At 36.2% G+C, this 144179-nt stretch overlaps 11 protein-coding genes, 1 long non-coding RNA gene, 1 other non-coding gene and 2 pseudogenes across 15 annotated transcripts; 9 read left to right on the top strand and 6 right to left on the bottom strand.

Annotated features, from left to right (window-relative positions):
• The first annotated feature begins 6367 nt into the window (after positions 1-6367).
• Positions 6368-7823, top strand: LOC123884085 (photosystem I reaction center subunit IV B, chloroplastic-like). The gene is made up of 3 exons (XM_045933097.1): positions 6368-6825; positions 7382-7447; positions 7550-7823. The coding sequence occupies exons 1-3, from the start codon at positions 6550-6552 to the stop codon at positions 7649-7651; spliced, it is 444 nt and encodes a 147-aa protein (XP_045789053.1). The 5' UTR covers positions 6368-6549; the 3' UTR covers positions 7652-7823.
• Positions 7824-9292: 1469 nt separating this feature from the next.
• Positions 9293-10588, top strand: LOC123884079. Its single transcript, XM_045933084.1, has 2 exons — positions 9293-9961; positions 10243-10588. The coding sequence occupies exons 1-2, from the start codon at positions 9322-9324 to the stop codon at positions 10278-10280; spliced, it is 678 nt and encodes a 225-aa protein (XP_045789040.1). The 5' UTR covers positions 9293-9321; the 3' UTR covers positions 10281-10588.
• A 7835-nt stretch (positions 10589-18423) lies between these two features.
• LOC123924584 lies at positions 18424-20977 on the bottom strand. 2 transcript variants are annotated; one of them, XR_006814761.1, is made up of 2 exons: positions 19862-20302; positions 18424-18686 (listed from the first exon to the last, which is right to left on the bottom strand). XR_006814761.1 is itself a non-coding variant. In XM_045977533.1 (2 exons), exon 1 carries the CDS (start codon positions 20950-20952, stop codon positions 20341-20343), a length of 612 nt encoding a protein of 203 aa, XP_045833489.1. In that variant the 5' UTR covers positions 20953-20977; the 3' UTR covers positions 18424-18686; positions 20314-20340. The 2 variants fall into 2 exon arrangements, 1 of the variants encoding a protein (XP_045833489.1); XM_045977533.1 differs by lacking the exon at positions 19862-20302 and adding an exon at positions 20314-20977.
• Positions 20978-41144: 20167 nt separating this feature from the next.
• Positions 41145-42251, top strand: LOC123895091. Its single transcript, XM_045945292.1, has one exon. It carries the CDS (start codon positions 41145-41147, stop codon positions 42249-42251), a length of 1107 nt encoding a protein of 368 aa, XP_045801248.1.
• Positions 42252-72404: 30153 nt separating this feature from the next.
• LOC123902108 (protein LOW PSII ACCUMULATION 1, chloroplastic-like) lies at positions 72405-74716 on the bottom strand. 2 transcript variants are annotated; one of them, XM_045951767.1, is made up of 4 exons: positions 74304-74716; positions 73152-73730; positions 73016-73066; positions 72405-72743 (listed from the first exon to the last, which is right to left on the bottom strand). In XM_045951767.1, exons 1-4 carry the CDS (start codon positions 74516-74518, stop codon positions 72605-72607), a joined length of 984 nt encoding a protein of 327 aa, XP_045807723.1. In that variant the 5' UTR covers positions 74519-74716; the 3' UTR covers positions 72405-72604. The 2 variants fall into 2 exon arrangements, with proteins under 2 accessions (XP_045807723.1, XP_045807722.1); XM_045951766.1 differs by having other exon boundaries at positions 73146-73730; positions 74304-74708.
• A 12528-nt stretch (positions 74717-87244) lies between these two features.
• On the bottom strand, positions 87245-90674 carry LOC123904796. The gene is made up of 3 exons (XR_006808278.1): positions 90493-90674; positions 88395-88899; positions 87245-87547 (listed from the first exon to the last, which is right to left on the bottom strand). It is a non-coding gene; the product is annotated as an uncharacterized LOC123904796 (long non-coding RNA).
• A 2347-nt stretch (positions 90675-93021) lies between these two features.
• Positions 93022-93957, top strand: LOC123895086. Its single transcript, XM_045945281.1, has one exon. The coding sequence runs from the start codon at positions 93022-93024 to the stop codon at positions 93955-93957; it is 936 nt and encodes a 311-aa protein (XP_045801237.1).
• Positions 93958-96762: 2805 nt separating this feature from the next.
• LOC123895078 lies at positions 96763-103692 on the top strand (annotated as a pseudogene).
• A 21-nt stretch (positions 103693-103713) lies between these two features.
• On the top strand, positions 103714-107766 carry LOC123895069. The gene is made up of 11 exons (XM_045945263.1): positions 103714-103887; positions 104927-105281; positions 105369-105468; positions 105573-105694; positions 105825-105909; positions 106024-106159; positions 106255-106409; positions 106502-106622; positions 106706-106912; positions 107003-107080; positions 107248-107766. The coding sequence occupies exons 1-11, from the start codon at positions 103714-103716 to the stop codon at positions 107764-107766; spliced, it is 2052 nt and encodes a 683-aa protein (XP_045801219.1).
• Positions 107767-108115: 349 nt separating this feature from the next.
• TRNAT-UGU lies at positions 108116-108187 on the bottom strand. The gene has a single exon. It is a non-coding gene; the product is annotated as a tRNA-Thr (tRNA).
• Positions 108188-116682: 8495 nt separating this feature from the next.
• On the top strand, positions 116683-122991 carry LOC123895060. Its single transcript, XM_045945255.1, has 3 exons — positions 116683-116731; positions 121867-122270; positions 122719-122991. The coding sequence occupies exons 1-3, from the start codon at positions 116683-116685 to the stop codon at positions 122989-122991; spliced, it is 726 nt and encodes a 241-aa protein (XP_045801211.1).
• Positions 122992-124784: 1793 nt separating this feature from the next.
• Positions 124785-125802, top strand: LOC123895051. The gene is made up of 4 exons (XM_045945248.1): positions 124785-124906; positions 124966-125281; positions 125372-125695; positions 125797-125802. Exons 1-4 carry the CDS (start codon positions 124785-124787, stop codon positions 125800-125802), a joined length of 768 nt encoding a protein of 255 aa, XP_045801204.1.
• A 444-nt stretch (positions 125803-126246) lies between these two features.
• LOC123895042 lies at positions 126247-126933 on the top strand. The gene has a single exon (XM_045945235.1). The coding sequence runs from the start codon at positions 126247-126249 to the stop codon at positions 126931-126933; it is 687 nt and encodes a 228-aa protein (XP_045801191.1).
• Positions 126934-136491: 9558 nt separating this feature from the next.
• On the bottom strand, positions 136492-140670 carry LOC123904788 (monothiol glutaredoxin-S10-like). The gene is made up of 4 exons (XM_045954410.1): positions 140176-140670; positions 140006-140080; positions 137193-137219; positions 136492-136794 (listed from the first exon to the last, which is right to left on the bottom strand). The coding sequence occupies exons 1-4, from the start codon at positions 140534-140536 to the stop codon at positions 136718-136720; spliced, it is 540 nt and encodes a 179-aa protein (XP_045810366.1). The 5' UTR covers positions 140537-140670; the 3' UTR covers positions 136492-136717.
• Positions 140671-140796: 126 nt separating this feature from the next.
• Positions 140797-141873, bottom strand: LOC123895034 (annotated as a pseudogene).
• Positions 141874-144179: the final 2306 nt, after the last annotated feature.

Genomic DNA, 144179 nt, shown 5'->3' with positions numbered 1-144179 from the left:
TATATTACTGAAGAATAGAGTCATTGCACATGACCGTTGATGAAGAAAAGTTTTGTCTTCTTGTATCTGTCTTGATGAAGTTTGGATGTTACTAAAACAGAGTAAGAGTTTCAGTAACTTTGACCTGGTGCAGAGAAGACTTTCCTTATTCAGCTAAGAAACCAGACAAGTCACGTTCTCCCTTATGGATAGGCAAATTGTAAGAAGCTGTTCTGATCAATGTTGAAAGGTCCTTTTCTTCATTGGTAAAAGAGTTGACCCTCAATTTCGAATCTTCACACAATCCAAGATAATCATCAGAGTTTGATTGGCTTCAGAGTTAACAAGTTCTGAGGTCTTCAACCTCTGATAATACACATAACTTCTGAAGTTCATATCCTCTGAGATATCAAGAACTTCTGAGAACTCAACTTCTGGTCTTGCTTAAGAACTTGCCTGTATGATAGTTCTGCACACTTAAAATAAATTTTTAGTATCTCCAATTGTACATTTAATACTTTGTTATCATCAAAACCTTAATGGATTTTGGGGGCAACAATTTTAAATCAATTTTGTTCCAACACAAATTCCACTAAATTTGAAGTTACAGAGAGATTAATTACCGTTTTAGTGAAGATTTGTCCAAGTTAATTATTGTATGAACCTACTATTGATATTTTCGTCATGTATTCACCCTGTAGCTCCGTTTTGAATAGTATTTACATGTCTGGAAAGATAATGAAATTAACCTTGTTGGCATTTCAATTTCATCTAATTTGGAGTTATGATGCGTTCAGTAGACGATGTTGAATTTGAAGGTCAGAAGCATATTTCTGCAGAATTAGTAATTGGACAGGTCTGCACTAAATCGATAAATACTCTCCCTCTGTAACTCTAAATTTAGTGGGATTTGATTTTGTGGATAGATAACTCGATTACGGTCATTTTGATACCATTTTGGTGAATAATTGATCAAAATTGAGTTATGTGCAAAGCTTTGAAGTTGAGGCTCATAAGAAGATTTTTGTGCAGAATTTTTGGGGGGGCAAATCCAAAAAATTATAAAATAGGGAGGGTAAAATTCCGATTTATTCAAAATAAGCGGTAAAACTGCATTTAAGTCAATTTTATTTAACTTTCATTCATGTCAGTTCTATGGTGCACAAATAAAATAAATGTTGTACACGGGAATGAGACAATGTTTGCCTTCTCTATTGCCGAACCGATGAGATTCGAGTATCCTTGTATTTGCCTCAATCCTTCGACGGAGGTAAAAAAAATATAATCTCAATCTCATACCTAATCAGGTTCTTGTATTGTATTTTGTTTTTTTTTTTATTATTGAAAAAGAGAGTAAAAAGTCTATTTCAACATTTTTTATTGAGTAAAAAAAACATTTTATATTTTTTCCTAAACAAAAATATTTTCTTAAAACAAAAAACAAAGAAAATGATTTGTTTGAGGCCATAAAAAAAATAGACGAATGTAATTTATTTTTTTCGCGAAGAGTTTTTTGTTTTAAAGTTTACTTAGTTAAAGGAAAAAAAAAGATTTTGATACAACCATAGCAAGTTTTAGGAAGAGTTCAAAGTGGGTATATCAGTATTTTCATTATTCATCTTGCTCCAGTCTGGTAAAATCTGAGAGAAGTTAAACACAAACTCACTCAATTCAATTTTTTTCCATGAAAGTCAGACTTCTTAACTCGAGCGGATATCCACATTTTTAAGGTAAATAAAATTTGGTCAAGAATTGTTTCCATGAGAAATAGAACTTAGGTTTTCACGAACAAATCGTCCCATGAAAATTTATTAACTATTTGAGCTCAATGACTTGGTTAGTGGATATTTACATGAATGAAAATTCTCTCCATTTATACAAATACTCAAGTTTTAAGAATTTAAAACCAATAACGTGGTTTGTCAAAAAAAAAAAAAAACAATAATGTGTGTTGGCTCTGTCGTCGTCTGGAATGTAGGGTGTCTTCGAGTTGGGACTTGTCTGCATAGGTTCTCTTTCTACCGTCGTCTCATCAGCTTTTAGCCTGAAGGAGCTATTTTTTGGATTCTGATGGGCCGATCACTTTTTTTGAGGCAAAATCCATTTTAGTGTTTTAATGACAACAAACCTTATGGAATAAATGTTAAGTTTTATGAATGGTGATCTATTGATGTTTGCATTTGAGTTTTTGTTGAAAGATAGGTAATGACAAAAGTGGACAAGCTAGAAGCCACTCACATCAACAAGTGCATTTTATATACTCAAACAATGAAAGAATCGGAGTAGCATCAGATGATCATAACAATAGCATCACAAGCTTCATGAAGATTTTTAAAGGATGTTGTTTGAATCATAAGAGGTTTCATTTGAAGATTCAAACAAGAAAGCAAGTTTCATGGTTAATAGTCTTTCTCATCACCACAAGGTTCACAATGAGTATTAAAGATTCAAGGAAGAATATGAAGATCATAGTTGATGGAAATACTTGCATCACGAGCTACAAAAGAACATATTTGATGTTATCATGTCAAAGCTCACATTGAGTTTTGTTACATGCTTTGAGGATTTACTACTACAATTAGCATCAATGGAAATTATGCATATGTTGAAGATCTTCAAAACCTACTCAAAGTTTCATCTTAGCTTCTCAAGACAAGAATGATCTAAGAATGATTTTCCATGAATTTATAAAGGAGCTTATGCACCACAAGGCATAAAAGTTTCAATCATTGTCTAAGCTAGAAAATGATAATCCTCATGATGAGTACTCCCACGCCTCCACTAAAAGCATCTCAAAGTACTCAATGAACAAGCAACAATGTGTGCAAAACATCAAGAGGAATTGTGGAAAGTTTTGCAGCAACATGAAGATCTCTCTTTAAGAAAATCTTGAGATACTGTTTCAAGAATGATCTGAGAACATTCTTAACAGACAGACTGCACTTTTGAATATAAGCACATTTTGGATTAAGTGCTTTCTGATTTTATAAGTCAACTTTGGACAAAACAAATAAGCACTTTACAAAGGAAATATGGATCAAATCTCTACAGAAGATAATCTCTTTTGGGATCAACAACATTTGGTGGAATTTTAAGTATATGATTTCCTAGTCATAATTCATGCAAAGGATTATGAGTTTGATCTTTCATGATCTTTTATGGTATTGATCAACCAATTGAAATATCTGATCATATATCATAGGCCAATCAGATTGCAACAACACTCTTTGAACTATGAGTTGTATTGTACTTGAGAAGAAACATTCTTCAATGCAAGTGTCATAACAAGTACACTTTTGTCCTACATGCTTTGATACTTTTCCAGCTGGTTTATTCCCAAGCTAAACCTATTTCTGAAGTGTCCTTAAGCCTACTGAACAGTTGCACATCACAAAGGAAATAGAGATGAAGCTTCATCACACTTGCTGATATAGTCAAGACTGGTTCAAGACTGATTCAAGAACGTTCCTGCACACTGTTTTGCAAAACCACCTCCAACTGTCATGAGTCCTTTTACTGAGGTTCCAAACGGCTATATCTGACCTCTGACATTGGAAGGATGCAGGAAACAACTCATTTGTACTTGCCAACAGCTCACACTTCTTTGGCTCTTGTGGATCAAAGCAAAATTCAGTTCAAGACTGTTTCAAGAATGAGCAGAGAATCTGGCAATTTTGCAGCAGCTGTCTAAAGCATCTTTGGCACTGAGTAACAGCTATAATTTTCTCTCTAACTGATATACTTGAAGGCCAAGACTCACACATAAGGTTGCATCTATAAAAGGCAAGCAAATCCAAGAGAAAGAGTAAGAGTTCAAGCTACAAATCATCAATTACTTGTTTTTGTCTACAAGTCCTAAAGCTCTTCTTTCATCACTCAAACTCAGGCTCTTCATTCACATCATACTTCTGAGTTTATTGAGTGTTTCTATTTGCTTCTCAAACAACCTTTGAGTTTCTACAAGCAAATTTCTCAAGAGACCACTTTTCAACATAACCCACTTTTAAGTGGTTGTATCTTTGTCTCTCAATTTTACCACTCACACTCCAGCTCTCTATCAACATATTGGATCACAATATTACTGAGTGTATTGAGTGTATTTTGTATAAGCTTCTCAAACTAGTTTTGAGTTTGTGTATAAGCTTAGATCCAGAACAATTCCCTTTGTAAAAGAAGATGACTCAAGTCAATACGTAACTATTGATTGAGTGACACCTCTGTAAGGCTGAGGTAGATCAAGCTTGTAGGGCTTAGAAGTTTTTGATCTTGGTTTAGATCAAAGAAGATTTGTATTTGAGATCGGTAGTATCTCAAGATCATAGTGAAAACTCACAGGCGTGGGGACTGGACTAGCCCAAGATTTGGGTGAACCAGTATAATCTTTGTGTGTGAATCTCTCTAACCTTTAACTCTTTATTTTCTGTAAATACGCATCACACGAAACACTTCATTTACGGTTGCTTTGAAATTCTCACGCAGCTGAGATTGTTCTTAGAACAATCTGATTTTTAATTCACTAACATTTATCCAAGTATACACTTGAGATCAATTTAGTAGATTGCATGATTAATTTTTAAAAGGGTCACAATTCAAACCCCCCTTTCTTGTGACTATTTTTTCCACTTCAACTTTTGATTCGAGATCGGGAGTTAGTGTCAATCTAGTGGCAACTTTGGGGTTGAGTTGGTGTCTTTGGTGGCCTGAAATCTGAGGGGTGTCTTTCTGATTTTGGGTTTAGGAGGTGGTCCTTTATTATGTGGTGTTTGTTTTGGTGTTTATTTTTAGCATTCCGCATATATAAGACGCCCTGTTATGTAGTTACTTTTTTACCGATCTTTGTTCGTCCTGTGCAGAGATTTGGTTAATAATATATTCGCTCTTAAAAAAAATTATTTATTAAGAAAAAGAAAATGGATAGCCAGCCAGCCCACCCACATGCCTAAATCAAATGTGTTTGGAAAGTAATCTTGCGAGTAAACAGTCACTTTCGTCCCTGAAAGTGTCACTCGCTGTCATAATAGTCCTCGAATCAACAAAAAATATTTAAAAGTCCCTAATTCGAACCTCCGTTAGTCAAAACAGTCCCTAACATTATTTTTCTGTTAGTTTTTGATGATCTGTCCAAAATTTTGACATATTAGACCAATATATTGCAATTTTCTATTCAAATTCACAGCCACCTATGCAAGGATCAAATTGAAAGTGAAAATCAAAATTTTCTAAATAAAAACAAATACACTAAAAATGAACAAACACAAATCTTCATCTTCTTCCTCATCTCTCCTTAACAAATCTCCATCAAACATCAGTGAAGTGTCAAACCCATCTTCCATTTTCTTAAAAAACATTCTTGGAAAAAAAAAAAAACATAATCCCGATTTCTATGAAATGAATATAACAAATTATTCAAGTACCACATTCAACCTATAATCTTGAACAAAATATATCTTCTTACTTACTTACACATAATATTTTCCAAACCAATTTTTCTGCAAAACAAAACAATCTAAAACTCATTTTTTTTCTTGGTGACGTCACATAGATTCATCAACAAAGGCTATAAATTGGAACTTAAAAAAAATCAAAACAAAAAACAATTAAATCAAACTTGCACATGAAATGAACCCATTTTCTAAACCCAACTGCTACTAGAAACAACAACCACATCCTCCAGTTGCTTGCTCTTAACATAATCATTCAAAATACTAATCCTACCAGTTTTAAAAGAAAAATAACCCAACCCAGAAAACTAGAACTGTGAAGAACCAACCACGGGTGATGGGTTATTGCTAAATTGCTACAATATGTCCCCCACCATATTGCTTCATGTATGTTCAACCGAATTGCTGTTGTTATTGTGATGATTTTTCTAGTATTTTGTGTCAATTTCATTTACAAATTAGGAGATTTATGTTTCCCAGATTTGGATCGATGAATTTTCCAGGTTTGAAGGTAGATAGTTGGTATGAATTTCTTTTAACTTATTTTGTATTATTATTTTTTAAAAATTAATCTTAAATAGAATAAAAGACAAGTGGACATAAAAATTCAACAAATTATTAAAATAATACAGTCAACATGCCACATCATGGTGTTCTAAGACACATCATCATAAGTTAACATATGTTTAACGTTTTGGACTAAATTGACTAACAGAATTAACATTTAGGGAGTTTTTTAAAATTTTCATTGATTCAGGGACTTATTTGACAGCGAATGACACTTCCAGGGACGAAAGTGGCTGTTTACTCTAACCTTGCTGAATGAATAGCCAGCCACCGAGTGAGTCCACTAAGTTGACTGGGTGATTTTTTGTGAGTATAGTAAAACGAATGAGTTGTGAGTAGTGACAACATTATCCAAAGGAACGGGATATGGTGCACAAGTGTCATCACTCTATTTGAGGAAACGATTGACACTAAAGTTTCTGAGGATGAGATAATTCTCCTCCAAAATAAACAACCAAACTAACACACTTCACTCACTCAAACCCTCTCAGATTTCAATCTAATCTTGTCCTTTTTTTCAACTTTTAAGATTACTAAAACACACACACACACAACAATAGTTATGGCTACCAGCAGCATGGCATCAGCAGCTTGTGGATTTATGTTGTCACTTAATGTTGCTGCCACCACAACCTCATCATCAGCAACATCTTCCAGGAGTGCCATGTTGATGTTCCCTATAAAATCCAACAATATTGGTTCTTCTTCTTCTAGACTTGTTGTCAGAGCATCCGAGGAGCCTGCCGCCGGTGCACCCGCCACTGCTGCTGCTCCTCCGGCCGGTGATGCCGCTCCTAAACCCAAACCACCACCAATTGGCCCCAAGAGAGGTGCTAAGGTCAGTTTCTCAACCTTAGAAACTAGTTATAGCATAGATTCATAGTCGGTTATCATCATATTAAGGTAGACAATATCGAATTAAAATATTTAAAAATTTGTTATAAAATATTATTAGGATATAAGTCTAATTAATTGTTGAAATTTGAATCACATTAATCACATCAACATGAATGAAGAAGTGAAGAATATACTAGGTAGGATCCCACTTATTTCATTTGTCAATTGTTAACTTCTAAATTGCACCTATGGTCATAAGATGTGTAACAAGGTAGTTTCTTGCTACAATTATACATTGGTTTGATTTGAATTGACTTATTGTTTATCTGAGCTTTGTAGATTCATAAATGATAGACTAATCATCGATTCGACTATGTAGACTAACTATAGCAAAATTTAGTTTCAACTAACTATAGTCAGTCGAATTGATGATTAGTCTAATAATTTAAACTAACTATGATTTTAGCTTTATGATTATTAGTCTACACGGTGAATATTGTATTGAACTAGCTCTCTAGCAACAAGTTTAGCTTATGATTTTTCCTTTCACTCAACAGGTGAAGATTCTTAGGAAGGAGTCCTACTGGTACAAAGGAACTGGTTCTGTTGTTGCTGTTGATCAAGTTAGTGTCCTCAAACTCATTTTCGAGCAAACCCTTTCAATTTTCTCCCATAATCCGTTGGTAACTAAGCTCTTGTTTCATTGATTTGTCTTTGTTGTGCAGGACCCCAAGACTCGCTACCCTGTTGTGGTTCGATTCAACAAAGTCAACTATGCAAACGTATCGACAAATAACTATGCTTTGGATGAGATTGAAGAAGTTTAATGAGACCAATTTAAGTGTAATTCCAACTCTTGTCATGCTATTGAAGTTACTAGCCTAAGGTTTTTTTTCATGTCATCATAAAAAATTTGTATCATATTATCTCTGTTATCTATGTACCTCTTGATCTCTAGAAACTACATTCAATGTGCAGCTGCTCATAATTTTGATGTTCTCTTGCTTCTGATTTTACTAAAATTAGGCATGTTAATGAAATACTACTAATTAGGCATGCTAGTATGAGTAATTTCCAAAATAGTGGAATCATATAATACACATTGGATGACCCGAGATCGAGCATATATTAGATGTTGTTTATCTCATGTTTTTGGGTTCCAATGGATATATCAATCACTTCATGGATTTGATTAAAATGTGCTGTTTCATGAATATAACATGGTTGTAAGTGAATAAACACAACTACATATATGGATATATCCATGATGAAAGCTTATTTTTAATATATGAAGTGATGTCTTTTGCTCTATAAATAGCACAACATACACACTCGAAAAAGACACAAAATTTAATTAATATAATCACCATTTCCTCTCTCATTTTCATACTCTAAACTATCATTCTTTGATTTCTAGTGCATGAGAGCAAGTGAAAGAAATATTTTTCTATAAAATGCTATTGAATGATAGACTTGAAGAGATTGCGCAATTCTCTTCGAAGTTTTCAAAAGCATCATAAAGAGGATTCGTTAGTATTTTACTTCTATGTGCATCCAATAATTATAGATTGGGGTTCCGTATTGTTACATAATATATAAATAATATATTATATTAAGGATAGTTTAGTCTTTTATACTCTAGTATTTATATCATTCTATTATTTTGTACTCTATTACTTTTGATTATTCCTAATGAAAATCCTAGCCACTTTATGTTTTCTCTCTATGAATCCTCAATGTTAGTTAACATGGTATCAAAGAGCTTGGTTGATTCTATTAGAACTTAGAAGTTTGATAATCAATCTCTGCAATAAGGTTTGATTTGTTCTCTACCTGGATTTCTTCTTTTTTTGGATTGATGTTTCTCAATTGAAAGTTGTTTGTTACGCGTTCGGTGGGTTTGGTGGGTTTGATTTGTTCTCTATGTTAGTTTGTTTACAATTAAGTGTTGGCACTTTGTTTTTGATTTAGTATTAAGAGTGTATTTTGGAACACTTTGTTCTCTCTGTTAGTGTGCAATTTGTTACGTGGAAGACTTGGAAATCTTTGTGAGTGCACTTCTCTTTGGCAATAGTTTTTTTATTGTTGATTCCCTTTGGTTCTTTCATAGTTTATTGCAATGGCTAGTGATAAAGATGATTCTCTTCAATCTATTAGTGTCCAATTGAAAGGACCAAATTATCCTTATTGGAGTTATGTAATGAGAAATTTTTTGAAAGGAAAAAGGGTGTGAAGTTATGTTGATGGAACCTCTATTAAGCCCACTGATAAAAAAGATGAAGCAAAGTATGCAAAAGAGTTAGATACATGGGAGGTTAGTAATTCGAAAATCATTACTTGGATCAATAATTCTGTTTCTCAGTCAATAGGTATGCAATTAGCAAAATACGATACTGCTAAAGAGGTTTGAGACCATTTGGAACGGTTGTATAAGCAGTCTAATTTTGCTAAACGTTATCAGTTGGAAAGTGACATTAGAGCTCTTAAGCAAAATAATATGAGCATTCAAGAATTTTATTCGACTATGACAAATTTGTGGGACCAATTGGCTCTCATGGAACCCGCTGAATTAAAAGGTGTCAAAGCATACCTTGACCATAGAGAAGAGCAACGATTAGTTCAATTTTTGATGGCTCTTCATGACGAATTTGAGGTCTTGCGTGGGAGTATTCTACATCGTACTCCTCTTCCTAATGTTGACTCGGTTGTTAATGAACTGTTGGCAGAAGAAATTAGACTCAAGTCTCACTCTCTTTCGCATTTGGATAAAGAAACTTATACATCTCCTCCATCCGTCTTTGCTGCTCCTTTTAACAAAGGAAAACCTCAAGGGAGGGTTGGTGTTGGTATTGATGAATGTGCTTTTTGCAAGCAAAAAGGGCATTGGAAATCAAATTGTCCGCAATTGATGAAAGCAGGAAGAAAAAATTTTAAGCCTCCCTCATCTAATGTTGCTGCTGCTACTTCTTCTATTGTTGCTCCTCCGTCCGTTGGTTCTGGTATTGGTTCTGCATACCCATCTGAGACTAATTCACATGTATTTGATCTTGCTGAGCAGTTTCAAAAGTTTCTCGCAACTCAGCCACATGCTATGTCTGCCTCCTCTATCAAAGGTTTGAATCCCTCTAGCTTATCAGGTATATCTTCTTCCATATGGATTTTTGATTCCGGTGCATCACATCATATGTCCTATGATCATAAGTCATTTGTGTCCTTAAATCCTAAATCATGTATGTCGGTCTTGACTGCTGATGGCACTCCTATGCCACTAGCAGGCATTGGGTCTGTCTCCACAACTAACTTGTCTTTATCTAATGTATATTATATTCCTAACCTCACTTTGAGTCTTGTTTCTGTTAGTCAATCATGTGATTCTGGTTATTCAGTTGTATTTTCTTCCACTTCTTGTTATGTGCAGGATCAACAATCCGGGAGGAAGATTGGGACAGGCCGTAGACAAGGGGGACTTTATATTTTGGATGAGTTGAGAGTTCCAGATACTGCAGCCTCAATGTCTCCCTCGACTGTTGACTTATCATCTTTTCGTTTAAATTCGTCTTCTAGTAGCTTTTATTTATGGCATTCTCGCCTTGGACATGTTTCTGCCTCTAGATTAAAGTACTTGGCTTCTACCGGAGCTTTAGGAAAGTTGCAAACTAGAGATATTTCTGATTGTTGTGGTTGCAAACTTGCAAAATTTTCTGCTTTGCCCTTTAATAAAAGTACTTCTGTTTCTAATGTACCTTTTGATTTAGTTCATTCTGATGTATGGGGTCCATCATCGGTTTTTACCAAAGGTGGATCTAGATATTATGTATGTTTTATTGATGATTATAGTCGTTATTGTTGGGTTTATCTTATGAAAAATCGTTCAGAATTTTATGATATCTATCGTATGTTTCGTGTTACGGTTAAAACTCAACATAATGCTGTGATAAAGTGTTTTCGTTGCGATCAAGGTGGCGAGTATACTTCTAATAAATTCTCTGAGTTGCTTGCTTATGATGGTACTATTCACCAGACTTCATGTACCGATACTCCTCAACAAAATGGCGTTGCCGAAAGAAAGCATCGTCATATTGTTGAAACTGCCCGTTCTCTTTTGTTGTCTGCAGCAGTTCCAAGTGAATTTTGGGGTGAAGCAATTCGTACAGCTGTTCATGTCATTAATAGAATTCCATCATCTATCACTTCAGGTTTGTCTCCATTTGAGGTTTTGTATGGTCATGCTCCTGATTATTCTTATTTAAAAGTATTTGGTTCTACTTGTTTTGTTCTTCTTCCACAAGTTGAACGTAGTAAATTGTGTCCTCGCTCTGCAATATGTGTTTTTCTTGGTTATGGGATGGTCAAAAGGGTTATCGTTGTTATAATCCTATTAATAAAAAATTGTATGTTTCTCGTCATGTTGTGTTTCTTGAGCACATACCATTTTACTCTCTTTCTTCTGATTCGCATACTCCTACCAGGTCTGAGCTTGCTCATATTGATCCTTTTGCCTTTGATGATGATATTTCTAGTGATTGTACTATTGAGAATTGCAGGACTGACACTATTGCCACTCCAGATACAAATGCTCCCTCTGTCCCCACGGCTATCCAACAACCTCTTGCGACTGTTGATCCTACGCCATCCACAGCCCCTTCTCCTCGTTATCCCTGTCGTGATCGTAAGTCTACTCAATTGCCTGATTTTGTTTATTCCACTTATTCTCCTTCTTTTGCCTCTTTTCTAACCTCTATTCATAATTTGTCTGAGCCATCTTCCTATAAAGAAGCTATTCTTGATCCTCTTTGGCAGCAGGCTATGGCAGAGGAACTTGCTGCTTTGCATAAGACAAATACTTGGGATTTAGTACCTCTTCCACCAGGAAAACGTGCTATTGGGTCTCGTTGGGTATACAAGACCAAAACCAAATCTGATGGGTCAGTAGAGCGATACAAAGCTCGTCTTGTTGCTAAGGGTTTCTCTCAACAGTATGGCATGGATTATGAAGAAACATTTGCTCCTGTGGCCAAGATGACTACTATTCGTACTCTTATTGCTGTTGCTTCTGTTCGTCAATGGAATATTTTTCAAATGGATGTTAAAAATGCATTTCTAAATGGTGATCTTCAGGAGGAAGTTTATATGGTACCTCCACCAGGTATTTCTCATAATAAGGGAGAAGTGTGTAAGTTGAAGAAAGCTTTATATGGTCTGAAACAAGCTCCACGAGCTTGTTTTGAGAAGTTTTCTACCGTAATTACATCTCTTGGGTTCCGCTCTAGTGATCATGATTCTGCTTTATTTCTTAGAACCAATTCTCATGGTCATATTCTATTATCCCTATATGTTGATGATATGATTATTACAGGTTATGATGTTAATGGGATTGATGAGTTGAAATTACAGTTAGCTAAACAATTTGAGATGAAGGATTTAGGCACTCTTCGATATTTTTTGGGGATTGAGGTTGCATACTCCCCTAGAGGTTATCTTCTTTCACAATCTAAATATATTGCCAACATTCTTGAACAAGCTCGTATTTCTGATACTAGATCAGCAGATAGCCCTCTTGAGCTTAATGTGAAATATGCTCCCTCTGATGGCGTTCTTTTATCGGATCCTACTTTGTATCGTACTTTGGTTGGCAGCTTGGTGTATCTTACTATTACCAGACCAGATATTGCTTATGCAGTGCACATTGTTAGTCAGTTTGTTGTTTCTCCTACTACAGTGCATTGGGCAGCTGTTCTTCGCATTCTTCGTTATCTTCGAGGAACTCAATTTAAGAGTCTTCTTTTTCCTTCATCTTCTTCTTTGGAGTTACATGCTTACTCTGATGCAGATTGGGCTGGTGATCCCACTGATCGCAAGTCTACTACAGGTTTTTGTATTTTTCTAGGAGATTCTCTTATATCTTGGAAGAGCAAGAAGCAAGACATTATATCTCGTTCTTCAACAGAAGCTGAGTACTGTGCTATGGCCACTACCACTTCGGAGATAGTGTGGTTACGTTGGCTTCTTTCTGATATGGGTGTTTCTCTGTCTAAAGCTACTCCTATGTATTGTGATAACAAAAGTGCCATTCAAATTGCTCATAACTCGGTCTTTCATGAACGCACCAAACACATTGAGATTGATTGTCATCTCACTCGTCATCATCTTCAACATGGCACTATCACTTTACCATTTGTTTCTTCCTCCTTGCAGATTGCTGACTTGTTCACGAAAACTCATTCTATTAAACGTTTTCATTTCTTGATTGACAAACTCTCGATGCTTCCTATTAATGCATCATGAGTTTGAGGGGGGATGTTACATAATATATAAATAATATATTATATTAAGGGTAGTTTAGTCTTTTATACTCTAGTATTTATACCATTCTATTATTTTGTACTCTATTAATTTTGATTATTCCTAATGAAAACCCTAGCCACTTTATGTTTTCTCTCTATGAATCCTCAATGTTAGTTAACACGTATAAAATGAACCAGTAAAAAAATTGGTTCATCATGGACCAGTTTTTTCTTCACCCTTAGGTGCGAATCAAATCAAAAGGTGTGTAATAGAAATGCTATGAAATTTCTTATGTACTTCTAATCAAGTTCCAACAATCTTTAGGTTTGACTATCATTTTATTTGTATATAATGCAACAATTGAAATTGACACCAACACCATAAGTATCATGAATTATGATAGTAAGGAGCAAGGAAAATTGCTCTTCTAGACCTCCTATATTGCTCCCAGTCCCCTCAAACTGACAAAATTATCCCTAAGAATGTGTTGGACCGTAAAATCCGAAATTGAACAACTTTGGATCGATTTTTGTGTCTCTCTCACATTCTTCACTAACCCACATGGCTCTTCATCACAAATTTGCATCTTTCACCTCTCTTTTTAAACAGCAAACAAAAGAAAACAACAAATCATGTCAAATAAGAGACTAAATCAAATTAGAAGCAAGAATTTATGAGTCCTAGACATCATATACATATATATATATTTTACAGAAAACAGAAAAGTACATGAAAAATATAGCAGAAAATGGCATGCATGGATTTGCTACAATTTTAAGAACCAACCATGACATGAAATGTTCCTATTTTCTTCCTTCTAATAGTTAATTACTTGAAGTTGAACCACATGGATAATTCATATTAAGTAACTTCAATCATTTGTAAAGCAACTCTTTTCCTCTTCTTCAACATTTTGAATATCATCATCAGCAACATTACCATTATTATAACCACCATCAATAATTTCTTCTTTTGAGCCTATCTCTGATTCTACAATTTTTTTCTTCCTGTAACACCCCGTTTTTCAAAGCATAAAAAGGGGTATTATTATTTTTTTATTTAAAAAATCAACACGCTTAAATAAAATGGCGCGCGTGAACGCCCGCAGCTATCTCGGCAATTCGTCATTCAATAGAAAATAAATATAACATCAACACATTATATTACAGGGCTTCCTCGAAGCAAAGTGTGTACCTGAATAATTTACATACAGCGGATACATTAAGTTCATCAACCAAAAGACACGAGTTATGAACCGAATATATCACAAGGCCAAAAGGCACTAAACATGTCTGAGTATAAATGTATAAGACATAAAGTCATCCCAAAATACAAACTAGGCCCTAAGCCTAACCAAAATGTAGCCTAACAAGCGCTACTCTCTACACTCCGGGATAGTCCACGAAGTCCTCGCCATCCACACGACCTACGGTCTCAGATGGCGCTCCATCGTCTGGGGGTGGGAGGAGCCCGCGATATGGCATGCAAAATAAGGGTCACCAACTGGAAACAAGTAATACAAATACCAAATACCAAATAGAAAGCGGCTAAACACTTATCATTTTCCTCAACACACGCATAATAAATAAAATGCGCACATAGCCTAATGCAAACCTCTAATGAATGAGTGTGACACCCCGTCACAGGATCGTCACATGCATGATTTCCGGAAATTTCAACGGTGGAATAACACCGGGTGCAATCACTCAGATCAAACACCGACTCAATTGGTGGAATACTCCGAGTACAATCACTCAGATCAAATACCGGCTCCATTAACGGCGGGTACAATCACTCAGATCAAATACCGGCTCACTTAAAGGCGGGAGTATCACCAGGTACAATCACTCAGATCAAATACCCACAATGAGTGCATGAGCATACGCCTTCTCTACATATACTAATGCAAACAACTTACATATTCTCATTAAATGTAATCTCAACAACATGTCAACACATATATTACACCAAACATATGTAAGACAATCAAACATGTATTCACCACGATCTCATATCGAGAATACATAACACAAAACATACCAAGCACTCACCAATTAGTGCACAAACAACAAACATACACTCATGTTATCGACGGAAGGAAGGCATAAATAGAAAGGTGCCCTTACCTCGACAATGCTTCCAACCAAAAACCACAACGTTTCGCACTATCTACCGTTTCGCGTTTGCTAAAAATAACGAGCGGACAATGAATAAGTTTCTCCCAAATTATCTTATCGAAACTAAACCTATCAACAAAGGTCTAGAGGTGTCTAAGGCACTTCCTAACACTCTCGGATATTATTTCCGAGTCCTCCCCATAGCGATTAAAAATTCCCGAAGTTAAATACACTATTTTTCACAAAACAAAACATTTTCGTTTTCAAAGCATACCATTGCTCTCTATGGTTTTAAACTTCAAAGGACACTTTCATACACTACCAAAACACTTGAAAACAACCTAAAAATTTTACGAAAATATCTCGACAAAATAATCGAGTTTTTCTTGCGTCGCAAGTTTCAAGTTTTTCTTTCCAAATACAATCCTATAATCAAACTTTGACCCACCTATGATCATTTTATCAAAGCATGCTCATTTTTCACAAAATTGTGGACTTAGAAAAAATTTCACAAATTCCCCCCCCCCCCCCACACAAGCTAGGTTCGGCCATCCAAAATGGAAGTGGCACTTCCGCTCAAAATTTTTCGCTTCCGAGGGCATGGTAATATCCCATAATACCCCCGAGTTACTAATCCAAGCCCCAAAAAATTTTCCGGGCAAAGCCTCAAATTTCGAAAATTCAATTTTAGGTTCTTTAACACACATACAACACTAAAACCATTTTTTTCCCAAAAATTTTTGCATGGTAATTCGCCCTAGGCCACCATTGTGCCTCCCTCAAAGCCCTAACCAATTTTGAAACCTCTACCACACTTTTCCGAAATTTCTCATGACCAAAAGTTTTGAAAATGTGAACCACACCCAAAATTTTTCCAATGCTAATAACTAGCAAGCCTCTAATAGTTCACAAGCCTATGGAAATGATCAACTAATTCATTTTGAGGGTCAAAACAAGAATTTCTAAAAATTTGTTCATAAAATCCTCAAGAACACACTCAAAATTATTTTTCCTTGTTTCACAAAATTAAAGCCATTTTCTAACATCCATTTCACTACAATGCTCATAAACAACACCAAAAATAAAAGCACAACACAAATTTTCAAAGTTATGAGCAATTCAAATCAATTTTTCAAACCCTAACAAAAATCTTGTGAAAACTTTAATCACCATGGAAATCAACACATGCTAAGCTTAAACAAGCTAGTCTACTACCCATAAACACTCCCATGGAACCAAACTAAATTTCTAGAATATTTGCTCAAGAACATATTCATAACAAATCCTAAAATCTATGAGTTTCAACCAACTAAAAGAAAGGAGGAGGTTAGTTACCTTAAGTGAAGTGATTCCTTGCAAGTTCTTATGATCCAACAAGCCTTGAATGGAAGGATTTGGTGAAGAAATGAGAATTTGGTGATGAATAGAAAATGGGGGAGTGGTTCACGGTTTGAGAGAGAAGAGAGGTGAGTGAAAATTCTGATTTTTGCTAAGTCCACAAGTTCCTAAACCTCCTTACTATACCTTGGTCATAAGCATTCCTAGCCCTTGGATCAAAGGTGCACCATAAGCCATGTTGAACCTTAGCCAATGGATCAAACAAATCCCATCCACTTTAGATATTTTCATATGGTTCTAAAAGTCTTCGCCTCACAGACGAGTCACGCTTCGGTTACGGACCAAACTTGCACAGACAGAAAATCTATAACCTAAAAGTCCTCCGTAAACGATTTCCAAAACTTATCGCCGAATCTTTTTCCGCGACTGTAATTTTCTTCCACACTCTCGAAAATTATTCTCAGGACATATCCTAACTCGCGCAGATATATAAAACTTCCACCCAAAATTCTACTGAATTCAGAAACCGTAAAATTTTACGTCAGCGGGTAAAATTTCTACTCGTTTTTCCAAAAGCGAGAATAATCCAAAACTCGTCATTCTGAATTTGCATAAACCTTCTCATACATAAAAGAGGATTACAGCCCAAAAGTATGTGCCTTTTCAGCGCACGAGTACAAAACAGACTTAAACTCAGCAAAAATGCCGTTATTACAACGATACTTACAAAACGACTTAAACAAAACCCTAAAACTTTTATCCAATATTTATTTTCCTTACACAAAATAAACTGTGAAATTAAGGGTCTTACACTTCCCGCCAAGTTCAACTCTCATGACCCAATTAGAATCAGAATGTGTTCCAGCTCTTTGTTGCCACACTCCAATGTTCGGAAGCAAATCTGAAGTTGCCTTCACCTGAAGGAGTTGGGATAGAGGAACATCAATCCCACTAGCCTTGTCAAAGAACTTTTGAAGAATACTGTTATTGAAACTGTCCAATTTTAGGAAGCTTTATTGCATTTCAGGAAGCAAATAAATCCCCAACTGTCCAACTCTAACATAAACAAATCTTAGACGGGACAATAACTAATGTGCCATGACAGTTTGAGGACAAGTTTTTGCCGAACACAAGATATTTCAATAGTATAATATAAACAAACTTTGAGAACAAAGCTCGATATCTTCTATGGTAATGGAGTTTCAAGAAGCAAAATGAAGTTTGAGGAAGCAAATGGAGTTTCAGGAAACGAGTTTGGATTGCAGCTTCCGAGCCTAAGTGAGTTTGGATTGCATCTTCCGAACATAGGCATTTTCGATCTAATTTTCCGAAGTTGTTTTCGTTAACAAAATAAACTCACAATAAAAAATCAAAAGTGTTCTGGGCCGAGCATAGATGCTCGAGCACCAGAGGATGTCGAACAAATACGCCCCGAGCAAGCCTAACATGAAGAGCCCGCGAGACTTGCTCGACTCTCCAACGGTCTGATACTCTCGCGTATCATAACGGCCGTAAACTGGAATGATGGGCATTTACTGCACATCAAGGCTCCCAAGCCGTTTTCCGGCAGCCACTTGATGACCATTAATGCCATCAAGGGCCTTGGCCCTGCGCTGGGGGCTATATATATGTGACTCCACTTCATTCACAAGGTATGTGTAACACCCTAAACCCCATACGCGTACTTATTAACTTAAATAAATAAACATGTGGACATTTAGAGTATTACATTTTAAATGAGAACATACGATCATACATGATATATTCATTTACAAAGCAGCGGAATGAAAAACACATGTCCTAAAGACTAATCATGCATTTATCTCATATATCCAATTAACCATTTTTCATAATACTCATCATATGAATTACTCATGCATTTCATAAAATAAATTTCACATATGAAAGTAAGGCTATCAAAACCACATACATCCGACATATATAAGATATAAAGTAAATATCAACTTGTCCCGGTGTTACACTACCAGAGCGACACTAAGTACTATTATTACATCCCAAAATAAATAAAACAAAATAAACGGAGAAGCATCTTGCCAATCTCCTCGCTAAAATAAGCAAGCAAGCAACTACTCCCTGACAGCAGTATCCTTGACCTGGGAACCTGAACCCCCAACGGTTCAGCACATACACAAAACAGAGAGTTAGTTATCGAAATTCACATAAAGTGTAAGTAATCATGCATACAAAACACCTTAATTAATTAAGCACAAAAACTACAATTGTCTCACATCACAATTAAATACAAGATTAAATCACAAATAATCAAGTACAATTGATTAATGTCAATATCATTCATCTCCTAAATGCAAACTAATGTCACAATAATGAAATGTTCTCTTAACATTTACTAAGTGCATGTGGTACCGTCTAGCTCAACTATATTGGACCAACCGAATCCAAATCTCAACTATCTCAACAATATCATCACAAAGGATGCTCAACTAAAATGCATCAATGGAATGCACGAATGATCAAGTACCAAACATATGATACTACTCAACTATAAATCATCATGATAAATGGATAACATAATCCAATAATACTCATCATCATGTCTCAACTATAATATCTCGTTCATCAACACAACAATCAATTATTTCAAAACAATTAACAAGTATACACTTATTAAATTGCTCATATACATCTTTTCGAAACCTAATAAATACTCCCAAGTCATGCTTCAATGAATGAGAAGTAAATTCAATCAAATAAGCATACGAAATACATCAAATATATATAAAGTATATCAACATATAAGCAAACTATATAAACCAAGTCTTATCTCAGAAAACTAACCCCGGAAATGGAATCTACGCGAAAAACTGTGGAAAATAAGTTCCGGGTGCATACGTCAACAAAAGTTAAAAAAAATCAAACAAACAGTAGCGTCGATCATAGCGTCGGCCAGTTTTCGACGCGAATCTGCAGAATTGCGTTTTGGACCTGGGGTTCCTCAAATAATCACTTAAAACCCACGAAAATGAAGTTTAAAGGTTCTAAAACACATACCAATCAATTAGTTAACTTATAGCTTATTCAAAAGCACTTAAAACAACTTAAAATCATCAAACAACTCATTAATTCATGGATTTTTACTTATTAGTCATAATAAAGCATGAAGAATCACATATCAACACATAAAGCTTTGGAATTAAATCATATTCCCAAATCCCCAACCAAAACCCAAATAAGATGAAGAGAGTTTGGGAATGGAGGAAAAGGTTTCCTCCCCTCTCATTAAGCTTGTCTCAAAGAATTTCATAACCACTCTCTTACCTTAACAATTTGTTGGAAACTTTGGTCTTCCTCTTCAATTCCTAAGCTTGTTCTCCCACTCTTGATTTTTCTTCAAGAACTCTCCAAAACCCTTCTTTTACGTTTTTCCCTTTTTATGACCAAATACTCATATTTATTAACTTTCTCATCTAAACCTAATTTCATTACCTCACTACTTAAACTACCCTTTTTATTTATTAATTTCTCATTTTCATGTTTAGGCCCAAAACACACTAAGCCCACCAATCCTAATTAATTAATTAGATATCTTAATCCTAATCAATCTAAAAACTCATAACCAACTAAAAGTACTAATTACTATTATACCTCCAAAAACACATAAACACAATTAATCACATAATAATAATAATAATTAAATACTAATAATAATAAAAAAAAAGGATGTTACAACTCTATCCCCCTAAAAAGAATTTTCGCCCTCGAAAATTTACCTAAAAACAACTTCAGATAAGAACTTCTCATCTTGCTTTCCAACTCCCAAGTTGCATTTCCACCAGCGGTTCCTCCGCTGCATCACCACCATCCAAAGCAAAAACCTTTCCCCCACTCTTCTTTGGTTTCTTACAATCGGGACTAATGTGACCCTCCTCATTGCAGTTGAAACAAGTGATTGGGTTCTTGCAATCCTTAGACTTGTGACCGAATCTCCCACACCTAAAGCATTTTGAACCTTGACTCCTGCACTCATCTGCTTTGTGCCCCCAAACTCCACATTTGAAACATTTCACGTCTTTCTTACCACTATTATTCTCAGCATGCTTCTTCCCCTTGTTATCATAGGGTTTCCAACGGTTCCCATCCTTGCCACTTTTTTCATTAGTCATCTTGTAGTGGTTCGCTCTAGCTCTTCCATCTTCATCACATATACGACTCTTATTTACCAATGTTGGAAAGTCTCTAATCTCAGAAAATCCGATCAAATGTTTAATCTCAGGCCTCAGACCACTCTCAAACTTCACACACTTATCATGCTCGGCCTCAACAGTGTTGTAGTGTGGTGCGAACCTACATAAGGACTGAAACTTAACGGAATACTCTGCAACAGACATGTTACCTTGTTTCAACTCCATAAACTCAATCACTTTTCTATTCTTCACATCATGGCGATCCCGGTGCTTTACCTCACGACTTTATCCACCCCTCTCTCTAGTGGAGTTTTTGCCTTTCGTGGGAATCGAACCATGTACCCTGGGGTTCAAGTACATGTTCAATCCATTCCCACTACCAATTGATAGCTCAATTGGTAGTGGGAATGGATTGAACACATATTTGAACCCCAGGGTACATGGTTCGATTCCCACGGAAGGCAAAAACTCCACTAGAGAGGGGGGTGGAGAAGATCGTGAGGTGGCAGCTCCGGGATCGCCATGATGGGGCCCGGGGGCTGTTACAGTATGCATATTTTTAGCAAAGAAAACCTACTCACACACAAACTGACTTGAGCGTCGGAGTGCCTGCAGGTACACAACCCCCCTCCGCTCCAACAGGGGTTTCAACCACCTTCAACGCTTTCAACCACCTTCAACGCCGGTGCAGTCGCATTCTCCTGGTCAACACGATCAGTGGCACCGTCTGTGGGGATCTAGTTTCCCTGTTTTCCCAAACCAAAACTAAAAACTTCCTTCAAAAACAACCACTTTGCGATCAATGGCTGGCGTCAATAACCACCAAATTCCGGAGCACGTGGCGGAGAACAACGCTCAACCAATGGACTACTCGCCGTACCACCCGCAGGACGGCCAGTTCGACTCCGTTACGGAAGACAGCCAGGGAGGGCAAAACATGCATGATGAGCCCTACAATCCAGAACAACCGCAGATCCCTGTGGCCACCCCGCCACAACCGACTCCGGCAATGGCTATTCCCCCGGGTGCTCCCGTGCAGGACATTATGGCTGCGCTGGTCAATGCAATCAATCGCCAGTCGGACTTAATCCTGCAGCAAAACCAAAGATTCGAGCAGCAGAACCAAAGGCTCGAATCCCAAAGCCGTCGAATCGACGCAATTGCTGAATCGAGGGTGACGATGCAAGCCCGCCGAGCTCACCGTTCACCCACACCTGCGAGGAGCAGAACCTTCTCCAGGTCACGCTCACCACCTCACAGAAGAAGCGAGAGGAGGATGAGTCCGAGGAGAAACGAGGAAGTATCTCGAAACTGCACCCCACCGAGGAGACACTCCCCTAGGAGGGACAATCCTCCTCGCCACCAAAGACACCGTTCCCCGGAAGAAAGGGACAACCACCAAGGCCCCCTCTCCCGTAGGATCCGGGAACTCCCTCTACCGGTCGGTCTCGAAAAACCACCGGCAATGGATACTTACGATGGCTCGCTGGATCCAGACGAGCACATTGAGAATTTAGAGGCTCTTTCCCACGACCCTAAGGAAAGGCGCTATGGCTTGGTATAAGAGCTTGGCGCCGGGATCCGTAGATTACTGGTCGGATCTCTGCGCCCGCTTCCGGGCCCATTTCACATCTTCGAGGCGCCATCCAAAAACGGAAGCGACACTCGAAGCCATCATTCAAGGCGAAACGGAGCCCCTCAGGTCCTATCTCGAGCGTTTCAACAAAGCAGTTGTCGAGGTAAAGGTCGAAGAGAGCATGAAACTGTACCTCCTCGACAGGGGACTTCGTCGAGACAGCGACTTTGCCAAAGCTGTCGGGATCGAAGAGCAAAAAACGTTGGACGCTTTTTTCGAAAAGGCAAAGAAATACACCGCCTACGAGGAAAAACAGAAGGCCATAGATTTGAGGAGGCCTAAAATTCAGGAAAAACCCAGGAACCATGAAAAGGATGAAGTTGGAACCTCGCGAAGAGGTAACGAGAAAGGAAGGGAGGATAAGATCAAAGAGTCCAAACCTCCACGCGGAAAGTTCACAACATACACCCCATTAAATGCTCCCAGAGATCGCATTTTTGCAGAAGTCTCCGCTGCGGACTTCAAAAAAGCCGGAATCCATTTCCCAAGGTAGCAGCCCATGAAGGCAAATACTGATAGGACGAAATTTTGTCGCTATCATAAAAGCCATGGACACGTCACCGAAGACTGTGTCCACCTGAAAGACGCCATCGAGATTCTGATACAGAAGGGCTACGCCCGAAAATACGTTCAGAACAACGAACAAGTACAACAACGGGAGCCTCAAGAGGTCACCATTGCCATTGATGTTTCCGAGCAGGAAAATAACCGAGCCGTAGTCCCACAGGCTCTCGCCATTTCAGCACCAAAAATTCCCCTTCCCTCCCCAGGGTCGGACGAAGAAGCACTCATGAGGCATTTCAACGCACATATGAATGGCTCATGGGAAAATTTCCCCAAAGCAATGGTAATAACAGGGGGAGGAATCAGCAAAGTCACCATCAGGTCAGTGAAAAGAAAGTTTGAAGAGCTGGAGAGCATTTGCTCGGTGAACCCCATCGCAGTCTCTAAGCCCGAGGAAGGCTCCAACCCACTGACCTTCTACAAAGAAGAAGTTCCTGGAGGCTCGCCAAACTACCAAATACCACTGCTGGTGAGAGCTCGCATGGCGAACTTCGACGTCCACTGCATCCTCGTAGATCAGGGGAGCTCGTGCGACGTAATGTACGCTGTGTCATCCACCATCCATCTGAAGCTGAAATACTACACCCAAGATGATCAGGTCGCAACCATCAACGGGGATAAAGCTGCTGCTAGAAGATGTTTTGAAGCTGCGGCGAAAAATCTGAGCACTGTGGTGACCCCCAAGAAATTAGAACCAAAGAAAAACCCGGGGGTAAACACTATTGGAACTTCTGTCGACATCGATGCTCGACTCACAAAAAAGGAGCATCACGAAGATAAGCAGAAGGACCTCCCCGTTGCTGAAAAGAAAATCTACCGCCCAATTCCGGACGGAGATTTCGAACTGGTGCCATTGGGCGAAGATCCCCTCAAAGGAATCAAGATTGGAACTGGGTTCCCCGACTTGGTCAAAAAGCAGCTGATCGCTTGCCTAAAGGACAACGCTGAACTGTTCGCCTGGAGCGCCGCAGATATGCCCGGAATCGACCCTGAGGTCGCTTGTCATCAATTGACTTTAGATCCTAGGGCTAGTGTCGTTGTCCAGCGGCGTAGAAAGCAGTCTCCCGAGAAAGCGGAGGCTGCTGAAAAAGCTGTAAAAGACCTCCTCGAGGCAAATTTCATTTCGGAAGCCAGGTACACCACCTGGCTATCCATTGTTGTACTTGTTAAGAAATCGAATGGAAAATGGCGCATGTGTGTTGATTATACCGATCTTAATAGGGCTTGCCCTAAAGACGCTTACCCTTTACCTAACATAGACAAATTAGTAGATAATTCATCAGGATTTAAATTACTATCGTTTTTGGATGTGTACTCGGGTTATAATCAAATAAAAATGGCTGAAATCGATAAAAAGAAAACAGCATTTATGACCGAATCCGGTAATTATTATTACAACGTAATGCCTTTCGGGCTTAAAAACGCAGGCGCCACATATCAAAGGATGATGAACAAAGTCTTCAGTAATGAAATTGGTGACATGCTCGAAGTTTACATGGATGATATGATCATCAAATCCGAAGAGGAAGTCGATCATACAACCCATTTGAAAAGAGTGTTCGACCAAGCGAGAAAATATAACATGAGATTCAATCCCGAAAAATGCACGTTCGGCGTAAAAGCTGGGAAATTCCTCGGATTTTACTTAACCGAAAGAGGAATCGAAGCTAACCCCGATAAATGCAGAGCATTTTTTGAGTTTCCTATACCGGACTCGAAAAAATCGATCCAATCACTAAACGGGATGCTCACAGCCTTATCTCGTTTTGTCGCAAAATCCGCTCAACACGCGCTACCCTTATTCAAATTACTTCGAAAAGAATCCGCATTCGAATGGACGAAGGAATGCGAGGACGCGCTACAACACTTGAAACGAGCATTATCCGAACCCCTAGTCCTAACACGACCCAACGAGGGGGAGACCCTATACCTATACCTTGCCGTAGCATCGGAGGCCATTAGCGCCGTTCTCATAAGAGAAACCGAGCAAGGGCAAAAACCAGTCTATTTTGTGAGTAAGGCTCTGCAAGGACCAGAACTCTGGTACTTACAGATTGAAAAAACGGCCTTAGCAGTAGTCATGGCCATGAGGAAGTTAAGACATTATTTCTTATCTCATTCCATCTTTGTTCGAACCGATCAACCAATTAAGAAACTCCTCGCGAGGCCAGATATGACAGGACGAATGCTGAAATGGTCGCTCGAATTGTCAGAATTTGAAATATTTTTCGAAAGCAGAAAGGCTTTAAAAGCCCAAGTGCTAGCAGACTTCGTAGCCGAGATGACCACACCATCTACCCCGGATAAAAATAAATGGACCATCTTCGTGGATGGATCCTCGAATCCACATGGGAGTGGTGCAGGAATAATGCTCGAAAACAGCGAAGGGGTGCTCATAGAAGTTTCACTCGAGCTCGCCTTTCTAACCACGAACAACCAAGCCGAGTACGAGGCCTTCTTGGCGGGGTTAAGGTTGGCTCAGGATATGGAAGCCGAGGAGATAAAGATATTCACAAACTCTCAACTCGTCGCATCACAAATAGCCGGGGAATACCAAACAAAAGATGAGCGACTCACGGAATACTTGAACTTGATCAAGGAAAAACTAACCAAGTTCAAACAGGCCGAAGTCAAACATGTTCCCTGCGAACACAATGCAAGAGAGGACATTCTATCAAAGCTCGCAAGCACGGAGAAGAAGAAAGGCGGAAATCAATCGCTTATTCAGGAAACGCTATCCAAACCGAGTATAGTGAAACCTTCCGAGGTATTCCTGATATACGAAATCGACGCCAACAGTTGGATGACACGCGTGTTCGAATTTTTGAACACGGGAAACCTCCCAATTGACAAAAAAGAGGCTGCTAAAGTCAAAAGAAGAGCCTGCGCATACGTAATCCTTAATGGGAAAATGTATCGCCGAGGATTTTCCATCCCTCTGCTGAGATGCGTCGAGGAAAGCGAGGTAAGCTCGATCCTCCGCGAAATCCACGAGGGAATAAAAGGCCAACACATCGGTGGACGCTCCCTCGCCAGAAAGGCTTTGCGAGCAGGATTCTACTGGCCCACCATGCAAGCAGATGCAAAAGAGCATGTCAAAAAATGCGATAAATGCAACAACACGGGGATATGCATTTGGCCCCTCCAAACGAGCTAAAGGCACTCTCGTCCCCGTGGCCCTTTTCTTGGTGGGCGATGGATCTCCTAGGACCGTTTCCGACGGCAGCAGGACAAAAAAAATACCTAATAGTAGTTGTCGACTACTTCACGAAATGGATCGAAGCCGAACCCCTCGCCAACATTACAACATTCAATGTGCTGCGATTCTTCAAACGCAATATACTTGCGAGATTTGGGATCCCTCAAGTTATCATTACAGATAACGGGACTCAATTCACAGACAAGAAAGTGCTAGAGTTTATGGCGAAGATAGGCACAACTCAGCATTTCACCTCTGTCGAACACCCTCAAACAAACGGCCAAGCCGAGGCTGCGAACAGGGTTATATTACGAGGGCTTAAAAGGAGATTAGATGAAGCAAAGGGTAAATGGACAGAAGAGCTACACAGCGTGCTCTGGTCCTACCGAACAACCCCGCACTCTACGACGGGAGAAACGCCTTTCCGATTAACTTACGGAACAGAAGCAGTGATTCCGGTAGAAACGGGGGCATCTTCATTCCGAACAGAGATACCCCTCGAAAGAGGGGATAACCAAGACATGCTTAGAGAAGAGCTCGACATCTTGGAAGAATTTCGAGAAGGCACGGCCCTCCGAGAAGCAACTTTAAAACAAAAAATAGCAAAACGGCACGATAAAAAGGTCATCAAACGAGAATTCGACGTTGGTACATTAGTACTATGACGCAATCAAAAAGACTCCCACGAGGGTAAACTCGCGGCGAATTGGGAAGGACCTTACCGAGTCCGAGCCAAAACCGAAAACGGCGCGTATTACTTGGAAGACCTTTATGGAAAAGAACTTCCCCGACCTTGGAATGCCGAAAAGCTCAAACAGTACTATAGTTGAGGGAAGCTCAAAAGCCGTCCCTCGACGAAGGCTGTGTCTTCGTCAATGAGAAGCGCGCCTATACAATGGAGGAGTGCTTAGGTACGGGCACAAATCTTAAAGTATAAAACAAAGTCGAAACATTAGGGGCTCGATGATGTTGGCGAGGAAAGTTCTAGACCACGAAACGCCATCGCCTCAGTACACGCCTGGTAGAACCCCAGCTCGCGATGGGATGTTCACACCCCGAGGAGGAAAGCATAACAACAACCCTTCTCCTCGTTACTAGTTTGGATAAACATCTCCAAACACTTAGAATGGTTCCCCGCACCTTCTAAGCTCGGCATCAATGGTACCAGCTATCATAACGATGACCACCGTCCGAACACACACTAGCGCGAAGACACGAATAGCTCGGCGTATAGAATGTTTGGAAAATTGCTTAAGTTAAAGTTACAAGCAAAGACAGTGAAGGCTAGAAACAAAAACATCGCACAAAAATCGCCACATAAAACCTAAATCTAAATACGAAGATAAAGGTAAAAAAGCGAGCAAATAAATAAAAAGTGCTGAGATAAAAAGACCGCGAGGGGCCATAATTGTCGATTACATCAAAAGAGGGCAAACATAAAGCCCAAGCAGGTCAAATAAGCACACAAATTTAATTACAATCAGGAGGCGAGCAAATTCGGCCATCAATAACTTCCTTATCCTCATTCAAACCTTCCTCGGACAAGTCAGGGTTGAGGATCTGAAGTTGGGCCACGGCGTTGTTGAAACTGAAGGTAGCTGCAGCAACCATGTTGGACTCATACTCCTGGAGGAAGCGTACACCCCTTGAGGGTCGAGCTCCTTCTCCCCCTCTTCGACCACTCCAGTCGCCTGCAGCTCCACTAGCTTCCCTTCCAGCTCCTTGATCGTAGCTTTCTGCTTCTCAACCTGCTGAAAGGCGCCGTCCCTCTCCTCCGACACGGTCTTGAGCCTATCCTCCGCTTCCTTGAGGTTAGTTGAAAGAGTCTTGTGCTCTTCTCTATAACCCTTGCAGGAGGCCTCAGACTTTGCTAACCTCCGCTCCAGCACCAACAGTTCCTTGTGAGCTTCATCCCTTTCCTTCAGATATTTGCACTCCCGGCCATTCAAGAAAGTCGTCACTTCGACTAACTTGAGCAGAGCCATGGATTGAGTGGCGATTTCACTTCACAGAGCTTCAGGAACCATATCCGTCAGGATTGCCTCATCCGCTGGGTTGATCTTCACCTTCGTATCTCCAGTCAGCAAGGTGCCGTGGGCATAGATGGGAGGGAGGACGAAATCATCAGCGGGGACACCGGCAGTCAACCTGTGAGGGCCGGGATTTGAAGAATCATCCTGACCGTCGAGGTCCACAACCTCCTGCTCCCGACGAGAAGAAGCGTCCTCCTCCCCAACCAACCGGATTCTTTTGGAATGGTCCGCAGCAGAAGCTGTCGGGGACTGCTGAGCTGAGGAAGTCGCCGCAGTACTGCTCGCTTCCCTCTTATTTTTCGCGGCACGGGCTTGGCGAAGAGCAGCAGAAGCACTTGTCATTTTACCTGCGCGAAAATGAGATCAACAGTCAGCAAGCGAAATAAGACATACAAATAAAAATCAAAACACGCAAAGTAAAAAGCAAAGCGTAATGATAGACACAAGCTAGCTACGAGCGTACTCCAAAAAGCGGTTAATTTCTCTGGGGTGTCGCAAACGATCAACTCCTTCATCGCGATCACTTTTGTACTGGTCAACCTCTGACCATCTTCCCCGAACCAGGGCTCATCATCAGGATCGCACAAAAGGTAGGGAGGCAGGCCCTCCACAAATTCCTTCAGTTTCTTGTAATCCAATCTCTCCTCGGGAGTGAGCTCCCCCAACTTAAAAACAAACTCACTGGTCGGCATAGAATAATGCTCTTTGCGCCAGTAGATGGGGAATTTGGCGAAATCCTCCTCGATGGGATGCCCCTGGTCATTAAGAACTTCGCGTCCCTGGTCGTCTAGAAGATGTCCTCTGCGGACAAAATTATTCCATCCTTTCGTCGTTATCGCCCTGACCCCATAAAAAGTAGATTTGAATCCTCGTACCGATTCCGCATACATGTCAAAGAGGCGCTGTCGCTGCATCAAAGAAACCCAGCCGTGTTCGGTGTCGAGTTTTGGGGCCCCTTTTACGAGCTTCCCTTTCGCCTTCTCCCCGCAAGGACAGCTTCGTTGAAGACCGAAGTGATAGAAGAACAAGGGCAAGGTGGGACCCAAACACAGATGCTCAGCAGTCATCTCAAAAGCCCTGATAAAGGCTAAAGAGTTCGGATGCAGTTGGGAGGGGGCTAAGTGAAGATGGTGGAAAATGGACACCTCGAGATCTGAAAATGGTAGCCTCAATCCCAGGTGTTTGAACGCAATCTCGTACATGGGAATTATCCCCCACGCCCAATTACTGCAAATCCTGTGACGAGCAATCGGGATCCGTACTTTGAAATCTTCAGTAGGAGGGGTCTGGATATCCGTACACATAGAATCCGGGTTATCGTCCTGGCAATTTTTATAAATTGACTCCGTCTCCCGAGGTTCATCCGCCACCCACGAATGGTCGACTCGAACGTGAACCGAAGAAGACGGCTGTGGACCTAAAGGCGGGGCTTGTCGTGGAGACCCTTCAGCCATTCAAGAACCTGAAAAAGCAGAGGAAGGAAAAGTGAATTCGACATTTAAATCCACCCTTCCACTGCCAAATCAAGTGAAAGGGCGAGGATCTCGACATAAACTTAGAAAACTACGCAGAGAAACTAAAGAGGGGGCAGGGCTACCCCTCCGAACGTTAAGTTCATAAAACAACCGGGCACGAAATGCATGATATGCTCGACGTTGTTCTTAAGCGGAAACCCAAAAGTCAGTTGGTAAGACAGCGAATTTTCGCCTCCAAACGCGTAAAAATCCTTGTTTAGGGGGAAAAGTGTGCTAATCACTACCTATAACACTCAAAAAACTACGCATGCTACATGGAAAACACACTACAAACTACCTACTACATGAACTAACTACGTCCTATTTAATCAAACAGCTAAAGCAAAATCCAAAGCAAAATTTAAGGATAAAACACTTACTTGATTAATGGAGACGAAAAAGGATGCTTGAAGTACAGTAGCGAAAGAAACGTGAATCACCGGAAGGATCAGAGTCAGAAAAGCTAAGGCGATGGAGGAAGTAAGTAAGAAACTGTAAAGTTTCAAACGAGAAAACCACTCTCCTATATATAGGCCAACGCGACTGTACAGGAAAATTTGCGCCACTCCCCATCTGGACCGTCGATTTAATCCAACGAGTCGCATCAATCACAAACAAGCGGCCCAGATTTAATCTCCAGAGAAACGAAAAGGCGCGAAAATCCAACGGCTTTCGACGACCTCGAGATTCAAATCTCAAGTAAATAGCCACTTGAGTGCTATTTAGATAGCCTTTACACGTGGCGAGAGAAAGCTGAAATTCTGGTATCACTAGAATGATGTTGCCCAAGATGTCCCAACAACTACTTTATGAATAATGTTGTTTCTATTGTTGGCACATCTTGTATAACATATAACATATAAAATACTGTCAGAGAATAAATAAATTGCACAGGTAATTGTTAACCCAGTTCAGCCAACTGCCTACTCTGGGGGATACCAATCCAGGAAGGAAATCCACTAATAGTTCTAGTTACTAAGACCTCCAGCAAACCCTAGGATTTACGCCTTAAACTAAGACCTCCAGCAAACCCCTAGTTTACGCCTTTTAACCTCGACACTACTCATGCAACTTCTGCCTAGGAACTCCTAGACATGAGATCCCATCTCACTTCCACTCACACAACACAACCTGTGTTGTTTAAACAATGTTGGGAATGATGTGGCAACAACTTACCAAGACACTACTTCACTCTTGCTTAAAAGCTTCAAGTGAATCACACACGGTAAACTCCGTACTTCAAAGCTTAGGAGTAACCTTACAATAATAAACTTACTTCTTAACTCGTGTTATAGAATCCACAAGTAAGAATTACAATTAACAAATACAAACAAAGACTCAACAAAGACTCAATATGTGTTTTTAATATTTTTCAATGAGATACTTAGTCTTGAACTTGGTCTTCATATATATAATGAACTAGCATGCTCCTCTTGCTTCAGAATCAATAGGACGCTCCTTGAGAGTCATAAAAGGTGATCTGATTCTCTTTTGATCTTCATCAAGAATGTATAGAAACTTTCCAAAATGTTTAAGGGACTTTAGAGGATAGGATAAGTCATCCAGCTATTCCATTAAGTTTGTCTTATCCTTAAAGCTCCTGATCAGATCAAATCTTCAATAAGCGTGTTCTTAAGTGGATTTCCATATATAGCAGATGCTCTCATTAAATGCGCGAGATTTCCTTAGCAAATACTCCCTCCGTCCCAAATTATAAGGGAAAATAAAAAAATCACACTTATTAAGAAAAAGTAAAACATGATAATTTGAAATATGTTTTTGTGGGTTTTTCTTGGAATAAGTTGCATAGGAAGATGTAAAACCAATTTTTATTGGTTGCCTTTTATTGAGAAAAGGGGAGAGAGAGAAAATTAAATGCAATTTGCATTTAATTTTATGAGAATAAGGGAAAAACATTCTTGAAAATGATTTTTTCCCTTATAATTTGGGACAAAAAAAATGGACTTTTTTCCCTTATAATTTGGGACGGAGGGAGTATGATGTTGTAACATGTTTTCCAACATCTTGTTAGTATATTTGTTTTAGCAAAATTAAGCCAATTCAAATATCCAACAATCTCCCCCTTTGGCAATTTTTGGCTAAAACAATTTCAGGCCATTACCTTTGAGAGATATAAAAAGCGCACTTCTTCAAATCACCATGATTACACAAAAGAAGGAATGTTAGAGCATCTTTTAAACAAAATTTCACATAGGTGAAAAATATATGCATCAGAAGCAGCGGAGTCATCATCAAATAGCCTCGAGCAAAATAAAACATGTGTTAGCAAAAATGTTTTAACATGTTTGTCTTAGCGTGGTATCAGAGCAAATGATCAATCAAAGCATATGTCATCAAAGAAGTTGTGACATATGGGAGCACATCTTCTAGCACATATTCGTCCAATCAGGGCAGCATCCATTCAGCAGCAAACTCCCCCTGAATTCATCAGCTTGTGCATCATCTCAGGATAAAAAAAATTTTACTCCCCCTGAATACTTGCTTACTGCTACTTAACACATGTCATAACAAAAGACACAACAACATGTAGCAGAAACAAACAAATCAAAGTACTACTCCCCCTTTTTAGCCACAAAATGTGCCAAAGCAGGAAAGTACAATATCCAAAGTGCAGAAGTAAAATAAGGTACAGACCATGCACTCAGAAGGTGCTAAAATTCAGGGCACAGAAACCCACAAACCAAATAACAAAGTGCAGTAAAAACAAATAGTAAAAAGATTACAAAATCATTCATCATCACTGCTATCAGAGTCATCATCCTCATCTATAGCAGTATCATATCCTTCATCCTCATCAGCATTGTTCTGTTCACCTGCAGCAGCCACATTTGCACTAGCTTTGACAGGCACCTCATCAGCTTCCAGTCCTTCAATCATCTTCAGGAACATTTTCTTTCTTTCCTCAAGCTCAGCCTGCTGTTTATCAATGTCCTGACATTGAACCTTCAAACCAGCAATAATCTCCTTATTGGTCATAGTGCCAGCTCCAGCAGCAGATGTTCCAACATTATCAGCAACATGATGATTACCAAACAGCTTGTGGTGAAAAGTAAAACCAGATTCCCTCTTCTTGGGAGTGTCAGTCACAACCTTGATGTATGGATATTTAGCCAAGATGATTCCACATAACAGAGATGGGAATGCTATTGGCATTTTCACAGCAGTGGATCTAATATGCTTAATGGTTTGATCAAAGATAAAAGTCCCATAATCATATTCAACCTTGGTTCCTACAGCATATATAAATCTACCCAGATTGGTTGCAACATTGGTTGCATGCTTAGTTGGTACCCAATTAGTTGACCCTATCCTATTGAGGATGGCATACTTGACATTCAGCTTACTAGTGGGTATCAGTTTCTTCTTAGGCCATACTTTGACCTTACCAGCAGTTATCTCAGAACTCACAACATCATTTGCAACCTCTAATTCAGCCTTAGGTTCTACAGATCTTCCTAAGTAGTTATTGATTACACCAGGAGAAAAATTGATACATTTACCTCTGACAAAAACTTTGTGGTAATCCTTGCTCAGTGGATTATCACATTCTTCAGGGATGTTCACAAGAAATTCTTTCACTAGCAGCTCATAGCAGGGACTGAAGTCACAGACTGTCTTCAGCAGACCAGCTTCCTTGACGTAGTCAAAGATGTCTTGGCATTTCAGGGCATCTTTGGTTAGTTCCCTCTCCACAGCTAGTCTCCTTTGGTAGATGTAATCCCATCTCAGTGCAAAAGCAGCACGATGGAAAGAGATGTTGTCACAGGGAGCTTCTTCAATACCTTGAGGTACCTTCTTTGCAGTTGTCTTTTTAGGGTTAGGAGATGAGATGTTAGCAACATCTTCAGCAACATCATAGTCTGAGTCACTAGATGACTCCTTCTTCCTCTTCAGGGTCTCCTTCTTCTTACTGGGAGGAGAGAAAACTTTACTCCATCCTTTTACAGGTCCAACACCTTTTGTTTTGATTCTTGGTGCAGGAGTCTTACTTGCAGTGGGCACAGCCTTCCCTGTACAGCTTCTCAACTTTTTTGTTGTACCACCAGTTGGTCTTTCAGCAATCTTGGTGGTCTCATAGTCATCAACATCCACTACATCTTTTTCTTTCTCTTTATCAACTTCTACAGACTTGTCAGCTTCAATCTCTTGTTCATTTGTGGGTATGGACTGGTTGCTTTCTTCAGACTGAATGTCCTCTTCATCATCAGAGGTATCCTCTCGAGCAGTTCCAGCTTCTTCATCAGAAGACTCAGATGTTGTGACTGTTGTCTCAACATCTTTTTCAGCAGTAGCTTCCTTCACAGTTTCCTTGTCAGCAGTTTCAACTTGTTCATGCTCATTCAAGGGTGTCTCAACATCTGGCATGACAACCTCTTTAGTAACAACATGGGTTGGTTTCTTAATCACCATTTCAGCAATTGTTGGTGATTTATCAGCAATGTCAGTTTCAACCTCTGTAGGAGTGTCTTCCATTTCAGTTTCAACCGGTTTAGAATTAAGATCTCTCTTTTCAGCATCAGATCCCAAATTTTCTTGACTAGGGTTTGAAGTAATTGTTTCAACAACTTCAGACACAGGTTTAGGGTTCTGAGGTTCTCCTTCGTTGGTTTCAGTTGCTTTCTCAGATGTGTTAACATTTGACTCAAAAACCAAATCAGACATAGACAGAGGGATCCTAGACTTATAATCCCTTCTTTTCTTCTTAGAACTTCCTTTACTAGATTTATCAATAGAAGGAGAGATATCGTCACTTACTTTAGGAGTTTTCTTCTTTTCAACTGATTTTCCTTTTACTTTCTTCTCAGCAACACTTGATTGAACTTTGGTTGTGCTAATGCGAACAGTTGTAACAGGAACAACATCTTTGATGATTTGAGACGATTCAATCTTTGCCTTTGATCGTGTGGATCGAGTAGACTTAGTGGTTTGAGAAGATTCAGACATGTTGGAATGGTGATTTCTGAGATTTGAGAAGATGAAACAATGGAGTTTGAATGGAGAAGTATGAGAATAGGGTTCTCGAGCAAAGGTAAATTTTTGGAAGAAAAGGAATTGATTGCGTGTGATGACACATTTAAGGGAAGTTTGTAATGATTTCCCTAAATTAGCGTGCATTAATGGATGGAAGAGAAAACAGTTTCTTTTTGCACGCCTTAACTGTTGTAACTGCTATGCTTCTTCATGCAGGCAAATGAAGGGATTTAAGAGGGGTTTTTCAAAATAATTAATCCTCTTAGCGGAACAATCCCGATGAACGGATCTTGATTAAACCATTAATCACAAATCAAAGAACAGAAAACCACAAGTTTATGTGTTTACCTCTTGAAGTGCAGAACATTTGAGGTAGAAACTGTTTCTGATCACGAGCAAAGCAAAGAAGCGATGCATCTACTCAGTCCACACGAACAGAACTTCTCCGATGACCGGTGCTAGCCAATTCCACCAGAGATTCAGAGAGAATAGGGTTTAGAGAGCGGCGGCTAGGTTTCACTTTATGAATTAGGTTAAGCTTATAAAACTTCATCACAAGGGTTCTATTTATAGAACCACTTGTGTGGTCATCAAGCCAAGCACTGCACCGTACCTTACGGTGGACCGCATTTCTCTATTTTCATAAATTAAATAATAAGTCATACTTAATTATTTAATTACTAATAAGTCCTACTTATTATTTTATAAATAAGTCTTACTTATTTATTTCTCTCATTTATCTATCCTTTGTGTGTGACCCTATAGGTTCTCGTAACGTTGGCAATAATATTAAATCACATACTTAATATTATAAACAATGAGCGGTATCTAGCAACACATCACTGCTACCCAAGTGACGAGAATGTCATGTGATCTGACGAAACCTTTCCGTGATAATGACCGTGTGTATAATTACCCCTTTGCCCTTATATCTATATTGAACACAAGGCATAGATCGTGTCACCCTTGTATGGTTCAATATCTTATTTCTTGATCCCAGAATATACTGCGCAACGAATAAGCTCAATATCTCATATTGACTTAGTTCGGCGTGGCCACGCATTTTATCAGTCATATTCCATCAAGAGGCCTACAGATATTGCTCCTGTTATGTAGGAGGGGCAAATTCCATCTAGGTCACTCATGTCCCTCAACATGATTTGTAGAGTACCCATCAACCGACTTTATAGTCATCCTGTTACGGACAATGTTTGAACGGCAACTAAGTACTCTACTCCACATCTATGGTCCATAGTGGTTTCAGGTCGAAGGGTGGTATACACCATTATCACTATGAGAATCCAATATAAATATTACTCCTAATATTTATATCTATGTGAAGACTTGATATCTCATATCCATGACTCGTGAGATGAAGTCATCAGTCTACTCACATAATAGTCTCTATGTTTTACTGTTATCCCACATCACAGTAAAACTTGACTATGGATACTTTAAGAATAGTGTCATTATGTTTAATGGAGTCTCACTATTAAGTCACACTTAATGTTCCATTAATTAGACTAGCTATTCTAGGGACTTTATTAGTTTGAAACAAACATAATAAAGAAATGCCTTATTATATATATTAAATATATAAATCAAAGTCATCATACAAAAGACGATTCTATCAAAATAGATTGGCTTTTAGGGCTTACTCCAACAATCTCCCACTAGCACTAAAGCCAATCAGATATTAACTCAACATCTATTGGACTAGCGTCATCATCAAGCATCTTCTATGCAAGATTTTCTATTAGTGGATAAGGAACTCTTTCCTATGTTGGTACCCGATACATCTTCCAATTTACACTTTTGATCTTCTATCAAAAGAAATTGAAATTCCTGGCACACAGTGGACAGGTGTTGATCAAGGTGTGTCAACACTTGTCTGTTGTAGACAGATGTTACCGGTGCGCCAACACTTGTCTATAAGCAGAGTAAATAATATAAAACAATACAAACAGTAAAGTAAATAACACATAAGAGTTGTTAACCCAGTTCAGCCTAAAGCCTACTCTGGGGGATACCAATCCAGGAATGAAGTCCACTATCAGCAGTATTACTTCGAAGCTAAACTCACCCGTTTACAACTTCTCACTTAATCACTACCCAATGACACTTCTATCTAGGAACTCCTAGATATGAGACCCCGTCCCAATTCCCACCTTAACAACACAGACAGCGTTGCTATTCAATTCCACAATCACAACAGGTGGAGACACACTCCTAAGAAACTAGGATTCACTCTTGCTTAAAAGCTTGTGAGCAAATCACACAACACACTAGAACAATCTCCGTACTTCAAAGCTTAGGAGAAGTTCACACTTACAACTCAATAACACTCAGGTCCTAAGCTTGCATCAATGAGACACAAGAAAGGCTCACAATTAACACTCTAAAATCCCTAAAACACACGCTTTGTAAGACACGATTTTAGATGCTTGAAACCATATGCTTGCCTTCTTATTTGTAAGACCCGTAATTCCACAGTACCTTTTGCGTGAAGAAAATAAGTAATGGCTAAGGAATTTAGGGTTTTTGGTTAAGTGTTTTTGTGAGTATCGTCGCAATAATAGGATTTTTGATGAGATGGAGTCTGTTTTGTGCTCGTGCGCTGGAAAGGCACAGACTTTTGGGTTGTAATCCTCTTTCATGAATGAGAAGGTTTCTGTGAAGTCAGAACGACGAGTTTTGGATTATTCTTGTTTTTGGAAAAACGAGTAGGAATTTTACCCGCTGTTGTAAAATTTTACGGTTTCGGAATTCCGTAGAATTTTAGATGGAGGATTTATATATCTGCGCGAGTTAGGATATGTCCTGAGAATATTTTTAAGAGTTAGGGAAGAAAATTACAGTCGAGGAAAAATGTTTCGCGATAATTTTTGGAAATCGTTTAAGGCGAACATTTAGTTTCTAAATTTTCTAGTTTCGCGAGTTTGGCTCGTATGCGTAGTGCGACTCGTCGATGAGGCTTGAGTTTCTCATGAGGGAAATAAATATCTTGAGTGGATGAGATTGAGTGATCCAATGGCTAGGGTTTTTCATGGCTTATGGTGCACCTTTGATCCAATGGTTGGAAATGGCTATGACCAATGTATAGTAAGGAGGTTTAGGCCACTTGTGGACTTAGCAAAAATCAGAAAATCACTCACTCTTCCTTCTCTCTTGGCCGTGCTTCATCTCTTCCATTCCCTAACCATCACAAAATTTCAATCCTCCACCAAATCATTCCATTTCAAGCTTGGAAGCTCTAAGGAAAAGTGTAGAGAATCACTTGCTTAAGGTAACTAACCTTCTCCTTTCTTTTGTTTGGTTCAAACTCATAGATTCTAGGATTTTTCATGAGTATGTTCTTGAGGAAAATATTCTAGAATTTGGTTTTGATTAGCTTTGGTTCCATAGAAGTGTTTATGTGTGGTAGATTAACTTGTTTAAGTTAAGTAGGTATTGATTTCCCATGGTGATTTAAGTTTCACAAAATTTTTGGGTTAGGGTTTGAAGAAATATTTTGAAAAGATCATAAACATGAGTTTTTGTTTTGTGCTTTTATTTTTGATGTTGTTTATGAGCTTTGTGGCAAAATGGATGTTAGAATATGATATTTGTTTTGTGAAACAAGAAAAATATATTTTGGTGTTCTTGAGGGTTTGATGAACATTTTAGAAACTTTTGTTTTGATTCCTAAAGTAGTTTGATTGATCATTTCCATGACTTTGTGAACTAGAAGAATGATTACTAGGGTTTTGTATTGAAAATTTTGAGTGTTGGACTTATTTTCAAAAGTTTGGCCATGACAAAAATTGTGTAAAGAGAGGAGGAGTTTTCAAATTTTGTTAAGCCTTTGTGGAAAGCACAATAATGGCATTAGGAGAATTACCAATCAAATGGTTTTGTGTAGAAAAGAAAAATGAGTTCATTTTGCCTTGAGGAAACAAAAATTGATTTTGTCGAAATTAGTAACTTTGTTTAAAATGCTTTTGATTGTTTGGATTAATGACTTTGAGGTATTATGGGATATTACCATGCTTTTGGAAGTGAAAAATTTTGAGTGATAGTGTGTTTTCCATTTTGATGGCCGAACCTAAAAGAGGAAAAATGGGTGAGATTCCAAAATTTTTCTAAGTCCACAATGATGAAAAAAATGATCATGGTTTTGATGAGTGACCATAGGTGTTTAAAAGAATGATTATAGGCTTGTGTTTGGAAAGAAAAACTTGTAACTTGCGACGCAAGAAAACCTCGATTATTTTGTCGAAATATTTTTGAAGAGTTTTTAGTTTGTTTTCAAATGGTTTTTGGGTGTGTAAATGTTTTCTTTGAGGTTGAAAACAATAGAGGTCAATGGTATGCTTTGGAAACAAAAATGATTTTGTTTTGCGGAAATAGTGCATTTAACTTCGTGAATTTTTAATCACTATGGGGAGGACTCGAAAACACAATCCGAGAGTGTTAGGAAGTGCCTTAGACACCTCTAGACCTTTGTTGATAGGTTTAGTTTCGTTGAGATATTTTGGGAGAAACTTATGGATTGTACGCTGCTTATTTTAGGGCGCGCGAAAGTGTAGAATTGTTCGAAGTTGTTTGAAATTGGAGCTTGCTGAGGTAAGGGCACCGTTTTTATTTCCGTATTAAATTCCGTCGATAGCATTAGGGTATGCTTGTTGTTGTGCTTGTTTGTTTGTGCACTGTTGGTGAGTGCTTGGTATGTTTGCGTGATGTATTCTCGGTATGAGTTCGTGATGAATACATGAGGTTACTTGTCTTACATATGATTTGATGAAATATATGTGTTGACATGCTTGTTGTGGAAATTACATATTATGTGAATATGTATTGTTGTTGCATTAGTATAGATAAGAGTATCGTATGCTCATGCGTCCATGGTACGTGGTTGCGGGAGTAGACCACGGGGTGTGATTGCGAGAGCGGATCCACCCAAATGTTTGAGGTATTTTATGAGGTTCAATAAGTGGTTGCGGGAGTGGACCACGGGGTGAGACTGACAGTGATTGGGTCCACCGTTATTCTTTTTAGTAAGCACAATACGTGGTGACCGTGATGGGCTGCGGGGTGTGATTGACAGTGATTGGGTCCACTCTAATCTTTGTAGTGACCGTGATGGGCTACGGGATTTTATTGATGTCTTACGGGTTTTATTTGGGTTCACAATACGTGGTGACCGTGATGGGCTGCGGGGTGTGATTGACAGTGATTGGGTCCACTCTAATCTTTGTAGTGACCGTGATGGGCTACGGGATTTTATTGATGTCTTACGGGTTTTATTTGGGTTCACAATACGTGGTGACCGTGATGGGCTGCGGGGTGTGATTGACAGTGATTGGGTCCACTCTAATCTTTGTAGTGACCGTGATGGGCTACGGGATTTTATTGATGTCTTACGGGTTTTATTTGGGTTCACAATACGTGGTGACCGTGATGGGCTGCGGGGTGTGATTGACAGTGATTGGGTCCACTCTAATCTTTGTAGTGACCGTGATGGGCTACGGGATTTTATTGATGTTTCCGAGGTTTATGCGTGTGATTTAACCAGTGGCAGTTATCACCTTTATTCATTAGAGGTTTGCGAGACCAGTGGCGGTTGTCGCCTTGCTTGCGTTAGAGGGTTGTGAAACCAGAGGGGTTGTCGCATTCATTGCATTAGAGGTTGCATTAGGCTATGTGCGCATTTTATTTATTATGCGTGGTGTTGAGAAAATGATAAGTGTTTACTCGCTTTTATGCTTTGGTATTTGGTATTTGTATATTTGTTTCCAGTTGGTGACCCTTATTTTGCATGCCATATCGCGGGCTCCTCCCACCTTAGATGACGGAGAGCCTAGCGAGACTGTGGGTCGTGTGGATGGCGAGGACTTCGTAGATTATGCCGGAGAGTAGATGTTAGCACTTGTTAGGCTACATTTTGGTTAGGCTTAGGGCCTAGTTTGTATTTTGGATGACTGTATGTCTTATACATTTATACTCAGACATGTTTAGTGCCTTTTGGCCTTGTGATATATTCGGTTCATAACTCGTGACTTTTGGTTTATGAACTTGATGTATCCTATGTATGTAAATTATTCAGGTGCACACTTTGCTTCTCGGAAGCCCTGTGGTATAATATTTTGGTATTGTATTTATATTCCATTGTATGATGAAATGTCGAAATAGCTAAGAGCGTTCACGCGCGCCCTTTTTTTATTTAGCGTGTTGTTTTAAAAAAAAAAAATAATACCCCTTTTCCGGCTTTAAAAATCGGGGTGTTACATTTTGGTATCAGAACTCGGCATTAGATCTTCAAAGGGAAAGTGTGCACTTGAGTCGTTAGTCCAAAGTCAGTTAGAACATAGCTAGAGTTGAGTTAGTTCTAGCGATCGGTATGGGTTTGTGTTATGGGCAGTGACCAGTTGTGAGAGATTTTCTTCGGAAATGTTTGGATAAGGATCTAATCAAAAGAAATTGGTATGTGCAGGAAAAAGATGCCTCCAAGAAGGGCGCCTGCAGCCCCTAGGGCGGATAATGATGAGATGTATCAGATGGCTCATGCCATGAATACAATGGTAGTTGCTGTGACTGCCCAGACCCATGCGAAGGCGCAAAGGGATGTAGAGAAGCGTGAGAGGGAGATCATTGCTTCTGGATCTAGAGTTCTCACCAGTTTCAATAATCAGACTCCTCCTAAGTTTAATGGGGAGGGAGGTCCTGATACTGCGGATTTGTGGCTCCAGGCTATGGAGAGGATCTTTGGAGCAATCCATTGCCCCGAGGGGGAGAAGGTGGTTTTAGCGACCTATCAGCTGCTGGGAGGTTCGGAATATTGGTGGGGGAACACCAGGCTTATTATGGAGGCCGCTTATGAGGAAATAAATTGGGAGAACTTCAAGAGGAGGTTCTTAGCTAAGTACTTTCCCGAGACTGCTAGGGAGAGGTACGGAGAGGAATTCCTGCAGCTGCGCCAAGGGGGCATGAACGTGGAAGCCTATGCGAAGAAGTTTGAATCCCTGTCAAGGTTCTTTCGTTTCTTCAGGGATGGCATAGATGAGACTTATATGTGCCGTCGATTCCAGGATGGTTTGAGGTACGAGCTGCAAGACGCAGTGGTGCCGCTAGGGATTCGACACTTTCAAGTGCTGGTTGAGAAGTGTCAAGAGGTTGAGGATATGAGAAATAAGCGGGTGGACCGCCAAGGTGATTTTTGTGATGGAGGACCTAGTCGTTCAAGTGGTCAGACCCAGAGATCGAGTCAGAATAGTGGGAGGCAAGGGAATAAGCCTTACGACCGTTCACAGAAAAATAGAGGACCGGGTCGCTCTGTGAATCAAGGGAGTCGGGGTGGAGAGAAGCATACTTGTTACCGATGTGGTCAAGAGGGCCATTATGCAAGTGAGTGTGGAAATAGGGGACCAGGAGCTGTTTGTTTCAACTGTCAGAAGCCGGGTCACTTTGCTAGAGATTGTAAAGCCCCAAAGGCCGGACCGTCGGCGAATGTGGCACAAGGAGCTCGACCCGCGGATAGAGGAGGTGTCTACTGTATGGGCACTAGGACGAGTGGTCAGACCAGTAATGCCATGCGTGGGGATTACTAGATTGCAGGTAACGCTTTAACTGCATTGATTGATGTTGGGGCAACCCACTCTTACGTATATTGGTGTGTGCTGTTTGCTTGGGATTGTTTGTTTGTCACTACTTTTGTTTTTGAATGTTTCTACTCGGTAAAGGACTTAGTAGTAATTATAGCATGGTTGCACTATTTAGTGGTAATTTGGAATTAGAGTGCGACGCACGTCAAGGGTCAGCGGACCTAGTGTTGTTAGAAGATGAGTATGCGAATGGTGGTTACCTTAAGGGTTTAAGTGGGTGTTTAAGACATATTAGGATTTTGAAATGTGGATTATTAAGGGTAAATCACGTGATGATTTCAGGTAGGAGACCAAGTATCACGTTGGTAAGTGACGATCTATACATAGTTTGGGAGATTGTGAGTATAGATGTAGTTATGAGATGAAACCTTAAGAAATTAATTATGGGTTAAGTATGAAATGGAGAGATGTTTGGGTAAGAACGAGGAGTTCAGCCTCGAGTAATGAGTTGTATGCCCGTAATAAGAGATACAAGAGGTATATAGTATGGAAATGCCTATAGAATTGTAGTCGTGTAAGCAAAAATCGTTAGTTGTTGGCGGGTTAAACATAAGAGAAAGTGAATTTCTCGAGTAGTTTGAAGAGATTAGTCAAGATTTGAGTAGAGGCCCGATATGGATGAACATTTAAGTTAGCGATTTCAGTCGACCGAGAGGGTTGAATAACCGAGTAGCACCTTGAAGTTATAACATCATAGGAGTTGAGGCGGAAAAGTTTTAAGTAATTCAAGTTATGGACGGAAATTTTTAGAAAATTTTCTAGAAATGTCGTGTATGAGTAAAAAAAGGGATTCGTTAGTAAGAGTACTAAGACGAAGAGAGTGATAGTTGGAAGGACATTTTGTTGAGTGTTAAGAGGTAATGAGAAATTTAGATGATATGGCTAGTATTTTAAGTTCTTGAGGATTAGATTCAAGGAGTTGAATTATGTATCGAACCTATTACGGAAGTTATGGTAGCGTATGATTTATGCTTTGGTGGGTAGTCTTGAGGGGACGAGCATTAAGATTTGAGATAAGTGTCGGACACTAGATGGATGAGTAAGATAAGTTGATTCGAAAGTTAATTATAATGACGTTCTAAGTATAAGTTTAGAGATAGTTATGCATAAAAGGCTAATAACTAGGAACATGGATGATTAATTATTTAGAGCGTTCGATTTCGAGGAATATGTTGGTTTGTACCTTAGAAAAAGGCTAGAAGTGAGTAAGAACTTTTTGAGTAAGTAGATGCGTCGAGATGAGTAGCAAGAACTTGTGCGCGAAGTTGGTAATTGGTACTAGGAAATACTATAACTTTAGATAGTTACGACGATTAGGGATTGGTCGAACGGAGAAGCACATGGCAACGGGGCCTGTGAGAACTAAGGAATTCGCGAAAAGGATTACCTCACACATAATTTGGAAAATTATGATTGTGCGTGTATGTTGAGGAGTCGAAAGCACCACATGAACGGAGGTCATGGCGGTGTGTTTGTTATATGTGGAAGTAAAAAAGGAGTTAAGTAATTGTCTATTGGAAAGAATTGAGTACAAGTGGCTGAGAGTGCTATTGTAGTTTGCTAAAGATGGTCTATGTCACCATCATGGTTGTCGGCTATCTATTGACAAATTGAGGGACTGATCACTCTTAATATGTTGTTAATAGTAGACGAAATCGTGTTGATTGGAATAGACTAGTTTTGGCCAGCTTTGGTAGTGCGTAAAGTTTTTGGAAATTCTTTTGGAGGGTAGCCCGTCGCCGTTTCGTGTGAACTTAATGAAATGGGCTATGCTGCGGAGACAAAATATGTGACCTTGGAAACAACATGTGTTGATCTAGGTTTGTGGACTTGGTAGAAAAATTTTGAGTAAGGAACTCATTGTATTGTCTAGCTTGGCGTCTGGAGTTTGAAGCTAGTGCTACTTTGTAAAGGGTTGCGACAAGTGCACGTTGGTGTTAGTAATAATGGGATGAGTTGTTACTCTCGCTTTAGTTTCAAGGACGAAACTTCTTTTTGGTGGGTAGTAATGTAAGACCCGTAATTCCACAGTACCTTTTGCGTGAAGAAAATAAGTAATGGCTAAGGAATTTAGGGTTTTTGGTTAAGTGTTTTTGTGAGTATCGTCGCAATAATAGGATTTTTGATGAGATGGAGTCTGTTTTGTGCTCGTGCGCTGGAAAGGCACAGACTTTTGGGTTGTAATCCTCTTTCATGAATGAGAAGGTTTATGTGAAGTCAGAACGACGAGTTTTGGATTATTCTTGTTTTTGGAAAAACGAGTAGGAATTTTACCCGCTGTTGTAAAATTTTACGGTTTCGGAATTCCGTAGAATTTTAGATGGAGGATTTATATATCTGCGCGAGTTAGGATATGTCCTGAGAATATTTTTAAGAGTTAGGGAAGAAAATTACAGTCGAGGAAAAATGTTTCGCGATAATTTTTGGAAATCGTTTAAGGCGAACATTTAGTTTCTAAATTTTCTAGTTTCGCGAGTTTGGATCGTATGCGTAGTGCGACTCGTCGATGAGGCGTGAGTTTCTCATGAGGGAAATAAATATCTTGAGTGGATGAGATTGAGTGATCCAATGGCTAGGGTTTTTCATGGCTTATGGTGCACCTTTGATCCAATGGTTGGAAATGGCTATGACCAATGTATAGTAAGGAGGTTTAGGCCACTTGTGGACTTAGCAAAAATCAGAAAATCACTCACTCTTCCTTCTCTCTTGGCCGTGCTTCATCTCTTCCATTCCCTAACCATCACAAAATTTCAATCCTCCACCAAATCATTCCATTTCAAGCTTGGAAGCTCTAAGGAAAAGTGTAGAGAATCACTTGCTTAAGGTAACTAACCTTCTCCTTTCTTTTGTTTGGTTCAAACTCATAGATTCTAGGATTTTTCATGAGTATGTTCTTGAGGAAAATATTCTAGAATTTGGTTTTGATTAGCTTTGGTTCCATAGAAGTGTTTATGTGTGGTAGATTAACTTGTTTAAGTTAAGTAGGTATTGATTTCCCATGGTGATTTAAGTTTCACAAAATTTTTGGGTTAGGGTTTGAAGAAATATTTTGAAAAGATCATAAACATGAGTTTTTGTTTTGTGCTTTTATTTTTGATGTTGTTTATGAGCTTTGTGGCAAAATGGATGTTAGAATATGATATTTGTTTTGTGAAACAAGAAAAATATATTTTGGTGTTCTTGAGGGTTTGATGAACATTTTAGAAACTTTTGTTTTGATTCCTAAAGTAGTTTGATTGATCATTTCCATGACTTTGTGAACTAGAAGAATGATTACTAGGGTTTTGTATTGAAAATTTTGAGTGTTGGACTTATTTTCAAAAGTTTGGCCATGACAAAAATTGTGTAAAGAGAGGAGGAGTTTTCAAATTTTGTTAAGCCTTTGTGGAAAGCACAATAATGGCATTAGGAGAATTACCAATCAAATGGTTTTGTGTAGAAAAGAAAAATGAGTTCATTTTGCCTTGAGGAAACAAAAATTGATTTTGTCGAAATTAGTAACTTTGTTTAAAATGCTTTTGATTGTTTGGATTAATGACTTTGAGGTATTATGGGATATTACCATGCTTTTGGAAGTGAAAAATTTTGAGTGATAGTGTGTTTTCCATTTTGATGGCCGAACCTAAAAGAGGAAAAATGGGTGAGATTCCAAAATTTTTCTAAGTCCACAATGATGAAAAAAATGATCATGGTTTTCATGAGTGACCATATGTGTTTAAAAGAATGATTATAGGCTTGTGTTTGGAAAGAAAAACTTGTAACTTGCGACGCAAGAAAACCTCGATTATTTTGTCGAAATATTTTTGAAGAGTTTTTAGTTTGTTTCAAATGGTTTTTGGGTGTGTAAATGTTTTCTTTGAGGTTGAAAACAATAGAGGTCAATGATATGCTTTGGAAACAAAAATGATTTTGTTTTGCGGAAATAGTGCATTTAACTTCGTGAATTTTTAATCACTATGGGGAGGACTCGAAAACACAATCCGAGAGTGTTAGGAAGTGCCTTAGACACCTCTAGACCTTTGTTGATAGGTTTAGTTTCGTTGAGATATTTTGGGAGAAACTTATGGATTGTACGCTGCTTATTTTAGGGCGCGCGAAAGTGTAGAATTGTTCGAAGTTGTTTGAAATTGGAGCTTGCCGAGGTAAGGGCACCGTTTTTATTTCCGTATTAAATTCCGTCGATAGCATTAGGGTATGCTTGTTGTTGTGCTTGTTTGTTTGTGCACTGTTGGTGAGTGCTTGGTATGTTTGCGTGATGTATTCTCGGTATGAGTTCGTGATGAATACATGAGGTTACTTGTCTTACATATGATTTGATGAAATATATGTGTTGACATGCTTGTTGTGGAAATTACATATTATGTGAATATGTATTGTTGTTGCATTAGTATAGATAAGAGTATCGTATGCTCATGCGTCCATGGTACGTGGTTGCGGGAGTGGACCACGGGGTGTGATTGCGAGAGCGGATCCACCCAAATGTTTGAGGTATTTTATGGGGTTCAATAAGTGGTTGCGGGAGTGGACCACGGGGTGAGACTGACAGTGATTGGGTCCACCGTTATTCTTTTTAGTAAGCACAATACGTGGTGACCGTGATGGGCTGCGGGGTGTGATTGACATTGATTGGGTCCACTCTAATCTTTGTAGTGACCGTGATGGGCTACGGGATTTTATTGATGTCTTACGGGTTTTATTTGGGTTCACAATACGTGGTGACCGTGATGGGCTGCGGGGTGTGATTGACAGTGATTGGGTCCACTCTAATCTTTGTAGTGACCGTGATGGGCTACGGGATTTTATTGATGTCTTACGGGTTTTATTTGGGTTCACAATACGTGGTGACCGTGATGGGCTGCGGGGTGTGATTGACAGTGATTGGGTCCACTCTAATCTTTGTAGTGACCGTGATGGGCTACGGGATTTTATTGATGTCTTACGGGTTTTATTTGGGTTCACAATACGTGGTGACCGTGATGGGCTGCGGGGTGTGATTGACAGTGATTGGGTCCACTCTAATCTTTGTAGTGACCGTGATGGGCTACGGGATTTTATTGATGTTTCCGAGGTTTATGCGTGTGATTTAACCAGTGGCAGTTATCACCTTTATTCATTAGAGGTTTGCGAGACCAGTGGCGGTTGTCGCCTTGCTTGCGTTAGAGGGTTGTGAAACCAGAGGGGTTGTCGCATTCATTGCATTAGAGGTTGCATTAGGCTATGTGCGCATTTTATTTATTATGCGTGGTGTTGAGAAAATGATAAGTGTTTACTCGCTTTTATGCTTTGGTATTTGGTATTTGTATATTTGTTTCCAGTTGGTGACCCTTATTTTGCATGCCATATCGCGGGCTCCTCCCACCTTAGATGACGGAGAGCCTAGCGAGACTGTGGGTCGTGTGGATGGCGAGGACTTCGTAGATTATGCCGGAGAGTAGATGTTAGCACTTGTTAGGCTACATTTTGGTTAGGCTTAGGGCCTAGTTTGTATTTTGGATGACTGTATGTCTTATACATTTATACTCAGACATGTTTAGTGCCTTTTGGCCTTGTGATATATTCGGTTCATAACTCGTGACTTTTGGTTTATGAACTTGATGTATCCTATGTATGTAAATTATTCAGGTGCACACTTTGCTTCTCGGAAGCCCTGTGGTATAATATTTTGGTATTGTATTTATATTCCATTGTATGATGAAATGTCGAGATAGCTAAGAGCGTTCACGCGCGCCCTTTTTTTATTTAGCGTGTTGTTTTAAAAAAAAAAAAATAATACCCCTTTTCCGGCTTTAAAAATCGGGGTGTTACATTATTTATAGTAGTAGAATGACTTGGGCTTCAAGACAAAATTAGGGCTTCTAGAACTGCGGCAGCTGTGATATATTTTTGAAAATAATAGTTCTATTTTTGAAACGCAAAAATATATTTTCCAAAAATATAATTCCTTTGGAAAATAAAACTAGGGTTTGGCTGCCTCCTGAAACACATTAAACACGTGCGCCTTCCTCTTTAAGAAACCTTGAAACAATTCTTCAATCAAATCTTCAAAAGATTGAGTAGAAAATAATAACCGCTAGCTGGCGCGCACAGATACAGAGACAGGTGTTGTTCCAAAGTGTACCAACATTTGTCACAACACTTGGGGTCAGCACATATGTCTCAACACTTGGCTCAAATATGTTTTTGCAAAATGTAGCCAACATACAAAAACCCAACAATCTCCCCCTTTGGCAAATTTTGGCTAAAACAATATTAGACCAGTATATAGAGAGATACAGTATTTCCTTTCCTTCGAGTCAACATGATCACACAACTAGGAAAGAAAGTAACACACAATAAAACTACTTCCAAAAGAGTCAAGTAGCATAAGAGGCAATGCAACAGCGGAATAAAAACAACTAGCCTCATGGAACAACACAAGGGAGAGATAAACTCCCATAGTAGATTTTAAGAAGTAGGAGAAATAAACTCCTAATAGTTTAACGCGCATCCATTCATCATAAGAACAACAGGGAAAAATAAATTCCCATAAACTTCATGGATAGTGGACTCATTAGTCAGGTGCACTTGGCACAACATTTGTCATCAAATACATTCAGGCGATCAAGAGATACTCTCACTCACACTCCCCCTAAATTCATGCATACTTATCAGTAGATAGAGAAAGAATATTCACTACTCCCCCTCAACACATGCATATTACTCACACTCCCCCTCAATACGAGCATAGATCATTAGCGCAGAAACAGTCACCAGATGTGAGAACACATTGTCACACACACACTACTCCCCCTTTTTAGCCACAATTTAGACAAACACCATGCATAGGAAATCATAGGGTAGCAGAAAAGAGAATATCAGTGTGCACATATTACAGACCATAAAGCACACACAGGTGCGAGAAATTCAGGGCCTTGCCCATAAAAGGAACAAAAGAGGAATACCAAAAGTACATCAGAAAAAAAACATAAGAGAACATCAGAAATTATATAGAAGAACTTTCATCAGAGTCCTCCTCCACATCCTCAGTGCTATCATCAGATCCACTAGTTTCCACACCTTCTTGTCCATCAGGCTCACCCTCAGCATTCTCAGCAACTTCCTCAGCCTTGAGGGTTTCTATCACACGTTCAATTTTCAACTTTCTTGCCTCAAGGGCTCTGCTAGCCTCAGTCAAATCTGCAATCATCTGCTTCCTTGAAAGTACACCAGTCTGGACAGATGTACCAACACCTGCTGCAACATTTGTCCCATCTAACAACCTCTGCTCAATAACCAACACCCCTTTCCTTTTACAAGGAACATCAGTGCTTCTCAGAATATCTGGGTGTTGCTCAAGGATGATATTGCATAACAGAGTAGGAAGAGCAACTGGCTTCTCAACAGCATAGGTCAGGGCATGGCTTAAGGTTTCTTGAAAGAAATAGGACCCATAATCAAATTTAGCTTTTGTACCCACAGCATATATGAACTTTCCCAATCCTCTAGCTATATCTCCTGAGTGGGTTGTAGGAACCCAATTGTGTGCAGCTATCCTATTCAAAACAGCATAAAATGGAGAGAGAGAAGTTGCAGCCAATTTTGCCTTGCTTGGCCATACCTTAATCCTTCCACCTGTGAGGACCTTGCAGACCTCATTGTCTGTGACTTTTAAGGCAGCCACCTCATCAGTACTTCTTTACAAATATTGGTTAATCACAGTTGGTGAGAATTTTACACACTTTCCACGAACAAAAACTTGCCTGTATTCAGGACTTGCTGGATCATTACAGTTGTCAGCCACATTAATCAAAAACTCTTTGACAAGCCTGTCATAGCACTTGTCCAAACCAACCACAGTTTTCATCAAACCTGCATACTCATGAGCTTCAACAACACTTGGACATTCAAGAATATCCTCTTTTAAATTTCTTTCCAGAGCCAGCCTCCTATGATATACAAATTTCCATCCTGCAGACCCATTTTCCAGATGGAATGAAACATTATCTAATGGAGCATAGGGAACAGATTGAGGGACCTTCTTTCTTCCTACACTCTTCCTAGATGTGCTGCCAGATGCAGCAACATCTGTCTCTGGCTCAAAATCAGAATCACTAGTTGGTGGAGCTTTCCTTTTCTTAGTCTCAGTTCTAGTAATCACCTTACTGACAGGTTTTGGAGGTCCATAAAGAGGTTTTTTACCAGTATCTTTTCTAGCCTTAGAAGGTTTGGGTGTTTGGACAGGTGTGTTAGCAGTCTCTACACCTTTACCAGCCCTACTTCTAGTCCTTCTAGCCACACTAGCTTCAGAATTTGCAGGAATAGACTTTTCACTCATAGTTGTTTCATTAACAATTATAACCTCAGGATTTTCATCTACAACCTTATCAGGAACAGTTTCTTTATCAGCATCCTTAGGTTGGGGACTCTCATCAGACTCAGAATAGTCCACCATATTATCCTGTGCCAAAGATGTGGTAACATCTGGCACAACATTTGGCGCAGCGCCATGTGTTGCAACATTTGGCGCAACATGAGTCTCAGGAGCAGTTTTCTGAAGAGACTCATCAGCGACAGCATCATTGGTCTCAATGGAAGCACCAATATTAGCATCAACAATAGTAGGGGGGTCAGGAACATTTTTCCCCAATTTTTCTGACACAGCAGGGTCCTTTAAACCTAGGGTTTCAGCATGATTTGGAACATTAAGACCTAAATTAAGAGAATTCTTACCAGATGTGTTAACATTCTCTTATGCAGGATTAATGACAGGAGTAGGAACATCACTCGATGGCAATGGATCATTATATAGTTCAGACATTGTATAGGCCCTTCTCGATTCAGTTCGCGATTTCTTGCTCTTCTTCTTCGTTTTCTTAATTGAAGCGGAGGGAGATGAAGGATTTGTACTTGTTCGGGATGATTTATCCTTCTTTGCAACTGATTTTCTCCTCATCGTTGGACTTGTGGAAGTTATGGTGTTGAGAGGAATATCATTTATTACCGTTTGTTGTAATGATGGAACACCTTCATTCTTAGTTGGTGAGGATTTTGCAGAGTCAGACATGGTGAGTGAAATGAGATGAAGTTTGTGATTGAAGAAGATGGAAGTTGAACGTTCTCTGAGAAAGTACAAAGTTGAAGTTGAGTTGATTTGCGTGAAAGAGAGAGGAAGGTGAGAAGTTTGCGTGAAGATAGGTTGGTTTTGAAAAACCAATAATAACTCCCTTAAGTTAGCGTGCACCAAAAGTGGGAGAGAGAAATCAACTGCTGCACGCTCTCCATGCAGTAACTGCTATTGATTTTCAAAAAGGCAAATTCCCAATTTGCCCCTTAATTTTTCAAATTGACTTGCGTCCAAAGCTTTTGTAAAAATGTCTGCTAATTGTTCTTCAGATGCAATGTGCTCAAGTGTAACAATTTTTTCTTCTACAAACTCTCTTATAAAATGATGGCGTATATCAATGTGCTTAGTCCTACTATGTTGAATAGGATTTTTAGAAATGTTTATAGCACTCAGATTGTCGCAGTAAAGTGTCATGACATCTTGCTCCACACTATACTCCTTCAACATTTGTCTCATCCATAACAATTGAGAGCAGCTACTACCAGCTGCTATATACTCTGCCTCAGTTGTGGATAGAGACACACTATTCTGCTTCTTACTAAACCAAGATACTAGATTGCTTCCCAAGAAGAAACATGCACCAGAGGTGCTCTTTCTATCATCAGCACTTCCTGCCCAATCTGCATCACAATAGCCAACTAGTGTAGAATCATTACCATGAGAGTATAAAATTCCATAGCCACATGTTCCATTGACATATTTGAAGATTCTCTTTACTTGAGTCAGATGGCTCATCTTGGGCTCAGATTGATATATAGCACAAACACCTACTGCAAACATGATATCAGGTCTGCTAGCTGTGAGATATAGCAAGCTACCAATCATACTTCTGTAGAGACTTTGATCCACATCAATCCCTTTCTCATCTTTGGTAAGCTTCAAATGTGTAGGTGCAGGTGTCCTTTTGTGACTACCACCTTCCATTCCAAATTTCTTCACAATATTTCTTGCATATTTTTCCTGAGAGATAAATATGGTGTCTTCCATTTGTTTGACCTGAAGACCTAAAAAATAAGTTAGCTCACCTAGAAGACTCATTTCAAATTCAGATTGCATTTGATGCACAAAATGTTCCACCATTTGTCGCGACATTCCACCAAATACAATATCATCCACATATATTTGAGCTATCATTAGCTTCCCTTTCTCCTCTCTTATGAACAGGGTTTTATCATTGCCACCTTTCTTGTATCCATGGTTGACGAGGAATTCAGTCAATTTTTCATACCATGCTCTAGGGGCTTGTTTCAATCCATAGAGAGCTTTCTTTAGTTTGTAAACATGGTTAGGAAAGCTTGGATCTACAAACCCTTTTGGTTGTTCAACATATACCTCTTCATTTAGATAGCCATTTAGGAATGCACTTTTTACATCCATTTGGTATAGCTTGAATTTTAAAATGCATGCCACAGCCAAGAGTAATCTTATGGACTCCAAGCGAGCAACTGGAGCGAAAGTCTCATCAAAGTCTACTCCTTCTATCTGGGTGTATCCTTGTGCTACAAGTCTGGATTTATTTCTAGTAATGTCACCATTTTTATCAGTTTTGTTCTTGTACACCCACTTTGTACCAATAACATTTATACCATCTCGTCTAGGTACTAGATCCCATACCTCACTTCTTTTGAACTGAGTTAGTTCCTCCTGCATAGCATTGATCCAGTATTCATCAGTCAAAGCTTCTTTAACATTCTTTGGTTCAATCTTGGATATGAAGCATGAGTTGGAGATTGCTTCTTTTGATCTTCTTGTTGCAATTCCTTGATTTGGATTTCCAATGACCAGTTCCAGAGGATGATTCTTCTGTGTTCTAGTAGATGGTCCCTTGTTTGGTCTAGGAGCCTCTGTAGTAGATTCAGAATGTTGATCAGGTTCAGGTTCAGTTTGATCATCATCTGGTGTTGGGACAGGTGTTATGACATCTGTCTCTTCAGCTGAATCTGCACTTGTTGTATCACTATCATCAACAACAACATTAATTGACTCCATCATAGTTCTTGTTCTGGAGTTAAAAACTCTGTAGGCTCTGCTGTTGGTTGAGTAACCTAAAAATATCCCCTCATCACTTTTGGGGTCCAATTTTCTCCTAGGTTCTCTATCTGCCAAAATATAACATTTTGACCCAAACACATGGAAATATTTCACAGTAGGCTTCCTATTCTTCCATAGTTCATACAGTGTTGTAGCAGTACCTTTTCTTAATGTTACTCTATTGTGAATGTAATATGCTGCATTCATGGCTTCAGCCCAGAACTTGTAAGGAACATTTTTGGCATGCAACATTACTCTAGCAGATTCTTGTAAGGTTCTGTTCTTTCTTTCAACCACACCATTTTGTTGAGGTGTAATTGGTGAAGAAAATTCATGAGTTATTCCTTCAGCAGCACAAAAATCAGCAAATTTAGAGTTTTCAAACTCCTTACCATGGTCACTTCTGATTCTTACAATACCACAATCTTTCTCTTTTTGAAGTTGTAGGCAAAGATTTTTGAATTCTTCAAAAGTCTCAGATTTTTCCCTAATGAAATTGACCCAAGTATATCTAGAGAAGTCATCAACAACAACAAGAACATATTTCTTACCTCCAAGACTCTCAACTTGTATGGGCCCCATCAGATCCATATGTAGTAACTCAAGAACTCTAGAGGTGGACAAGTGTTGCAACTTCTGGTGCGACACTTTGGTTTGCTTCCCAATCTGACATTCACCACAGATATTGCCTTCCTGTATCTGTAAACTTGGTAGTCCTCTGATAGCTTCTTCAGATATGACTCTCTTCATGCTCTTTAGGTTAAGGTGTCCTAATTTTTGATGCCACAGCTTAACCTCTTCATTTTTAGTTAAGAGACATGTAGATACATTAGCTTCTTCAAGAGGGATCCACAAGTAGCAGTTGTCTTTTGATCTAACACCCCTCATAAGGATGTCTCCTTCATTATTGCTGACCAGACATTCATTTTTTGTAAAGTTGACTTTCATGCCTTGATCACATAGTTGGCTTATACTGATTAGATTGGCAGTTAGCCCTTTTACAAGGAGAACATTTTCAAGTTTTGGTAGACCATGGTCAATCAGTCTTCCAATACCTTTGATTTCCCCCTTTGCTCCATCTCCAAATGTCACAAAACTTGTGGCATAGGATTTTACCTCCTTCAAATACTTTTCAACACCAGTCATGTGTCTGGAACAACCACTATCAAAGTACCAATCTTCTTTTGATGAGGCTCTGAGTGACGTATGGGCAATCAAACTTTTCCCACTGCTTTCAGCTGTATACTCCTTGGTATTGGTTGTATCATCTTTTTGCTTCCATTCCATCCTTGTTTTAGTAATGGATGGATCAGACTCTTGAGGAATTTCACTTGGATACCCATACAATTTGTAGCAGTAGGGCCTTATGTGCCCCTTTCTTCCACAGTGATGACATCTCCATGAGTGGTACCTGCTTCTGGGTCTAGGTATAAATCTAGGTCTCTGCCATCTTTGCTGATGTGGTGCCACATGTGGTAACACTTGTCTCTGTTGTCTAGGAGCCAAGTGTGGCGACATCCTGTCATGCATTTTTGGAGAAGATTGTTTACTTATCTCAGGCATATATTTCCCTTCTTTGTTGTAATCCATAATCCTATTAACATTTTTGTATTCATACCCAATGCCTGTTTTGGATCTACTAGGAGCAGGCAAAGTTTCCAGGATTTCATCTAGATCACTTCCTTTGAATAGCCTAAGAACATGCTTCTTTAAATTCTCAAGATGAGAGTTTAATTCAGTTACCTCTTCATTCAGATGGGCTATCTCAGTCAGTTGTTTGATCTTGTCTGCTTCTAAGTTGATGATAGTTGCCTTCTGTTCCTCAATAATCTTTAAACTATCTTCTCATTTAGTACTAAATTCAGAGATTCTTGACAGATTAGCAGCTCTCTCGGTTTGCAACTTAGTAATTGTTTCTTTTTGCTCTTCAGAGACTCTGCAGACTTCTGCACTCTTCAGACACAGTTTTTTATATGATTCAGCAAGCTCATCAAAGGTCAGTTCTTCCTCACATGATTCAGTGTCATATGTACATACACTTGTCAATGCATGTATAGCCTTTGCAGTATCAGCTTCTCCCTCAGAATCTTCATCTGACCAAGTTACAGTTAACTCCTTCTTCTGTTTCTTCAGGAAGGTTCCACATTCACTTCTAATGTGACCATACCCCTCACATTCATGGCATTGAACACCTTTATTTGGAGCTGATTTCTCATCTGTTACAGGTTTTCTGAAATTCCTGTAAGTGTTGCGACCAGTGTCAGCTGCACTTGTCTTAGAGCGTTTGTCCATTCTCTTTAACACCTTATTAAATTGTTTTCCCAAAAGAACCATTGCATCAGAGATGCTATTTTCAGACTCTGTATCACTCTGTTGATCTTCTTCCTCAACATTTGAGACAAAAGCAATGCTTTTGTTTTTCTTATCCATCTTTTCATTTTTAGCTACCTCATAAGTTTGTAATGAACCAACCAGTTCATCCAGCTTCATATCTGTGATATCCTTTGCCTCTTCTATAGCTGTGGCTTTCATGTCAAACTTCTTAGGTAAAGACCTAAGCATTTTTCTTACCTGCTTTTCTTCAGGTATCTTTTCTCCCAAGGCATCAAATTGATTATCAAAATCAAGTATGGTCATGTGAAAATCCTGAATAGTTTCATCATCATTCATTCTTAGATTCTCAAACTTAGTGGTTAGGAGTTGTAGTTTTGACAGCTTCACTTTAGAGGTACCTTCATGAACAGTCTCAAGAATTGTCCAAGCTTGCTTAGCTGAGACACACTTTTTGATGAGTCTGAATATGTGCTTGTCAACACCATTATATAGTGCGTATAATGCTTTTGAGTTTGCAAGAGCAAGCTCATTCTCTTCTTTGGACCATTCTTCAGCAGATTTCAACTCAAGAGTTGGTTTACCATCTTTGTCCATCTTCACAGGTGGAGTCCATCCTCTCAGAATTGCCTTCCATGTCTTGCTATCAATTTGTTTTAGGAAGGCCATCATGCGGGACTTCCAATAGTCATAGTTTGAAGTACCAACCAGAAGAGGTGGTCTGGTAACAAACCCTCCTTCTTTGTCCATCATTGCCAGAAACGGTTTCCCTGGAGCTCACCCTAAAATTCAGAACAGGGTGCCTGCTCTGATGCCAATTGAAATTCCTGGTACACAGTGGACAGGTGTTGATCAAGGTGTGTCAACACTTGTCTGTTGTAGACAGATGTTGTTACCGGTGCGCCAACACTTGTCTATAAGCAGAGTAAATAACATAAAACAATACAAATAGTAAAGTAAATAACACACAAGAGTTGTTAACCCAGTTCAGCCTAAAGCCTACTCTGGGAGATACCAATCCAGGAATGAAGTCCACTATCAGCAGTATTACTTCGAAGCTAAACTCACCCGTTTACAACTTCTCACTTAATCACTACCCAATGACACTTCTATCTAGGAACTCCTAGATATGAGACCCCGTCCCAATTCCCACCTTAACAACACAGACAGCGTTGCTATTCAATTCCACAATCACAACAGGTGGAGACACACTCCTAAGAAACTAGGATTCACTCTTGCTTAAAAGCTTGTGAGCAAATCACACAACACACTAGAACAATCTCCGTACTTCAAAGCTTAGGAGAAGTTCACACTTACAACTCAATAACACTCAGGTCCTAAGCTTGCATCAATGAGACACAAGAAAGGCTCACAATTAACACTCTAAAATCCCTAAAACACACGCTTTGTAAGACACGATTTTAGATGCTTGAAACCATATGCTTGCCTTCTTATTTATAGTAGTAGAACGACTTGGGCTTCAAGACAAAATTAGGGCTTCTAGAACTGCGGCAGCTGTGATATATTTTTGAAAATAATAGTTCTATTTTTGAAACGCAAAAATATATTTTCCAAAAATATAATTCCTTTGGAAAATAAAACTAGGGTTTGGCTGCCTCCTGAAACACATTAAACACGTGCGCCTTCCTCTGTAAGAAACCTTGAAACAATTCTTCAATCAAATCTTCAAAAGATTGAGTAGAAAATAATAACCGCTAGCTGGCGCGCACAGATACAGAGACAGGTGTTGTTCCAAAGTGTACCAACATTTGTCACAACACTTGGGGTCAGCACATATGTCTCAACACTTGGCTCAAATATGTTTTTGCAAAATGTAGCCAACATACAAAAACCCAACAGAAATAAAGTGTCAAAACTTGTATTTGAATCGTTGGTGAGATCTGGTTTTCCGTTGCTTGCAAGATTAAACCATTACCATCTTTAATGAGGTCAAGGGAATCTGCAACGTAAGGAATACAATTTTCTGCCTCATCTTATGAGACAAACGATTCAAATCATATATTTGACCTTTGTAATAGATATATCAATCTTCTGAAGCTTGTAAGCTTACAGATTTGACATCCGATCATAAAGTTATTCCAGACTACAATCCGGGTATACTGTTCTTCGGTTTTGGACAATCAGTATCATTGTAACTCATTTACAATGATCATTTCCAGATCCGATCAAGAAGCCATCCTTAGTGATTTTAAGATATCCATGGATATTCTTGATGGTGATCTAATGACAATCACTAGAAATAATTGGTACATATTGTTTATGCTAATAGCATATAGTACATCTGGTCTAGTACATATCATGATATACATGATCAACCCAATTGCCAAAGCATTTGGATACTTCTCATGCATCCCTTTCTCATCCAATGAGGTTGGATATTGTCTTTGAGACAAAAAAATACATCATGTGACGTATGCAATAATTTCAATAAAATTAAGCACATGAGGTGTCTGTACACTTCATCAAATTTGTACATAGGCTAAGGTTGAGATATGTCAACAATATATCTCTATAGATCTTGATTCCTAACTTTTAGGAAGTCTCGCCTAAGTATTTCATCAAGAAACAATTACCTAATCATGTCTTACATGTGTAGTGTATGAAAATTGTCTTGATGATCAGTATGTCATCCACATACAATACCAGATTAATTTAAATACTCCCACTGACTTTCTTGTGTGCACAAGAGTTCATTTATTAATCTTAGTTTTTCATAAAACTTGATCAATAAAACTGATAATTCAACTTTGAGAAATTTGAACAAATTCATAAATGAATTTTGTAATTTATATACTTTTCTAGCATCCTTTAGATTAACGAAACCCCATCCATATGTCAAATACATATGTAAGGTCATTCCAATTAAGGAATGTAACATCGTTGTCCATCTGCCAGAACTCGTAGTAAAACATACAATAATTGCAAGTGGAATCAAATGAGTTTAAGCACTATGATTGAAATAAAGGTTTCATCATAATTGCATCATGATTTGTGTGAAACCTTTCACATCCAATCACACCATAAAGGTATTCACAATACCATCCATGTGAGTCTTTATAACAAGACCCAATTTCATCATATGGGTCATACCCATTTAGATGTCAAAACCAATATCAATATATGGTTTGTGTACATGAACTCTATTTAAGATTCCGCCACTTCTCAGAATTTAGGTCACTCACGACCTCCTAATAAGTCACATTTTCATCTTCTATGAGCATCAGATCACCTTGTTGAGTCATGGTAAAACCATGTCTCTCAACCGTGTGATATGGCATATCCGACTTATATAGGTCTTGTGCTACTCGAATTGGTGATCCAATAACAACCCTTGTGGAACTGATTCCATGTTCATTCTCAAAAGATATGTATTTTGTGGTACTTGAATTTACTCAAGTTCTACATTACTCCCACTATCTATTCTAGAGACACATTCCTTCTAAAGGAATATTTTAATTCTAGTAACAAAACAACTTTTGTCATAGTGAGCGTTGTAGAATTAGTATTCCTGAGTTTCTTTAGGATACCTCCACAAATACACATTCATCCAAGTCGGAATTAAGTTTATCTAATAAACCTTACAATCCAAACTATCATAAAGTCGAACTAGGTACTCTTACCTCCATATCAAATATGGTATCTTTATGATTTCTTTTATTGGAACTTTTGTGGGTAAAGAATAACTCTAATTAAAATAAATTTTCGAAAGAGTCGCTGGAGATATAAACGAACTATCTTATTTGTAATCATGTTAAACATGATGTAATATAAATAGTTGTTACTATACTCCTTATCTAAGTATTTACCATTACGACTTGTTCGTATGGTCTTAATACTTTTCAAAATTATTCCTTTACTTCATTCATAAATTCTTTGAACAAATTCAAAGAATCATACTTTGTGTCAACCACACATATTCACAACTACTAAGCTAATTAGTAATGTAAATGAAGTAACGGAAATAAAATTATATCTAGCAAATAATTAGTTTAGTGGTTCATATACATCTCATATGTATATATTTCAAATAGATCAAATGTCACATGCCTTAGTTGGTAATTGACATACTGAACTATTTTCAAAAGTGGAACTCATATCATTCAAATGATATAAATCAAATGAGTCCAAAAATTCATATCCATGGAGTATGGAAATGTGTGTCTCACCTATTAGTACTAAACAATATTAATTGCCACTAATTTACAAGGTTCAAATCTTATTTAATCCTTATTCATCATTGTTATAGATAAGGTTATCAAGTTGATGTAACTCAATTCCATTACTCAATTAGAACAATAGAATAGAAAACATTATTTGGATAATGAAACAACACTTGTCTATTATTCAAACAAGCAGTCCTTTTTCTTGTCAATACAAGGTTTAGGTCCAATGTTTCTATTATTAAATGAAACATAATAACAATTATTTGGTTCCATGTCAAACTCAACTTCTACGATCAATGAAACTATTTCATTCTAAACGTAGGTTGACTTTATCTATGGTCAAATTTTCACTTCTTTTAAACAACTTCATATTTCAACAAATATGAAATTAACAACTGGTATCATATACCTAAGATAAAAAGTGGATAATTTAACTTTCTATAACAAGGTCTATGAAGAAGTCTTACTTCTTTCTTCAACTTTAACTCTTTCAAAATCATTAGTAGTTTTTCTCGTATTTGAGAGAACAATTCTCAATACATGTACCAATTCAGAAACTCATTTCTGAACTATTTATCCTTCGTAATGACATTTTACAGTAAAATATAAAATATATGTCAAATATATCTAACTACGAAAATAAGAATATTTGTATCATGATTAAAACATATTTAACTAGGTCTTTAATTAAATATGCTCCCACTATTTTACTCAAACCAAATGACCCTTCACATTTAATTCGGAAAATCCTGTTGGAAGATTTTCTAGTGGGTCGAGATCCGTATTTCACCATGTCTTAAGTCAGCTTTGGCTGATCACCCAAAACATAGCTATTTAGGTAGGAACTCCTTCCAATTGTATCCTATACAATTCTCGAATATTACTTAGTTGGGTGAATAACTCCTTATTCTAATCCATCATATAGATTGTTCCCAACTCTTGCTTCTAAACTTTTATAATCGTATTATAATAGGTTTAGTTAAGTTAACCCAAAAAATAGCAGTCGGATATTACAATTATCCTATCGCACCTTACTAGTATAGAAAATGCACCTCGCTTTGGCGAACCCACATAATTCGATATTAGTCTTGATGAGTGTTAAATGTTGAAAAGCTTTCAACTTAATATTTCTTTTAAGGGATTTTAATTAAATTTAATCTCACAGTATTTTGTATCTCATACAAAACGTGTTTCAATTTACATGACACTCATGTAAATATATGTTTAACAATTCTATAAAATATTCAAAACATATATAATTAAAACATTCATCTCATGCATCACATACATAAAATAAACTAAGGTAGTATAGTTATGGCCTCCTAAAATGAAAGAATTAAATAAACTAATTTATTACAATTCTTTGTCCCTCGAGCAAACTTCTCAAGTTACTCCGTCGACATCCTTCGTTTGGCTTTGTCTCCCGTCATCATGAGTAATTACAATTATTTAAAATAAATAAAGTAAATAAATTATCACGACACGCAGGCCGTATTTATAAAATAATAAACCACGACACGTAGGTCGTATTTAAACCAAATAAAATAAACGCCAAACACGCTAAGGCCACAACTATACACCTCTAATAATTAATTAAAATTAATGATTATAATAACTCTTTATTATAGTTATCATTATAAATTAAATTAATATATGTAAATCACATATTCACATAATTAATTTTTACTTCAAAATGTGAATGACAATTATTAATAAAATTCAAACATAAAATTTGCGCATATCACATGTTTCCAAAACAGTAACCAGCACACAAAATATATGATCATATCATGTTAAAATTGAATTCATATTAAAACTCAATAATTATAACATTTCTCATATCTTATAATTATAGAAACCAAATATTTTAAAATCAATTATTAGAAAATGTCAAAAGGAGTTTCACATGTCCTGTCAATCATTTTGGAAAATTATTATATGATTATCAAATAATCATAGACACTTTAATTAGTAACCGAAATATTGATTTCAAAAGAACATGTTTTTTTTCTCTGACTAGTCATCCACGCATAACAAATTAACATGGCAATTTATAAACACATGTGAAAAACAAAATCACTTTTAACCGATTTCATGAATAAAATATTTGTTTGAGTCAAACTCAAATTTTAACCATATCACCAAACTACAGCAGTATAGCACGACTGATTCATGCTTCAAATTAATTGGCAATTGAAACACTTTCAATACTATATGGGACGTGAACCTTTCACATTTTCAACAAGCCTTTTGAATCATATTCAAAGCTTCCAGGATAATCATGTATTGATTAAAAGATATTTGAAACCAATTACAATTACCATAATACTATATTGACTTTACAATTTCCGTAAATTTTAAAACCAATTACACATTAAATTTGACTCTCATAGAGATATTAATATTGAACTAACGTACTGCTCAGAACTTTGGAATCAATTTCGACATACATACATACTCCCTCTCGATCAAAACAATAACTCCGCATGCATATAAATCATATTTATATACATATTTCAGATCGAGAAACGCAAAGAAATTTGAATATAATGATTTAATCGGACCGAAGCTCTGATACCACTGAAGGGATTTAAGAGGGGATTTTCAAAATAATTAATCCTCTTAGCGGAACAATCCCGATGAACGGATCTTGATTAAATCATTAATCACAAATCAAAGAACACAAAATCACAAGTTTATGTGTTTACCTCTTGAAGTGCAGAACATTTGAGGTAGAAACTGTTTCTGATCACGAGCAAAGCAAAGAAGCGATGCATCTACTCAGTCCACACAAACAGAACTTCTCCGATGACCGGTGCTAGCCAATTCCACCAGAGATTCAGAGAGAATAGGGTTTAGAGAGCGGCGGCTAGGTTTCACTTTGTGAATTAGGTTAAGCTTATAAAACTTCATCACAAGGGTTCTATTCACTTGTGTGGTCATCAAGCCAAGCACTGCACCGTACCTTACGGTGGACCGCATTTCTCTATTTTCATAAATTAAATAATAAGTCATACTTAATTATTTAATTACTAATAAGTCCTACTTATTATTTTATAAATAAGTCTTACTTATTTATTTCTCACATCTATCTATCCTTTGTGTGTGACCCTATAGGTTCTCGTAACGTTGGCAATAATATTAAATCACATACTTAATATTATAAACAATGAGCGATATCTAGCAACACATCACTGCTACCCAAGTGACGAGAATGTCATGTGATCTGACGAAACCTTTCCGTGATAATGATCGTGTGTATAATTACCCCTTTGCCTTTATATCTATATTGAACACAAGGCATAGATCGTGTCACCCTTGTATGGTTCAATATCTTATTTCTTGATCCCAGAATATACTGAGCAACGAATAAGCTCAATATCTCATATTGACTTAGTTCGGCGTGGCCACGCATTTTATCAGTCATATTCCATCAAGAGGCCTACAGATATTGCTCCTGTTATGTAGGAGGGGCAAATTCCATCTAGGTCACTCATGTCCCTCAACATGATTTGTAGAGTACCCATCAACCGACTTTATAGTCATCCTGTTACGGACAATGTTTGAACGACAACTAAGTACTCTACTCCACATCTATGGTCCATAGTGGTTTCAGGTCGAAGGGTGGTATACACCATTATCACTATGAGAATAACTTATGACACTTTTCATAACATACTATGTAGTATTCTCATGACGGGTCAATCCAATATAAATATTACTCCTAATATTTATATCTATGTGAAGACTTGATATCTCATATCCATGACTCGTGAGATGAAGTCATCAGTCTACTCACATAATAGTCTCTATGTTTTACTGTTATCCCACATCACAGTAAAACTTGACTATGGATACTTTAAGAATAGTGTCATTATGTTTAATGGAGTCTCACTATTAAGTCACACTTAATGTTCCATTAATTAGACTAGCTATTCTAGGGACTTTATTAGTTTGAAACAAACATAATAAAGAAATGCCTTATTATATATATTAAATATATAAATCAAAGTCATCATACAAAAGACGATTCTATCAAAATAGATTGGCTTTTAGGGCATACTCCAACAGCAAATTCCTAATTTGCCCCTTAAAAATTCAAACTGATTTGCATCAAGTGCCTTTGTAAAAATATCAGCTAGCTGTTCACTTGTACCAATATGCTTAAGTTCCACGCAATTTTATTCCACAAGGTCTCTAATGAAATGATGCCTGATGTCTATATGTTTGGTTCTTGAGTGTTGAACTGGATTCTTTGATATATTGATTGCACTCAAGTTGTCACAATATAATGTCATGACATCTTGGTCGACATTATATTCTTTTAGCATCTGTTTCATCCACATCAGCTGGGAACAACTGCTACCTGCAGCTATGTATTCAGCCTCTGCAGTAGATAGAGACACATAATTCTGCTTCTTGCTGAACCATGAGATTAAATTATCACCCAAAAAGAAACAGCCTCCTGAGGTGCTCTTTCTATCATCAGCACTTCCAGCCCAATCTGCATCACAATACCCTACTAAGGTAGAGTTCTTTGTCTGGGAGTACAGAATCCCATAATCACTGGTGCCCTTAATATACTTCAGAATTCTTTTGACTTGTACAAGGTGGCTCATCTTTGGTTTGGCTTGATATCTTGCACACACACCAACAGCAAAGGTGATGTCAGGTCTACTTGCTGTAAGATATAAGAGACTGCCAATCATGCTCCTGTATAGGCTTTGATCAACATCAATGCCATTCTCATCTTTGGTTAGCTTCAGATGAGTAGCAGCTGAAGTTCTCTTGTGTGCTGCAGTGTCCATTCCAAACTTCTTGACCATATTCTTTGCATACTTGCTTTGAGAAACAAATATGGTGTCTTCCATCTGTTTGACTTGCAGACCAAGGAAGTATGTTAACTCACCTACCAAACTCATTTCAAACTCTGACTGTATTTGTTGAACAAAATGCTGCACCATCTTTTCAGACATTCCTCCAAATACTATGTCATCAACATAAATTTGGGCAATCATCAGCTTCTCTTCCTGTTCTTTAACAAACAAGGTTTTGTCATTGCCTCCTTTTCTGTATCCTTGACTAACAAGGAAATTTGTCAGCCTCTCATACCAAGCCCTTGGAGCCTATTTCAGTCCATAAAGAGCCTTCTTTAGCTTGTACACATGATCAGGATTGGCAGGATCTACAAAACCTTTTGGCTGCTCCTCATAAACTTCTTCATGTAAGTACCCATTAAGAAAGGCACTCTTGACATCCATTTGGTACAGCTTAAATTTAAAGATGCAAGCTATACCAAGAAGTAGCCTAATGGATTACAGTCTTGCTACTGGAGCAAATGTTTCATCAAAGTCAAGTCCTTCAACCTGAGTATACCCTTGAGCCACTAATCTTGCCTTGTTTCTTGTTACAACACCATTTTCATCTGATTTGTTCTTGAACACCCATTTTGTGCCTATGACATTAACACAACTGGGTCTAGGAACGAGATCCCACACATCACTTCTTCTAAATTGAGTTAGTTCATCTTGCATGGCTTCTATCCAAAACTCATCAGTAAGAGCCTCTTTTACATTCTTAGGCTCAATCTTGGAAACAAAACATGAGTTAGTAACTACTTCATTTGACCTTCTTATAGCAATTTCCTGGTTAGGATTTCCAATGATGAGATCCTTGGGATGGTTCTTCTGTATTCTTATTGAAGGAACTTTGCTAACAGGACCAGGCATAGGAATAGTTGATTCATCATCTGAATCTGATTCTTTCTCTGCTGCAGCTTCTTCAGATGTTGGCAAAGTTGTTGCAACATCTTCTTCAGTGTCTGATGTTCTTACAGATGTTAAGTCATCTATCACAACATTGATAGATTCTACTATTACCTTGGTTCTCTTGTTATGAACTCTATAAGCCCTGCTGTTTGTTGAGTATCCAAGAAATAACCCTTCTTCACTTTTAGGATCCATTTTTCTTCTGTGTTCTCTATCAGATAAAATGTAACATTTACTTCCAAACACATGAAAGTGTTCACAGTTGGTTTTCTGCCTTTCCACAGTTCATATAGTGTAGTGGAGGTTCCAGTTCTGAGAGTGACACGATTGTGAATGTAACAGGCAGTATGCATAGCCTCAGCCCAGAATTGATATGGAAGATGTTTTGCATGCAACATTACTCTGGCTGACTCTTGTATTGTCCTGTTCTTCCTTTCAACAACACTATTTTGTTGAGGTGTGATTGGAGCTGAGAATTCATGCTTGATTCCTTCAGAGGTACAAAATTCAAGGAAGCTTGCATTCTCAAACTCTTTACCATGATCACTTCGTATCCTCACAATAGCAGAGTTCTTTTCTCTTTGGAGTTGAAGGCAAAGTTCTTTGAATGCATCAAAACTTTCAGATTTATCTTTTAGAAATTCAATCCATGTGAACCTTGAAAAGTCATCTACCATGACAAATGCGTACCTTTTTCCTCCAAGGCTCTCCACTTGCATTGGCCCCATAAGGTCTATGTGCAGCAATTCTAGCACCCTTGTTGTGGTAAGATGTTGCAACTTTGGATGCGACATCTTTGTCTGCTTCCCTATTTGGCATTCTCCACATATACTTCCTTCCTCTATTTTGAGCTTAGGAAGACCTCTGATTGCCTCTTTAGCTATTGCCTTTTTCATGCCCTTAAGGTGCAGGTGGCCAAGTTTTTGGTGCCACAACTTTACCTCATCTTCTTTGCTAATAAAACATGTGGATAAATTGTCTTCTTCTTTAGGGATCCAAAGATAACAGTTGTCTCTTGACCTTACTCCTTTCATCAACAGCTCTCCTTGCTCATTTGTAACTAGGCATTCAGTTTTTGTGAAGTTTACTTTCATGCCTTGATCACAAAGTTGGCTTATGCTGATTAGATTTGCTTTAAGTCCTTTTACAAGCAACACATTATCTAGCTTTGGTAAGCCATAGTTTGCAAGTTTACCAACTCCCTTAATCTCTCCTTTGGCTCCATCTCCAAAGGTCACAAAACTGGTAGCATATGACTTCAGATCTTCAAGATAGTGTTCAACACCTGTCATATGTCTAGAACAACCACTATCAAAGTACCAGGTTTCTCTTGAAGAAGCTCTCAAGGATGTATGAGCTATCAGACCTGTGATCTTCTTCTTTTCTCTCCATTCCTTTCTAGTTGTAACATTAGAAAATGCAGGAGTGTGTAACTTTTGATGAACTCTCCTTGGATATCCGTGCAGCCTATAGCAGAAAGGCCTAATATGTCATTTCCTTCCACAATGATGACATGTCCAGTTGTAGAACCTGGGCATAGGATGTCTCATGGATTGTTGCAACAAACCTCCTGACACAAACGTGTTGTTGATTGGAGTATGTAAGGTGGCATTGTTGAACTTCATCTGCTCCTTTATTCTTTCATGTTCAAAACCGATGGACTTAGGTTTCCCATAGTTTTGTCTTTGTAACATTTCTTCAAAGGCATCAGTACCTTTGGTCATCATTTTAGCCACCTTTGTGACTTGATCCAAGTCAGCTTTTAACTTGGTCACTTCTTCACCTTGTTCAGAAATTTTACCTAGGAGGTTGGATTTCTCCATTTCCAACTGATGAATTTGACTACTCTGATCTTCAACCTTAATGTTGAGATTATCAATGTTTGTGAGTAAATCATTTCTTTCAGCTTGCAGTTTGCCATTGATTTTCTTTTGTTTCTCCAATGCTTTGCAAACCTCTATGCTTCTATTATGAAGATCTTTGTAAGTAGCAGCTAGTTCTTCATAAGTTACCTCATCATCACATGATTCTGAGTCAGATACACAAACTCCTGTTAATGCATTAACAAATTTAGCAGATTCTTCCTCCTCTGAATCTGTATCAGACCATGAAACCACAAGACTTTTCTTTTGCCTTTTTAGAAAGGTTGGACATTCTGTTCTGATATGGCCAAAACCTTCACATTCATGGCATCTCACTCCTCTTTCATCTTCATTTGTCTTTTTCTGAAAGCTGGACTGTTTGTTGTTGTTGAATCGACCATTAGACTTAGGCCTTTGGTCCACTTTCTTCATCAACTTGTTGAACTGTCTCCCAAGCATAGCCATAGACTCAGCTAAGCTTTCTTCACCTTCAGATTCAATTTGTAAGTCATCAGCAACACTTTTTGAAGCAAAGGCTAGATTTTTATCTTTCTTTTCATTCCTCCTGTTCAAGCCAATTTCATAGGTCTGAAGTGATCCTATGAGTTCATCTAAATTTAGACTTGAAAGATCATGAGCCTCCTCAATGGTTGTCACCTTCATATCAAATCTTTTAGGCAAAGATCTGAGTATTTTTCCAACTAGCTCCTCATCTATGATAGGTTTTCCAAGTGCATCAAACGAATTTGCAAAGTCAAGCACATTCATTTGAAAGTCATGAATGCTTTCCTCCTCCTTCATTCTGAGATTCTCAAAATTGGTTTTGAGCATCTGAAGCTTAGATAGCTTTACTTTAGATGTTCCTTCATGAGCTTTTCTCAGAATTTCCCAGGCATGCTTAGCAGTAGTACATCTCTTGACAAGCCTGAACATGTTAGCATCCACACCATTGAAAATTGCATACAAGGCTTTGGAGTTGCCAAGTGCTAGATCATCCTCATCTTTTGTCCATTCGTCATCTGGCTTCTTTACATCAGTTTTCTTGCCATCCTTGTCAAGAACCATTGGTGGTTCCCATCCTCGCATCACAGCCTTCCATGTCCTGCTATCAATTGATTTTATGAAAGCCTCCATACGAGATTTCCAATAGTCATAGTTCTCAGGACCTGTCAGTAAAGGGGGTTTAGACACTGACCCTCCTTCTTTATCCATTGTACCAGAAAGTACTTCCCTGGAGCTCACCCAAAATAATAGAACAGCGTGCCTGCTCTGATGCCAATTGAAATTCTGGTATCACTAGAATGATGTTGCCCAAGATGTCCCAACAACTACTTTATGAATAATGTTGTTTCTATTGTTGGCACATCTTGTATAACATATAACATATAAAATACTGTTAGAGAATAAATAAATTGCACAGGTAATTGTTAACCCAGTTCAGCCAACTGCCTACTCTGGGGGATACCAATCCAGGAAGGAAATCCACTAATAGTTCTAGTTACTAAGACCTCCAGCAAACCCTAGGATTTACGCCTTAAACTAAGACCTCCAGCAAACCCCTGGTTTACGCCTTATAACCTCGACACTACTCATGCAACTTCTGCCTAGGAACTCCTAGACATGAGATCCCATCTCACTTCCACTCACACAACACAACCTGTGTTGTTTAAACAATGTTGGGAATGATGTGGCAACAACTTACCAAGACACTACTTCACTCTTGCTTAAAAGCTTCAAGTGAATCACACACGGTAAACTCTGTACTTCAAAGCTTAGGAGTAACCTTACAATAATAAACTTACTTCTTAACTCGTGTTATAGAATCCACAAGTAAGAATTACAATTAACAAATACAAACAAAGACTCAACAAAGACTCAATATGTGTTTTTAATATTTTTCAATGAGATACTTAGTCTTGAACTTGGTCTTCATATATATAATGAACTAGCACGCTCCTCTTGCTTCAGAATCAATAGGATGCTCCTTGAGAGTCATAAAAGGTGATCTGATTCTCTTTTGATCTTCATCAAGAATTATAGAAACTTTCCAAAAGTGTTTAAGGGACTTTAGAGGATAGGATAAGTCATCCAGCTATTCCATTAAGTTTGTCTTATCCTTAAAGCTCCTGATCAGATCAAATCTTCAATAATCGTGTTCTTAAGTGGATTTCCATATATAGCAGATGCTCTAATTAAATGCGCGAGATTTCCTTGGCAAATATGATGTTGTAACATGTTTTCCAACATCTTGTTAGTATATTTGTTTTAGCAAAATTAAGCCAATTCAAATATCCAACAAAAGCGAAGCGACTCGTCCTTTCAAGTCACATCCATCTGCTCGCGTAAATCTCGCAGAACCCAAGACGCCACGTCACGGGAAGATCGCAACCCAAAAGGGTAATGCACGATCCTCAGGATTTAATCCCCGTTATTCTCGCTAAAGTGCGGGAAGGGCCTTAAATACCAAATTAAAGCATCATGTTCCTCGACAAGATCGTAAAACCGGACACGCGCTCGAAAGGATATAACGCTCGCTCGTAAAAATCCGCTCAGAACTATGATTAGCCCTGTTCGTTCGGAAAATTCAGGACATTACAAAAGACAAAGAGCATAAATAAAGCACGACTGCAAAATAAAAATACGCTCGAAACACATAAAACTCGACATTCTTTATTGATAAAAGGCCAATACAAAGGAGAAAAATTACAAAGGACCCGAGCATCTAATCCTCATGCTCGGAATCCGAATCAATCTTCAACACCTCCGCTGGCTTCATCTTGGATTCTACCGTCGCCTGAGACTCCCCTTCGTCGGAGGAGAAGAAAAGAGGGTAGAAATCTGGAGACTTATAAGCCTTCAGAAACTCCGCATAATCTTTATCCGTCCCGTCGGAACCTGACGTATCGGAGGTTTCTGAGGAGAGGGTATCACCTTGGTCTCTCTTGCCTTCTGGGAACAAGTCACCACAGCGGTGGACGCTTCCGCTTTCTTCTTCCCCCTCTGGGACTTGAAGCTCTCGACGGCCACCTTCTTGGAATTCTTCTTATCCATCGCTGATACTCAAAGCACAATTATGGAAGGCAAATTATGAAAGGCAAAAGAAAAGCAGCAAGTATTTGTAAGGAAACTTGCCGCCCAAAAAGCCCAACATCGTGCTTAACGGACCATAAATGCAAGAGACGGCTACTGGTACCTAGGGTTGACCACTTGGAAAAAACGCTTCCCCTTTTCCAAAGCTTGACTTTGACCAAAGGGGATCACGAAAATTCAAGGAAGAAAAACACGGCGGGCCATCTCGAAATAGTTACGTTCGACAAAACCGAAAGATCTCCTAAAAGCACGAGACGAATCGTTCAAGCTTCAAAGTTATTATCCTCATCAACGAGCATAACAACTTGGGGGGCTCCTGTTCTGGGCCGAGCATAGATGCTCGAGCACCAGAGGATGTCGAACAAATACGCCCCGAGCAAGCCTACCATGAAGAGCCCGCGAGACTTACTCGACTCTCCAACGGTCTGATACTCTCGCGTATCGTAACGGCCGTAAACTGGAATGATGGGCATTTACTGCACATCAAGGCTCCCAAACCGTTTTCCGGCAGCCACTTGATGGCCATTAATGCCATCAAGGGCCTTGGCCCTGCGCTGGGGGCTATATATATGTGACTCCACTTCATTCACAAGGTATGCATATTTTTAGCAAAGAAAACCTACTCACACACAAACTGACTTGAGCGTCGGAGTGCCTGCAGGTACACAACCCCCCTCCGCTCCAACAGGGGTTTCAACCACCTTCAACGCTTTCAACCACCTTCAACGCCGGTGCAGTCGCATTCTCCTGGTCAACACGATCAAAAAGCTAACCCATGAAGATTCAAAGATAAGAAGATACTAACCGATTTATAGTGGGTTGCGGGCTGAGAAGAAGAAGATGGAGTGGTGGTGCGGCTGCGTTTCTGACGAGGTTGCGACGGAGAAGAAGATAGAACATCGTTTTCTGCTTCTGCGTTTCAGATCTTCCATTCCAAAGATGTTTTGACTTCAGATCGTATGATACAAAGTCCAAAAGCAGGGGTGTTGTTGGGTTTACGGGGGGGTCTGGGAGCACTGCAGGGGGCCTAAAAAGCAATTTTCAGGAGCAAGTGTGTGAATTTGGTGCTGCTATGATCATGGCCCTGCCCCCTTAGCATATTTTTTTTTTTGTTTTCTTATGTAAAATGCTTTACTAAATTAATATCACTATGAAGGACTAACAAGTGTGAGAACACAAAATGAAAATGATGAAAATATAGAACATTTTTTAATTAATATCTAAAATTTTCAATATCCAAGACTCCAATATTTTTCAAGAGTCAACTTTTCTCTCTCTTTTTTTATTACCTTGCAATTTTTGTGTGGATCATACATATTCTTAGTACAATTGACTTGTGGAGTGTCAACAGGAAATTAATGAAAAGTTGGAACTATAGAACAATTGAGCTCTAACATTCAACAAAGAAAACCAACTCTAACATGTAAATGAAAATTGAAGAAGATACAACTAGGATGAGTAAAACGGCAAGAAGAAATCTCCGGTCGATAGAATAATGTTTCTCGAGCTTAAAAGTAAAGCTTATGCATAATTATAATGTGCTTGGACATGGGTAAAGAAGATTTGTAAGAGGATTAATATGGAAAGTAGACCAACAAGTCTGGAGCTAATCAAGATTGATAAGAAGATGAGTTAGCTATAAATTCATTTTTTTACGACGATCTATAATGGAAGTGATGATCAGAAAGACAGATATTAAAAATAAAAAATAAAAAACAAAAACTATAGACTAAACCATTGAAAGAGACTTAGTTTGTCCTAAACTAAATATATGATTTTTCAAGTACATTTCAATACATCAAAAGACTAAGGCGAAAAATTATATAGAGACCAAAGTATGAAAGTTTGATAGAATGGGCTGAACTCCTTATTTTTGGTGGATGAGTATATGAAAGATTAAGCTTCTGAAGAAAGAAAAAAAAAACTTGTTCTAAACTCTACCATCGAAGCCATCCAATAGACCAGTCCACATTCCCTTCACTGGTGGTAATTGTGCAACAAAAGCATTCCAAGGAGGATAACCGATGCCGCTTCCACGAACTCGACCATCCAAGCGTAGAGATAGATACCTGTACAGTGAAAGTGTTAGAACAGCAATCTGGTTCAAAAGAAAACATACGAAAAATGCAAACAAAGAATACACAAGATTTGATCACGGAGTTCGCCCAACTGTGCCTTAGTCTCTGACAACAGAGTGACTGTAGTGATTTTCTATTATTCAAACTTAGGGTATACAGATTATAACTTGTGTTTAAAACTTAAAATACTACTTCTTTATATAATTTTCAATCATGTATATCTGCACATTATACATTTCAACACTAGCATGGATAGTACTTACACTGGAGACTCGGAGGATACACCTGCCAACTTCTTTTGTTCATCTAGCCACCTATTAACAAGATTAGAAAATAAATTAATGAAAACAAAAGGAAATAAAATTAAATTTGTGTCGTCACTCATAGACATACTCGGACCATTCGGAGATGATAACTGGAGCCAGCTGCCATAGTCTCTTCCTTCTGGTGGCAAGTTGCTTTGCCTCATCAGTCTCAGTCTCGGTCTCTTCAAACTCTAAAACAGGCGAGTTTCCATCCGTTACTAAGGGAACTACAAGCACTCCTCTGTCCAAAAGACTTTCAGTGAAAGGTTCACTTCGCTTAAAAGACTCGGTTATGAAGGATGCCGGGCCAGCACAGATTACCAGTCGAGCAATTCCTCTTAATGAGTTTACAGGAATGATCTTATTCTCTGTCACACGGAGCTTAAGATTTGACAAAAATTCCTCTCTCGAGAGCCGAGCCTCTTGTGCATTCTTGGCTTTGTTATCTCTTAAGTACAAGAAAGCAAACAAAGATACCGCTCCAATGTCGATGCCAAGGCCTTTGAGAATTTCAGGAACTTGGGATGCTCTTGAGGGATTTGTCAATGCACCAATTAGTTGTGATGTTGCTATGAGTGTTCCAAGAGAAGCACTTGCGATAAAAGCGATGTAAAAGAACATCCTAAGAGACCGAAAAGGAGATAGAACCTCGCTCCTTATCTTGGCTGTAGAGCTGAAGAACAAATATGATTAATGATTGATTGATGAAGCATGCATCACCACAGGTAAATAGACAGTGTTTAAAGAGAGGAAAGCATAAGTAAAAAAACTCAAGTGAATTCTGCATTCATTTGATGTCTGCAGACAAAAAGATTCATGAGATGATGCTCCTTAAGTCCTCACTGTGAACAAAGATGGGTTAGTTTTTATCTTTCATTTTGGAATGTTACTTATAAAATTTCACACAAAATCTAAACAATGTGTTAACAGTCCCACATTGGATTCCATAAGGCATGAAAATGAGTTTACAAATGGGGAGATATCCCGAATAAGGGGCAAACTCAAACTTTAAGATGATATCAAATTACTATATCCAATATATACATTTATAGTAGTTCAGATGGGTGAGGTATGTGTTAAGAGTCTCAATAATGCCTAAAAATGACTTAATAAGTCGGAAATTACAGTTCAAATCATGTACTGTATGTATGTATGTATGTATCACTACTACAATCTCATATTATTAAAATTAAATAGTTAAATAAATGTAACAAATAAAAACCAAAAATAAAGTGGGAGGTAGTACCTAATTTGAGAAGGTTTATTATTGGAAGCAGAACAAATAATAGTGGCACCAGAAGAAGATCTTTTATGAGCATAGCTGACATGTGAGGTACTACTGAACACGAAATTAGTACTACGATGATGATTTTTATTATGGATAAGATATGACGGTGGTGGTATTGGAAATGTGAGGAATAAAGTGTTGGAATTAGCAGAACCGAACGGTGCTAGTGCCATGGTTCGGTTCCTACTTCCTACTTCCTACTTCCTAAGCAAATGTTTCAGTACTTTGCCATGTGCAAAAGACAAAGAGGGTGAAACTCAACTAACTCATCATATCCTTATTTGAATGATTAAGGTATTGCCACGCTTTATCCCCAACCAATTATGGGTACTTGTGTCATTTTAAATTTCATGCATTTTTCTAATAATTTTTTATTTCTCTATTTGTTTTCTCTCTCCCTCCCGTCTTCACTCAGTCTCAGTTTTGGAAAACAATGTTGCTGCTTAGATTTATAACAATGGATAGATTTATAAGGTAAAGATTGAACACAAATTAAGCATCCCACACATATTTCTAAAATTTATCCAACAAATTAAATTGACATAATATGGTTTGCATATTTAGTGGGGTATGTTGAAAATCAGATTAATAGAAGTTTAGCAAAAGAAAAAGAAAAGTATAACCGTGGAACTAAGGTCCCGTTTGGCCCTACTGATTTTCAACTTTTTTATTTCTCCTCAAAAGAAATAGAGAAGTAGAAAATTGTATTTGACTCTATTTTTCTTAAAAGAATTAGAGAAATAAAGTAAAGAAAGTAGAAAATAAGGAGAAATTTTGTCAAACACAATTTTTTTTATCTATTTACTACTTTTAAGAAAGAAAAAAGTGGAAAATAAGTAGGGTCAAACGGACCTTAACAGCATCCACAATGGAGCACTCCAAATTTGAGTATTTAAATGGATCCCACATGGACACATCACTAATTTATTATTTTTTAATAATAGTACCTAATAGGTACTCAACCCCTCCAATGAAGCACTTCTTAAAAAGTTCTAAAATGAGTCTCATCAATAACCTCACATCATTACAATAACTTATTATTTTTAATTATCTATTTTATAATATAAATTGATTGAATGATAAAATTACAAAATTAGTATGTACTATTTTTTTTTATAATTCGAAAAAATAATTAAAATTTGAAATTTAATTTAAAATAATATTGTCAAATTTTAAGAATTACACAATTAAAAAATAATTTAAAATAACATTACATAATTTCAAAAATTGTGCTTTTGTGATGTACTAAAAAAAATTGTGTTTTTTTATAAATATTCATTAATTCAAATTGAATATATAAAATAAAGTGGATCCCATAAAAAGAATATTTTAATGAAAAATAAGATGGGTCCAAGAGGAGAGAGAGTTCTTATTTTAGAAGTGATACCTAATAAGTACTCTCCAATGGTAGTACATAATAAGTATCATAAGCACCTAATAGGTATTACACCATTGGAGATGGTCTTAAGAGCATCATTATCCAGTAACTCAATATTCATTCTTTAAATGGGTCTCACTTATTCTTTTATATTATTTCACACTTTTCAATTACATAAACAATTCAATTACATTTTCGAAATATCCATACAACTCATTAAAAACTCTAAAATGGATCCCACAAAACCCCACATTATATCTCATATCAGCAGTGAATTTATACATTTTTTTATAAACGAAATTTGATTAATTGAGAGAGAAGTAAAGGACAAAGAAAGTCATGACAATGCTAAAGTGAAAATGATAAGTGGGGAAGGAGACTTATTAGAATAAAAAGAATTCAAGAAAAACATTAAATTTTAAATTACATTGTTACCCCTCACTTCAACTCATTTTTAAAAGTTCTTTTAAAGGTTTTTTTTCTTCCAATTTACCTCATCAACCAATGAGAACAAGCCATATGTAAATCTACATATACAAATTTAAAAGGTTGTTACAAATTAATTGTGGGTAATACATCCAAATTCACTTATATAGTTTGTTCTTATTGGTTCATGGATTAATGCCCTCAAATTATGAAGGAATAGAGTATACCTCACTTTTTTAAATGATGTAGCTTATGACTTATGAGTACTGAGTAGCCCCCTTCCGATCAATACTTATAAAATTCACCAATCGTTAGTTGATTTGGTGGTGATTGGTGCTGAACTTGGTAGGGAGGACCATTTGATGTCATAACTGACTCATAACCAGATTAATCTGGTGGTGAAAGGGAAAAAAAAACTCATAAATTAAAATTCCAAAAATTTTAGTTTCAACTTAAAAAAATTATTCAATTTTATAAATTATTAAAATTTAAACAATTAAGCTGTTTGGATAATTTTACATCACAATATTATATATCATGTCATTTAAAATGTGTCACATCGTCACTTTTAAGTAAAAAAATTGAGGGAAAGAATAAAACTGTGTAATTTTAAAATAGAAGGACCAATTCCATACTTAAGTGAAAATAAAGAGAAGCCAAAAATACATTTAAATCCATCATTTTTAACCTTGATTGATTATACTCGTGTGTCACTTCCAAAAAGACAATAACTTTTCCCTTTTTTATTTCGGTTGTTATTCATCCTAGTATTGAGTTACTTTTTGATAGATTTAAGAAGAGTTTGTTCCTATATAGTCGTGTCCTAATTATGTGTTTTGTTTTCCTTTAATTTTATTATAAAAAAAGATAATTTATCATGTTGGAAATAATTGTAATATATAAAGGCCAAGTACATCATCTTGTAGACTTTTAAGTTAGATGATGTCGAGGTGTATTAAGTGTGAATTAAGTCTCACATTTGTTAGAAGAGCTGAGGTTTAACACTTTAAAATTGAGAGAACCCATAAACCTAATGCCTTAAGGTTTTGGTGAAGATGTGATGTCGATTCAGTGAAACTCCTCTCTCATGGCCCAAGAGTGATATCAGAACTCCATTGAGAGAGCAATAAGAGCAACTATAGCACTTTTTTTAAGCTTTAATAGCACTATTATAGCACTTTTAAAGTGTTATTGTATGACCTATACTAAAGTGCAATAATATTCCTATTCAAAACCCTTTGGGAAACACACTTTAACAGCGCTTTGCAGAAAAGCGCTATCATAGGTGCCATACATGCCAGTTTCAATAGCTCCCGTGTCCAAAAGAGCTATCGTATGCTGTATCTTTAATAGCTCTTTATCACAAAAGCGCTATTATATGTCGTTTTTTTACAACCTTCAATTTATTTATTTTTCTCCAACAAGTCTGTTTCAATATAAAAAAAAAAAAGTCTGTTTCAATATTTTTTATACAACCTTAGAACTTAAATTGTATGTTTTCAATAAGTGACCTGAAGCTTAATTTAAAACTTAAAACATAGTAGCAAATAATATCAAGTATTTTATAGAGAATATATAACAAGTTATTTTCCAAGACAAATCTGAATTTGACAATACAAGAACAAACATCACTGCAAATTAAAAGTGACAATATAACCAAGTCATTGGGCTCAAGTGGTTAATGAGTTTCACCAAAAAATGACGGATTTCGGGAGAACCCGGGTTTGATTCTGGGTGAAACAATTTTTTTGCTAGATTTTACTTATCTCGCGGCCAAACTTTGGACTACTAGGTCTCCTTTTCCTTAGGAACAAGAGGGTTATAAACCAAAAAAGAAAGTAACAATCTGGAGAGGAAAAAAAAAACAAAACTAGTAGAAACTCACTGCAAATTAAAAGTGACAAACATCACTACTTGGCCACTAACAAAGTATCATAAGAAAAAACTCTTCAAACTCAAACACAAAGCTCTACAAATCTTTTATATGTATCTCTGCTCCTCTTCATTCCGCTTATATGTTATGCTCTGCTGTCACCAGTAACACAAATGGACTGATCTACCCCTGAAGAATACATATTGAAGTTATGTCATCAAATTAAAGCAGGATTTTTAAAATGGTGTATCAAGAAACATACATGAAAAAATAGTTGTGATAAATCAAAATCAAGATTCATAAACTATGTACATGGCAACAATGCTTAAGGAACTCCTTACAGTACCTTACCTAAATCAAAATGAGCAGAACGAATGTGAAGTGTATTTCCTCCACTTTTTGATCACACAGCAGAATGTATTTCCCCCAAAAAACTGCTTACCATCACTGGGATCAACACCATAAGCTTTCAAATTACACATCCTACAGAAACAAAGTTAACCATCGGATCATGTTCTAAATCCACTACCAAAGAATAAACAACTTAGTCTTAAAAATTAAAGAAGAGAAAAATTATGATAAGCAATGGTTAGATGATACCTCTCAATCATCTTTAATTTCTCATCAACAACCTTCATTTTGTCATTCCTGATGTTGGTGTTTTGATTGGCTACATTTTTGCAAAAGCCAACCAGCCAGATGCTGGACTGAGGTGCTGTAGCATCATAGTACAGCATACTGATGCTCTGTTTTCGTGCAGAATTTTTATTTCAAATCTCAGTCAAGATTTGGTTCAATTATATATTCAAGCACGTGCGCCTGGGCAAAACGAGCCTTGCTCAGCAAGTTTTATTGAAGTCGGCCGAAGGAATGTTATTTAAAACAAAAATATAATTATATTATATTTTTGCGTTTTTTTTTTATTTGGTAACACATGAAACAAACAAATTATATTTTTGAAATTAATATAGGGTTGGGCCGCAATTCCTACAGCTGTATATGTCTGAAGACCTAACTTGGACATCAAGACAATTGAAGACTATAAATATGTGAAGCCTCAAGCTATTCTATTCGTGGATTCTAAACCGTGTATTTTACAAAGCGTGAGTTTTTAAGGTTTAGAGTTTGTGTCTTGTGTGAGCCTTTCTTGTATCGATTTGATGCAAGTTTAGGACTGGGTTTGGGTTGTTTATTGTAAGCTACTCCTAAGCTTTGAAGCACGGAGTTAGTGTGTGTGATTCACTCATAAGCTTTTAAGCAAGAGTGTGGTCTAGTTTCTAGGAGAGTGTCTCCATCGTGATTATTATTATTGACAGCAACATAGTACGTGTTGTTAGAGGGAATTTGGGACGGGGTCTCATTATCTAAGAGGTTCTTAGGTAGGATTGCACGGGTAGTGTCTAGGTGATAAGTCAAGTACCGGGTGTTGGTCGAGGGCTTTGAACTAGAGCTATTATAGTGGTGGATTCATTCATGGATTGGTATTCCCCAGAGTAGGTGACGTTGCACTGAACTGGGTTAACAACTATCTGTGTTATTTATTATTCTGCAATTTATTTATTTATTTACTGTGTTCTGCGACTGTCTTGCTGCAACATATGCTATAGCATCTTGTGCAGCATTGTGTTCACTGCGTGCCAGATTTCACCTGATCTAGCTTAAGATCAAGAAGGGACCATACCTCAATTAATCTGACTCTGCCATGACAAAAACCACAACATCTAGATTGCAATTTCTTCACTTTCATCTAGATTGTAAAACCATATATAATTGACTTCTTGAGCTGAAATGGAAATAGCTTGTATAAGAATGATTTACATGGTCATTATGTATGTGTCTTTCACAAGTCATTCAAAATAGTAGAACAAATTAGCATACTAAACTTCTAATATTATTATGCAGGATCCGTTTGAAATCTGGTACTTTACGAAAACACTTAATGTATATTTATTTATTTATTTATTTATTTATGATACTATCATCAGTCTATCAATAAACACACTAAGGGCCCGTTTAGTGTAGGATAATGATAGGATATAAAACAGGATAATGATAAGATATAACCTAATATTTCATACAATAGGAAAGAAAGACTATGTGAAATCATATCATGTAGCTTTGCCTTTGATTCAGTATAAATGTGGAAGCCGCGTTTGAATTTCTCCCAAAAATTGAGAGATAGAGAGATTTGGGGGAATTTGAGAGTGACATTTGAGGGATGTCAGAGAATTGGGATTTTACATATTAGGGCTTTCAGAAAACGTTATAGGGGTTTTCCAGCGTGAGAGTTAGAGTGCTTGAGGTGTAAACGAGAGTATGATTTAGTTTTAGGGTTCGACGGTGAGGTGTTGGGTCCAAACGAAGGATTTAGGTAAGGTAAAACGAGAACAATGGGGATTTGGATTCCCTGCGGTCAAAAAGTGACTGCAGGTGAATCTCAACCACTTATTTTATTTGTTTTTTATTTATTTGATGAGTATTAAAATTGGACCATTAGATGGTGTGAATGCATGACTGCATGGTGAAAGTAAATGCACTCAATCCATATTCTTTTGGATGGGAGGGGAGGAAATATTTTATAATTTATGTGTTTGGTTTAATTTTTAGGAGGGGAGGGAGAGGGAGGTGAGCAAAATCCCTGCTAATATCATTTTTTGCTTCCCCCCCAAATTTGGGGGATTTGGAGGGGAGGGAAGGAAATCTACGTTCTTTAAAACTTTATTACATTTACAAAATTATCCTTAATTTTATATTTAATTTCCAAAATTACCCTTTTAAATTATCTCACTTTCTATCGTGTCCTGATACTGCTCCTGTGTGTTTTGCCTGCATCGTCATTGCTTCATGTTCTTGTATTGCTTTCTTCTTATTGTATTTCTATACAACGTCCTTTATGTTTATGTTTTTATGAAACATTGAAATTGTACAACTCGTGTACGTTGGTTCTTTTTATTCTGTTTATGCATTATATTGTCTTTGATTTTATTTTAAAAATTGAATGTGTTTGATTTTGTCTTGTAGTAGTCTACAATATATGACCCATCCGTCAATTTATTTATTAGGCTTAAATGCAGTTTTGGCCCCTCAGGTTTATCAATTGCTCTATTTTAGCCCCCCTACTTTCAAATGCTCGGATTTAGCCCCCAAAGTTTACTCCCTTTTGCATTTTGTGGTCTCTTGATAATTTTGACCCATTTTGACCAAAATTTTACTTATGTGGAATTTCTTTTACACGTGTCATAATGTTATTGGGCAACCTAAAAATTATTATAAAAGAAAAGCACAAGATGTGCTAATACAAGGAGAAAAAAAAAACCTGTCTCCTACCAAAGCAAAACAGAGCCATGGACATAAACATCATCGGCCATTATATTATTGTACGAGGAATCAATACATCTATAATTAGTACACAATTGAACTAATTGGAAAGGGGATATCATTAATCCATTCACGTCGTAAAAAACTAGCAAATTAGGAGAGTTGTACAAGGAAAACATATCAAACATACAGTTTCCATTCAGTAAAAATGCAATTATGAAACTAGCTGGATATTTCTAACCAAAACTCCTTTTTATCATAATTTTTGTGCACATCAGAGGTTGACACATAATTCTAATAAGAACATCCATCAAAATCTGAAAAAACATAGGCACCAGTAATTTCTTCGAATTTATAAACATGTCTCTAGGGTTGAGAATAAATTTTAGGTCATCACATAATTCCAATAACATTACGACATGTGTAAAAGAAATTTCACATGAGCAAAATTTTGGTCAAAATGGGTCAAAATTATCAAGAGGACCACAAAATGCAAAATGAGGTAAACTTCGGGGGCTAAATCTGAGCATTTGAAAGTAGGGGGGCAAAATAGAGCAATTGGTAAACTTGGAGGGCCAAAATTGCATTTAAGCCTATTTATTATATATATATATATATATATATATATATATATATATATATATATATATATATATATATATATATATAGGGGAGAGATCAAATTACACCAGTGTAACATTTGAGTAATGTTACACCGCTCAATAACGCTTTAACGAATACAAATTTTACAAAATTCACCGTTGGATCGAAAGCTTATATCGTATAGATCATCTATGTTGAATTGTATAAAAATCTAAAATCGTTTGATATGTTTTTGAGATAGATCAAGATTAACGGTATTCAATAAAAATGCATAAACCATTAATCTTCACCGGTCTCAATAACATATCAAACGATTTTAGATTTTTGTAAAATTCAACATGGATGATCTATACGATATAAACTTTCAATCCAACGGTGGATTTTATAAAATTTGTATTCGCTAAAGCGTTATTGAGTGGTGTAACATTACTCAAATGTTACACCGGTGTAATTTGATCCCTCCCCATATATATATATATATATAGGGGTTTTCTAACTTAGACCCTAGTTAGGTCTAAGTTAGCAAGGTGCACCTTTTCAATTGGACCAAAATACCCATTCTTTTAATTTTTGAAAGAATAGAGCAACAGGGGCATTTCTGTAATTTTACATAAAAAAAAAAATACTGACACGCGCCCCCACCTTCTTAAAAATTAATAGACGTGGATCCAGTGTCGCGCGCGTACGGAAGGACCATGGTTACAGACCGTTGATTTCCATCAGACAGCCAAGATGTGATCTCATTAAGGCTGTCTGATTGATCAGACAGCCCAGATCATCCTACCATCTTGTCTGCGCCACACTAGATTATAAGCTGGAGAGAGAAAATTTTACTTTTGAAAAAGGCAGCCACGTGTCAGCATATGAATGGGTCTGCGTGATTTTTTCCATTTTATGCTTTAAACTCGATTATTTCGTCGTAAATTAATTTTTTATTTTTTAATTTTTATATCAAAATTCATAATTTTTTTTTCTCTACAAATAGAGACTTGGTTTGTTTGATTTGGACACCGAAAAAAAAACGCAATTTTTCACTACTTTAAACTCGATTATTTCGTCGTAAATTAATTTTTTATTTTTTATTTTTTATACCAAAATTCATAATTTTTTTTCCTACAAATAGAGATTTGGTTCGTTCGATTTGGACACCGAAAAAAAAAACGCAATTTTTCACTACCTTAAATGAGATAAAACGATAATTAAAAACTAATGTTTGCTTCTGAAACCATTTATCTGGTACAATGGTTTCAGAGAGTTGTAATCTGAAACCATTTTCCTGGTAGAATGGTTTCAGTAAGTTGATTATTAGTTATTTGCTTCTGAAACCATTTAGCTTGTAGAATGGTTGCACATAGTTGTATTCTGAAACCATTTTACTGGTAGAATGGTTTCAGTGAGTAATTTATTAATTGTGTTTGCTTCTGAAACCATTTATCTGGTAGAATGGTTTCAGAGAGTTGTAATCTGAAACCATTTTCCTGGTAAAATGGTTTCAGTAAGTTGATTATTAGTTATTTGATGAGATTAATGTAGTGAAAAATTGGGTTTTTTTTTTCTGTGTCCAAATCAAACGAACCAAGTCTCTATTTGTAGAGAAAAAAAAATTATGAATTTTGGTATAAAAAATAAAAAATAAATTTACGACGAAATAATCGAGTTTAAAGTAGTGAAAAATTGCGTTTTTTTTTTTCGGTGTCCAAATCAAACGAACCAAGTCTCTATTTGTAGAGAAAAAAAAATTATGAATTTTGGTATAAAAAATAAAAAATAAAAAATTAATTTACGACGAAATAATCGAGTTTAAAGTATAAAATGAAAAAAATCACGCAGACCCAATAATAGCGTGACACGTGGCTGCCTTTTTCAAAAAGGTTTCTCTCTCCGCGTCAGCTTCACCCCCACGCGCGCCTGTCGGCGCGTGTGATGCACGCGCGTGGATTTTGGCAAATGAGAAGCTGCCACGTGTCCTGGGGGGGGGAAAAAGAAGTGGGGGCGCGTGTACTGTTGCATAAAATTACAGAAATGCCCCTGTTGCTCTATTCTTCCAAAAAATTAAAAAATGGGTATTTTTGTCCAACTCAAAAGGTGCACCTTGCTAATTTAGACCCAACTGGGTCTAAATTAGCAGCCCCCATATATATATATATATATATATATATATTTGAATTTTATAAATATTTTATCGGTGATTAGAAGAATCATTAAGATCGAAAAATTTCGATTAACCAATGATTGTAATTATAAAGTTGATAATTATTGTAAAGTTATAGGGATAAAAATGTAAATTAGTTAAAATTCTCTCTCCTCCTTTCCTGAACCAAACATATTTGTGATTAAAATACCTCTCTTCCCTTCGCCTCCTCTCAATTGAACTAAACATATATGTAATTAATTTTTTTCCCTCCCCTTCCTTCCCCTCCCCTATATTAAATTCCCTCCCCTCCCCTTCTCTCCATTGAACCAAACTAACGATTGAGATCGAGAAGAATAAAAACTAAATGAGGAAGATAAGTAGATACTGAAGTGTATTTTTATTTATTTTCATTTTGATTTTGATTTAATTTATTTTTTATTAATCATCAACCAAGGGTCAATGGTTCCAAAACCACCAACAACCAAATTTTTTTAGGCTTAAATGCAGTTTTACCCCCCCTATTTTGAAAAATGCGGAATTTTACCCCCCCTATTTTAAAATGCGGAATTTTACCCTCCCTATTTTATAATTTGTTGGATTTTGCCCCCCACCAAAATTTTGCACAAAATCTGCTTCTGAGCCTCAAGTTCAAAGCTACGCACAGAACTCAATTTGGATCAATAATTCACCAAACTGGTACCGAAACGACCGCAATCGAGTTAGTTTTCCACAGAATGAAACTCCACTAAATTTGGAGTTACAGAGAGAGATTAATTACTGTTTTAGTGAAGGTCTGTTCAAATTAATTATCGTATGAAACTACTACTGGTATTCTCGTCATTCCTCTCACCTTGTAGCTCATTTTTTAATACTATTTACATGTATGGAAATCTAACGAAATTACCCTTGTTTGCATTTCAATTTCGTCGAATTTTGAGTTACGATGTGTTCGGTAGACGATGTTGAATTTGAAGATCACAAGTAGATTTCTGCAGAATTAGTAATTGGACAGACCTTCACTAAAACGGTAATTAATCTCTCTCTGTAACTCCAAATTTAGTGGGGTTTGATTCTGTGGAAAGCTAACTCGATTATGGTCATTTCGGTATCCATTTGGTGAATTATGGATCCAAATTGAGTTGTATGCGAAGCTTTGAAGTTGTGACTCGAAAGCAGATTTTTTGCAGAATTTTGGGGACATACCTTCACTAAAACGGTAATTAATCTCTCTTTGTAACTCCAAATTCAGTGGGGTTTGATTATGTGGAAAGATAACTCGATTACGGTCATTTCGGTAGCCGTTTGGTGAATTATGGATCCAAATTGAGTTGTATGCGAAGCTTTGAAGTTGTGACTCGAAAGCAGATTTTTTGCAGAATTTTGGGGGACATACCTTCACTAAAACGGTAATTAATCTCTCTTTGTAACTCCAAATTCAGTGGGGTTTGATTATGTGGAAAGATAACTCGATTACGGTCATTTCGGTATCCTTTTGGTAAATTATTGATCAAAATTGAGTTGTGTGCGAAGCTTTAAAGTTGTGACTCGAAAGCAGAATTTTAGGGGGGGGCAAAATCCAACAAATTATAAAACAGGGGGGGTAAAAGTCCGCGTTTAAAAACAGGGGGGGTAAAATTCCGATTTAATCAAAACAGGGGGGGCAAAACTGCATTTAAGCTTTTTTTTTAATTAACTTTTTTCTATTATAGCGCTTCCACTTAAAGTGCTATTATAGGTGTTTCTGACATTAATAGCGCTTTTGGAAAAAGTGCTATTATAACATCGTTCCGTTGAGGTTATAATAGCACTTATACTCAAAGTGCTATTTTAGAGGGCTCTTTATTGCGTTTTTATAGGGCTATTAAAAATGTGCTATTAAAACTACTTTTTGTGGCACTGTTAAGTCCCACATTGGTTGAAAATTTTAAGGTTTAACATGTTATAAGTGAGAAGACCCATAAACTTAATGCCGTAAGATTTTGGCTGAAAATGTGTTGTCAAAAATCACCTTTGTGGTTACACAAGGCCCAATGTGTCGATGCAATTCCAGTGAGGCTCTCTTCTCATGGCCTAACAATTGTATAAGTGCTCGGTTGCAGGAGCAATAAGTAAGTGGTGATGGATCGTGGACATAGAGAGAAGATGTTGAGATCTATCAAGTGTGAGTTAAGCTCATATTGGTTGGAAGAGTTGATGTTGAACTTTTTATAAGTAAAAAAACATATAAACCTAATGTCTTAATGTTTTGGGTGAGGCCCATTCTAGGGTGAGACAGTCTTATGAGTCTCCCACGGTGGGAAAGAGAGCTTATGATAGATTTGTATGTACCATATTTCATCCTCATCTCTTCTCTCTCCCACGTTGCAATCAATCCTTTTCTTCCGATCCACCGGTGACCATGGCACCACACTGTGTCCCACGAATTTCTACCATCTATTCACTGCTGCTTCTAAAATCCTTCCTTGCCGCCGCTCTACACCACATATGGTGGTTGCTACTTGCTATTTTATAGATCTAATTCTATTTTATAGATCTGCTTCTAAAATTCTTTTTCATTTTCTATATTACCAGCAGAATCAACTGCCTTTTATGGTTAATTAATATTACTTGGCTTAAATTAGTTGTTAGTTTAATGTGGTAATTTAAATTAATTTTGTTAGTTTAATGTGGTAGTTTAAGTCGGATAAAAACGACTTTTTAAGACAGTTCCGTACCATCTTGCAGACATAAGAAATTTTGATTTGTTAAGACGGATGTTTAACTCACTTAAGAAAACACCGCTTAAGTCTGTTTACTGTTTAACCGATTTACAAAACTACTCCTTGAGTCTGGTAGTTAGGTAACGCCTGATCACTTAATCAAGGTTTTTCTTAAGTCGTTCAGCAAATTAACCGACGTAAAAACGTATTATTTTTTTTTAAAAAAAAAGTAGTAGCTGCCCCATCTTTGCTTGCACTGGTTCGACATACAAAAGAATAAAGGAATTTCTAAAACACAAAATTACACATTAAAAGGCAATAAAGTACTAATTAAAAGATGATCATAGAACAATGTGATATTAAAACACCAATTATTACGAGGCTTATATGAAACAATCTAAATCTAGTAGAAAACTGAAACTTATATGACAGGAACCTCCTGTGATAGTAAATAAGCAAAAACCAATATTTTCCACAATGATTTAACTTTATATATGTAAAAGCTTAATTAGTTCCTTCTTATTGCCACATCCCAACATATGCATCTTATAAGCATTAACCAATAAAACAAAACAAGTAAAACAAACTTACATATCACCCAACTACAAGCAAGTCCAAGCCAAAGCCATAAATCACATCTACTAACCTACTTTTCACCAATACTTCTATAAACATGCATACTTCTGTAAACTATGTCAAAAAAAAATGTATACTCCTATAAACAACTAATCAAAATAACCTGATTAGAACCTGCACAGCCTCTTATGCATCCTGCACAGAAAAATGTAACCATAAATAATTAATGTCATTTTCAACAGCCTCAAAAAAATTATAGGGTTCCAACTCTTACCAAGCAATTCATTGACCACTAAAGCATTTTGCTCAAACATTACAGGTGAAATCTAATATCCCCAGATCCACCATTATTACTTGGGCATAGGTTTTGTGAAATATGAAGATTGAAGAAAAGTAAATAAAACTGCTATCATTCATTCTGCCAATTAGTAAGTCTTCATATTAGTAAGAACATGGGGAGACACACACACGGGTGGGTTCCAACTTCCAACTATAAGCTCAACTCAAACGACTTGTTGAGTTGAGAGGAGAGTGCCGACCCCTTCTTTTACATTTTTTAATTAATTAATGCAAATTTCAGTTTAACTTTAATTCATTTTTTCGACTAAATCTTTATTTTAATTTTAACTTGATCTTATCTTTTTTGGTAAGTAGTAGTATAGTAAATGACTAGATTCACACACGTGTTAATTATAGAAAAGTAAATAAAACTGCTATCATTCATTCTGCCGATTAGTAATATACCATAAAATCTATTTTTATAACAATTTGATGCTATAATAATTAATAATACTTTCCTACAACATGGTTTTGATGAGAAAACAGGTTATGGACTTATTATTAGCTAATTAGATACAATATTCAGATTAAAAAGATATAGTTTAGTATTTACTGCATTGAGCTTATATATAACTTGTTATTTTAACTGTGACATTAGCTAGGTTACATATATTTTGGAATAATGTGCAGTACACAGACGTGACATACAAGATAGTGACTAAAGGCATGACAATAAATGTAAAAAGTTTGGAAGATGTTTTACCTTAGAGGAGAGAATCAAAAGAGGCTTAAAGTGTGAGGAAGAAGACGAGAGGCGGTGACGGGCGATGCAGCGTTGTGCAAAGTGAATAGCCAAACAAGATTCCACATAACAAAGCAAAAATAGCCAAAATTTAAATACAGTTTTAATGTATATATATATAATGCTATCAGCATGAAAGAAGGCAAAAATCATTTATAATCTCATAACCAAATATAGAAAGTGGCAGAGGACATAGATTCACCGACTTTCATTTGATTCATACATAGCTCTAAGAATAAATAGCTCAAAAGATATAATATAGTTAATTGAGAATGAAGATACCAATGTGTTCTGTTACTTTGTTCTTTTCCAGCAAACCTGTCTCACACAAATGAGAACCTGAATATGGATAAATTGTAATAAAATTAAGTATCTGAGAACTCACAAGTTAGAAGATACCAATGTTTTCTGTCACTTTGTTTTTTTCCAGCAAACATATCTCAGACAAGTTATATTATATGAGAACCTGAATATGGATAAATTGCAACAAAAATAACTACATGAGAACGCACAAGTTAATTGAATGTAGAGTAGAGATAGTGGCAATAAAATTAGACATAAAGATTTACAATCACACTTATATTTTAATAGTTTTAAAGCTTAGCAATTGAGGTTCTACACATTAGAATTACTAACACGTTGTAAAGAAAATTGTGTGTTAAAAATGAGGTATACATTAACCTTCCATCAAAACTGATAGAACATATATCAGTTCTAAAAAAAAAGAGCCTATTTATGAACTATACATTGCTACTTAAAATGCCTAATAGTATTAGTACTACATGATAAGTACGTAACTTGCATAATCTTTGGTATGTGAAAGTGTGTGTTTTTTTATATCAGCAAGAAGATTATTAAAAATAGGTGTTCAAGAGCACAAGACATACTCATCGACTAGAAGGATAATAAACTACAATACCAGTGGGACAAGGAGCAAGATACATTCATTAAACATATTCTCCCAACCAATAAGCTGTCAACACCGGTGGTTACAAAACCAACCACCAAATGTCACAAAATCAAAACATAAACCAAAACAAAACAAAATCCAAACAGCCCAGGGTGCAAAAACAAAAAGAAAAATCAAAGCTGGAACCTGTTACCACAGCATAACCCAAACCAGAAGCTGCAAAAGCTATATAATACATGCATCATATTCTTGAACAAGGAGAACAAGAAAGCACGCATAAGACATGCCTTATAAGGAGAACAAGAAACAAAGGTTACCAACAGGCGAACCCACAATATAGAAGGAAACAAAAAGGCACAAAGAGTGATAGAAGGAAATAATGATGAGGTGGCATGAGTGAATGAAGAGCATGAGGACTCACTCCAAGCTTTTTTTCCATTCTACTTCTTTATTATTACTGTTTCATTCATTTTCTTAATTGGTCCGACCTGCCGGATCCGACGAGAGCCAGTGATGGAGGATGTTTGGACTAAGAAGAAGCAATTACCGGGTTTCATGGGAACCGATCTTGTTGGCTGGATCGCTGTGGCCGAATGGTTCTTTGAGAAGAATGAAGTCCCTTGTCGCGATAAGCTTCATTGGGCTTTTATGAGCATGGAGGATGAACAAGCGAGGATGTGGTTATATTATTGGTGTGAAGAGAACCCAGATGCAGATTGGAAAACGTTTTCCATGGCTATGATGAGACAATCTGGAGCACAGGTGGAGTACTTGACAGAAAAACACGTTGAGCCAAAATTGAAGGTGATCGAGGCATTCTCCGATGACCGAGAAGAAGTTCGCATCAAAGAAACTGATCGTAATCCCAATGGCGGAAAGGTTGGAAACAACTGAGACACAAAGAAGTGAGAAGGAAGGAGCGAATGATGAATGATTCTGTGAGCGTGATGAAGATGAAAGAGAAACAGGGGAAAACGGTAGAGGGGAAAGAAATCTATCATACAATACAATCATGTGTGAAGGAATCGGTGCTAGGTCCTTGAAGATTCTGACCAATCTCTCACCGTCGTCAGAATCGATAGATCGGAAAGAGCACGCAGAAGAAAATGAGATGCAGAGCGTGGAAGAAATAGTTATGCAGGAACTTACGAAGTCGCCGGACTGTGGTCAACCTGCGATGGCACTAATCAACAGTTAGCGAACATTGAACAGTTTGTGACACTTGGTGATGAGTCGCGAAAGGAAACTGCAGGGTTGTTCAGGGATATAAGGATTTGGCGAATCACCATGGGAGCTATATGCTATATGTCGCGAGAGATTTCTCGCGAATTTTCCACGAATCCCAATTTTAAGTATATAACTACTATTCTTGCTTCAAAAATAGTATATAACTACCGTACCATATAGCCACTTCCTCCGGTTCTTAATATAAAAGAGATTTTATTTTTTAAATTTATTGAGAATCTAATGTATTTAGTTCATATTATGATTTAGATACATTAAATTTTTAATGAATCTAAAAAAATGAAATCTCTCTTATATTAAAGACCAGATGAAATACTTTTTTTGGTACCAATACCTAGCTACTTAAATAAGGGAAAAACCATCCATATCCTAAGAAAAATAAAAAGAAAAATTTATGTAATTAGTTGTGTATTGTGGTATTAATTGATAATTTTTTTAATTTAATTAAAATCAATTAATTTTTATTGTTAGTTGTTCATGTTGTGATTGGCGCTGGACATAGTAGGAAATATTACAGTTTGATTCCCTCCAACTGCAATTAGGAGAGGACTAAAATCATTTGATGTTGGAACTGACATCCGAACCAAATTAGGCGATCTAATAAATCGAATATTTACGATGAAAATACAAACAAAAAACTCTACTTCAATACTTCATGTTACTAGAGTGTTGCCTCCAGAAAAAAAATGTTACTAGAGATCATGAAAAACAAAACAAACCGTCACATGCAAACTCATCATTTTGAAGATTTTATTTTTAAAGAAAGTCAAATTAATGCAAATCGGAACACGTTGCTTGTTGTGGTATAGCGTTAGCGTTCGTGAAACATTCGCGAAAAAGTTTTTCGCTATATTAAGCATTATTGTTTCTTTAGTCAAGAAGGATCTACACAAATTAAGGGTAAAATGGGTAATATGTGAATTGGATATTTCCTTAAAATTAATGGGCCAGGCCCACACTTATGAGGTACATGCGGATGAGTGTAAAAAGTTTTTACAAACAAGTATGAATGACCAAAAAATCAAGATGTTTTCTCTCCCAACCCCCCTCAATTCTTTTCTACCCCCTGAATTTCCGTTTTTGTCCTTGGGGGGTACTGCGGTTTATACGAACCGAAATAATATGACATGCTGATAAATTTCGGTAATCACTTACCGAAATATGGGACATTTTGGTTCGCAGGTACCGAAACAATTATTTCGGTAAACTGCTACCGAAAATGGCCTAATTCCAGCGACCAACGTACCGAAATCTATCACATTTCGGTTCGCAGGTACCGAACAAGCTGACATTCGTTTTCTGTGTACCGAAAACGCTAATGTTCGATTCGCAGTTACCGAAATGGTCTAATATTTGGCTTCGGTGAATATAAACCGAAGTTTTTTGGCAAAAACGTTTCCAACCGCAAGGGACAAAATTGGATTTTTGGGGGGTATAAAAGAAATGAGGGGGGTCGGGAGAGAAAACATCAAAAATTAAATTAGAACATCGTACTTATGTCCTTGATTTCTTGGTCGAAATTGTACTTCAGAAGGAATTAAAAAATCAAGTCCTTGTGACATTCATCCTTGTCTTTAGTGTGACATTCAAATATACCACTCTTAATCTAATCTCAACCGCGAGTACTCGCCGTTTGTATTCTCTCCTAGGAAGCTCCATCAAGGTTCCTTGTGAGTGTTTGTTTGTCTCTCCTAGGAAGCTCCGTCAAGCCTCCTTGTGGGTGTTTTGGTTTTCTTTCCAATTGGGGTTTTGCTTCTCTTGCCCTATAGGTGGTCTGAATCAGTTATGCAAAGATTCTACTTCTTCAATCTGGTATGCTTTGCCTCTATTTTACCTGACATCGTCGTTCTGGTTGTTAAAATTGCAACTTGTGACAATTGATTGGATTGTATGCAACTCGTGACAATTGATTGGATTGTATATTGGCATTTATCTGGTTACTTTATTGCTTCATGATCTGATGCTTCCTATTTATTGAGTCGGTTATTTGGTTATATTGGATTTTTGTCTTGAATTTTGATCTATTGAGTCCCCTATTTTGTCATGGTGATATTTTGATTGATCAATTTGCATACAAGGGTCAGATATGGATTATTGTGATCTCTACCATGCCTATTTTCAAGTTCAGGAGGTCTGTCACAAAAAAGAGCATCACTAGTGTGGTAAATGAGTATTATTAGCTGGAACTGTCGGGGCCTAGGTAACCCGAATGCAGTTCTTAATTTAAAATTCCTCATCCGAAAATATAAACCGGATATATTGATATTGTATGAGACCTTAGTTCATTCAAATAAAACAAAAGAGTTGCGTTATGTATTGGGTTTTGATTCCTGTTTTACTGTGGATCGTGAAGGGAGGGGAGGAGGACCGGCAATATTTTGGCACAAACAGTCCGATTGTTCTATTTCTAATTTTTCTCAAAATCATATTCATATGGAGGTTGTTGATGCTAGACGAGGAACTTGGCGTCTTACAGGTTTTTATGGTTATCCAGGTGGTAGTAGAAGAAGAGATTCATGGAACTTCCTTAGACATTTGTCTCATGTGTCTAATATACCGTGGTGCATTATTGGTGATTTCAATGATATTCTCTCCTCGGATGAAAAAAAAGGTAGAGTTGATAGGCCAAATTGGTTGATAAACGGTTTTCGTGATGCAGTTCTTGACTCCGGCCTGATCGATATACACATGGAGGGATATCAATTTACGTGGTTCAAAAGTCTCGGTACTGATCGCGTTGTGGAAGAGAAACTTGATAGGGCTATGTCTAGCGAAGAATGGTGTCAATCATTTCCTAATGCTAGACTAGAATGCTTGACTGTTACATCATCAGACCATTACCCCTTATGGCTTGTTTGTGATCCAGTCCGAATTTATCCTAGATCGGATCGCAAATTTATGTTTGAGAATGTGTGGCTAGTGGATTCAGAGTTTGACAGTATCGTGAGGAGTTGCTGTCAGAATACTAGTGTTGATGGTGTTGTGCAAAAACTTGATATTTGTGCTGCAACCATGTCTCAGTGGAGTAAAGACAACTTCCAAAACCTTCGCAGAGAGATTGATAAATGTCACAGAAGATTAGAAAGAGCCCGAGGTCAGGTTGATTCTTCCAATGTTAATTACTTTAATGCTTTAAAGAAGAGGTTATCTTCCCTTCTAGTAAAAGATTATCTTTTTTGGAGACAAAGAGCTAAAACTTTTTGGTACAAAGATGGTGATTTGAACACTAACTACTTTCATGCATTTACAACTGCTCGAAAAAAGGTTAATAAAATTGTTTCTCTAGAAAATACTAATAGTGTTGTTTGTAGTAATTCAGATGAACTGAATGTTATTGCTGATACACCTAAAAAGATGCTATTTATTTAGTTAATTTACTATTATATTTTATATGTTTTTATTTCGATTTCGAATTTTTATTAGTTTATTTTTCCTTTCGCATAATAAAAAAAATTGAATTTATAGTATATTCTTTGGTTTTCTAAATTTTTCCTTTTTTTGAGCCAAATTAAATTTTTTTCCAAAGACTTAGGATAATAGCTCACTTAGAAAGTATATAGGTTAAGAAAAGACGAGAGGCTAAGTTAAGGAAATTAGGGAATTTTACAACAAAATCGGTATTTTTCCAACACCAGAAGTCTCCCTAGTATAGATATCAATTTGAATAACCATTGTGCCAAAATCTCTTAATTTAAATTTGTGGAATCCTTTAGTAGTTTATCTATCCAGTCGGACACCATCTATAAAGTCACACATTAAGTAAGTTTGTCGATGAATATAAGCGAATCATCTAAGCAAATTTTTAAGGTCATACTGTGGTAATACGGTTAAACCTTAAAGGAAAAAATAATATAAGGTCATACTGTGGTAATACGGTTAAACCTTGGAAAAAAATATTTATATGATTGCTCATACAAAAATTTGTATCATCAAGCTAATTGCGAGTTGAAAAAGATGAATAAAGACGCTAACCGGCTTTCTTACCATGTGTGTGACATAGATAAAGGGTCTTAATGTGACTGTCTAGAATGAAAAAGGATGAAACAAAGGAGAAGATTTAGATATTAGTACAACGGCATGGTCCAAATTCGGTATGTATAAGAGGGAGAAATTTGTGTGTCGTTGAAATACCCTTCTTGATTGTATAAAGAACCTAACTAATTAATCTTAGCCTATTTGAATTTCTGACCACGTATGAGTACTTGTGATGTTATTTTTCTCTAAGTCTGTGTGTGTGTGAGTTGCTTCGCATTTCAAATGTTTTCTATATGCAAGCTAAATTGCTTGAGGACAAGCAATGGTTCAAGTTTAGGGGAGTTTGATACACCTAAAAAGATGCTATTTATTTAGTTAATTTACTATTATATTTTATATGTTTTTATTTCGATTTTGAAGTTTTACTATATAAATAGTTACTTATTCCTCGTATTTTAAATAAACAGATAAAAAGTGTACGAGTTGAAGAAAGGAGCGAAAATGAACTGAAAAGGAGCAAGAATGGATAAAATGGGCCACACAAGTGCAGCCAACTGGGCCACACATGTGCAGCCCAACCCAACAACAATTGACGCACGCCAGCAAGGAGCAAATGTCGCTCGCCAGCTAGCACCAAGTGGCGGTCGCCACTTTCTTCATCCTGGCCGTCCAAATAATTTCAATCGTGTGGCGTTCGCCACACCTGCAATTAGTCCCACATCGGTTATTTGCAATGTTTTGTCTCCTAGCTACTAGTATAAATATTTGTCCTTTCTTACACTTTAAACACACACCAACTTGTAACAGTTGAGGAAGAGAATTGAGGCTAAGATTTAATTCTTGGTTTCTTCTCTTAGTTTAATATTTTTATTTCCTGCTGTTGCGCCGTCGGTGTTCGTACTCAAGATTTCTTTTATTAATTCAGGTTCTTTATTTTATTTTCTTTTCTTTATTTTTATGCTTATTTTATTTATTTTATTTTATTTTTCTGTTTTTATTTAATGTCTTTATTTATATTTATTTATTTTATGTCTTTATTTTTAGTTATGTCTAGCTAAATTTAGCGTTGCTAGGATGTGTAGTTAGTAGCTAATAGGGGTTCGGTAGTTAATTCATGCTTAATAGTTTTCAACCACCAGTTTTAAATAAATACGTTTTCAAACAATTTGTCACGAGAGTGAGGATTGTTTTAAAGGCAATAAACCAACATTGACGAGAGTTGAGGTTTAGGGCCGGATAGTTAAAACTGACCGTTAGTTCTAAAGTCCGCGAGAGCTATTTAGGATTGATGAGTTTTATATTGGTTTTCAAAGGTACTTATGTAAGTGAGCGCGTGAGAGCAGAGCATTTATTTTATCTAAGTATAACGCTAGTCAAGATTTGCGAGAGCTGAGATTAGTGTTTTTAAATCAAATATAATTCTTGAAAACTGACGACTGTTTTATTTTCTTAAGCAGTTTTTAATTAAACGTTGATTATAATTCGTCACGAGAGTGAGAATTAATTAAAGTAAAAATCAATAGAGCGAGAGCGTGAGATTTCTACTAGATAGTAAAAACTGAACATTAACTCTAATTCGCAACGAGAGTTGGGATTAGAGTTAATCAAATTATATTGCTTTTCAAAGAGTATTTTATTAGCGGATGTGAGAACGAGAGTTAAGCATCACCTTTATATTATATAATGCTGGTCAAGATTTGCGAGAGCTGAGATTAATATTTTTAAAACAATATAGTTTCGAAAATTTTACAGTTTGTCTAGCACGAATTAAGCATTGAACCCTCTAAAGCAACTAATAGCACGTCCTAGCAATATTTTATTTACATATTAAAAATCTAAAAAATATTTATTTATTTTAATTATTCAATTATTCAAAACCCTCTAAATCATTAGCCTTAGATTTACAAAGCAACACTAGATAACGGTAGGTCGATTATTGGTCCTTTGGGTTCGATAATCTTTTAAAACTACGCGACACAACTGTATACTTGCAGTTAAGTTGATAAACATCCCGATCAAGTTTTTGGCGCCGTTGCCGGGGACCAATTTAGTCGATATCGTAACTCCAATGTTGCACCGTAGAGACTAAGGCATTTTTATTTTAAATTTTAAATGGAATACCCGTATTTCCTCTACGACCACCACTCCCAATATTATGAGGAACCACAAAATCACCATAAATCCAATCTCGAAATATTAATGGAGGATTTCATTGAGACTCAAACACTCTCTAGGCTAAAGTTTATGATGGACGGGTTTGTGGAAGCACAAACTCGCATAAATAAAGAGGTCAATGAAGCTTTCATGCAGATAAACACTAAGGTCGAGTCCCTCGAGGCTGGCAACAAGGCAATAGAGACTCAAATCTCCTTGCTTGCACAAACATCTCTAGGATCGTTCACTAAGAGTCATGTAGACGTCATAACAACTAATGAAAGTCAAAATAAAAATCCTAAAGAGAGTGATAATGAAATCAATGAGAAATCTAACGAGAAAAATATAGAGATTGAGAAAATTCCACCTACACCGCCTAAAGAGGAAGGTGACAAAGAGGTAGAGAAGAAACCAACTTACATCCTCCCTCCCCCTTACAATCCACCGATCCCTTTCACCCAAATGCTTGTGGAAGCCAAGGTAGAATCCCAATCTAAAAGGGATGTAGAAGAGTTGAAAAACATAAACACTAATGCCCCTTTGTATGAAACCTCGTATAAAAAGAGAAATTTAGAGGACAATAGGGAAATTATTAGTGTTAAAAAAGGGAGAGTAGACTTTGAGGTGGCTAATGAAGAAGATAAACCTAGACCCGAAAAACTGATAATAAAGATTGATCCAGAACCACCACCACACGTTCAGACCTCTGAACCTCCCTATAGGAAAAAGAAAATAAAGAGTGAAGGGTATGGGAGATGGGTTGATAAGTGGCGATGGAAACCAAAATTAATTAGGAGTTTAATCAGAGATTCATTCTCAAAACACCCTTAGTGCTTACACTTCTGAATAGTCGAGCCAACGACGTTAAACAAAAGCGCTACGTGGGAGGCAACCCATGACCTTTTTTTACCTTTTGCATTCTTCTATCTTTTAATTTCTTTGTGACTAATAGAGCTCACACGCACATTTCTCAAAATGTTGCCGCTGGTGGGGGCGCCAACATCGTTCCACCTGCACACACTACACATTTTTCTAACACTTTTGCAGGCAGTTCTTCCTCATCAAGATAGAGTACCGTCGATGATGTGTTCTATGAAATGCGCGCTCTAAATGCTATCAACGAGGAGCGCGATGGACTCTTTTATGCGATGCATCAGCAACAAGAGGAGATGTTGGAACGAATGGAATTCATGCAAGCCCAATAAGCACAAATTCTTCAACGCCAACATCAAATGCAGGGCTATCACAACCAATGGGAGAGTTCAGAAGAGCACCGTCAACAGTAGCTCGACAATGTCATACAAGAGCTAGGCAGTTTAAGGCTTCAGTTCAATAATTTCCAAAATTATCAACAACCTCCCTATGATCTATCATAGGTTTTACGCTCCAATTCTACTCTTAAGTCACAACAGTGAGGACACTGTTGAATTTAAGTTTAGGGGAGTATTCTACTATCTTTATTTACTTTTAGTTTTTAGTTATTTGAATTTTTATTAGTTTATTTTTCCTTTCGCATAATAATAAAAATTGAATTTATAGTATATTCTTTGGTTTTCTAAATTTTTCCTTTTTTTGAGCCAAATTAAATTTTTTTCCAAAGACTTAGGATAATAGCTCACTTAGAAAGTATATAGGTTAGGAAAAGACGAGAGGCTAAGTTAAGGAAATTAGGGAATTTTACAACAAAATCGGTATTTTTCCAACACCAGAAGTCTCCCTAGTATAGATATCAATTTGAATAACCATTGTGCCAAAATCTCTTAATTTAAATTTGTGGAATCCTTTAGTAGTTTATCTATCCAGTCGGACACCATCTATAAAGTCACACATTAAGTAAGTTTGTCGATGAATATAAGCGAATCATCTAAGCAAATTTTTAAGGTCATACTGTGGTAATACGGTTAAACCTTAAAGGAAAAAATAATATAAGGTCATATTGTGGTAATACGGTTAAACCTTGGAAAAAAATATTTATATGATTGCTCATACAAAAATTTGTATCATCAAGCTAATTGCGAGTTGAAAAAGATGAATAAAGACGCTAACCGGCTTTCTTACCATGTGTGTGACATAGATAAAGGGTCTTAATGTGACTGTCTAGAATGAAAAAGGATGAAACAAAGGAGAAGATTTAGATATTAGTACAACGGATGGTCCAAATTCGGTATGTATAAGAGGGAGAAATTTGTGTGTCGTTGAAATACCCTTCTTGATTGTATAAAGAACCTAACTAATTAATCTTAGCCTATTTGAATTTCTGACCACGTATGAGTACTTGTGATGTTATTTTTCTCTAAGTCTGTGTGTGTGTGAGTTGCTTCGCATTTCAAATGTTTTCTATATGCAAGCTAAAATGCTTGAGGACAAGCAATGGTTCAAGTTTAGGGGAGTTTGATACACCTAAAAAGATGCTATTTATTTAGTTAATTTACTATTATATTTTATATGTTTTTATTTCGATTTTGAAGTTTTACTATATAAATAGTTACTTATTCCTCGTATTTTAAATAAACAGATAAAAAGTGTACGAGTTGAAGAAAGGAGCGAAAATGAACTGAAAAGGAGCAAGAATGGACAAAATGGGCCACACAAGTGCAGCCAATTGGGCCACACATGTGCAGCCCAACCCAACAACAATTGACACACGCCAGCAAGGAGCAAATGCCGCTCACCAGCTAGCACCAAGTGGCGGTCGCCACTTTCTTCATCCTGGCCGTCCAAATAATTTCAATCGTGTGGCATTCGCCACACCTGCAATTAGTCCCACATCGGTTATTTGCAATGTTTTGTCTCCTAGCTACTAGTATAAATATGTGTCCTTTCTTACACTTTAAACACACACCAACTTGTAACAGTTGAGGAAGAGAATTGAGGCTAAGATTTAATTCTTGGTTTCTTCTCTTAGTTTAATATTTTTATTTCCTGCTGTTGCGCCGTCGGTGTTCGTACTCAAGATTTCTTTTATTAATTCAGGTTCTTTATTTTATTTTCTTTTCTTTATTTTTATGCTTATTTTTTTTTTTTATTTTATTTTTCTGTTTTTATTTAATGTCTTTATTTTTATTTATTTATTTTATGTCTTTATTTTTAGTTATGTCTAGCTAAATTTAGCGTTGCTAGGATGTGTAGTTAGTAGCTAATAGGGGTTCGGTAGTTAATTCGTGCTTAATAGTTTTCAACCACCAGTTTTAAATAAATACGTTTTCAAACAATTTGTCACGAGAGTGAGGATTGTTTTAAAGGCAATAAACCAACATTGACGAGAGTTGAGGTTTAGGGTCGGATAGTTAAAACTGACCGTTAGTTCTAAAGTCCACGAGAGCTATTTAGGATTGATGAGTTTTATATTGGTTTTCAAAGGTACTTATATATGTAAGTGAGCGCGTGAGAGCAGAGCATTTATTTTATCTAAGTATAACGCTAGTCAAGATTTGCGAGAGCTGAGATTAGTGTTTTTAAATCAAATATAATTCTTGAAAACTGGCGACTGTTTTATTTTCTTAAGCAGTTTTTATTTAAACGTTGATTATAATTCGTCACGAGAGTGAGAATTAATTAAAGTAAAAATCAATAGAGCGAGAGCGTGAGATTTCTACTAGATAGTAAAAACTGAACATTAACTCTAATTCGCAACGAGAGTTGAGATTAGAGTTAATCAAATTATATTGCTTTTCAAAGAGTATTTTATTAGCGGATGTGAGAACGAGAGTTAAGCATCACCTTTATATTATATAATGCTGGTCAAGATTTGCGAGAGCTGAGATTAATATTTTTAAATCAATATAGTTTCGAAAATTTTACAGTTTGTCTAGCACGAATTAAGCATTGAACCCTCTGAAGCAACTAATAGCACGTCCTAGCAATATTTTATTTACATATTAAAAATCTAAAAAATATTTATTTATTTTAATTATTCAAAACCCTCTAAATCATTAGCCTTAGATTTACAAAGCAACACTAGATAACGGTAGGTCGATTATTGGTCCTTTGGGTTCGATAATCTTTTAAAACTACGCGACACAACTGTATACTTGCAGTTAAGTTGATAAACATCCCGATCAATTGCTAGAGAATATTTTGTCGAGTTGTTCCAAAAGCAGACAAGCTCACGTGATGCAGTCCTAAATGTTATTTCTAGATCGGTAACAAGTGACGATAATGCTGCTCTAACAGCTCTATTTATGCTTGAAGAGTTCAGAGAGGCGATGTTTTCTATGCAGGTGGATAAATGTCCTGGTCCAGATGGTTTTAATCCGGGTTTCTATCAACACTTTTGGGATATGTGTGGGACTGAAATATACAATGCAGGTTGCCACTGGCTAGAGTCAGGCATGTTTCCAGAAAATTTAAACTCCACAAATATTACTCTTATTCCTAAAGGTGATGTTCAAACCTCTATGAAGGATTGGAGACCTATTGCTTTATGTAATGTGTTATACAAAGTGGTTGCTAAGGTGCTCGCCAACAGATTGAAAGTTGTTATGGATAAATGCATATCTGAGAATCAATCCGCTTTTGTTCCAGGGCGTTCTATTCTTGACAATGCAATGGCTGCCATCGAGCTAGTCCACTACATGAAATCTAAAACGCGTGGCCGAGTTGGTGAAGTGGCTCTCAAGCTAGATATTAGCAAAGCATATGACAGAATAGATTGGGACTACCTCAGGGACGTCCTCTCAGCTCTGGGTTTTTCCCATAAATGGATATCTTGGATTATGCTATGTGTGGAAACTGTTGATTATTCGGTGATGATTAACGGCAACGTAGTAGGGCCAATTGTTCCAGGCCGAGGTTTGCGCCAGGGAGACCCTCTCTCACCTTACTTATTTATCATTTGTGCTGAAGGTTTATCAGCATTGATCAGAAAAGCAGAAACTAGAGGGAACATACATGGAGTTAAAATTTGTAGAAATACTCCTATTATCTCTCATCTTCTCTTCGCAGATGACTGTTTTATGTTTTTTAAAGCATCTGACCATGAGGCGTTGGCTATGAAGAACATTCTTGCTACATATGAAGAGGCCTCCAGTCAATCCATCAATTTGCAAAAATCAGAATTCTATTGTAGCCTTGATGTTGCTGCTTCTGTTAAAGACTCTGTTGCATCTATCTTAGGAGTGCAACAAGTATTAGAAACTGGTAAATATCATGGGCTCCCGTCGATGGTGGGTAGGAGTAGAAAATCCACTTTCAAGTTTATCAAAGACAGGATTTGGAAAAAAAATAACTTCTTGGAGCAGTAAATGTTTATCTCAAGTAGGCAGAGAGATTTTAATCAAATCGGTCCTACAATCAATCCCGTCCTATGTTATGAGCATATTTCTAATTCCATCCTCCCTTTGTGATGAGATTGAGAAGATGATGAACTCGTTTTGGTGGGGACATACCAAGGAGCAGTCTAAAGGTATTCATTGGCTATCTTGGGATCGTTTGTCAATGCCCAAGCATGTGGGTGGCTTGGGGTTTAAAAGCATTAGTGCTTTTAATTATGCAATGCTTGGAAAACAAGCCTGGAAATTCATGACTAATTCAGGTAGTTTAATCACTCGTCTTTTCAAAGCTAGATACTTTCCTAGAAGTGATTTTCTTCAGTCTAGCATTGGTCACAACCCAAGTTATGTTTGGCGAAGTATTTGGAGTGCAAAGTTCATTGTTCGTGATGGTCACAAGTGGAGCATTGGGTCAGGTCACAATATTTCTATTTGGGACCAACAATGGCTTGTTAATGGTGCTGTGATTTCTAAGCCACCGAACTTGGCAGAGGAACTTCACCAGCTGAATGTTTCAGACTTGTTTGGTGATGATGGTAAGCATTGGGATGTTAATTTAGTGAATTCCTTGTTTGATGCCTCAGTTGCAGATATGGTGTTGAGAACCCCTCTTTTCAATTCAGTTAATCATGATAAGATAATTTGGAGACATGAAAAGGATGGAACATATTCCGTCAAGAGTGCTTATCAACAATGCGTTGAGAATATCCTTGATACAACTCATCTTCAAGTTTCTGGCAACTGGAGTTTTCTTTGGAAAGCTAGAATCCCTCCTAAAATTAAAAATTTCATTTGGCGTCTGTGTAGAAATTGTGTTCCAACTAGAGCTCGCCTTAACCAAAAGGGTGTTAATTGTTCTGATATGTGTGTGCTATGTAACGAATTAGTTGAGGATAGTACACATCTTTTTTTCTATTGCAGGAATAGCATTCAAAATTTGCAGAGGTGTGGGTTGTGGCATCAAGTTCAACATTCCTTAAACACTACTACAAGTGTATCAGGATGTGTGCTTGAACTAGCACAACATATGGCAGCAGACCACTTTTCACTCTTCTCAGTTTTGCTTTGGAGTATTTGGCAACATAGGAACAATAAATTGTGGAGAAATGAAGTAGAATCAGTCAATGTTGTGTGTGATCATGGCATTAATCTCTTAACAGGTTGGAACCAAGCACAAGAAATGAAACAAAAGCAAAGTAGAATTCAACCAACTATAGCGGGTACTAGGTGGTCCAAACCATCTACTGGAAGGTACAAATGCAATATAGATGCATCCTTCTCCAATATTCTCAACAAAGTGGGTATAAGAGTATGCGTTAGAGATGATCAAGGAAGTTTTGTACTTGCTAAGACGGAATGGTTCTCTCCAATTATGAATGTGGACATTGGTGAGGCATCGGGATTGTTGCATGCCATGAAATGGATTCAAGATTTACAACTGGAGCATGTGGATTTCGAGCTTGACTCACAAATTGTTGTAACTAAATTTCATAGTAAGAATAGAGATATGAGTCTGAGCTTGGTGATATTATTAAGGACCATGTTTAACACACATTTTAGAAACTCTCGGGTTGAGTATATTAGGAGACAAGCCAATGAGGTCGCTCATGTATTAGCAAGAGAGGCCACATCCTTAGCTAGTTTCCACATTTTCATTGATGTTCCCCTTTGTATTCGTGATATTATTATGAATGAAATGGAGTAGATACTTTACGTTCAAAAAAAAATGATAGTTGTAGGACCTCATGATGAATCAATGGTACTTAATCAACTGTTGAAACAAAATCCAGTGGAGGGAATTCTCAAAGAGAAAGTTCAATGTTATTTCAATGTGTTTACAATTGTTGAATTATTAAGGGTCATGGATGTGGATGGAGTTGATGCTATTAATGCTTTAGCAGTATTTGAGTGAGTTACTAGTCATGATCAAACATTAATGCTTTAGCAGTATTTGAGTGAGTTACTACTTACTAGTCATCTCTCAAACTACACAAGTGTAAAACAACAAATAGAAAGAAAAAAAAACAGGTGTCATCCTCTAAGGTAGTCCACATAGGATTTGAAGTTTCATGTTTAGACAAAATTTTAACCTCATTTAGGCAATGTTTTCAAATTTGATGATGGAGGGAAAAAAGTGTGAAGAAATGATAAAAGGGCCAAAAAAGTGGGTCGAAAATGCAAGGCCCATTGCATTTAAGCCCAAAACGAACGAGAAAAAAAAAATTCGCTGGCAGGAGGATTTGTGATGCGTCGCTTTCCTCGTCTGTGTTGTTTCCCACTTTTGGTTAACAAGATTGAAAAAAATTAATCAAAAACAAAATCGAATTCCAAATTGATGCAAGCTTATGCTGTCCTTGGTCCTCACGGGTTTGAAATTCAAACAAAAATCCTTCCACCTCATTCAAACATAAACCAATTTTGGCTCTCAAGTTTGTCTCCTTTTCATCTACCCTTTCTCCAATGTTCAAAACTTGCCATATCAGTGCTTCATCAAAAACCCTAATGCAGATTTCGACTCAAATCTCTATGGAAAACAATTTTCCCTCCAATGTGTTGATTTCAAGGCACAACCCTAAGGTAATTACGAAATTCAAATCCCCCGCCTTCAATATGTTGTGGGTTTTAATATTTTTTTATGTTTTTAGGGTTTCTGTGTTCTTGCTATTTAAATGGATGTTTGTTCATTGTTGAAATTGCACCGCAGCCAACATTTGTGCCTCCCTCTCTTTTTTATAATATTTTTAATCTACAAAATTTTGCTTTTATAAATTTGAACTTCTTTTTGATAATCCTTTTACAAAAAAAAAAAAAAAACTCTATCTTGCTTAAAATTCTGCACTGTCTTCTCATTTTTTGAAATGGCTTTGACTGTTGATAATCGTAATATGTTTTCAAACATTGATGAAATCAACTTTGATTGAGCAACTTGGAATTTTAAGGCTAAGGTCATAAGACTTTGGCAAGTGAATGATTTTAATCGAGTTAATGTGCCTTTTTCTATTGAAATGGTGTTAATGGATTCAGATGGTGCTAAGATTCATGCCACTATTAAAAAAACTCTGATTTACAAGTTTAAACATGAGATAATCGAGGGAAAAGTTTATTCTTTTGAAAATCTTGGTGTGGCAGCTAATACCGGAGCTTATAGGACAACACATCATCCCTACAAACTGAACTTTCAGTTTGGCTCCTTGGTTCAGAGGATGTCCAACTGTGATATTTTGAAGTCTCCATTTACCTTTGTTCCGATTGCTGATATTTTGGGGGGTTGTTATGACACTGATTTTTTAGTTGGTCAGTTTCATTCTATACATTTTAATTCAGGTTTGGATGTGTTTATTAAGCTATTAACACTACACTTTTTTAACTACTTGATGTCAGATGTTATTGGTTTCTTGACTGAGATTGGGCAGGAACGTGAGATCACTAATCATAATGGTAGTACAACAAAGCTTAATGTCATTGCATTGGAAGCTGATGGGTATGCTGTTACCTTAGGATTCACTTTCATAAACTGTTTCAATATTTCAATATCATTTATTTGATTAGGTTTTTATTTAATGGATTTTATTTTTTTCATGTTAGGCATAAGCTTCAATGTACACTTTTTGGTCCATATGTTGATGAACTTAATACCTTTGTTGGAGCTGGTGATCTAACCAATGTTGTGGTTATTGTTCAGCTTGCTAAAGCTAAGATCTTCCAAGGTGATAATAAACAATAACTCTATTTATATCACTTATTTATTTTGTAACTCATAAGAATAAAACTTTTGTTTTCTAAATATGTATATGTTGTTTCTTCTTAAATCTGAAGTTATTGATTGGCAAATTATAGAGAAGATACATATCCAGAATTGCATGAATTGTTCTGTTTTGATATTTAACCCAAGTTGTGACGAAAGTGTAGCCTTAAGGGCAAGGTGTGTCATCAACTTCGCAAAGCTTTATTATCTTTAATTTTTTGTTTATTTTTTATAATCTTATAATTTATAATAGTTGTGGTGACTTGGGTTATCTTTTATGTTGTTTATTAGTCTTAATGGTGATGATGAGAATCCGTCTCCATTGACCTTTACTCAAGTTAGTGCAAAGTCAAGTGTTCAACCACTTGATGAGTTTCTGCACAATACTCCAAGGATTACCTTGCAAGGTCTCAAGGATGCTACAACTGTAAGCATTTAGACAAAGTTAACATGCAATGAAGTTGTTTATTAACTATATTTAGTTTGTTTATAACCCTCTGCTTCTGATTTGTTGTTGTATAGGAATCATCACATGTTGTTGCTGCAACTGTTAAGAGGACTTTAAATCCGGATAGTTATTGGTATACATCATGTTTGTGCGGCAAGGCTGTTGTGCCGGATTCAAAGATGTGGTATTGTGAAAAGTGTAACAGGCATGTTTCAAAGGTTGTTCCTAGGTAAGGAAATAAAAATGGGGAATTTGTTTGCTTGATTCAATTTTATTATTTAATGTTTATCTTATAATACTTACTGTTGGATTATTACACAGGTTCTGTGTCAAAGTCAGAGTCATGGATGATATTGATTCTGCCATTTTTGTGATCTTTGACAAGGAAGTAAGTTCCATATTCAATATGTCTTGTGCTGATATGATTCGAAATGGAGAAAATGTTAGTTTCAATTTTTATTATTATTGTTTAAAGATTATTTTCTGTTTGGATAATTTAATCAATGTCATAATTTAAATATGTAGGATGTTGGTGAAAGAATTGTTCCACCTCAAATTGATGAGACACTGGTTGATCAAACTTGGCTTTTTAAGGTTGAAGTTAAACCTTCTCAGAATCCTAGGTTTGAGCAATCTTTCCGTGTTAGAAAGATTTGTACCGATGAGAGTATAATTAAGCAATTTAAGGACAAGTGGGATAATGAGGATGCTGTGTATCTTAAAAATACAAATGTATGCATTTAATCTGTTATCCTATTTAAAACATTTATTTCTTTCATGGTCTGCAATATTTTTAACATTTATTCATTTCCACTTTTGTAGGAGGGTGGATCTTTGAGTACTTTGCTGGAAAAAGGGAAAGATGATTATGTAGTTGGGTCGTCAAACGTCCTTTGTGAGGTAAAATAGTGTAGTTAGTAACATACAATACGTATGGTTCCACTCATTAATCACATTAATTAACATTTTTTGAATTGATTGACTTAGTTAGGATTAATAACTTATAGTTCTATATTTTGATATTGGTTACGTTAGTTTAGATTAATAACATGTGGCGTCTATATTAGGATTTTGAAAATTTTAGTGGAGATTCTGACAAGGGAAAAGGTGGGATTGTTGAACGGACAACTGTTGACGTTTCTCAAGATTTGATGATGAAGTTTTCATCAGCTGTTGTTAATCTTGGCGATGATTTTGATAATACTCCTCTAAGTATTAAGCCAAAGGCATCCATTGTGAAGCAAATTTCATCTGTTGCTATTGTCACTCCAAATACCGTTGTTGATGGTGTGAAGCCAATTAAACCTGATGATAATGCAAAGCCAATCAACTCTGCTGGATCTGTGAATCAAATCAACTCTGCTGGAGCTGCGAAGTCTCAACAATCTGTTGCTGCTCTCAAACCAGTTTACTGTACTACTGTTAATGATTTGAGCCTAACAGCTTCAGCCTCTGTTAGGCCATCTGGACAGCGAAAGAAAATTGTTCCTAAGAGAGTGTCCCCTCAACATGAAGATCGAGATATTGAAGATGAAAATGCTCCTATCAAGTTGTTGAAAAGGGCAGTGAAGATTGAGAAGATTTGAGCCTCAGATGAAGGTGTCAGAAGTAGTGCATGCTTAATTAGTAATATTTTAGTAATGTTTTTTTATGGCCCAGTGGCAGTGGGCCTTTAATTAGGACTATGTTTAAGTTGCATTTTGATAGATTAGTATTGGGCTTAAGTATTGTTGTTTTGTGGCCTACTGGCAGTGTGCCTTTAAGTAGGGTTTTTAATTAGGGGGAATGAATTTGTAATTAGTTCCAAGTGCTGCAGTCCTTTGGTGCTTTCAGTTTGAACTATAATGCCATTTGATCATAAATTTAATATATATTTGCTTTAATTTACCTTTTTTTTTGACAAAAAATTAATAATTGGAAAATAAAAAATCAAATTGCCCTCACGCAGGATCGAACTACGAACCTTCAGTTTACAAGACTGACGCTCTACCACTGAGCTATAAGGGCAATTTGTATTTGCTTTAATTTACCTATGCAGTTTTATATTTATATTATTGTTTTTTACTGCAAGTACATATTGGATAGTTATTGCATGGGTAAATAGTTTGGATAGTTATTGCAGTTTTATATTTATATTATTGTTTTTTACTGCAAGTACCTATTGGATAGTTATTGCATGGGTAAATAGTTTGGCAGCACATTCATTAGAAACAACTTCCAACATTAAATTGGCTGGACCAACCTTCAACTACTCATGGTGTAAGTGGACTAACTCACTGATCTATATATCAAATTGATTTCATTTCAATATATACTACATTGTTTTTCACTGACTTTTGCAAAACATACATGGTTGAAGGTTCTTATGCAGATATCAGTACAAGTCTTGGTGGCAGGTTACAAAAATGCATTTTCACCACAATACATGTCAAAGATGTTGTAAGTTCTATGTTTATCTTAGTTTTTTTATTTTTCTTTCCTTATTTAAGCACATTTATATGAAATTATCAGTACTTTAAATTGCTTTATTGCATCCATTTGGTGAGATTGGTCATGTGTTTGCTCATAAGTACTCCGATGTGTTGGACCAACAATGGAAAGTTTATGCAGGCAACTACTTACATTTGCTTACTTGGAATCAATCTCTTCGAAAACCTCTAATAACAGAAGGATGGACAGAACTTCGTGAACACTTTGAGTTGCAGTTCCAGTATCATGAAATTAACATCGTGTATTACGGTGATAGTTGTCGCGGCGCGAAAAATATCCTCGAGCGTAAACACTTGAAAAATAACAGAGTCGCCACCGAATTTTATTTATCCCAAAGAAGGGAAAGGAAACTATCGAGAAAACCTTGAGGGGTAGAGAAAAAGGGTTCGGGAGTTGGTTATGCGAGGGGAAGGTATTAACACCCCTCAAATCTGTTGTACTCAACGGGAACCTTTTAGAGGGAAATGTTTGTTTGCTTTAATGTGTTTTTAACGTTTGCTTAATTGTTCGTTTCTTGCTTCATCGTTAGAGAAAGTTTGTTTTTATTATTATTTATGTGATTATGGATATGGGGAAAAATGTTTGTTTTTTATTATTGTGCCCGACAAGATGTTGAATCCTGCTCCTACGTATTCCCAGGTGCAATGGGAAAATCAGGGTTTCGTAGTTCAGCGTAAAAAATGTTTGTGGGTTGGTTGTTTTTAGACGCATGACGTCCAAGTCGCATTCTCGTATTTAAACGCTGCTTGTATGCTCGCACTTTGGAGGCTTAAGTGTGGTTTGTATTACGGAGAAAGGACGAAAACGTCACCCGTTTTATGAAAAGAGTTTTACTTTTACTGCGCGCGTGGGCAGAGAAAAGGTTTGAGTGTGTTGAGTTGATTTTAGGAGTTTTAATGAAAACGTCCGAGAATGAGGATAATTCGAGTCACGAGCCATACGTCAGGGCCTCGAATTATCCGGGGAAGAAAGCCATACGTCAGACTAATCCTTTTCACTCTAATTATGCTTAAGTTCTTTTATTTGATTTAAGAAAATCAAAAGGAAAGATAAAGCGGATGATGAAGTGTTTAATGTTTTTTAGCGTTGGGGAATGAGAATGATTCAAGTCACGAGTCATACGTCAGGGTCTCGAATCATTCGGGGAGAGAAAGTCATACGTCAGACTAACCCTTTTTCATTCCAATTATGATTTGATTTGATAAGTTTAAGCAAGATAAACAAAAAACAAGCCAAGCAGACATAATATAACAATAAACATATGCATGGACTGAAGCTTTTGTCAACCAGTCAATTTTGCTTAATCGTGATTGTTTAGGAAAAAAATAAGAATGAGAATAATTCGAGTCACGAGCCATACGTCAGGGTCTCGAATTATTCGGGGATTAAAGTCATACGTCAGACTAACCCTTTTTCATTCCATTCATTTTAATTGTGGGGTTTTTTCAAGTAAAGAAGTGTTTTTGAGAAACAAACTTGAGATAAAAGTATTAAGTCAAGTAAATAATCCAAACATTGCATATTAACTTATTAAAATAAGCTTGAGAGGTTTTGATTAATTAATCACTTAACTAATAATCACTTATTTAAGTGTTTAACCATTTAAGCACTTAGTAACTTAAGCACTTTTAATCAAACAACTTAAATGGTTACTCACTTAATCAAGTGTTTAATTAATTGACTAATTAATCAACAACTCAAATAATCATTTCCAAATGATAAGCACTTATTTAAATAAGCACTTATGTGAATAAGCTCTTAATTGAATAAGCACTAAGAAATAAATAAATAAGCCCAGGCCCAATTCGTCCAAAAAATAATGAACAGAAGGAAAATAATCTACTGCAGCGTCAGAAATAAAGTGTACGGTAGGCTATCACGGATCTGGGCCTTCTGATTCAATCAAGTGGCTTGGATTTAATGAAATCCTAAAACAGATCTCGGCCTTACACTAGATCTAACGGATGGGTTTTAAAACAAGAGGGAGCCAATGACGCGTCGCCACGTCATCGTCTTCAACCTCAAGCTTCTTCTTCCTCACGAAGAAAGTGCAGGGCGGCCATGGAAGCTTTTGAAGCTCACGGTCAAACAACAACTTCAACAAAACTCGTTCAAAAATTGAAAATGAATATATGGTTTTGCTCGGTTTTTCGCGTCGATCATGAATATAAACTTAGATTTTTCAAAAGATGTTTATATCTCAAAACAAGTTCGAAACTTTAAAACCAAAAAAACTTTAAATTTCACATTTGTACGATTTAAGCGAAATCAAGGGTCGGAAAAGCTTCATATGATATTCAGGAGTAAAAAGCGTTGAGAATCTTACCGGTTTTGAGCTTTGTTTTGGTGGGTTAACACCTACTCTTCTCTTTGCTATTTTGAACTTTGAGTAAGCTCCTCTTGACGGTTTTCCTTCGTTTTTATTGTTGTTTCAAGCTACTGGAAGTGTTTAGAGGCTTTTGGGTGAAGAAGATTGAAGTTTGGAAGGTGTTTGAGTCAATTTCGGATTTTGGAAAAGTGATGAAAAAATGAGATTTTTTGGTTTTTCTCTTCTCTCTGTTCCTCCAAAATCGCCTCCCCCTCTGTTCTGATTTCTTCTTCTCAATTTATAGGACCAATTGATCAATCTTCATGACCATTGGATAATCTTGAGTATTGATTAAAGTGTGCTTTGGCCAAAAAATTGGTTTTGCAAAGATAAAAGAAGAAAATGAAGTGATTGGTCCTTCATGCTTGCTTGTGAATTTGGTGAAGTTTCAGCATGGTTTTGGTGAAAAGTTGAAGAAGAGAGTGAAGCTAGCAGCAGGGTAGGGAGGAGGGGCAGCACTGTTCATGGAGGAAAGAGAATGTGCACTGTGCTGTCAGCTACAGTGTTCTGTCCTTCTTGTTTCATTTTTTTGTTTTTTGATAATAATAATAATAATAATATAAGATAAAAAATAAACAACAAGGGGTGGGGGATGGACGCAGCAACACAGCTTTTGCTGCTGTTGTTGTGTTGTTTTTATTTATTTTTATAAAAACACTTTTTTTTTATGTTTTAATAAAATAAGGGAATGTGGGAATAATGAAGATAAAATAAAAATGAGATGGAGAGTGTGCATGTGAAGTGGGTAGGACAAAATTAGGGTATGACAATAGTATGTTCCAACTGCTGCTTCCTTTGACAGACCAATCTCAACAAATGAATTTCCTTCATTTCACTCCCTGTCTACTAAACTCAATGAACCATTAACATTTGAGATTCTTTTATCAAATAACTCAAATGGATGGAGAGACGAATTAGTTGAGTATTTTCCTGTTAGTAAACTTCTTTATTTATACTGTTACACATTAGTACTTACACATGTTGCTTAACTTCAACCATATTTGACAGATCTTCAACAAGTGGTTAGGTGACTATATCACTTATTTTCATAATTATTTGGTGCTTGAAGGTCCAGTCGCTGAACCTCATTTGGTAGAAATTATTCAAACACCAAGGAGAAATGGACTTCAAGAATTGGAGTATCAACAATGGTTGAAATTCAACATGGATAATTACTTCTCAGCTGGAGATCTTCTCAAGTTTACTTTTTTTGATATTGAAAATAGCAACAGAGTTGATGTTGATGTTGATAGAGTTGTTAGGTAATCCAACAATCAACATATCTTATAACTGTTTGTGCTGATTTATCTTGTCCTAATATAATGACTACTCCACATGTAGTGGGTTTGCCTAAAAACAATTGCTATAGAATAAGCAACTCTATTTTATGTTTATGCGTATTTTAAGTTTTTCATATAATGTATTGTTTTGATGAATTAGTCTTCAAATAGTTTTTGTTTAGTTTTCTATTTACCAATAATATTAGTAAATGAATTTCATGTCACAAAGAAATTGAGTAATATTTCACACTTAATTGGACTAATTATACGCATAAACAGGTGAATATCAAAATTGAGTAATATTTCACATTTTTAATTGAATTTATAATTTCATAATGTAACCGTGTAATATGATATATCTTTTGCCAAAAATAAACTTCAAATTTCGTATCTCTCAAAAATGTACGTGGACTGTATGATTTTATGTAGACTTTATCATACGCTCTATGTTTTGTGCATCCATTTTGTCTATCCATTCAAGATTACATTAATTTTTTAATTGAATTTATAATTTCATAATGTAACCGTGTAATATGATATATCTTTTGCAATAAATAAACTTCAAATTTCGTATCTCTCAAAAAATGCACGGGGACTGTATGATTTTATGTAGACTTTATCATACGCTCTATGTTTTGTTCATCCATTTTGTCTATCCATTCAAGATTACATTAATTTTTTAATTGAATTTATAATTTCATAATGTAACCGTGTAATATGATATATCTTTTACCATAAATAAATTTCAAATTTCGTATCTCTCAAAAATGCACGGGGACTGTATGATTTTATGTGGACTTTATCATACGCTCTATGTTTTGTGCATCCATTTTGTCTATCCATTCAAGATTACATTAATTTTTTAATTGAATTTATAATTTCATAATGTAACTGTGTAATATGATATATCTTTTGCCATAAATAAATTTCAAATTTCGTATCTCTCAAAAATGCACGGGGACTGTATGATTTTATGTAGACTTTATCATACGCTCTATGTTTTGTGCATCCATTTTGTCTATCCATTCAAGATTACATTAATTTTTTTATTGAATTTATAATTTCATATTGTAACCGTGTAATATGATATATCTTTTGCCATAAATAAATTTCAAATTTCGTATCTCTCAAAAATGCACGGGGACTGTATGATTTTATGTAGACTTTATCATACGCTCTATGTTTTGTGCATCCATTTTGTCTATCAATTCAAGATTACATTAATTTTTTAATTGAATTTATAATTTCATAATGTAACCGTGTAATATGATATATCTTTTACCATAAATAAATTTCAAATTTCGTATCTCTAAAAAATGCACGGGGACTGTATGATTTTATGTAGACTTTATCATACGCTCTATGTTTTGTGCATCCATTTTGTCTATCTATTCAAGATTACATTAATTTTTTAATTGAATTTATAATTTCATAATGTAACCTTGTAATATGATATATCTTTTCCCGTAAATAAATTTCAAATTACGTATCTCTCAAAAATGCACGGGGACTGTATGATTTTATATAGACTTTATCATATGCTCTATGTTTTGTGCATCCATTTTGTCTATCCATTCAAGATTACATTAATTTTTTAATTGAATTTATAATTTCATAATGTAACCGTGTAATATGATATATCTTTTGCCATAAATAAATTTCAAATTTCGTATCTCTCAAAAATGCACGGGGACCGTATGATTTTATGTAGACTTTATCATACGCTCTATGTTTTGTGCATCCATTTTGTCTATCCATTCAAGATTACATTAATTTTTTAATTGAATTTATAATTTCATAATGTAACCGTGTAATATGATATATCTTTTACCATAAACACCGCAAAGGGTTTCAAATTACTTTGACGTCATTTCAATTTATTCATTGAAATCTTGACAGATAAAAAATAATTTTTTTTTTTATATTATAACAAGATTTATATGTGTCATGTATGTTGTTCCTCAGATGAATTTTATTTTAATTTTATACTCTCTCTGATCCTTAATATAAAATGAAGTGCACTTTTTAGCTACATTGATGTCTTAATGTATTTAGACTACGTTATTATGTAGATACATTAATATTTTAATTTAAAAACAAAATTAACACCTTTTTATATTACGGACCGGATGGAATGATTAAAACATTCAAATATATTGAATTTGTATAGATAGAATTTGGGGGGTGCGAATATAAAATGAACTGATGCATTTCATCAATTGGGCTTTGGAGCAAAACAACCCGTGTGCTTGGCCCATGTTTTGATACGTGACAAGCTTGAAGAAGTCTCAAGCAATCACAATTTCAAAACCCTAGCCGCACACTATTTTCCTTTTGCAACTGAAATCACGCGATGTGTTGAAGAATCCGTGAAAGTCGTCGCCTAATCAGGCAATTCGTCTCCCTCATCTCTTCAAATCCTATCCGTTCATTATGGCTTCTTCATATGCGGTCAGGAACTGTCTTTATCAGTTGTTTTTTGCGTACTTTTTGCCAACATATGGGACCATTACATGCAGCTTTGATGTCTGAATCTAATTGTGGATAATATAATTTACTTTAGGGAAATAAATTAATCCCCGTTTGTCAGTATTAGGATTGTTTTGTTATCTATTGAAATGTCATTTTCAATATATATCAAGGGTTAGGGTTAAAGTTTTATTTCTCAATGTTTGCCAAATTAGAAAAAATTCAACATTTTAAATTATTTCTTTTTTAAATTCTCAACAGTTTAAACTTGAGGTATATATATTATGCAGGTTCAAAATTTTTGAACTCAAGTACTTATTTTAAATACTTATTTGAAGTCTAAATATTAGCACAAACCCTAATAGGAAATAAACAAGTTACTTTTTTTTTGGTTGAATTATGATTATTTTATTAGAAACAAGTCAAAAATTCCATGTTGGTTCAAAGCTGAGGTACACCCTGATAAGGTAAATATTTCAATTATGCTTTGTTGACTTGCTTTAATTAATTTCAATTAATTTATTTAAAACCTTGACATCATATGCTAATGCTCTGTATACTTTAATTTGAAATTAGGAGGAAATTTATATGTGTCCTGTTTTTGCTAAGAAGTATGCATCCAATATTAACTTTAAATACTATGGATGGATTAGATGTAAAAATAAAGGATGCACTATGGTTGTTTTCAAGAGTAAAAATGATCGGTGTTATATTAGTGATGGTAGAGTAGTTGCCAAGAGGAATGGCTTTAAGGAACCAACCATAGTCACCCTATACTTCGAAGGAGAAGATAACAAATTTTACATGTTGCCTCCAATAGTTGAAGGCGGTTCTTCAGTTTTGAAAGCTTCTCCATCAAGCCATGCTAATAGGTAACTTTTTTTTTGTTCTTTTTTATATTGCTAATAAAAATAATGAATTATTTATAAATTAAATATTGATGTATATCTTCATGCTATTTTTATCAAAACAGCCCTAATGACTGGTCATTTAATCCAGAGAGTCGTTTCCAGACTGTTATTTCCCCGGAAGAGGTATTGATTATATGGCAAAATCTGTTATTACAATACATTTTAATTTTAGACTCCAAACAACTCTTATTGAATGTCATTGTTTATTTCTTTTTTAATATTATATCATATCGTATGTAGGATCAAATTGACATTTGTCCTACTTTTGTAAATAACTTTGAAAGCATCATCGATTTCTCAAGGCCTGTGTCAATAAGAAACAGTAAGCATCGACAAGCCGATGCCTTACTTAAATGTAGGAAAGGAGTATGGTATTTGACTGGTGGCTTCAAAGTTGCCAACATATTTGGATTTAAGAAACCTACAAATGTTTTTCTGGATTTTCAGTTTAAGGACAATCAGTTTGTTATGATCCAAAAAAGAGGTGGCAAAACTACTCCTGTTGTTAAGTCTGTTGGTGATAAAACACCAGTAGTCATTTTATCTTCGGATGATGATGATGATGATCATGAGGATGACGATGATGACGAGGACGATGATGATGATGATGATAATGAGGATGAGGATGACAATGAGGATGAGGATGATGATATGGTACAATTCTTACGTGTTAGCAATCATAATACAATGTATGCTGATGAGGACGATCCGCTTCGTCACTATCACTTTGATATTAAGATCACAGAGGCTATGACATATACCAAGCAAGTTATGGTAAGTTCAATTTATAATTAGCAATGTTTTTAAATAATTTATATTTTACTAATTTTAGTTCACTTTTTCTGTGTTTAATTTTTTTGTAGCATTTTCCGAACAAAACATCGAAACATGATCTTCCGGCAAAACAGGACAACATTTTGATGAGGGATGTCAGCACAGGAAGAGTGATTAACTGCACAATCCTCACTTCAAAACGCTATGAAAATGAAAGATATCTTGGTGAAGGTTGGTATCAATTCAAGGATGAGTTCAAGTTGAATCCTGGAGATCCGCCGCAATACATGAACGTGATGATTATCCGTGCAGCTTCACCATAGGTTAATATATCATGATCTGTTGAAAATTTGTCCAGTTAATCCGTTCCGTAATCATGTTTTATTATATTCAGACTTCTCAAAGACAATTCATCAATGTTCCTTTGGTTTAAGGTTTTTTAATGTAATTTATTTTGAACAACTTATGAATTCCTACCATGTGATGTACTCTAACTATGTTCCCACCCTTACATTATAAGTATTAACTTATATTTAGTGGTTAACGTCATTTGTTTAGTTTGGTTGTTTGGAAAATAATAGTCATTGCATTACCATCCACTGCTATATATATGCACCAATATTACAATTATATATGGATGGATGGTGTGCATAAATTTCCAATTGGAACATTCCACGAACGTCTTATACATACACTATTTTGTATGCATGTATTTCTTTTATTTTTGAGTATTTTTTTGTAACGACATACAATAACAAATACTAGTAATTTTTATTTTCATAAATGTTCTACCTAAAATTATATTATATGTTCATTTTAATATATTTTTTATCATTGTCAAATGATGTTAATATAGTAATCGGCAGTCTATTTTTGCCAAAAATTATATCATATTATTTTGTTAACCATTAATTTAATATATATACTTATACAAAAAATAATCGCAATTTCGGCAAAGAGAGCTCCGGTCATGGATTCTTTAAACCCAACACATAATTCAAAATTGCAAAAAACAAAAAAAAAAACTATAATTATATTAAAGCAAGATATTTGTTTTTTTTTTCTTCATTTGGTCAAAAACATCTTGGGTCATGGATTCTTTAGGCCCAACCCATTTATGAAAAAAGCTTTAAATCATGTTCCAAATAAATGCAAAAACGCATCGTTTTAACTCATCATTCTCATAGGTCACATTCCTGTCGTATTCTTCATCATACCCTTCATACCAGCTGATATAATGGATTCTTCAATTAACAGGTAAAAAATTCAAATACCATCATCTTCTTCAAATTCAATTTATTCAAATACCATTTAATTGAAGTCTTAATTTTCAATATAAATTTCTTCTCTTCAAATATCCATCTCTAACTTATTTATCGTTTTAATTGTCATATTTAAATTATATATATCTATATTGACATAATACTTATGACGATAATATTTGTTAATTGTATATAGAAGGAACTTTGATATTCATTCAAAACCTCTCAATGATAAACCTGCTTGGTTCAAAACAATTATTGACCCTGATAAGGTATTCTCAATTTAATTGATTTCTTTGATATTTTGATCGGATGGTCATTGGTAAATATTTAATGTTGATGTTGATATAGTTTCCATACATGTCGTTTATTTTAGGAAGAAATTCATATGTGTCAGTCTTTTGTTCAGAATTGGTCAGGTCAGATGAATTTTGAAAAAACTGGATTCATTATAAATGGTAATAAAGAGAGAACTATGGTAGTGTTCAATTGTGACAATGGAAAATGGTATATTAGTTCTTGACATATAATTTCCATGAGGAATGGATTTACAGTACCAACTGAAGTTTATCTTTATTACCAACTTAAAGATAATAATTTATTAATGTTCGAATCATGCATGACTCAATTTGCTCCTCCTTATGAGGCTCCGTGTGAATCTGTGGAACATCCATGTTCTACTTCTTTTGATAATGACCAAAATAATGAAGATGTTGGGGGTCCAGCAACTTAATAATGAAGGTGCTGAAGATCGCAAGTGCAGTCAATAACACGACTGAAGTCAAAGTAAGTCATACTTAATCCATAAATTTAAATTATGATTCAACTAAATGTTGTTACTATGTTGAGTTTGACTTTTAATTTGACATCAGGAATTTGAATATGAATCATTGGAGTATGTTCTGAAGGGAAAGCCTGAGAGTATTTTTATTACGAATATGGCACAAGCAAAGATTGGAGTTGCGCAATAACAACATGTAATCCTATTGGCCAAGCTGATAAACCAATGTAGAAGTCAATGGATAATTCAAATCATATTAGCTCTTTGTTGTATCAAGATTTTTCAATTATTTTGTTAGTAGTTAATGTTGTGATAATTTGTTGTAATATAATAATAGCTACAATGATATTTCCAATATTAGCCACTATTGTATGAACTCTTTTATTTTCATATATCAAGTTATTTTAAAATAATTTAGTACTACTTCCTTTTTTATTGTATTAGTTGTATTAGTATATAAAAACACTGCTTTATCATTAAATCCCTATATAAATTTCAATTGTATATGGGTGGATGGTATGCATACAACTTAACTTTTACAGGTTTTACATTAAGATAATATCATCCATCACATATAATACATATGTAATAAAACAAGTAGAAGTAGACAAGAATTTGATCATGAACCATTGGATGTAATGCCTAAAAACCAAAATCAAAAGTTGACTGATCAAAGCACATGAACAAATTGTCTTATTATGGTTTGTATTTTCCTTTTTTCGTCTAACAATATTATCTTGACAAAGACAATAGCATGTGTTACTTATGCTACAAAGTAGGCTTTCCCATTGAAAGTTGGATATTCTAGGTCTATGATAGGGACAACACTATATTTTATTTGCCTTTTTTATTCATATTTCTTACACCAATACCTTATTAGATGAACACACAAGGTAACCAAAATAGACTTGCTCATAAGTTGACTATCAATTTTTTCCCATTTCGTTAATTACATTGGTCTCACAAAATTTTGTTCAAAGTATTGGTAACTGCTATTTTCCAAAGGTACATGATATCCATTGGTTTATTATCATCTTTCAACAAAATAATCCATGAAGAAGTATTATTTCCAAACATTTGTTATCATGAAACTGCTCACTTAATTTATTCTCATGGTTTTTAAAAAAAAGTTGTAGTTCAATCAATGGATATTTCTCAAGCGAAAATAGCCAGATTTAATAGAAAACAAAGGTTACATAATTTGTCAACCAAAAATAATGGGTCATCTTCAGGTTTGTACTTCCTAATCTTCTGATCTTTATGATTTTTCTTAAGTCTTCACCACTAAAATTTTTGTTCTTAATGACAGAAAATGTTGAACCAAATTTGGGTGAAAGCTCTTACAATTTTACACCCTATGTTTCAGGTAACACCATAATCACCAACTTGAAGACTTTTATGACATTAAGTTGTATCTTTTTTTCGTTATTTCAGTTACATATACTTTTTAATACTTGGAGGTATTTTTTCAATAACAGAAAATGTCAGTCCAATGGATACCAATCCGAAATCCAACTATATAGCGTCCGGAGAAGGGTTTAAGAGAAAATCAAATAGGACTCCTTTATCACCTTTGACTCGAGGTATTTAAAATTTCATTTTACATGTTTTGAACATGTTGATTAATGCTAGCATAATATTACAGTATACTTTTGATTTGGTGCAGATATCATATTGACTACAAACATCGAAAGTGATGTGAACCCTGACATTCCAGCAAAAAGAATTAGAATTCCAAATCCTAAATATTTTTCTCCACTCTCTTGTGTAGTTAACTCTTCAAATGAGTCCAGTTCTAAATCGTCCAGAAATACACAACAAGGTTAATATGAATTATTGCTCAACACTTTATATTATCTGGTTTTTTTTATTTTTTAGAATTGTTTTGATGTTTAATCTTATTTTATGCCATTTGTTATATACAGGAAGAAAGTCAGCTCATTCCAAAGTTATTGATCCTACATTATCAAGATCAAATAACCATACTTCAAAAAGGTTTCGAATGCATAATAAATACATTGGTGTTCAAAGAATAGATTTTGAGGATGAAACCAATGGTATTAACTTTAAACACTGTTTTAATTGTCTATTGTGTTAGATGTACATTGTATTGAAAAAACTAATTGCTACATGACAAACCAGGTTCTTCTAATGTGGGAAATGACATTGATAAATATAAATCCACTTTGTATGCAAATTCTGAAATTGAAGGTATGTGTTTAATTCACTCATATATCGAAATAATTAATTAGTTAATATATTTCTCAAGTAGCGTTTATTAACACAATAGACAATAAATTACATGTAGGATTTATTAACTTTGGCATGCCTGAATTTACATGCAAGTGGTGTCAAGTTGAATTGTGGTATGAGGAACGAGCGGAAAAATCAAGGACTGGTCCTGATATACGATTCTCAATTTGCTGTGGAAAAGGAAAAGTTCAACTTCCTCTTCTTAAAAAACCTCCTGATCTATTATTAGCTTTGATAAATGGATGTGATCGACGTAGTAAGAACTTTAAGGATAACTATAGAGCTTTCAATAGTATGTTTGCATTCACTTCATTGGGTGGTCAAATAAATTACAACATTAACAATGGTGGTGGACCTCCTCAGTTCATATTAAGTGGCCAGAATTATCATAGAATTATATCTTTATTACCAGAACCAGGAACTACTCCTAAGTTCGCACAATTATACATCCATGATACTCAGAATGAAGTGATGAACCGAGCTGCATGCTTTAGGTCAGTAGTTTATGAAGTTTAGTTCAAATATTATTATACTTACATATATTACACATAATTGATATTTCTATTTTTTCCAGGTTGGAGAACAACAATAAAGAACCCATTGATATATCTTTAGTTAAAGACTTGAAGGAAATGATAGATTATTGCAATCCACTTGCTAAGTCTTTTAGAAAGGTAAGAGATGCTATTCAATCCGGTCATACTCATACTTTGTCCTTAAGGTTATATCGAAAACGATCAGCAGATTCAAGAATGCATAATATACCTACAGTTGATGAGGTGACTTGTCTGATAGTCGGTGACTTCGATGAATCAGACATTGGGAGAGATGTTATTGTCAATGATAGCAAGTATGGCTTGACTAGAATTCATGAAACTCATGTGTTGTTCTTGCCTCTGCAATACCCATTGTTGTTTCCTTGGGGGGGAAATGGTTGGGAACCAGATATTCCACATAGAAAGACAACAGAAGTACCAGGTGATGAGAAGGAAGACAGAGTTAAGATAAGAGAATTCATGGCTTTTCGAATTCAAGAAAGAAATAACGAATTTGGAAACATTATTTTTTCAAAGAGATTGTTTCAGCAATTCGTGGTAGATTGTTACACTATGATTGAAGCCCAGCGGTTGTCATTCATAAGAGAAAACCAAGACAAAATTCGTTGTGATGTACTAAGTGGTCTACAAGAAGCTGTCGATAGAGGAGATGTGGATGCATCAACGGTCGGAAAACGCATTATTTTGCCTGATTCTTTTACTGGAGGTCCACGCTATATGTTTAACAATTGTCAAGATGCAATGGGAATCTGCAAGAGATTTGGTTATCCTGATCTGTTCATAACTGTTACATGTAATGCAAATTGGCCTGAAATCCGTAATTTCATTGATAGAAGAGGGCTTCAACCTTCCGACCGACCAGACATTATTTGTAGAGTATTCAAAATGAAATTGGATCAAATGATGGCAGACTTCAAAAAAGATCAAATTTTTGGCAAGGTTATAGCAGGCAAGTATTAATTTTCATTTGTTTTACTTCATTTCATCTGTGCTATATTTTCTTGAAGCTTATTTAATGACTCATAAAATTATTGTATATTGATATACTTGCATTATAATAGGTATGTATACTGTAGAGTTTCAAAAAAGAGGACTTCCACATGCACATATGTTATTGTGGTTAGATGAGCAAAACAAGATAAAGACTGGTCGTGACATTGACAAGGTCATATCTGCTGAGCTTCCTCACCCTAAATTATATCCAAAACTCTACGGTGTTGTATCATCGTTTATGATGCACGGCCCATGTGGTGAAGCAAATGTCAAGTCTCCTTGCATGGTTTCTCACCGTTGCTCAAAGTTCTTTCCAAAAAAGTACAAGTCCTCCACAACCATTGATGATGAAGGTTACCCATCTTACAGGAGACGTAATACTGGAGTTGTTGTTAAGAAGACTGCAGCCAGCTTGGACAACGCCTATGTTGTTCCTTACAATCCTTTTCTGTTGATGAGGTATCAAGCTCATATTAATGTTGAATATTGCAATAAATCTAATGTCATCAAGTACTTATTTAAATATGTGAATAAAGGTCCTGACCGTTCTAATGTTGAGATCTCCGATGGCGACAAGTCAAATCAGCCTGTTGATGAAATCAAACGATTTTATGACTGCCGATATTTATCTCCGGCAGAGGCTGTATGGAGGACATTTGCGTTAGAATTCTAGCTCTTCCAGAGTGGTATCTCACTGATGGCAGAGCAGAGCAGTTTGGGAGATGGTTACCACTGCTAACCATGTTCAGGGCAGAGCAGTTTTGGTAATATAGACATTTCATCTTTTGTTTTGAACTTATATTTAACTTACTCTCACATACTTTTTTATTTGTATACTAATTCACGTATATATTATTCAACTGGACAGCATTTCCCCCGAACTATCGTGTCTAACTATTTGCTACCTCAGCAACGAGAGATTCTTCTGATTTTGGATAACTCAAACACTTCTGTGAATTGCATGATTCATACATCACCAAGGAATATGAATGAGAAGTATATAAGTCAAGGGTGGATTGCATTTATCAAACAAGCTAATATCAACATCGGTTCTAGGCTTAGGATTACTCTTTTAGATCCACCAAAAATTTTGAATGTTGGAATCATCGACCAACATGATTAACTCTATTTATCATTTGTTCAGTTTAGCTTATGTTTTAAGAACCATGTGATGTTTTATTATGGTTTGAACCATGTGTTGTTTTATTATATTTTGATTAGTATGAGTTTCAAATTCTACTTTAAAAATCATGTGTTGTATTATTGATTGACCTATGTCATTATTATTGTACTATTTCGTATTATTGGATTATTTTTAGGTCAATGTTTGATATCTTAATATTATGCCTCAAGGTTGTCAGAACCGGACCGGTCATCAAACCGGTGAGCTCACCGGTTCAAGGTTCAATTGGTCGGACCGGTGTTCAAACGGGTCGGACCGTTTTTAATTAAATAAGTATATTTAAATATTTTTAATAATATAAAATAATATTAAAGCAAAAATTACACTATATTCAAATGTGAAAGGAGTTGAGTAGTAATTAAATATTATTTTTAATTATTATATCATAAGTGTTTGTCAAAAATCATTATATTATAAGAGGTTTAATTCACTCATGCATACACAAATACCTTCCGTACAAAAAAAATACTTGTGTTTTTTTATTTCTATAGTTTGTTTTTGATTGGGCTTAATAGTTTTAGTTGGTCCAGTAAAAAAATAATGTTAGAAGTTTTCTCTCCCGACCCCCCTCGTTTCTTTTCTACCCCCTGAATTTCCGTTTTTACCCTTGGGGGTACTGCGGTTTATAAAAACCGAAGTCTTTTGACATGTTGAAACATTTCGGTAACTGCGAACCGAACGTGGTGTTGACATCGTTCGGTAGCTGCGAACCGAATGTAGGGTTGCTTCGGTTGATATTAACCGAAGTTGCCTTACATATGAACAATTTCAGTAAGTTCGTTTTATTTTGAAAAACAAACCACAAAACTCCTCTCTTCCTTTCTTCCACACATTTGCGGCCAACTTCAACATCCAACTTCAAATCACATTTCATCAAGTAAGTTTCTTTCCTTTTTTGTCATTCTATGCATTCCTCATCACCATGACATTTCAAATTCATTTTTTGTTCTTCCCTATAAAAATTCCAAAATTTCAATATCTGATTATTGAGTTAAATTGTTGATTATGTTGTTTGAATTGTTGATTATTGGTTAGTTGTTAGATTGGTTACATACTAGCATGAATGAATGTTGCTAATTGAGTTAAATGTGAATATGAAGCTAATTGAGTTATAGTGTACTCTAAGTGTTTGTCAAAATGTACGAGTGAATATGAATGCATGTTTCCATTTGAATTATGTTTCCATTGTTGCAAGAATCATGTGTTCGATTGAATTATAAGTATGAATTTATCATAGATTAATTGTTTGTATTGATTGTGAATTTATTTATCTATGTATAGATATGGAAGAAAATCTACCTAGGGGTAGGCATGGAAAGGCAATCAATGCAAATGCTTCCGCTCGTAGAGAGCTTGCTGCAAATCATCCGTCCAAACGAGGTCGTCGCAAAGGACCAACTCCGGGGCAAGGTACACATGATGCCGAGGTGGGTGGGTCGCATACACGTGGACGGACACGTCTAGGACAACATTGGTGGTGCAAGATGAATTTGATGCCGACCAATTTTTAAATGCGTGTTTTGATTATGATGATCTTGGATCACCACAAGTCTCACCACAAGTCTCACCGCAACACTCACCGCAAGATGAACCGCAAGACCCACCGCAACAACCACCTCGACAACAACGGCGCAAACCAGTACGCCGACCACCACCAAAGTGTTCACGTAATGATGATGAAGTAGGTTTTGGAGGAGGACCGACGGATTTGTCCTTGTTAACAGAGTACGATAAGCATATGGCTCTTCCGATATGGTATGCAGACCCAAATGACAAAGAGGTAAACAAATTTAAAATACGACGATTATTTTATTAAAAATATTGTGATTACGTTAGCTCGATAATTTTTTGTGTTATTGGAATTTTTCAGATTTTAGCGGTAAATTTACGTTGCATCGCCAGCGGAAAAAAAGTTATTAATATACAAAAACCGTCCCGCCGCACGGACAGGTGGTTTTGGGATGTAGTTGAAGCATCGGGTTTGGAGCCGCTTACCCGGACTAATTTTAGCGTGCTTGACTACGGGCTCCTCTGGGCATTTGTTGAAAGATGGCATTCGGAGACGAGTTCATTCCACATTCTATTGGGTGAGCTGGCCATCACATTGGACGATGTCCAATGTCTATTGCATATTCCGATCGAGGGAAAGTTTTTGAACCATGGCAAAATGTCGAGGGATGAAGCGGCTGACATGGTTAATTCATTTCTAGGAGTTTATCGGGATGTTGTTATGGGTCATTTTGCCAAAATGAACGGGCTCCATCTGAAGCATTCTGACGTGGAGGATATTTATAGTGTTAACCATGGATTAGCTTATAAGGCTGTTGCTGAAGGTAAGTCGGCGCATGAGATTAAGCTGTATAGGGACAGGTCCATATGGGCTTTCTTGCTATTTTTGGTCTGTTGTACCATATTTAGCAACAAAAGCAGTTACTACGTGGACGTAGTATACCTGCAGTATTTTCAGGATTTGTCGGCTGTCCGTGAATGGAATTGGGGTGCTGCTGCTCTGGTTCATTTGCAACATTATCTGGATGATGCGTGTTTGGTGACAGTGAATCAGATGGCTGGGTACATGTCTTTGCTTCAGGTACATAAACGTGCGCTTACGAAAATTATTCAACATGTATGATATGTAATGTCCGTCAATATAATGAAGCTTGTTTGTCATGCTTTCAGGGCTGGATAATTTCTCATTTTCCGAGACTTAGTGTCTGGGCGCAGGATCCTATCTATTCTGAGGGCATGCCGCGAAATGCAAAGTTTGTTCCCGGAGCTGGACATAGGGAACCAAGTGGCTATAGAAACAGTTTGGATAATATTCAGACGTACGATTGCGTATTCAGTCCATATGATGATCACCGACACGTCCGCCCTTTGATAAATTCATGCTGGTTTTCTGGATGGTTGAGATGTGGTAATTTGAAAGCAAAGCACTTGCCTGAACGCGTGCTTAGACAATTTAAACATGTCCAAGGCATTCCAAGAAAACCGGATTTGTCTGCGACTCCGAGGATGAGCCTATGTGAGATTGATCGCGTTTTTATGGAGGAGTTGGATTTGAGGATGATTGCTGAAGAGATGAGGGGTCAGGCTGTGGTTAGCGCATGGGACCATGAACCTGGATACATGACATGGTTTTACAAAGTGTCGCATCCAGTTATGCGACCCGTACAAGCTCCCGCGTCACCACCAAGGCCACCTAACTTAGAGGTGTTGATAGAGGCCGCAGAAGCAAGGAATGACCCTAATATGCTTCAGGTATGCCATGGTGTTAGGGATGAGGTGGAGAGGTCACTTCGCGAAGGTGAGGCGGTGGAAGGAACTCCTGTTCATGGTACTTTGCGGAGGATTTTGAATTTGCTTAACCCTGTTTTGACGTGTCGGCGACTTAAGCGGGGTAGAGGGAGACGGTACAACACTCGAGAGTAGGCTTAGCTAATATTGTAACTCAGTTGTTGTTTAATGTAATTTTATTATTTGAATTTGTCGAATTTGGATGTAGTTTGATTCAAACAATTGGTGTATTTGACTACGTTTAATTACCCGTTACCTTTTTTTAATTTTCGTTAACGTGATGTGTCTAATACTCAGCTATGTTATGATATTTTATGATGTTACATAAACGTGCAAGACCCAAAAAAAAAAAAAAATTATGCAATTCATTTCGGTATCCATTTACCGATATCTGGGTAGATTTCGGAACCTGGTAACCGAATATACATTTCGGTAGATTTCTGCCGAAACGACCTAATTCCAGTGAACCAAAGAAAATTTCGGTATCCAGGTACCGATATCTGGGTAAATTTCGGTACCTGGTAACCGAAAATAGATTTCGGTAGATTTCTTCCGAATAGATCATATTCCAGTGAAACTATGTTTATATAATATCTCGTTTTGTGAATAATAAGAACTGACAGCAGAGTATTTATATATAGAAACACTTCGGTTAACATTAACCGAAGTAATTCAGCGAGTGGTTTATATAAACCGAAGTCCATGGCCTGCGGTTCGTAAAAACCGAAGTCTCTTGGCAAAATTTTTTTATACCGTAAGGGATAAAATGGGATTTTCGGGGGGTATAAAAGAATTGGGGGGGTCGGGAGAGAAAACTTCATAATGTTATCATACTTTACTATAACTTAGCCCAAACCCACTTATAATTATAACCTTATTTTTAGAACTTATGTTTGGAAATTGTAAGTATAGCCGCCGTCAACCTCCTCTTGTTATCTCATTCTTCATTTTTGAATCTGTGCACATTCTTCATTCTTCATTTTTGTTCCATCAGACCTTTTTCATCTTTATTTACGTTCTTCTATTTCCTTTTTGTATGCTTTGCTTCTTCAAAAGATTTTTTTGTTCTCTTCCAATCTTCCTAACTCACAATACCACAATATAGTTTCTTTCCATTTGAAACAGAGCTTTTGCGCGTTGTTGCTTCTTTCCTTTCCTTTCACGTATTCCGATTCAAAGCGAAGCCAAACTATATCGTTTGGTGTTTTCAGATTTTTTTTAAAAAAACAGAACCGCTAAACCGGTCCGGTTTGGCCCGGTTCCGAGCCGGTTCGAACGTTTTTTTACCGGTTCTTTTGCTATCCGTTTTTCAGGCCTAACCGAACCGCTCCACCCTCCGGTTCCCGGTCCGACCGGCCGGTCCGGTCCGGTTCTGACAACCTTGTTATGCCTAATTATTTATCATGGTACTAACAATTAAAATATATAACAAATTCTTGGGCGTGCGTTGCACGGGTCGGAAATCTAGTGATCAAACAAGTCCACCATCTTGAAATTATGTTGTACTACTTGAATGAAGGTAATTTTTTGATGCAACACAATGGAATTGAAATTTTGTCTAAACCAATGTTTTAAGAACCGGACCGGACTGGCCGGTTCAACCGGTTCAACCGGTAACCGAACACAGCAGCGGTCCGAGCTAGTGCTGAGAACCGGTAGTCTGCAGAACTGGAAAAAAACTGCTTGAAATTGGTACGAACCGTCCGGAACCGTTCGAACCGGTGAACCGGGGGCGGTTTGAAAAAACCGGCCGGTTCGGAATCTTTTGAAAATTAAAAAAAAAATTAAAAATTTCAATTTTTTTCGTTTTCTTTAATTAATATTTTTCTGAAGGAAACAAAGGAGTAGTAAGGAATTAATCCATAGCCTATATTGGAAAACCTATATTAAATACAATTTAATGCCTAGCCTATAATTTGAGTTTATTGGAAAACCTATTAAATACAATTGATACAATTTAATATAATTGATATACTTTTCTGATATGCATTGACCAGCATTGTTTACATGTCTACCTTATTGATATGCATTAATATGCATTCATTGATATCTTGATATTTGCCTTAATTGTATAATATATTCTTAATTCTTAATAAACAATTTTAAGTTTATATGATTATGTAAAGTTTATATGATTTTGTCCAATTTAAAGTTTAACAATTTATATGAATTATGAATTTCGAATTTATGTATAATTATTTGGTATAAATTATGCATTTTGGATTTATGATTTCTTTATTTTAAGTTTCTAAATTTTCTATTTTGTTAATGTTACTTTATTAATTTGTTTATTAGTTGTGAAATAAGAAAGTTATATGAACGGTTCAATATAAACGGTTTAATAACGATTGAACCGGTCCGACCGGTTGACCCTTGAACCAGTAGCCACACCGGTTCGACCTCCGGTCCGGTTCTTAAAACATTGGTCTAAACTTGGTGGGGATCAGCCAACAGGTCTTGATGAGTTATTATCTTTCAATTTAATCATTTGCAACTGTGTGACTGTGAGATTCAATGTGAAGGCACAAGACAAAAGGAGAGAGTTGTTGACGTGTGTCAGTGGATGGCAAGTGAAGAGATGTTTTCAATCCTTGCATCCTTCATCAATGTTGCCCGGTTGCCCCACAATATCTTGGAATTTTTTATTCACTTGTCATATGAAGTGATCAGTTCAGTTTAATGTTTGAGTTGAATCCTTATTGGCTTGGTGATGAAAGACGGATGAATATCATTAGTCAGATGAAGGCGAGAATTGTTGACATACTGGGATATTGGGGTATGTACTCTATCGTTGCTGGTCTTCATGAAGGCAATCATCTTGCTTTTGGAAGCCAAACCTATGTTTTTAGAAGTGGCAGAATTATACCATTGATTAAAAGGATAGTAGCTGTACCAGATTGGTTCTTTGTCTTTGTTGTCATGCTTGCAGTATTTCTTATTAAGAATCATTTGGAAACATTGAGGGAGTATATGTTAGTCTTGGAAGTGGAGGAATATACAAGGGTAGTTATTATAATTCATCACATGATCCAGCCAAGTGTGGATAGATATAATAATGGGAAGGAGATAAATGTGTGTTTATGGAGTTCTTTGGTCGATAGAAATGATTTGTTGCCAACTGCCTTGATTGAAATGCTTATGCAATCTTGGAATTTGGAAGGAATGAAGGTTGGCTTTGTCTTGGGAAAATATGGGTAGATGGGATCCAGGAGAACTCAATATTCTTATTGCAACTACAACTAATGGCTACTGTTTGGTTGACAGTTATTTTTCATGATGGTTCAACTTTGTATTTGATAGAAGCAAGCTGGATGAATGCAAAATTTCAACCTTGAGGACAAGGTTGTTTGACGGGGTGGAAAATTTTTTTTTTCTACCCCAACATTTATCTCTTTACCCCTACAAACAAACCAATATTCCCATTTTATCCCTTCAAAAAACTTAAAAAATGAATTTTGAATATTTATCCACGGTTTAACCGTGGCTAAATGAAATATTTTTCGGAACACCATCCCCTAAGTTTTCCGGTAGTTAAACCATGGCAAACATTAGAATCTGGAAAATCTTCTTTCTCACCATGGCCGAAAGTTTAACAGGAATAAGGTTTTTGTTCTTTCTTTTGGGACAATTTTTGTAGCAACACTTATGATGTTGTTAAGGTTGAAAAATCCAATCTTTTTCATGGATTCTAAGAGGGAACTAATAAAGTTTACATTTTTATTCAAATGTGCGATTATAGAAAAAGTTGAGTTAACAGTTTGAAAAAACTAAATCATAGGTTTAAGCAATTTGAAATCAGGGTTTTGATTAAAACAGTGTAAATCAAAAGCAATGGAAACTTTAATATTTTCCATGGTGAGAAAGAAGGAATTGATAGATTTTCCAGATTCTAAAAGAGATGGAAAAGAAGATCGGTTAGATTTTCCAGAGTCTAATATTTGCCACAGTGTAACCGTGGCTAACTCTTTTCGGAACACTTTTTTTTCATCTGTTCCGGTTTACATTTGTTACAGGAAAACTTAAAGGATAGTGTTCCGAAAAATGTTCCATTAACCGTGGCTAAATGTTCAAAACTCATTTTTTAAGTTTTTTTGAAATGGTAAAATGGGAATATTGATTTGTTTGTAGGGGTAAATGTTGGGGTAGAAAAAAAAATTCATGGGGTGGATATAATGTGAAAGTGGGCCTTAACTTTGGCCCGAGACTAAGGCGTGGAAATGAATGAAATAATGATAAGGTGACATGAGTGCATAAAGAACATGATGACTCACTCCACTATATAAGGAGTGTTATGCAGAAGGAATAAGTAGCTAATAATTGAGATATTTCTTGGTAGGGTCACTTTATGTGATTTGGGCAAAACGCTCGGCGTTTTGTGGGCTAGTAGTTATATTGCTATTAGTTTGTTACTATCTTTCTATTCAGTTTTTCATTGTAATCGCATATTCCATTAATATAATTGCAAGTTTTTCTTCCATTCTACTTCATTGTTACTATTTCATTCATTTTCTTAATTCATAAACCCATCAATTGGTCCGACCTGACGGATCCGACGAAGAGCCAGTGATGGAGGATGTTTGAAAAATCTATTTTTTCAAACAAAAAAAAAAAACTATTTTTTTATCTTGTGTTTGTTTCAGATTTTTTTCAAAAATCTTTTTTTTTTCATCAAAATGAGAATTTGGGCCTGTTTGTTTCAGATTTTTCACGAAAAACATAAATCCATTTTTTCCAAAAAAAAAATTGATTTTTTTATTTTACTTATGTTTGTTTCAGATTTTTTTCAAAAATTATTCATCAAAATGAGAATTTATTTTCAATAGCTTTTATCAAAATCCATTTTTTTATCACTCATCATCCCTCACCATCTTAAAAAAATAGATTTTTATGATCATAAACAAACGGAAAATAGTTTTAGAATCTAGTGTTTGTTTGTTTGAGATTTTAAAAAAATAATTTTTTTTTGAAAAAAATCATTTTCAAGAAAATAGATTTTCTTAATCTAAAGCTATTTTTCGTTTGTTTACAATTATAAAAATCTATTTTTTTAAGATGATGAGAGATGATTTAGGGCCTGTTTGTTTGAGATTTAAAAAAAAATGATTTTTTTTTGAAGAAAATCATTTTCTTAGAAAGATTTTGAAAAAAAATCTAAAGCTATTTGTCGTTTCTTTACAATCATTAAAATCTATTTTTTTAAGATGGTGAGGGATGATGAATAATAAAAAAAAATAGATTTTGATAAAAGCTATTGAAAATAGATTCTCATTTTGATGAAAAAAATGATTTTTTTACTAAAATGATTTTTGAAAAAATCTGAAACAAACACAAGTAAGATAAAAAAAATAGTTATTTTTTTTGGAAAAAATAGATTTTTTTGGTGAAAAATCTGAAACAAACATGCCCTTAAAATCATAAAAATGATTTTTTTTTTTTTTAAAAAAAATCATTTTCAAGAAAATAGATTCTTGAAGAAAATCTAAAGCTATTTTCCATTTGTTTACAATCATAAAAATCTACTTTTTTTAAGATGGTGAGGGATGATTAAAAAAAATGATTTTTTTAAAAAAAAATCACTTTCAAGAAAATTGATTTTCTTAAAAAAAATTTAAAACTATTTTCCGTTTGTTCACGATCATTATTGTTTGTTGACGAGTTCTACTATGCACAAGCCACTAATGTCTTGCATGGTGCAAAACTTGATTTTAACCATTAGATGGATTCAGAACATCATAATATCCTACATCCTCACCACATTATCATATGCTGGATTATCTTTATCTCTCTCATCGTTCTCTCTCTCCTCAATCAAACCCATTTCATCTTTCTCTCTCCTCAATTAATCTCATCTTTCTCTCTGATCCAATTAATTTCACATGACATCACCCATTCATGTGAAGAACATAGTAGCTTTTTCTAAGAAATGGTATGGAAGAAGAAATTGGTAACAACAAAAAAAAAATCACCTTTAAATCTTTTCTTTATTTCTATGTCTTGCTCACTCCGTTAGCCGGTCACAAACAACCCCTCATCTCCTCACCACCATGACTCCGGATCTAAAACTTCCAGCAACATGTAATAGTACAACTTTGTGGAGGCCAAAATCAGAAATAGTACAAATGACACAAGAATTGTGATGAAGTACAACAGAAATGGTGATGTTTGTTATCTAGAAGAGTGGCGGATACCAAATTTTCAAAAAAAAAAAAAAAGAGTGGCGGAGGAGAGAAACGTGGACTAATTAATTAGGGTCAATAAATCTAAAATCTTTTTTTTTTTGTTATAAATAATTCTTGAATTTTGAAATTCTTTGTTACTCCCTCCGTCATAAAATGAGTGAGTCATTTTGACTATATGCACTATTTACATATTTTATTTAGACTCTATTTTTCTACTAATAAATAAAATAAATAAAAATAAATATTAGTATATAAGATGTTGGATTCATCTCAATGAGTATTTTTAAAATATCGTATTTTTATAATTTTTACTATTATACGATTAAAAAAATTAATCTTCAAAGTCATGCATTGACATGCGTGATGCAATCGACTAACTCACTTATTGTGGGACGGAGGAAGTATGATTTTTTGAAATAATTTCTGGGTTTCTTAGTTTGTCATTGTCGTACACTATGTGCCTGAAAAAGATAAATAAATAAATAAAGTTTCGTTAAAAAAAATATGAAAAGAAAAAGGCTAAATTGCACTTTTGGCCCCCTAAGTTTCAGAAACTTGCAATTTTGGCCCCTTATGTTTCAAAATAGCACTTCTAGCCCCCTAAGTTTCAAAAAGTTGCGATTTTGGCCCCCTATGTTTCAAAATAGCAATTTTGGCCCCCTAAGTTTCAGTAGTTGCGATTTTGGCCACCTATGTTTCAAAATAGCACTTTTGGCCCCTATCTTTACCCCTTTTGCAAAAGGTCGATTTTGATCGAGTCAAAGTTGATGTGGCAAGTCACTTAAGTGACTCAGCTGCCACGTCAACATTTTTTTGTTATCTTATAATTAAAAAAACTAAAAGAATAAAAAAATAAAAGGAAGAAGTCACATGCTTTAAATTTATTATTTCACTAACACACATATATAATCTCAAATCCTAAAGAATTAACCAAATACTTCGTGACGTTTATTCAAAAGGATTTTTCACTATACGTAAAAAAAAAACCTAATTTCAAATCCAAAAATAGGAAACAATGGAAATTGAAAACTCTTCGTGCTTTTTGTTATGTCTTTTTAATTATGTAATGACTTCATATATGTAATGACTTGCTTTGTTATGTCATTTTGATTTAGAAAAGTGTCTTGAACTTCCATTTAGAAAAGTGTCTTGAACTTCCATTTTGCAAAAGGAGTAAACATAGGGGGGCCAAAATTGCTATTTTGAAACATAGAGGCCAAAATTGCAACTTTTTGAAATTTAGGGGGTCAAAAGTGCTATTTTGAAACATAGGGGGTCAAAATTGCAACTTCCTGAAACTTAGGGGGCCAAAAGTGCTATTTTGAAATATAGGAGACCAAAATCGCAATTTTCTGAAACTTAAGGGGCCAAAAGTGCAATTTAACCAAAGAAAAACTAAAAGTGATTTTTTTCAAAAAATGGAAATAACTTGTCAAAGAAAAAACGAAAATAAAAGTTGATATAGTGTGGAGGGAACATGATAGCATTTTGTGGGATAAACTTGATCCAACAATTCAAATAAGTGTTGCATCATGGAAGACATCTGAACCTTTTCCATATTAGACAAAGCCTTTCTGAAGGAATCCAAATCCACTCCATTATGCTTTATTTCCCCTCAGTTTTCATCCGGATGAATGACACGTGGCAATTAAGAGTTTCAATCGCTGAGATTAAAAAATCAGCCACATAGTAACACTTGTGAACCAACAACAACAACCTAGTTGCTATCTTCTTGCTTCACCATCTCTCTTAGCCTCTTTGCCTTTTTTGTCACCGCCGCAGCATCACTGTAGCACCTCTGTTATTGTTCTTGGTCAACCTGTTATTGATTTTCAAAACTGAAATTTTTTATTTTAATTTTGCGATAAAATTTTCAACTTTAAATTGCAACTGCTGATATGAGAGAGAGAGAGAGAGAGAGAGGGCGATTCAAAGAGACACTGAAGTAAAGTGAAAGTTATGGAGAAACACTTTGTGAAGTAACAACAACAACCTATTGAATGGTTACTCTCCTTTTCTCAGTATCGTCGTACCGTCAACCACCACCATGTCAAAGCTCCGCCACCACTGTGTATTCAATCTTGGTCTTCTTCTTTCTCTCAAATTCATTGTTATGGATCTGAAATTTTTCCCAAATCTTTTGGATTTGCATTTTTTCCCCCAAATCTTTTTCTAGCAATAACGGCGACGCCCATAAGTCAAAGAGACGGCGGGAGATGAACGGTGGCACTTGGGCGGCGAGCCGGCGACGACAATAAGTCAAAGAGATCGATGGTGAAGCAACATAAATGGGGTGATTTTTGTTAGTTCACGTTTTGTCTGTTGTCTCTGTAACGTTTTAATCTCAGTCATTGAAACTCTTAATTGCCACATGTCATTCATCCGGATGAAAACTGAGGAAAAATGGAGCATATGGTAATGGAGTGGATCTGAAGAGCATTTGGGTTCGTATATGCTCCAATAGCTTATGCTCCATTTCACTTCCTATCCTTTATGTATGACACGTGGCAATTAAAAATTTCAGATATGCTCCAATAGCCTCATGCTCAGGGCGAACAGTCTCAGTAGCACCTGAAGTAGCTGGAGCTTTCCGTGACCACTTCTTCGGAGAGTTCTGAGCCGCAATTTATTTCTTGGCAGATGCACTAGCCTTAGTGGCATGTTTCCTTCTATCAGCATCTTTGGATGTATTTCCCATATCTAAACATCACAAAAAAAAAAAAACAAATTATTCCTACACCACACTTACTATCTAAACCAAATGACAACAGAAGAAACAGCAGGCAGAATATACGCTCACTTACTGTGAAGCGAACACATAATTCCTATTGCTTTCTGGTAAGCGAACACTAGTTCACCATTCGTTTGCCACAACGTGAACCAACACAGTCATGCATGCAGAAAAATAAACGAGAACAAAGCTTTTACCTTATATTACTTTTTGCTCCTTTGATTATTGCGACCCTAAACGACCAAGAAACCTTCAATTTCGACCAACTAAGGTTTTGGGAGAATTGAGGGTTTGGGCTATAGGTTTGGGAGTATTGTGCTTTAAAACATAACTTCCTTTGTTGTTTTCAACCACAAACGGCCAATAAACCTTCAATTTTACCAGTAGGCCAATACTCATCATAGTTTTTCAAAAATCGTTGAAATGGGAAAGAAGAAGATGAAGCCGTGTTATAATTAAGACGTGTTCGCATCTTAGATAGCGAACTTGTTAAATGTCAGGGGGTGGGTGAATTCAAAGGTCACCTACATGTACAACCTCGAACGCGATCGACGTGCTCACGTCCTACAAAGCGAGAAGGGTAGTTTGGTCATTTCAGGGGGTGACTGAGACATTGCAAGGGGTGCGAAAAGTACAAATCATAAGATTAATGCTTGCAGCATGCAAGGAGCTTCCTAAAACATGTCATGATGCAACAAATAATAGATCAAACTACGTATTCATAAATTTCATTTGCCTTGAGCACTCAAAGAATTGTAGTTTCAAAGGCATTCAATCGACCAATTGAAGAAGAATCATTACATAATAATGAAGAAAAATATAAATACAGTCTTCCAGATATAAAAGTTGCTTAATTCAGTTATATAAACTCTTCAATTACAAAGTTTATTAGGGTCTAATATCTAAACATCGATGTATAAACTCAGTGCTTTCAAGTTTCAACCAACATGTGGACAAATCGATAACCGGAACAGATTCCCTATAGGATGAGAGTAATATTGACAAGGTCTTAGCTTCCCTTAATTTTAGCAACAGCTTCTGATAGCAGAGTTTCAAGTTCTCCTTTCCTGTACAGCTTAAGTGTATCTGCACAAATAAAATAACGTGGGAAACAAAAGGAGAATACAAAAGAAATTTCACATTGCTAAGATTTTTATCAAACTGCGTAATGCTGGTCTTTCTGAGAATGCTAGAAATCCAAACAGAAATGATAACGTGGCACAATATTAATGCAATTCCACAAGCATGTTTTCCAGACAAAAGAGCATTTAAATGGTTAACTGGAAACTGAGATAAATTGCTATCATAATTAGCACTGCTCAAATCCAAATTCATATATTCAGACGATTTACTACATTTGCTGTCATATACATTTTGAAGTAAAAGCAGAGGAATGTGAAAAAGAAGAATAATATTTTGAGCAGTCGAGACATCCCCCTCAGTTAAATAATCAATAATAAAACAAGAGCACAAGGAATATATACCTGTACAGCCACCGATGTGATTGCCACCTGCAATGAAGAAAACTTTAGGGTCGGGAATAAACTGTTCTATTCAAAAGATAAAATTAAATCAAGGGTAACAGACTTTTGTTGTTTTAGAATATTATATTAGATAATATGAGGATGTAATACAGTATATTAATCCATAATTCAAGGCATGGGAATAATTGAAATAGTATATCAGGATTTGACTGTGAGAACTTTCCACAATTGTGAATGGCAAGTGTGGCATAATTTTAAGTTGGAGTTTCTAAAGTTACATTCTTTACAGAAAGAACTTTGGAGTTAGATGAAAGAACTCGTATCAGACTGGGAAATTCAGTCTGGGAAAAAAAACATAGCAATGAAGGGGGATTCAGTCTGGGAAAAAAAACATAGCAATGAAGGGGGATTCAGTCTGGGAAATTTATTGTCTAAAAATATTGCCTTGGCAATCAAGACATCAAGTGTCTGCGGCATATTCTCCTAGATGGACTACTCCTTTGGATATTTGATTTCAATTACCTTCAGTGAAACACTTGTATCCAACTCTTGCAGGATACTTGGGGCTGGAAGTGATTCCTCAAAGGATTTTCCTTAGGGTTCCCTAACAAACTGGTAATTTCACTTTAGTAAGAACTTGAAAAGTTTCTCCTTAACAAACCCACTAGGAAATGTATTGGGTTCAAATCCAACCCTGAGAACGCAACAACTATTAAAGCTTTTGAGGGAGAGTTTTGTTGTCCATTGAAATTCTATCCGGCTCAAGGGATTAGTCAGTGCAGTTGCGCATAGAGGATAACTAATTTACACACAAAAAACCCACGGGAAAGACATGGTTATTTAAAGGCAGTCTCCAACTCAGACTTGCAGAGAGAATGACAGCCTGTGCATCATTAGTTTTTCTCTTCTCACACCCTCTGTGGTAGTAGTTACTCTGTCACCTACTACGCTTGTGGATAGTTGCAAACCTAGAAATGGAGGGGGATTCAGTCTGCGAAATTTCGTGTCTAAAAATATTGCCATGGAAAGTGGCTATGGCATTCTCCTAGATGGACTACTCTTTTGGACATCTGATTTCTATTACCTTCAGTGCAATACTTTGTATCAAACTCTGGGAAGATGAATACTTGGGGATGGAAATGACTCCTCATAGGCTTTTTCTTAGTTCTCCCTCACAGACCGGGAATTCCACTTTTTAGTAAGAACTTGAATGATAGAGAAGTTATTCATTCACAATACCTTCTGCTGCTAGATCTACTCAGTTTTTTTGCTAACAATGATGATAGAAAGCATTTCAAATTTATATTTTTCTGGTGTATTTTTTCATCAATCCTTCTCAAACTCCCCAAATATTCAAAAGTTCCTCCTTAACAAACCCATTGGGAAATCCATGGTTATTTCAATGGAGTTTTTTGTATTATTAGTTTTTCTCTTAACTTTTCACCCCCTCTGTGGTTGTTGTTCTCTCACCTGTGTTTTCATAGAGGATACTTATCCTAGCTTAATGGCAAATATTTTCAGCTGAGCTTATATCCTTCTCTCTCCCTTTCATACTTTTCAGGCCCAAACACAGCTTCTTGGTTTCATAAATCACTAGATATCAAGCATATTCACCATGCCTTCAACCCATAAGTGCTCGATATATACCCCTATATATGATATAATTTCAATTTATTTATCTGCCTTATATAATTTCTTAAGCTGAACATACACAGAAGTCTGTACAAGATTTTGCCATATCTAAGTTATGATAACCTAATCAACATGACTGAAATATACAAGCTAACAAGCTCATATTCTATCATCTTTAATATCTTTCCTTGGGTTTATATTAGGGTTAATATTTCACAAAAGGAACAAAATGAAATAAAAAATTATCCATTTCACCTTTTTCCCAAAACAATCTTAAATTGAATCATTTTCAAGATATTTTAGAACCGATAAGGAGCATGATAAGCACCTCCACCTCACTCAAGATAAATTGACAAGCAAAATTCATGCAGTATTCCAGTAACTAATTAGGGCCTGTTTGGTTTGGTTATTTTAATTGATAAGCACTAGTGAGACTGTTTGTGAGAGTTTAAGAAAACAGCTTACGACATGTCCATAATCTATTTTCAGCTTACTTACATAAGCTCTCCACGATATCTTATGGAAATATCGTATACCTTATATGGAAACAGTTTTATTTTATTTTATTTTTGTAACATAATAAATTTTTGAACAAGTATTATACATAATAAATTACTATATGATAAGTGCTTATGCTATTTCACAAAAGGAACAAAATACTATGACATTCTAAATTAAATTTCCCTCACCTCTCTATTTCCCCAGAACAATTGGAATCACTAACAAGATATTTTAAAGGCGTAAATATGCTTTTAGTCACTACAAAATTATGAGCTTTCAACTTTAATCCCTCAAAATTTAAAATAATTTATCGACTGTAGTCCTCGTCCCTAATTATAAGACCTCTTTGACCACTGCATGTATGCCAATGCACAATTTTGATCACTAATATCTTTAATTGTCTATTAGTAAAAATTATAAAAATTTAATATTTTGAAAATACTCATCAAAACAAATTGAACAAGATCTTACATGCTAATATTTACATTTATACATTATTAAAACAATACAGAACAAGATAAATGAATAGTATATTTTTGTTAAACAGATCTTATAATTATATATTTTTTGTAAAAAGTTTTCAAAATAGAGATTAATCTTACAAATTGCAATATTATGGGGAAGAATGTTTTTTTTTTCAGCTAAAAAAAAATTTTAAACCCAATATGCAGTTGATTTACCTATAAAGACATTTGGGACAGTGTATTGGCCAGTGATTCTTTCCAATAATTTCTGCAACTGTGGACCTTGTGGACCTAAAATAAAATAATATAAAATAAATAAATACACAAACAAAATTGCAAGCAATAGTTGAGTTGTAAATGATGAATTAGGGTTTGAGTTGAAATACCCAATTCGTCCAATTCGATGACCAAAGGTTGAACACCAAGTTTGTTGAACAATGATTTAACCTCGGAACAATAGGAGCACCAGGATTTGGAATAAACGACAACAGGATTTTGAGAAAGGGTGTTTTTGACGGTTTCTTCGAGACGAGAGCCAAAGGAGGGGGAAGAAGAAGAGGGAGAAGGAGAAGAAGACATGGCTCGAGGGAAAGTGAATGAGCGTGATATTGAGGAAGATGCATTGATGATGGGTGAAGGAGTGGAGAAAGTGAAGATTTTTGAGATGGAGGAAGAAGAAGATGAGTTATTGTTGAAGGTAAAGCGAGGAAGAGTGAAAGTGTTCGCCACTGATGATAATGCCATCATTATGCAATTCACTTTCCTTTTGGTTCTGTCTTGTCTGTTCTCCTAATGTGTTTTTTTTTTTTTTTTGATAAGCTGTTCTCCTAATGTGTTGTAGCAAGGATGCAAGCGGATCACAAAAAATTAATTCAACCTACGATTCAAACTGAAAAAAAAAATAGAAAAAAAAAATTGATGTAGTTTGTTCGGTTCTCTCCTATTCCATTTTTAAGAATTGATTCACTAAACTAATAGGTATTATTAATTAGCCCTAAGATACACAGCTATTTCGCGGTATCTGTCTGTGTCTATTATGTAAATTTATGTAAATGAAAAATGAAAAATGTTGTATATTATGGCATTTAATAGGCAAAAATAAAATAAAAAATCTCAAGAGTCACTCTAGTTTTAAATTCCAACAATTTGCAACAATTTGAAGCTGGTTGAAGGTCTTCAACGTATTTCAAATATTCCTGGCCCAGTGGGCCAAACTATATAAATGGGCTAGCCCAACCTGACTTAATTATTAGAAATTTTTTTTTTCTACCCCAACAATCTTCATTCTACCCCAACATTTTTCTAAAAATACCCAATATACCCTTATTAAAAATTAATATATTTTAAATTTTTTTTTATCGTATTATACTGTTCCGGTAGAATTTTCATCCTCCCAAAAAACTGTTCCGGTAAGTATTTATCGTTACCGGTAAGTTAACTTTACCGGTACACTTTTTAAAAAGTGTTCCGGTATGTTAATATTACCGGTACACTTTTTAGTACACTTTTTAATACACTTTTTAAAAAGTGTACCGGTATGTTAATTCTACCGGTACACTTTTAAAAAGTGTTCCGGTATGCTATATTGTACACGGTGGTCATATGACTCATATCTAGCACAAATAGCAGAAACAGCATCAGTATTAGCATTCTCAGAAAGAACAAATTTCCTCATAAACTTTCCAACCCTTCGCTCCATTCTCAAATACTTAACACCTTCTTTCTCTTCTTCCCTCTTCCTCTCACCACTTATCACAAGAACATTGTCATCTTCAACCTGAACCTTTATGTCACCAGATTTCAACCCCGGCATATCAATCACAAACAAGTACGAATTCGGATATTCCTTCACGTCCGCCGGAGAGTAGCAGCCATTTCCTTTGCGTCTCTCACGTAGCACCATGTCGGAGCATTGTGTGATGCCTTGTCGGAAGAAGTTTCGTCTGAAATATCCATCAGAGAATGAAGAACTGGATGAGAATCCAAACCCATTAATCTGAAATCCATTATTGATAAAGCTTTTTCTTCTTTGATGAAAAGTGATTTTCAATGTTGTGAATGAGTTGCTATGATTGGAGTATTTAAAAGGTGAGAATTGAGAAAGAAAAAACTTGAAGGTTCTAGCTAGTTCTGTAACAAATGAAATATGTTCTGCGTTAGAAACTTCTATCTAGTAGTTTCGGGAACGACTCATTAAAAATTGAATAGAAGCATCAATAAGAATTAAAATACCGGAACACTTTTTTAAAAGTGTACCAGTAAGATAAACATAACATACCAGAAAACTTTTTAAAAGTGTACCGGTAATATTAACATACTGGAACACTTTTTAAAAAGTGTACCGGTAAAGTTAACTTACCGGTAACGATAAATACTTACCGGAACAGTTTTTTTGGAGGATGAAAATTTTACCGGAATAGTATAATACGACAAAAAAAATTTAATAAGGGTATATTGGGTATTTTTAGAAAAATGTTGGGGTAGAATGAAGATTGTTGGGGTAGAAAAAAAAAATTCTAATTATTATTTGGTTATCTATTGAAGAATTTGGTCAGGCCCATATGGGCCATGTCGGCTAATGGGTCAGCCCGACACATTTCATTTTTTTTTTCGTTTATTAAATCTTATTTTATGTCACTTTGATGTATTGGTTTCTTATAATTATCATGCCCATAGTAAAGTTGGAAAAAATTATGCGTCTAAATTTTTTTTTTTAATCATATCGCTTGCGAGAAAGCCTGAATAAGTGTTTATAAACTAGAGACAATCATCACCTTACAAGCCGATTTTATAAGGATAAGTTAGACCCAATACTCAACTCTAAGATGGTATTAGAGCCTATCTAGGATTCGCTGGGCCACTTCATTGAACCGCCTGCAATCGGGTTTTTGATTGGGCCCTCCACTATTTATATCCGCGCAACAAGCCCAACAGTGTTGAGCGCGATGGGGTGTGTTAAAGAAGTCCTACATCGCTTGCAAGAAGACCTAAATAAGTGTTTATAAACTAGAGGCAATCATCACCTTACAAGTCAATTTTGTAAAGATAGGTTAAGCCCAACTTCCAATTTTAAACGTATGAATTATATTTTCAGATTCAACAACAACAACCAACACCAGGTTAATTTGAGATGGGAATATGAACAACACACTAAATTAAATAAATTTAAAACCCTAGTTATTTTTTTTAATATAATACTCTCTCCGATACTTAATATAAGAGAAAAGTTATTTTTTAAATTAATTGAGAATCTAATATATTTAGTTTATTATATAGACTAAATACATTCGATTCTGAATGAATCTAAAAAGTAGTTTTGCTCTCACATTAATGACCGGATGAAGTATATTATAGGGTTTATTGTTCAATTACAAATAAATAAAATGGGGGGATATTTTTCACATTTTCAGTTTGTAATTCAGTAAAAATATTTGGTATTCTTGTGAATTCAAATTAACATTCAAAACACCGTAGCTACAAGTTGGTGGTAATGCATCTGAACCACTCATTATTTTAATAATATATCTTACGGTGTTTTTTAACCCTTCCCCCCGTAGACTTAGTCTCTGTTTGGTAAAATTAAGCTATAAGCTAGCTTATCAAAACTAGCTGATTGAAATTAAAGTATTTGGTAAAATTAGTTTTTTAAATAATTGATAAATATAAAAAGACATAAAAGGACATATTTATATGTAATGGGTAGTTTTTTTTAGTCGGTAGTTTTTTATTTTATAAAAAAATAATAAAATTAAATTAAAGGTTAAAAATGAAAAAAAAAACGGTAAAAACTATAAGTTATAAGCTCAAACACTACTTAGATTCCGTTTGACCCGACTTTTTTTAGCTTTTTATTCCCTTTAAAATAAGAAGTTGGGCTAAACACATCTATAACAATATATAAAGGGAATACGGGAGTTTGGGCTGACTTTTTTTTGGTCCATTTTGCCCTTCAATAATTTGAAATAATATTTAACAATAATACCAACAATACCCTTGATTTTTTTAGTAGCAACAAATTTTTTTTATTAACAAACTCACAATAAGATAAGAATTTTTTTTTTTTACATAAGTTAGACACAGGCAGGCGCGGAACGCAGCCCGCTAGTTTTTAATAAAGCTCTTAACCATAAAAAAACAGCGTTTTTCCAATATGCAAAATTGAATAAAAAGAACTTCTAGGAGCATCAAACCTACTTTTGGAAAGAAAAAAACGGAGCTTATTTTTTCTTGGCTTAATTAATAAAATGGTCCCTTAAAGACATTTTTGGTTTCATATTGGTCCCTTAAAGAAAAAAAGGTCCGAATAGGTCCCTTAAAGACATATCTGTTAATCAGTTTGGTCCTATTTAGATCTCTTTTTAGGGACCAAACTGATTAACGGAGATGTCTT

The sequence above is a fragment of the Trifolium pratense genome, linkage group LG1 (assembly GCF_020283565.1).
Source record: "Trifolium pratense cultivar HEN17-A07 linkage group LG1, ARS_RC_1.1, whole genome shotgun sequence".
Classification (NCBI taxonomy): domain Eukaryota; kingdom Viridiplantae; phylum Streptophyta; class Magnoliopsida; order Fabales; family Fabaceae; genus Trifolium; species Trifolium pratense.
The sequence above is the reverse complement of the archived record's forward strand: the minus strand, read 5'-3'. Positions and strand labels throughout refer to the sequence as shown.

What these genes read in the sequence shown, in the direction of transcription:
- LOC123884085 (XM_045933097.1), top strand. Translation starts at nt 6,550, where the DNA reads ATGGCTACCAGCAGCATGGCATCAGCAGCTTGTGGATTTATGTTGTCA. An exon ending in GCCCCAAGAGAGGTGCTAAG is followed by an intron (nt 6,826 to 7,381) that starts GTCAGTTTCTCA and finishes TTCACTCAACAG; the next exon opens with GTGAAGATTCTTAGGAAGGA. An exon ending in CTGTTGTTGCTGTTGATCAA is followed by an intron (nt 7,448 to 7,549) that starts GTTAGTGTCCTC and finishes TTTGTTGTGCAG; the next exon opens with GACCCCAAGACTCGCTACCC.
- LOC123884079 (XM_045933084.1), top strand. Translation starts at nt 9,322, where the DNA reads ATGAGCATTCAAGAATTTTATTCGACTATGACAAATTTGTGGGACCAA. An exon ending in GAATCCCTCTAGCTTATCAG is followed by an intron (nt 9,962 to 10,242) that starts GTATATCTTCTT and finishes TGTTATGTGCAG; the next exon opens with GATCAACAATCCGGGAGGAA.
- LOC123924584 (XM_045977533.1), bottom strand. Translation starts at nt 20,952, where the DNA reads ATGGAGTTGAAACAAGGTAACATGTCTGTTGCAGAGTATTCCGTTAAG.
- LOC123895091 (XM_045945292.1), top strand. Translation starts at nt 41,145, where the DNA reads ATGCCTCCAAGAAGGGCGCCTGCAGCCCCTAGGGCGGATAATGATGAG.
- LOC123902108 (XM_045951766.1), bottom strand. Translation starts at nt 74,518, where the DNA reads ATGGCACTAGCACCGTTCGGTTCTGCTAATTCCAACACTTTATTCCTC. An exon ending in AATAAACCTTCTCAAATTAG is followed by an intron (nt 73,731 to 74,303) that starts GTACTACCTCCC and finishes TTTGTTCTTCAG; the next exon opens with CTCTACAGCCAAGATAAGGA. An exon ending in ATCATCTCCGAATGGTCCGA is followed by an intron (nt 73,067 to 73,145) that starts GTATGTCTATGA and finishes TCTTGTTAATAG; the next exon opens with GTGGCTAGATGAACAAAAGA.
- LOC123895086 (XM_045945281.1), top strand. Translation starts at nt 93,022, where the DNA reads ATGGAGGTTGTTGATGCTAGACGAGGAACTTGGCGTCTTACAGGTTTT.
- LOC123895069 (XM_045945263.1), top strand. Translation starts at nt 103,714, where the DNA reads ATGATAGTTGTAGGACCTCATGATGAATCAATGGTACTTAATCAACTG. An exon ending in GTCTCAAGGATGCTACAACT is followed by an intron (nt 106,160 to 106,254) that starts GTAAGCATTTAG and finishes GTTGTTGTATAG; the next exon opens with GAATCATCACATGTTGTTGC. An exon ending in TGATTCGAAATGGAGAAAAT is followed by an intron (nt 106,623 to 106,705) that starts GTTAGTTTCAAT and finishes TTAAATATGTAG; the next exon opens with GATGTTGGTGAAAGAATTGT.
- LOC123895060 (XM_045945255.1), top strand. Translation starts at nt 116,683, where the DNA reads ATGAAAGATATCTTGGTGAAGGTTGGTATCAATTCAAGGATGAGTTCA. An exon ending in CAATTCAAGGATGAGTTCAA is followed by an intron (nt 116,732 to 121,866) that starts GTTGAATCCTGG and finishes AATTCGTGGTAG; the next exon opens with ATTGTTACACTATGATTGAA. An exon ending in AAATTTTTGGCAAGGTTATA is followed by an intron (nt 122,271 to 122,718) that starts GCAGGCAAGTAT and finishes GTTGTTAAGAAG; the next exon opens with ACTGCAGCCAGCTTGGACAA.
- LOC123895051 (XM_045945248.1), top strand. Translation starts at nt 124,785, where the DNA reads ATGGAAGAAAATCTACCTAGGGGTAGGCATGGAAAGGCAATCAATGCA. An exon ending in CGCAAAGGACCAACTCCGGG is followed by an intron (nt 124,907 to 124,965) that starts GCAAGGTACACA and finishes GGACACGTCTAG; the next exon opens with GACAACATTGGTGGTGCAAG. An exon ending in CAGACCCAAATGACAAAGAG is followed by an intron (nt 125,282 to 125,371) that starts GTAAACAAATTT and finishes GGAATTTTTCAG; the next exon opens with ATTTTAGCGGTAAATTTACG.
- LOC123895042 (XM_045945235.1), top strand. Translation starts at nt 126,247, where the DNA reads ATGCCGCGAAATGCAAAGTTTGTTCCCGGAGCTGGACATAGGGAACCA.
- LOC123904788 (XM_045954410.1), bottom strand. Translation starts at nt 140,536, where the DNA reads ATGATGGCATTATCATCAGTGGCGAACACTTTCACTCTTCCTCGCTTT. An exon ending in CATCGAATTGGACGAATTGG is followed by an intron (nt 140,081 to 140,175) that starts GTATTTCAACTC and finishes ATTTTATTTTAG; the next exon opens with GTCCACAAGGTCCACAGTTG. An exon ending in TCACATCGGTGGCTGTACAG is followed by an intron (nt 136,795 to 137,192) that starts GTATATATTCCT and finishes TTATTTGTGCAG; the next exon opens with ATACACTTAAGCTGTACAGG.